Genomic DNA, 121896 nt, shown 5'->3' with positions numbered 1-121896 from the left:
CAAGGATCATGGCCAATCAAGGTGGTACCTTGTTCCTCTGAGATCAGGAATGATCTCAATCAAGCACTTCTGAAGCCAGGACCCCATCTTCCAGCTTGGCTGGAAGCTCAAGGTCTCAATGGGTCCAGCCCTAGAGAAACAATCCAGGCGGTAATTTGCTCTTTGCAGAACTTCCCTTCCCCCAGCGCTGAGGCGAAGGCTCAATCCCCTTATGCTGCAGCTTCTTCTTGAAAAAGCTTGTCCTGAACTTCTCAAGGTCACCCTTCCAAACTAGAAGTTGAGAATAGGCGCAAGTTATCCCTTTGTGGGTCTTTTCTCTTTAGAAAACACAGTAACGTTTCAAATGTTTCAGAGACGTAAGGACGATGAAGATCCTCCATTGCTTGGCCCGCCATCATGCAAGGAGCAAACCCTATGGTAAGGGCACGACAGTGTGAATTCTCAGCGGAGGTAAAGCGTGAAAGGCTCTCGGCAGACTTTGATAAGTAAGCGTGTTTCATTTGCCCTTAACAATGTTGTTGTGGTGTCTTTCAAGGAGGAATTCTACAACCTGCCTGCATCTTCTTAGCTCCACAAAGTCTCGGAGTTGACAACTAACAATTAATTAACAATGAACACTGTCTTGCTGCCCATCACAGTGACTGGCACGCTCAGCTCTGAAAAGAGAAAGATGTGCTAACGTGCCATCTTCCTAATCCCCACAGCTTTCAGCTCAGTGTCTGATGTGACAGGGCACATCCCTGCTCAAGGCAACTCGACAAAGGTGGGGTGGGGAGCGACAGCTTTCTGGAACCAGCTTACAGAAGCCACCTGCCCATGGGCAGAAGTTCATGGCCCAGAAGCTCAGTAAGCAGCCCCTTTCATTCAGTGATTGCACCACCTTCCTCTGAAGGGCTCCTCTCGCCCATCAGCTCAATTCTGCCCAAACTTAATGAGCATTTTCCATGCATAAAGCCCTAGGGACTCTGGACAGTAATGGGCCAGGGGCCTCAAAGGGGCGTGCCCACTAAGCTGGGCTGTGGCCAATGGGAGCACAGGAAGAGAGTCTTGCTGACTGTCCCTGAGCTAGTCCTGGCAGGGTCCTTTCCTGTTCTCTCCTTTGAAGACATTACCCACCTCATTTGAAGATCTATGGACTTAGACACACACAGATGGGCAGACCTATTGCAGGCCCTCCAGGTGACTGGTACCCAGAGCCATCTATCTGCCTGGCATGGAAGCTGGATTTTTTGGATGGGAGGATGGGGAGATGGGGCCATTTGCTCAAGTCACTTGGGGGAATCTAACCACGGCTGAAGCATAATCATCAGCGTTAAGGGTGCCAGGGGCCCTGCGTTCCAGCCCAGCCCTGAGGTGGACTTGCTGTGTGACCTCAAGCAAGTCCTCTCCTCTCTTTGGGGAACTGAGAGACCTATCTGCGAAGAGAAGGGATTGGACTGGAGGATGGTGGCTCCTCACCGCGTCCGCAGCCCCCGGAACAGTACGTGGCCGTGTGGACAAGATGCCTTGAAAGGTTTGCTGCCTGAATGATCTGCTGTGGCTCCTTCCAGCGCTAACATTCCAGAAATCTGTGGAATCAGTCCCCTTGCAACTGTGCATCTGCCTTCACAGCTAGGCCAGCTAATGACAGAACCTTCACTTGAAGGTTTGTGGTCTGTAAACATAAGGAAAGCATTAGAGAGGAAAACCTGGGTCCCCTAATCCCCATTCCAGACGCCACATCACACAGCCTCACAGCCAATTCATACACGGAAGGAAGGCAGCAGACGGAAGAATATTAACACTGTCGATCTAAAAATGCGGGTTTAAAATTAGGAAAGGGAAAAATACATCAATCACGACTCAGGCAGCATCTAAATGTACTAAATGATGGTACAGGCAGCGCTAAATGACGGTACATCTTAACCTAAGCTCTCAACTCTTCACAGGCTAATCACCAATTGCTTTGCATGTTCACTTCTCAACCAAACAACCACTTGAAATCCTTCATATCCAAAATGTCGACTGACGAAAATCAATGCTAAGAATATCAGGCTTGAATGAACCAAAACACAAAGAAACAACCCCCCCTCCCCAAAACTAAAAACCGCACAAAGAAGAAAGACAGAACCTGAAAAGAGAAATTTAAATCACAGATTAAATGTGTGATTTACAACAATTACCTTTACCTATTACCAGAGAATTCTGGATTTATTGCAAAGTGTAGCCAAAAATACATAAATAAATAATAAAAACGTAAAAAGAAGAACTCGGGTAAAATTTGCTGCTGAGGGAGGAGGACCCAGCGGAGGGGGGTAGTTTTCATGAGCTTAAAGCAATCCCTGAGGTCCCTTCCACCTCTGTTCTCAAAGATATAAATGGAGGTTGGAATCAAGTAGCAAGAGAGAGAAACGCAGCACTTGCATGGGAGCCCTTCACTTCGTCCTGCTGGGAGTGGATGTGAAATTCTTGAGGATATGCCGAGTGACACAGGACCTGCTGCGACCAAAGGCTGAGAGCGAAAGGAGCGGAGCATGCCCTTGAAGCCCATCCACTCACCACCCTCCTCGCCAGTCAGAATGTGGGAAGACCCCTGGAAGGAAATCCGACACTGACCACCAGCGCTGGCATGGCCAAGGCCCCAGGAGCTGCCTGCCCAGTCCCAAAATGCACACTTACACATTCCTCAGATTAGGGTAGCACAGCCACCTAGAATGGATATAAGCCTGGGAGGCTCAGTCTCCGCTCTGCCATGGACCCAACGCGTTCTTTCTTGCGCAAATCCGGCCCGTTTCTGTCTTCCATGTCTCCACTGAGGGGCAGCAGGTGGTCTCATAGGGATCTTCCAGACTGGTCATGACATGACTAAAGCAAGCTCAGTGCTGTGGAAACACAAGAAAAGCCCCACCCTTGCCTGAGCAAGCAGAGGCCCAGCAAGGATGCAATGCGGTTGCCCTGCAAATGGCAGTGGGCTTGATCAGAAGCGTGTAAAGCCAGCCCTGGCCTTAGAGACACTCCATTAGCCAAGAGCAAATTGCTCATTATCCGAGTGACCCAAAGACACCCCCTCCCTCCCCTGACACCAACGTCCCAACTGATGCAGCCCCACTCTGTCATCCCACGGACAGCCTGGCAGCATCTCATAATTAGGAAAAAGCTGTTTCTGCCGTCATCCGGAAGATCCATTTCACAGAGACAGCTTCTGCATGGTGAGTCAGTATTTCAAACAAGAACGTTTCAAATACCAAAATCCAGGCACTCCAGCCAGTCATGTCTTGATAGCCTGGTCTTAGATGACTCAGTATCCCCAAACTTGCCTTCCTTTTGCTCTAGACAAGAAATTGCCCCGCTTTTTTCAGGACCAGGACTGTTCATACCTTTAAAGCCACTCTTGTCAATCTGTCTGAAAATAACATTTGGCAAGGGGAAACAATTCTTAACTGAGACGGTAGAAAGATGTTCCTTCCTAGACATAAAGAGTCCTCTTAACTAACACACACACACACACACACACACACACACACACGCACGCACACATGCACGCACACATGCACATACACACACACATTCCAACTTTGGAATTTTTTAAAAAAATAAATTTATTTATTTATTTTTGGCTGCGTTAGGTCTTTGTTGCTGCGCACGGGCTTTCTCTAGTTGCGGCGAGCGGGGGCTACTCTTCATTGCAGTGCGCAGACTTCTCATTGCGGTGGCTTCCCTTGTTGCGGAGCACGAGCTCTAGGCACGTAGGTTTCAGTAGTTGTGGCTTGCAGGCTCAGTAGCTGTGGCGCATGGGCTTAGTTGCTCCGCGGCATGTGGGATCTTTCCGGACCAGGGCTCGAACCCGTGTCCTCTGCTCTGCATTGGCAGGTGGATTCTTAACCACTGCGCCACCAGGGAAGCCCCAACATTGAAATTTTAAAAAATTAAACTACAACGCTTATAAATAGGGATATTGTATAGCACAGTTTCTGAAACACCATTTAATAAGAAATCGAATATGAAAGGCGAATATTTACTCAAAGTAAATGTGGTCCCTCAAATCTTGGTCAGACACACGCCTACTAATTTAGGATTCGTAGCAGACGAGAGACCATTTCGACCTACAAAGTGAGTGTTAAAAGCTCTGAAATGGGTATTGGGTGTTTAAACAAGAACCATCAAAAGAACCAAAAATGCTGCCCACCTGACTTTCATTTTAGTTCTGTAAATCACTGCAGATGAAGGACTGAGGGCTTTCTGCCCCTAATCAAAGGAAACTTTCTTTTCAAATGAAGTCTAGAGTCACGTGATTTCATCTGCCAAATCTAAATGATGGTACATCTTAACCTGAGCTCTCAACTCTTCACAGGCTAATTGCAGAAAAGAGGTGGAGGCAACAACATTATTTTTCCCATCCGATTATGCAAAACCATAGTATTATTTTGTCACTAAACTCTTTGCTTCCAAGAGTCCTGCGTGAAAAAGTGATCACTTCCTCCTACAAGGACTTGAAGGCAAACATTTGAAGCGCTTCCTTCACTTCTCTTCCTTGTCTATACTTACTATAAATAAACAAGGTTTCCAGCCTGTGGGCCAAAGGCGAATGGAATGGAGGCCACTTTGGTGGGATATGATGAAGGGTGTTTCCCTTGATGTTCCCCTGTTCAATGACAAGTTCAATAGCAGACACATTCATTTATATTATAACTCGTAAACACTCATGACAGAAAATGTGGAAAATACAGGGAAGCGTAAAAGGAAAATTGAGTGTTTCCATCCCCCAATGACCAGTGTTAACATTGCTATATTTCCTTCTGCTTTTTTGGTTATAAATAATTGCTGCTTGTTCTACATGGTTATAATCGGTCATATCTACAATTTCATATCTTGCTTTCTTCACATCCAATTATAAGCATCTCTACATGTTATAACCATCATTTTGAGAACCACATAATAGTCCATGATGTGGATGTGATAGAGGTGAAAAGTGCACCACATGTAGTTAAGAGCATGGACTTTGGGGTCAGATGGAGCAGGGATCAAATTGCACCTCTACTATTTACTGGTCTATGGTCTTGCACAAATGACTCACTCTGAACTTCAGTCTCCTCTTCTATAAATTAGGGAAGACAATAGCATAACACCCATCACATGGTTGTTTTGAGTCCTAACGGGGTAATACCATAAAACACTTAGGACTGTGCTGGCAGTAACTCCATAGTACCTGTTAGCTGATATCGAGACAGGCTGGGACCTGGGACCCTTTGCTGCAGTGCCTGCACCTGGACAAACGTCTCCCCCAGTGACAAAATACAAAGAAAACTATAAGGGACTAAAACCCGTGTGCATGCACATGTGGGGCAAATTATGGACAACAGGATACAAAAAGACCAAAAAAACCCAACTGCAACTTCTGAAGAGCCAGGAGCAAAAACAGGGTATCAGCAGCAAAAGCAGGGTGCTACACATGACCCCTGCACTCAACACCACCAAAGGGGTAGACAGACCACCAAAGCCATCCCTCCAGCCCGACCCCTGGACTCACCCCTGGCCTCACCCCATATAAAGACCCAGCTCACCACCCCCCTCAGGGAGCGAGCAACGGAAACTCTTGACAAAATTCAGCACCCATTTATGATAAAAACCCTCCAGAAAGTAGGCATAGAGGGAACTTACCTCAACATAATAAAGGCCATATATGACAAACCCACAGCCAGCACCATTCTCAGTGGTGAAAAACTGAAAGCATTTCCACTAAGATCAGGAACAAGACAAGGTTGCCCACTCTCACCACTATTATTCAACATAGTTTTGGACGTTTTAGCCACAGCAATCAGAGAAGAAAAAGAAATAAAAGGAATCCAAATCGGAAAAGAAGAAGTAAAGCTGTCACTGTTTGCAGATGACATGATACTATACATAGAGAATCCTAAAGATGCTACCAGAAAACTACTAGAGCTAATCAATGAATTTGGTAAAGTAGCAGGATGCAAAATCAATGCACAGAAATCTCTTGCATTCCTATACACTAATGATGAAAAATCCGAAAGAGAAATTAAGGAAACACTCCCATTTACCACTGCAACAAAAAGAATAAAATACCTAGGAATAAACCTACCTAAGGAGACAAAAGACCTGTATGCAGAAAATTATAAGATGTTGATGAAAGAAATTAAAGATGATACAAACAGATGGAGAGATATACCATGTTCTTGGATTGGAAGAATCAACACCGTGAAAATGACTCTACTACCCAAAGCAATCGACAGATTCCATGCAATCCCTATCAAACTACCAATGGCATTTTTCACAGAACTGGAACAAAAAACTTCACAATTTGTATGGAAACACAAAAGACCCCAAATACCCAAAGCAATCTTGAGAACGAAAAACGGAGCTGGAGGAATCAGGCTCCTGGACTTCGGACTATACTACAAAGCTACAGTAATCAAGACAGTATGGTACTGGCACAAAAACAGAAATATAGATCATTGGAACAGGATAGAAAGCCCAGAGATAAACCCACACACATATGGTCACCTTATTTTTGATAAAGGAGGCAGGAATGTACAGTGGAGAAAGGACAGCCTCTTCAATAAGTGGTGCTGGGAAAACTGGACAGATACATGTAAAAGAATGAAATTAGAACACTTCCTAACACCATACACAAAAGTAAACTCAAAATCGATTAGAGACCTAAATGTAAGGCCAGACACTATCAAACGCTTAGAGGAAAACATAGGCAAAACACTCTATGACATAAATCACAGCAAGATCCTTTTTGACACACCTTCTGGTGTTTCAAAAAGAATGGAAATAAAAACAAAAATAAACAAATGGGACCTAAAGAAACTTAAAAGCTTTTGCACAGCAAAGAAAACCATAAGCAAGACGAAAAGACAACCCTCAGAATGGGAGAAAATATTTGCAAATGAAGCAACTGACAAAGGATTAATCTCCAACATTTACAAGCAGCTCATGCAGCTCAATATCACAAAAACAAACAACCCAATCCAAAAATGGGCCGAAGACCTAAATAGACATTTCTCCAAGGAAGATATACAGACTACCAACAAACACATGAATGGATGCTCAACATCACTAATAATTAGAGAAATGCAAGTCAAAACTACAATGAGGTATCACCTCACACCAGTCAGAATGGCCATCATCAAAAAATCTACAATCAATAAATGCTGGAGAGGGTGTGGAGAAGAGGGAAGCCTCTTGCACTGTTGGTGGGAATGTTAATTGATACAGCCACTATGGAGAACAGTATGGAGGTTCCTTAAAAAAGTAAAAGTAGAACTACCATACGACCCAGCAATCCCACAACTGGGATATACCCTGAGAAAACCATAATTCAAAACAAGTCATGTACGACAGTGTTCATTGCAGCTCTATTTACAATAGCCAGGATATGGAAGCAACCTAAGTGTCCATCGACAGATGAATGGGTAAGGAAGATGTGGCATATATATACAATGGGATATTACTCAGCCATAAAAAGAAACGAATTTGAGTTATTTGTAGTGAGGTGGATGGACTTAGAGACTGTCATACATAGTGAAGTAAGTCAGAAAGAGAAAAATAAATACCATATGTTAACACACATATATGGAATCTAAAAAAAAAAAAGTGGTTTTGAAGAACCGAGGGTCAGACGGGAATAAAGACGCAGACGTAGAGAATGGACTTGAGGTCATGGGGAGGGGGAGGGGTAAGCTGGGGCAAAGTGAGAGAGTGGCATGGACATATATACACTACCAAATGTAAAATAGCTAGCTAGTGGGAAGCAGCCACATAGCACAGGGAGATCTGCTCGATGCTTTGTGACCACCTAGAGGGGTGGGATAGGAAGGGTGGGAGGGAGATGCAAGAGGGAAGAGATTTGGGGATATATGTATATGTACAGCTCATTCACTTTGTTATAAAGCAGAAACTAACACAACAATGTAAAGCAATTATGGTCCAATAAAGATGTTAAAAATAAATAAATAAAATAAAATACCTTTTTTTAGTTCACAGGAAACTTCCTGAGCAGGCCCACCTGTGAATGACTGCAGGAAGGAAGAAATTAACACATATATCCTCTCGAGGCTGACCAGAACGAGGCAATGTTTGACTTTACTCCCTCCCCTCTATCATAAGGGGCACAGCAGTGACTGGAGCCCAGGTTTTAGGCTCTTTACTGCTGTCCTGCACATCTTCCCTTTATTCTTGCTCTGCTTCACCAGCCTCTTCAGTGTTGGCTTATGGGAAGCATCCTGAGGAGTATGCTGTAAAGCAGACGAAGTCCACACAGATGCCGTTCCCGAGTCCAAGCTCCTACTGCTTGCCACACGACAGGCCAATAAATCGAGAGACGAGTTGCTGGGGCAAGGAACAGTGACTTTATTCAGAAAGCCGGCAGACTGAGAAGATGGTGGACTCATGTCCCAAAGAACCATCTTGTCCAATTTAGAATTCAGGCTCACCTCATCCCTGAGCCTCTGTTTTCTCCTGAATAGCAGTAGACAGTAGAGTCTTCCCTGCTTCTTGGGATGCTGCAAAGATCATGTGCACAAAAGGTGAGATTGCAATAGAGAGGCCAAGAGCTTCTTATGACCAGCTGGGGAGAGGACGAGTCTGCCAGCTCAGTGGCCCCATGGGGCCCCTCTGGAGAAATTTGATGGTGGAGACAGAGAGCCATGCCTCCTGCATCTAGACCTAGTCTTCTTGACCAAGGAATTCTCAGGCCTCTTGAAATAGCCCCCAGGTTAGACTTCCTCCTGCACTAAGAAGCAGCTACTTGTTTTCTTCAAGGCAAGTTTTGTAATCAAATAGGCAATGTCTCTGCAGCAGCCAAAAGAGATCTTTAATTGATGAATGCAAAAGCTCAGACAAACCCCAGATGCCCCATTCACCATGTCAGTCCTGCAGAGGAAGTGGTGGTTCTATCAATTTCCTCTGCCATGTCCAGCTGCAACACTGGCTTCTATTCCTAATTCCATGCGGTGTGTGTGTCTCGGGTTATAACAGATGGTGTTTGCGATGCATGCAAAAGCTTCAGATAGCCAAATGGTGCAGCCGTGGAGATTTTCCAAAGAGAAGACAAGAACAACAACAACAAAAAATACTCTCACCAGTGAAAATCTGAAGAGTGTTTATATTACTTCCTACTGTGGCAAAATAGAGAACATCCGATTGCTGCAATGGCTCCACTGACTGGGAGAAACCAGCCAAACGTGAAGGGGGCTGATGCCACTGGAAGGCTGTACCTGCGAGGCACATTCTAACCCTTTCAAGGAGAGATATTACTTAAAAGAAATTAAAATACAGAATCTAGGCCTCCTCATCCTGCCAATAGATCTGGAGTTTTCTCTACTGGCCAAGGTTGCCAGCTCCATGAGTTGACGGCTCTAATTGGTAAAACACTCTGTTCTAATAAAACACTCAAGATTTCATTCCTGTAACTCATAAAACCAGAGCTAAAAAGGACCCTGGGGGTCACCACTTCAACCCCTTACTTCCCAGCTAAGGTACCTGAGACCCAGAGGAGAGTCATCCAAGGTCACATGGCTAGATAATGACTTGTCCTAGCCCTGGATACTGGTGCACCCCACCAGGCTCCCCAAACAGCTAGAGGCAATCAACAAGCACCTACTCATGTTTTCACCAATTCCTCAAGACCCACCTATCCCCACTTATTCGTGACCTGCTCCTGCTCTAATACCCCTGTGATTTTTGCCTCTGGACCTTCAAACTGGGGTTTGGGCTTTGTCTCCAGCTCTCTGTAAAGAACTTAGACTTGCTTCCCACCCTGGCCCACACACCTTTGGCTTCACTGACTCCAACCGCCAATCCCAGACATCTCATCCGAGTCATGGCCCAGCCAATCCACACCATGGCCAAACCACCCTAACAAGGAGGAGATTCAGACAAAGGCAAAACCAAGACTAAAGTCTAGGTCTCCTGATTCTAAGACCAATGAACTTTCCACTCATGATATTCTCTAACCCCTGCCCCTGCACTGCTGTTACTTCCATCTTCCACAGCAGGCAGGAAATCTCGTCCCTTTCCATCAGACAGAGTTTTCACATCCCACACCACCTTAAACCCTACCTGAGCCTTCTCTCCTCGGCATAAATCATCCCCAGCTTCTTCAAAATGACCTCATAATTCATGGTTTCCAGATCTTCAGCGGGCTCATAAACTCAATCACCATTCTCTTAAAAAGAAAAATAGAGAAGACTTTGAATCCATCACGTCTTTTGATTTAGACAGTCTGCTTGTATCAATGCAGCTCTGATCACGGTCACATGTTCATCAGCTGCATGTCACATTATGCCAAGTTGTGGCCAACTAAAACCCTAGGATTATGTTCAGATCCTTTCCTTAGGGATGTTCAAATACTGACAAGAGAACAAAGATGCTTTCTCTTTCCTCTGGGGTCTCCAGGATGGAATTCTGTAAATCCAGGGATGCCAGAAACCATGTTCTCCACCAGAAAAAGAAAGCTCATTTGCAACAAGAGAGTTTGGGGCCAGGAAGAAATGAGCAGAGATGAGTGTGTGTGTGTGTGTGTGTGTGTGTGTGTGTGAGAGAGAGAGAGAGAGAGAGAGAGAGAGAGAGCCCACAGTAACACGTAAGCACACATTCACTGCTGCTATCAAATCTCCAATTTCACTCCTTGAAGTTTCCTGAGCTGCTTTGGTTCCTGAAGTTCTTCCACTGATTCTGCGAGCTACCTCAGTATTCTTCCAATAAATTCTCTTGTACGCTTCAACTAGGAAAGAAGGTTTCTGTCATTTATAACAAAAAGAAACTTGACTCCAAATTTTCTGAGATCCTCACAGGGCAGGTTTCTTCCCTCCCTTCACATCACGGATCTAGAGCCAGTGTGGAGGCTTTCCTTGCTGAATGAGACAGCAGATCGGGTACCTGGACAGTAGGAGGGGTAGAGAGAAGAGAAAGTGTGACAATGCTAGAGACCAAGTCTTCTGCTTACCACTTTGTGAAGCATCAGCCCAAGTCTGCTCTGGGCTCCTCCGATGATTCCTCCATCCCACGAAGCTCAGATGAGAGTGCACAGGACCCATCACCTTGCTTCTTCCAAAGATCTCCACTCCAGATGGAAAGCTTGGTAGAATTGGGGTTCCTGTGTGGAAAAGAATGCTTGGGAAAATTATGGGTCTGTGACACAGCCTGAATTTATCCTGTTCCCAGGCCCTGCATAATGTCAAGGCTACACACTGAACATGTGAAATGGAACATCCTCTGTGTTCTGCCAAAGAGAATCTAAGCCACCTTGAGCTGGAGATGGCACAAACTAATGTTTGGGTTTGTAGCGACTGACAGTAAGATAATCAAGTTGAATCCCCTAAGTGCCTTGGGCTCTTTCCCTTTCAAAGTGCTCCATGTCTACCAAACGTAAAATAGACAGCTAGTGGGAAGCAGCCACATAGCTCAGGGAGATCAGCTCGGTGCTTTGCGACCACCTAGAGGGGTGGGATAGGGAGGGTGGGAGGGAGACGCAAGAGATATGGGGACGTATGTGTATGTATAGCTGATTCACTTTGTTATACAGCAGAAACTAACACAGCACTGTAAAGCAATTATACTCCAATAAAGATGTTAATAAATAAATAAATAAATAAGTGCTCTGTGCACACAGACAAAGTGATTTGGCTGAAAGACCAGCAGCTAACAAGTCACACAAGATAACTTCCAAGCCGGCTGTTTGCGAACATGAGCAACATTATCCAGGAAGACAGTCGAGATGACGCTGAGTAGAGAGCAGTGTTCTTGGCATAACTGTCCCCAGTGTGGCTAAGATGTGGGCCAGCGTGTTCCATTACAATTAGTACTTAGGGGAGCTATGGCCGCCTAATAGCCTTGCAGTTGTAAATTCACTCAGAAGGGATTATGTGCTCTTACTAACACAGTAGTGTTGGAGTAGGCTTTGCTCGATTACATACTTGGCCTCAAGCCTTCTATTCAAGGCATTACAAAAGCATCTCTCACAAACTCATCTACCAGGAAATCTGGCTTTTCCTCCTACATCAGTCCTAGACAACCACCAAAGAAAGATTTTATTTGCTCATTGAGTTTGCACTTTCTTGCTCTATTTCGGGAAATTATGATGCTTCCAGAAGCACTAAAGGATGAGGTACAGGAACATAATGTCACCCATTTAACCCTGGAAAACACAGTTCTTACATATTTATAAATTCTTTCTGCACACTAACTGATTACCAATCTTTGGAGGAAATGCTAAGAGCCCAGATGGCAATAATCTGAAGGAAGGGGAGCTAGTAAATGCCTTCAGATTAAGCTGAATAATAATAATAATGAAGAGGAATTTACAGACCCACTGGGGTATAGGTATTTCTTTTCCAGATGGAAAGAAAGAATTCATTTTTGGTAGACTTTTAGCAACGACTTTCCCACTAAGGAACCTTTGATGCGGTAGCCTGCTCACCTAGTTACAAACTATCTTAGAGTCTGTACAGGCAGACTTCAGCGATATTGCAGGTTCTGTTCCAACCACCACAATAAAGCGAGCAGCACAATAAATCGAATCACACAAATTCATTGGTTTCCTAGTGCATATAAAAGTCATGTTTATACTATACTGTAGCCTATTAAGTGTACAATAACATTATGTCTAAAAAAACAATGTATATACCTTAATTAAAAATACTTTATTGCTAAAAAATGCTAACCATTACCTGAGCCTTCAGCATGTAGTAATCCTTTTGCTGGTGGAGGGTTTGAAACATTGCTAGAATGATCAAAATATGACACGGACACGTGAAGTGAGCAAATGCAGCTGGAAAAATAGTGCTGACCGACTTGCTCGATGCAGGGTTGCCAAATATCAATTTGTAACAAAACGCAATGTCTGTGAAGCTCAATAAAACGAGGTATCCTGTACTTGGCCCCTTAGAGCTATTCAAGAAAAGCACAAAAAATAAATGCATGGTGATTATTAAACTCATATTGACCTGAAAATGAAGCGCTTTGTGACTCCCAAAAATGGTGTCCTGAAAAACACGTGAGGCAGTTACAGACAGGGCCTGGGAATTTGGGAAGCGTTCTAAGCATTCTCCTTCCTATTATTGGTGCTATATCACAAAAGCTACTTGGAGAATGGACTTGACAAAGCTTCGGCCAATAAGCTAGAGGAATAGATTCACACTGAAGTCTTCTGATGTTAAATTTTGTGGCCTACTACACATCCAAAATTCAAGTCATAGATCTCTGCTTTCAAGACAAGATTACAGCTACCCTTATTAAATGTGCAATCACCCCAGAAACAGACAACAGCCAGGTACATGAGAAAGCATGTCAGGAGACTTTTCCAGGACTGCCTTGACATTAAATACCCAACTGGATATTATCCCCATAAACCTCTCAAGTGTCCTAGAAATGCCAATACTTCAGCAAATAGTGACAGAATTGAGTCAGTAATCCTAGCAATTCCAACTTCAACAACTCACAGGGATCACATCTCAGATCATATGTCCTTTGTCCTTCACTGATATTGACAACATAACGCTCCAAATTTGAGAGAGGCGTTCTTTTTTTTTTTTTTTTTTTGGCTGTGCCGTGTGGCTTTTGGGATCATAGTTCCCCACCCTCTGCAGTGGAAGTGTGGAGTCCTAACCACTAAACCGCCAGGAAATTCCCAAGAGAGACATTCTTATAGGTAGGTTTTCAGCTGGAGATCTTTGATTGTAAGCAAAAAAAAAAAAAAAAGAATTCTGTGTAACTTGAGCAAAAATGAAAATGTATTGGAAGACTATAGGGAAGCTCAAAAGAAACTCATAGGAAAACTAAAGAACCAGGCTTGGAACAGCCAGGAACCAGGGACTCCAGAGGGTCTGGCACCACTCAGCAGCTTGACCCAAGCATATACCACCACTGGAATACATTCACTCAACCAATACATATTTACAAGTACCTACCCCATACCAGACACAGTTCTACATACTAGGGATATAGCAGTAAACAAAACAGACAACATCCCCATTCTTGTGGGTCTTTCATTCCAATAAGGGGAGAGAGACAATATTCCAAACAGAATAAACATTTAAAAAAGCCATGCTAGTCCAGTGGTTAAGACTTCGCCTTCCAATGCAGGGGGTGTGGGTTCAATCCCTGGTTAGGGAGCTAAGATCCTACATGCCTCGTGGCCAGAGAAAACAGACATATTACATACAGAAGAACAAACATAAGAATACAATAAACTTCTCATCAGAAACTATGCAAGCCAGAAGACAATGGAACAACTTTAAAGTACGGAAGAAAGAAACTGTCTACTTAGAATTTTATACCCAGGGAAAATATCTTTCAGAAACAAAAGCAAAATAATTTTCCAGACAAACAAAATCTGACATGATTCATTGCCATCAGACCTGCACTGCAAGAAATGTTAAAGGAATCAAACAGGAGGAAAATGATACCAGATGAAAACATGGATATATACACAGAAATAAAGAGATCTGGAAAAGATAAATATGTAAGTAAATATTGAAACAATTTCTTCACATTATTTTTAATGTCTTCAAAAACTGTTTAAAGCAACAATATACTATGCATTTTGGTGTTAATAACATACATAGAACAAAAATCTATCAAAATGATATCATGAAGGATAGGGGAGGAAAATGGAAGACTATTGTTGTGGGCTTCCCTGGCGGTGCAGTGGTTGGGAGTCTGCCTGCCAATGCAGGGGACATGGGTTCCAGCCCTGGTCCGGGAGGATCCCACATGCCGCGGACCAACTAAGCCCATGCTGAGTCTCTAGTGCTCTAGAGCCCACGAGCCACAACTACTGAAGGCCATGCACCACAACTGCTGAGGCCCGCATGCCTAGAGCCCATGCTCCGCAACAAGAGAAGCCACTGCAGTGAGAAGCCAGCGCACCGCAATGAAGAGTAGCCCCTGTCTGTTGCAACTAAAGAAAGCCCGCACAGCAATGAAGACCCAATGCAGCCAAAAATACATAAATAAATAAATAAATTTTTAAAAAGACTCTTGTAAGGTTCTCACAGTTTACTAAGAGGTATAACATCATTTAAAACTAGATCATGATAAGATAAAGATGCATATTGCATATACTAGGGCAACTACTAAAAGGGTCAAAGAGGCGGAGCCAATAAGCCAAGAGAGGAGACTACATGGAATACTAACAAGAATATTCAAATAATACTAACAAGTTCAGGAAAGAAAGAAAACGACATTTATAAGACATTCCATCCACTAACAGCACAAAGATATACCGATGTTGGGCCATAAAACATGTCTCAATATATTTAAAATAATTGAAATTATACAGAGACATTTCTACAGTCACAGTGGAATTAAACTAGAAATAAATAACAAAAATATCTGGACAAGTCCCAAATAGTTGGAAGTTTAGAAAAGCTACTGAACATTACTTTTAATTCCAGTCAAGACAAAGTATGGAAGGGATTTACCCTCCCACTTGAAACAACTGAAAACAAACTAGACAAAATATGCAAACCACGTCACTCAAGACACTGGACGTGAGGCAATGCAAAACAATTATCTCTGAAATATAAAAAACAAGTGAGGTGAGTCCTAATATTGCTTCACATTACCAGCTGGAGAAAGTTTCCAGGGTACAGCAAGGGAGGGGGAACCTAGGCAGGCCCCCTGAATTGGGTACACAGAGATGGGAGTCTGACAAAAAGAGGGTGACTAGAGTTCATATGATAGAGTACGAGAGAGGTGAGAGCTGAAAATAAAGAGGAGTCCAGAGATCTTCAGGGTCTCCCTCAAATATTCAGAAAAGTACTGATTAGTGCATGCAAGTGAGAAAACTACCCAAGGCCAGGGAAATAACCACCAAAAACGATTACAGGGAGCAGTGCTCAGAGATCACACACAGTCAGGAATAATACCTCTTGTCTACAGTCAGTGTGGGAGATCTCATAATTAAGTGAGCATCAGTTAGAGCTGTGGTTCCCAAATGGAAGGCACTTTTGTCCCTAAGGCGACATTTGGCAATATCTGGAGACATTTTTGTTGTCACAACAGGGGGCATGCTACTGGCATATAGTTTGTAAGGGCCAGGGATACTGTTAAACATTCTACAATGCACAGGACAGTCCTCCACCACAAGGAATTATCTGTCCCCAAATATCATTAGAACTGAGGTTGAGAAATCCTAGGTTAAAATAATAAAAAGAATGTTGCCTCGGTAGTGGTGAAAAATAAACCCCAGACTAAACCCTATTCTTGCCCCAACTAACAAAATTTAGCTCATGCAAGACCTGAAAGCATCAAACTATTTCCACATAACTGCATCCCAGAACAAAGCTCAAGAATATTTATTCAATATCCAATAAGGTAAAACTGACAATCCCCAACATCTAATAAAAAATTATGAGACAGGCAAAGAAGAAGAAAAACATAACCCATAATGAGGGGGAAAATCTGTTGAAGTTGACAGAGAAATAATAGATGGTGAAATTAATAGAAAAGGACATTAAAATAATTAGTATAACTATATTCCATATGTTCAAGAAGCTATAGGAAAGGTTGGACATGTTAAGTAGAGGAATGGTACATGTGAAATGATCCAAATTAACTTCTAGACATGAAAACTAAAATGGCGAAGATGAAAAATATACTCGATAGGCTTAATGACAGACTACACATTGCAGATGAAAAGATTACGAAGACATAACAATATATACCATCTAAAATGAAACACGGAGTGAAAACAAACTAAAAGCATAAATAAATAAACAGAGCATCAGTGAAATATGGCACAACTTCAAGCAACCAAATATATATACAATTGAAGTCCCCAAAAGACAGAGGAGAGAGGGGCTATTCAAAAAATGTTTAAAGAAATAATGGCCAAAACCTTTCAAGAGTTAATGACAACTATAAAGCAGCAGATTCATGAAGCTTAACAAACCCAAGGATAAGAAACAGAAGAAAGCTACATTAACACATATCATAATCAAATTGCTTGAAATCAGTGATAAAAAGAAAATCTTAGAAGTAGCCAGAGGAAAAAAGAATAATATACTATGTATAGAGGAAAAAAGGTGAAGATAACAGAAGATTTCTCATTGTAAATCATACTATGTGATTCCATTCATATGAAAGTCCAGAATAGGGATCCATAGAGACAGAGAGTACATCAGTGACTGCTTAATGCTGGGGGGAGAGTGAGGACAAAGTGTAGGGAGTGATAGCTAAAAGATACAGGGTTTTTTCTTCAGATGATAAAAATAATCTAAACTTGACTGTGGTGATGGTCGAACATACCTCTGAACATATTAAAAACCATTGAATTGTATACTTTAAATGGGTGAATTATATGGTATATGAATAAATCTCAGTAAAGATGCTTAAAAAGATAATGGACTATTTTAAAGACAAAAGCAACAACATTGCACTGGGAGATTTATAATATAGGTAGAAGTATAATGAATGAAAACTATAGCACTAAGGTGCGGAGGGAAGAAATTGAAGTATACTTCTACATGATTCTCATACTTTATTTGAAACAGTATAATGTCACTTGAAGACAGATTGTGATAAGTACAAAATGTATATTATAAACCTTACAAGAAACACTGAATAACAAAACAGAGTTATAGCTAATAAGCCAACAAAGGAGATAAAATGGAAACATAAAAAACACTCAATTCATCCAAAAGATGGCAGAAAAAGAGAAACAAAGAACAGATGGGACAAATAGAAAACAAATAGAAAATGATAGATTTAAACCCAACAGTAATGAGAATCAGATTACAATAAACAGGCTAAACACCACACACACAAAAGGTAGACATAATCAGATTGGATTAAAAAAAAGCAAAACCTAACTATATGCTGCCCACAACAAAGCCACTCTAAATATAAAGAAAAAATAGGCTAAAATTTAATTCTGACACTAGTCCAAAGAAAGCTGGCATTGCTATATTAATATCAGACAAAGTAGATTTCAGAAGAAAGAATATTATTAGAGATAACGAAGATCATTTTATAATGTTAAAGGTGTCAATTTATCAATAGAACATAACAATCTAAACATTTGTGAACCTAAGAACTGACCTTCTAATATATAAAGAAAAACTAAAAGAACTTGAAAATTAACTAGAAAAATCACCATTATAATTGGTGATTACAATACTCCTCTCTCAATAACTGAAAGTATGTACATAAAATTCAGCAACACTATAGAAGACCTGAACAAGAAAATCAGTCCATTGGACCTCATTGACATATATAGCAGAAATCACACTTTGTTTTCAAATGCACATGGAATATTTACCAAGAAAGCCCATACTGTGGGCCTTAACACAAGTCAAATTAAATATTAAAAGACTCAAGTTATATAAAGTATGTTCTCTGACCGCTATAGAATTAAAGTAGAAATCAGTTAAGAGAAAGATATCTGAAAAATCCCCAAATATTTGTACTCTAAATAAAATACATATATATAACTTATGAGACAAAGAAGAAATCAAAATGGAAATTTTAAAATGTATTAAACTAAATGAAAATGAAAATATACATATCCAAATTTATGGGAGACAGCTAAAGCAGTACTTAGAAGAAAATTTATAGCATTATACACCTCTGTTAGAAAAGAAGAAAGGTCTCAGATCATTGACCTCAGCTTGTACATTAAAGAACTAGAAAAAAAAAAAGAGCAAATGAGCAAACTAAGCATAAGAATGGAAATAATAAAGATCAGAGCAGAATCATTGAAATAGAAAACAAAAACAATAGAGAAAATCAATAAAATAGAAATCCGGTTCACTGAGTCAGTCTATAAAATTGATAAACACCTAGCCATGATGATGAGGGAAAAAAGTGAAAAGACATAAATTATCAATATCACAAATGAGAGAGGTAACATCACTAAAGATTCTGCAGCTATTAAAAGACCACAAGAGGATATTATGTTTCAACACATGAAAATCATTCAGTGTAATACACCAGATTAACAAAATAAAGGAAAAAAAATACATGATCATCTCAGTTGATACAGAAAACATTTGAGAAAATTCAATGCCCTTTAATGATTAAAAAAAAACACAATAAACTAGGAATAGAAGGAAACTAACTCAGCAGGGACAGAGTTTTAGCTGTATAAGATGAAAAGAGTTCTGGAGATGGACGGTAGGGATGGTTGCACAATAATGTGAATGTACTTAATACCACTGAACTGGATAATTGTAAAGGGTTAAAATGATAAATTGTATGTTATGTATATTTTACTTCAATTTAAAAATGAAGGGGAAGATGGTGGAAGAGTAAGACGTGGATATCACCTTCCTCCCCACAGATACAACAGAAATACATCTACACAGGGAACAACTCCTACAGAACACATACTGACTGCTGGCAGAAGACCTCACACCTCCCAAAAGGCAAGAAAGTCCTCACGTACCTGGGTAGGGCAAAAGAAAAAGAATAAACAGAGACAAAAGGATAGGGACGGGACCTGCACCAGTGGGAGGGAGCTGTGAAGGAGGAAAGGTTTCCACACACTAGGAAGCCCCTTCGCGGGCAGAGACTGCGGGTGGTGGAGGGGGGGAAGCTTCGGAGGCGAGGAGGAGAGCGCAGCAAAGGGGTGTGGAAGGAAAAGCGGAGAGATTCCCGCACAGAGGATCAGGGCCGACCGGCACTCACCAGCCCGAGAGGCTTGTCTGCTCACCCGCCGGGGCGGGTGGGGCTGCGAGCTGAGGCTCGGGCTTCGGTCGGAGCGCCGGGAGAGGACTGGGGTTGGCGGCTTGAACATAGCCTGAAGGGGTTAGTGCACCACGGCTAGCCAGGAGGGAGTCCGGGGAAAAGTCTGCACCTGCCGAAGAGGCAAGAGACTTTTTCTTCCCTCTTTATTTCCTGGTGTGTGAGGAGAGGGGTTTAAGAGCACTGCTTAAAGGAGCTCCAGAGACGGGCGCGAGCCGCGGCTAAAAGCGCGAACCCCAGAGATGGGCGCGAGCCGCGGCTAAAAGCGCGGACCCCAGAGACGGGCATGAGACGCTAAGGCTGCTGCTGCCGACACCAAGAAGCCTGTGGGCGAGCACAGGTCACTATCCACACCCCCCTTCTGAGGAGCCTGTGCACCCCGACACTGCCAGGTTCCCGGGATCCAGGGACAACTTACCCGGGAGAACGCACGGCACGCCTCAGGCTGGTTCAACATCACGCCGGCCTCTGCCGCTGCAGGCCCACCCTGCACTCCGTGCCCCTCCCTCCCCCCGCTGGCCTGAGTGAGCCAGAGCCCCCGACTCAGCGGCTCCTTTAACCCCATCCTGCCTGAGCGAAGAACAGACGCCCTCCGGTGACCTACAGGCAGAGGTGGGGCCAAATCCAAAGCTGAGCCCCGGGAGCTGTGAGAACAAAGAAGAGAAAGGGGAATCTCTCCCAGCAGCCTCAGAAGCAGTGGATTAAAGCTCCACAATCAACTTGATATGCCCTGCATCTGTGGAATACCTGAATAGACAACCAATCATCCCAAATTAAGGAAGTGGACTTTAGGAGCAAGATCTATGATTTTTTTCCCTTTTCCTCTTTTTGTGAGTGTGTATGTGTATGCTTCTGTGTGAGATTTTGTCTGTATAGTTTTGCTTCCACAATTTGTCCTAGGGTGCTATCCATCCATTTTTTTTTTGGTTTTTTTTTTTGGTTTGTTTTTCTTTAAAAAAATTTTTTTTTTTGCTTATAATAATTTTTTAATAACTTTATTTTATTTTATCTTACTTTATTTTAACTTCTTTCTTTCTTTCTTTCCTTACTTCCCTCCTTCCTTTCTTCCTTCCTTCCCTCCTTCCTTTCTTCCTTCCTTCCCTCCTCCCCTCCCTCCCTCCCTACTTCTTTCTTTCCTTCTTTCCTTCCTTCCTTCTTTCTTTCTTTCTTTCTTTCTTTCTTTCTTTCTTCCTACTTCTTCTCCCTTTTATTCTGAGCCGAGTGGATGAAAGGTTCTTGGTGCTGCAGCCAGGAGTCAGTGCTGTGTCTCTGAGGTGGGAGAGCCAACTTCAGGACACTGGTCCACAAGAGACCTCCCAGCTCCACATAATAACAAATGGCGAAAATCTCCCAGAGATCTGCATCTCAACACCAGCACCCACCTTCACTCAACAACCAACAAGCTACAGTGCTGGACACCCTATGCCAAACAACTAGCAAGACAGGAACACAACCCCACCCATTAGCAGAGAGGCTGCCTAAAATCATAATAAGGCCACAGACACCCCAAAACACACCACCAGACGTGGACCTGCCAACCAGAAAGACAAGACCCAGCCTCATCCACCAGAACACAGGCACTAGTCCCCTCTACCAGGAAGCCTACACAACCCACTGAACCAACCTTAGCCACTGGGGACAGACACCAAAAACAACGGGAACTACGAACCTGCAGCCTGCAAAAAGGAGACCCCAAACACAGTAAGATAAGCAAAATGAGAAGACAGAAAAACACACAGCAGATGAAGGAGCAAGATAAAAACCCACCAGACCTAACAAATGAAGAGGAAATAGGCAGTCTACCTGAAAAAGAATTCAGAATAATGATAGTAAAGATGATCCAAAATCTTGGAAATAGAATACACAAAATGCAAGAAACATTTAACAAGGACCTAGAAGAACTAAAGATGAAACAAGCAACAATGAACAACACAATAAATGAAATTAAAAATAGTCTGTAAGGGATCAATAGCAGAATAACTGAGGCAGAAGAACAGATAACTGACCTGGAAGATAAAATAGTGGAAATAACTACTGCAGAGCAGAATAAAGAAAAAAGAATGAAAAGAACTGAGGGCAGTCTCAGAGACCTCTGGGACAACATTAAACACACCAACATTCGAATTATAGGGGTTCCAGAACAAGAAGACAAAAAGAAAGGGACTGAGAAAATATTTGAAGAGATTATGGTTGAAAACTTCCCTAATATGGGAAAGGAAATAGTCAATCACGTCCAGGAAGCACAGAGAGTCCCATACAGGATAAATCCAAGTGGAAATACACCAAGACACATATTAATCAAACTGTCAAAAATTAAATACAAAGAAAACATATTAAAAGCAGCAAGAGAAAAACAACAAATAACACACAAGGGAATCCCCATAAGGTTAACAGCTGATCTTTCAGCAGAAACTCTGCAAGCCAGAAGGGACTGGCAGGACATATTTAAAGTGAAGAAGGAGAAAAACCTGCAACCAAGATTACTCTACCCAGCAAGGATCTCATTCAGATTTGATGGAGAAATTAAAACCTTTACAGACAAGCAAAAGATGAGAGTTCATCACCACCAAACCAGCTTTACAACAAATGCTAAAGGAACTTCTCTAGGCAAGAAACACAAGAGAAGGAAAAGACCTACAATAACAAACCCAAAACAATTAAGAAAATGGGAATAGGAACATACATATCGAAAATTACTTAAATGTAAATGGATTAAGTGCTCCCACCAAAAGATACAGATTGGCTGAATGGATACAAAAACAAGACCCATATATATGCTGTCTACAAGAGACCCACTTCAGACCTAGAGACACAAACAGACTGAAAGTAAGGGGATGGAAAAAGATATTCCATGCAAATGGAAACCAAAAGAAAGCTGGAGTAGCAATTCTCATATCAGACAAAATAGACTTTAAAATAAAAACTATTAGAAGAGACAAAGAAGGACACTACATAATGATCAAGGGATCGATCCAAGAAGAAGATATAACAATTGTAAATATTTACGCACCCAACATAGGAGCACCTCAATACATAAGGTAAATAGTAACACCAATAAAAGGGGAAATCGACAGTAACACATTCATAGTAGGGGACTTAAACACCCCACTTTCACCAATGGACAGATCATCCAAAATGAAAATAAATAAGGAAACACAAGCTTTTAATGATACATTAAACAAGATGGACTTAATTGATATTTATAGGACATTCCATCCAAAAGCAACAGAATACACATTTTTCTCAATTGCTTATGGAATATTCTCCAGGATATATCATATATTGGGTCACAAATCAAGGCTTGGTAAATTTAATAAAATTGAAATTGTATCAAGTATCTTTTCCGACCACAATGCTATGAGACTAGATATCAATTACAGGAAAAGAACTGTAAAAAATACAAACACATGGAGGCTAAACAATACACTACTTAATAACGAAGTGATCACAGAAGAAATCAAAGAGGAAATCAAAAAATACCTAGAAATAAATGACAATGGAGACACAACGAGCCAAAACCTATGGGATGCAGCAAAAGCAGTTCTAAGAGGGAAGTTTATAGCAATATAATCCTACCTTAAGAAACAGGAAACATCTCGAATAAACAACCTAACCTTGCACCTCAAGCAATTAGAGAAAGAAGAACAAATAAAACCCAAAGTTAGCAGAAGGAAAGAAATCATAAAAATCAGATCAGAAATAAATGAAAAGGAAATGAAGGAAACTATAGCAAAGATCAATAAAACTAAAAGCTGGTTCTTTGAGAAGATAAACAAAATTGATAAACCATTAGCCAGACTCATCAAGAAAAAAAGGGAGAAGACTCAAATCAATAGAATTAGAAATGAAAAAGGAGAAGTAACAACTGACACTGCAGAAATACAAAAGCTCATGAGAGATTACTACAAGCAACTCTATGCCAATAAAATGGAAAACCTGGAAGAAATGGACAAATTCTTAGAAATGCACAACCTGCCAAGACTGAATCAGGAAGAAATAGAAAATATGAACAGACCAATCACAAGCACTGGAATTGACACTGTGATTAAAAACTTTTCAACAAACAAAAGCCCAGGACCAGATGGCTTCCCAGGCAAATTCTATCAAACATTTAGAGAAGAGCTAACACCTTTCCTTCTCAAACTCTTCCAAAATATAGCAGAGGGAGGAACACTCCCAAACTCATTCCACGAGGCCACCATCACCCTGATGCAAAAACCAGACAAGGATGTCACAAAGAAAGAAAACTACAGGCCAATATCACTAATGAACATAGATGCAAAAATCCTCAACAAAATACTAGCAAACAGAATCCAACAGCACATTAAAAGGATCATACACCATGATCAAGTGGGGTTTATTCCAGGAATGCAAGGATTCTTCAATATACGCAAATCAATCAACGTGATACACCATATTAACAAATTGAGGGAGAAAAACTATATAATCATCTCAATAGATGCAGAGAAAGCTTTCGACAAAATTCAACACCCATTTGTGATAAAAACCCTGCAGAAAGTAGGCATAGAGGGAAATTTGCTCAACATAATGAAGTCCATATACGACAAGTCCACAGCCAACATCGTCCTCAATGGTGAAAAACTGAAAGCATTTCCATGAAGATCAGGAACAAGACAAGGTTGCCCACTGTCACCAGTCTTATTCAACATAGTTTTGGAAGTTTCAGCCACAGCAATCAGAGAAGAAAAGGAAATAAAAGGAATCCAAATCAGAAAAGCAGAAGTAAAGCTGTCACTGTTTGCAGATGACATGATACTATACATAGAGAATCCTAAAGATGCTACCAGAAAACTACTAGAGCTAATCAATGAATTTGGTAAAGTACCAGGATACAAAATTAATGCATAGAAATCTCTAGCATTCCTATACACTAATGATGAAAAATCTGAAAGTGAAATCAAGAAAACACTCCCATTTACCATTGCAACAAAAAGAATAAAATACCTAGGAATAAACCTACCTAAGGAGACAAAAGACCTGTATGCAGAAAATTATAAGACACTGATGAAAGAAATTAAAGATGATAGAAATAGATGGAGAGATAGACCGTGTTCTTGGATTGGAAGAATCAACATTGTGAAAATGACTCTACTACCCAAAGCAATCTACAGATTGCATGCAATCCCTATCAAACTACCACTGGCATTTTTCACAGAACTAGAACAAAAAATTTCACAATTTGTATGGAAACACAAAAGACCCTGAACAGCCAAAGCAATCTTGAGAATGAAAAACAAAGCTGGAGGAATCAGGCTCCCTGACTTCAGACTATACTACAAAGCTACAGTAATCAAGGCAGTATGGTACTGGCACAAAAACAGAAAGATAGATCAATGGAACAGGATAGAAAGTCCAGAGATAAACCCACGCACATATGGTCACCTGATCTTTGATAAAGGAGGCAGAAATGTGCAGTGTAGAAAGGACAGCCTCTTCAATAAGTGGTGCTGGCAAAAGTGGACAGGTACATGTAAAAGTATGAGATTAGATCACTCCCTAACACCATACACAAAAATAAGCTCAAAATGGATTAAAGACCTAAATGTAAGGCCAGATACTATCAAACTCTTAGAGGAAAACATAGGCAGAACACTCTGTGACATAAATCACAGCAAGATTCTTTTTGACCCACCTCCTAGAGAAATGGAAATAAAAACAAAAATAAACAAATGGGACCTAATGAAACTTCAAAGCTTTTGCACAGCAAAGGAAACCATAAACAAGACCAAAAGGCAACCCTCAGAATGGGAGAAAATATTTGCAAATAAAGCAACTGACAAAGGATTAATCTCCAAAATTTACAAGCAGCTCATGCAGCTCAATAACAAAAAAACAAACAACCCAATCCAAAAATGGACAGAAGACCTAAATAGACATTTCTCCAAAGAAGATATACAGACTGCCAACAAACACATGAAAGAATGCTCAACATCACTAATCATTAGAGAAATGCAAATCCAAACTACAATGAGATATCATCTCACACCAGTTCAGAATGGACATCATCAAAAAATCTAGAAACAATAAATGCTGGAGAGGGTGTGGAGAAAAGGAAACCCTCTTGCACTGCTGGTGGGAATGTGAATTGGTACAGCCACTATGGAGAACAGTACGGAGGTTCCTTAAAAAACTACAAATAGAACTACCATATGACCCAGCAATCCCACTACTGGGCATATACCCTGAGAAAACCATAATTCAAAAAGTGTCATGTACCACAATGTTCATTGCAGCTCTATTTACAATAGCCAGGAGGTGGAAACAACCTAAGTGTCCATTATTGGATGAATGGATAAAGAAGATGTGGCACATATATACAATGGAATATTACTCAGCCATAAAAAGAAATGAAATTGAGCTATTTGTAATGAGGTGGTTGGACCTCGAGTCTGTCATACAGAGTGAACGTCAGAAAGAGAAAGACAAATACCATATGCTAACACAGATGTAAGGAATTTAAGGGGAAAAATGTCATGAAGAACCTAGGGATAAGACAGGAATAAAGACACAGACGTAGAGAATGGACTTGAGGACACGGGGAGGGGGAAGGGTAAGCTGGGATGAAGTGAGAGAGTGGCATGGACATATATACACTACCAAATGCAAAATCGATAGATAGTGGGAAGCAGCCTCATAGCACAGGTAGATCAGCTTTGTGCTTTGTGACCGCCTAGAGGGTGGGATAGGGAGGGTGGGAGGGAGGGAGATGCAAGAGATATGGGAACATATGTATATGTATAACTGATTCACTTTGTTATAAAGCAGAAACTAACACACCATTGTAAAGCAATTATACTCCAATAAAGATGTAAAAAAAAAGATTTGTATAACAGTTTGCCATTTAGAAACTTATTTCATATCTATTGACTTAGTTAATCTTCATAGCAATCCTTTGCTGTTGAAGTGGGAGTAGTACTGATAACTCCTACTCAGTGCTTACTCTGCACTAAGCTCAGAGGATAGACAAGTACAATTACTAATTCTACAGACGATGAAACTGACTCTTGGAAAAGGAAGTATTGAAATTTCAGCTCAGTTATTCCTCATTTTTTAAAAAAATTAAAAATAAAAATGAAAAATGGTATGAATAACTTTGTGCCAATATGTATGTCAATTCGGATGAAATGGACAAATTTCTTGAAAGACACAGGTTACCAAGGCTCATTAAAGAAGATATATGTAACCTGAAAAGTGCTGAACACATTAAAGAAATCGAAGAGCTGTTTACAACTTTCCACAAAGTAAACTCTAGGCCCAGATACCTTCAGAGGTAAACTTTAGCAAATATGTTTTACAAATTTATATTCAAACACTTCCAGAAAATTGATTAGGAGGATCTCCTATTCTAACTAACTCTCCAACTAATTCTATGAAGCCAGTATTACTGGTAAACTCAAACCAGGTAAAGACATTAAATGAAAAGAAAACTCCAGGTAGATATCCTTCCTGAACATAGCTATACATTTCTAAGACAACATTATCAAATCAAATCCAACAGCATGAAAAAAAGATCATGACCAAATGGAGTTTATCCCAGGAATACAAAGTATATTTAACATTCAGCAATTAGTTAATGTAATTTACCATTTTAACAGACTAAAGAAGGAAAACCATGAGACCATCTCAACAGAAGGAGAAAAGGCCCTTGAAAAGTTCAACATCCATTCATAATTGAACCTGTCAACAAAACTAGGAATGGAAGGGAACTTCCTCAATCTAAAAAAAAACATGTTAAAAAAACCCACTAAAATCAACGTCATACTTAATGGTGAAAGGCTGAGTGCTTTTCCCTTAAAATCAGGAACAAGCAAGGATGTCTACTCCCATCACTTCTGTTCAACACTGTACTGGAGCTCCTAGCTATTGCAATAAGGCAGTGAAATATATGGGAAAATAAATAAATATATACATATAAACAAATTCCTTTCCGCCACAAACAACATGATCATGTACACAGAATATCCTAAGAAACTTATAAGATGTTAACTAGAATTAGTAAGTGATTTTCGCAAGGTCGAAGGGTACAAGGTTACTATGTAATAACCAGTTGTAATTCTAAATACTAGTAGAAAACAATTAGAAATTGAAATTTAAAAAACAATACAATTTATTACGGGATTTAAAAACCCCAGAAAATATGAGGGATAGACTTAATCAAATAAGTATACTGAAAACCCCAAAACACTTTTGAGAAAAATTAAAGGCACAAGTAAACAAAGAGATTTGTCAAGTTCGTGGGACGAAGGCTCAATATTGTTAAGATGTTAGTTCTCCCCAAATTGATCATTAGATTCAACCTAATCACAATCAAACCCTAACAGGATATTTTAATAATAATTGTCACACTGATTCTAAAAGTTATATAGAAATGGAAGGACTTAGAATATCCAAAGGAACATTTAAAAATAAAGAGTTTAGAAGGCTTACCCTATTTAATTGCAATGCCACAGTAAGCAAGACAATGTGGTATTGGCATAAGGATACATGCATAGATCAATGGAAAAGAATAGTCCAGAAATAGAGCCATGTATATATGACCAATTGATTTTCAACAGGTGCCAAGGTAATTCAATAGGAAAAAAAAATCTTTCAACAAATAATGCTGGAATAACTGGGTGCCCATATGGAAAAAAGCAAACCTTGACCCTTACATCACACCACATGCAAAATTAATTCATGAAAGGATTATAGAATAAAAGCTAAAAATATGAAACTTTGATAAGGCATCACAAGAGAAAATAGTTGTGGCTTTGGGGTAGGCAAAATTTTGTTAAATTGGATGAAAATAGCATGATGTATAAAAGAAAAATTGACAAATTGGACTTCACAAATTAAAAAGTATCTGGTCCTCAAAAGAAAACATTAGCAAAATGAAAAATCAAGTTAAGGGAAAGGAGAAAATATTTGTAATACATATATCTGACAAAAAGAATCGTATACAGAATGTACAAACAAATCTTACAGGACAATGATAAGAAAACAAACCACCCAATTAGAAAATCAACAAAAGATTTGGACAGACTAGTCATAAAAGATGCTATACAAATGGTCAACAAGCACATGAATAGATATGCCACACCACAAATCATCAAAAAAAAATGCAATTTAAAACCACGTGAAGCATCTCTAATAACTAATACTAAAAAGATTTTTAATACCAAATGTTGGCAAGGATGTGAAGTGACTAAAACTCCCATTCACTGCTGATGAGAATGTAAGATGATACATCCAATTTGAAAACTGACAGTTTCTTAAAATGTTAAGAAACACCTAACTTATGACCTAGCAATCCCACTGCTAAGTATTTACCCAAGTGAATTAAATATAAAATGTTCACGGCGTATTTATTCACAATACTCAAAAATTGAAAACAGCTCAAATATTCCAAAACATATGAATGGGTAAATAATTGTGGTGTATTTATACAATAGAATACTATTACACGATTAAAAAAGGACTATTGATCCACACAACATTTATGAATCACCAAAATATTAGTGTTAGCAAAAGAAGCCAAACACAAAAAGAGTACATGTACTGTGTTTCCATTTTTATGAAACTCTAGGAAAAATATATCTAATCTATAGTGATGGGAGGCAGATCACTGGGAGTAGGGTGTGGAGATGGACCAGAAAGAGGCACAGGAAAATCTTTTAGGGCAATGGAAGTATTCTATATCTTGATTGTGGTTGTGGTTACACAGCTGTATACCATCCAACTATAAAATAAAATGTACCCATTTAAAATGTAGGTAAACTATACATCTGGATAACTTAAAATGTATGAATGGCCAAAATCCAAAAACTGACGATACCGATTGTTGGCAAAGATGTCACATAACAAGAGTTCTCATTCATTGCTGGAGGGAATGCAAAATGATACAACTCTGGAAGACAATTTCTTACAGACAGTTTCTTACAAAGCTGAACATAGTCTTACCATCCAGTCCACTAATTGTGCTTCTAGATATTTACCCAGATATATCTGTCCTGGATGGAATCCTGGAACAGAAAAGGGAACTTAGGTAAAAACTAAGGAAATCTAAATTAAGTCTGGATCTTAATAATAATCTTATATTGGTATTGGCTTATTAACTGTGGCAAATGTACCATACTAATGTAAGATGTTAATAATATGGGAGACTGGGTGTGGGGTATATGGGAACCCTGTATTATCTTTGCAATTTTTCTGTGAAACTAAAATTATTCTAAAGTAAAGTTTACGTAAAAAAAAAAAAACAAACCTGATGCCTGATCCAACTCCCCAGAAATTCTGATTTAATTCGTCAGCTTTGCAGCCTGAGCACTGGGAGTTTTGAAATCTCTCCAGGTGATTCTAAGGTGCAGCCAGGTTTGAGAACTCTAGGATGAGAGCCTGAGGGTGAGGACTCCAATCTGGACAAGTGCCAGGAGCTATACACATATCCACAGTGCCTCTTGTGCCAAATTTAACCTCATAAAATCATATTTCCTCAGCAGATAATGTTGCCCTTTTTATAGAATAAATAGGTGGAACCAGACAAAATATCTTTTCTTATTATCCTAGATTAAATAGCGCTGTTCCAAAGAGCTTTCTGTAATGATGAAAATGTTCTATATCTACTCTCCAAGATGGCAGCCGCTAGCCGCCATGTGGCCATTGAGTACTTGAAATGTGGCAAGACTGAAGAAGTGAAATTTTCATTTCATTTCGTTTCATTAATTCAAACTTAAATAGCCACATGCGACTAGTGACTACTGTATAGGACAGCACTGCTCTATAAAAACACAATCAAATCCCTAAGAAAAGGCTTCTCAATGTTCTTTTTTGTATTTGGACTAAGTTTTTCTCTCTCCAACTTTTTTCTTCCTACAGTTGGAGTCTCCTATTTGCTAGGAGGCGCTTGTACTTTAAAACAGCAGGACAAGTGCTACCTCACTCCCCTACCTTAGCAGCAGAAGGGTTTGGCATCCTTCCTGGGCCTCCCCAACCTGTGGTGGTGCCTGGTGCCGCTGTTGGCTGCAGGAAGCAGCCATTGTGCCCTTGGAGGAGGGCGTTTCGTCCCATCCCTGACACCCCTTCCTGGAGTATTTTGGTTCAGTCCAACATTAATTTTTCAACTGCTCTCTCTGGAGTTAATTCCAAACTCCTAGAGAAGAAAGGAAAATAGGGTCCCCTGGCAGAGGGATGCAGATGTTCTGCTATTTATCTCCATTTAAAAAATAGCTTCTCCCCAACCCTCTACCACATCCGCGAATTTCTACTATACTGCACAGCTAATGACTACATTAAGCATTTGGAAGGTCTGCATTATTGTATTGCTGTTAGCTCCACGGCAGAATACAATTATACTATAGATTGCTTAGGCTGTCTGGGTGATGGGAAGAAATAAACATTCCGGAGGGGCAGTATAGATTGAGCTTTATCACATACAACTCCCCCGATTGCCAGCTCCGTATCCTGAATACTGAAAGCAAAAGAACAAAGGCAAGATTTTAGAAATACTGTTGCTGTGCTGGGGCCGCACACCTTGTCACTTACACATTACAGGCGGAAGTTCAGCTGTCTGTTTGTAATAGGTGTGGGTTTGTGTGGTTTTTAATGATGCAAAGAGGTCAGGTGAGGATGGTATTTTTTTTTTTTAAGTAACAGCTTCCACTGTCAGAGGCTGTTCCAAGCTTATTTCACAGAGATCAGGAAGAAATCTAGATTACCATGAGCAATTAGCAAAGGACAAAAAACTGTGATTAGCATCAGAATTAGAAATTCTAAATTGATTTAGAATTGAATTCTAAATTCAATTTTGCCACATTCTAGGCAGGCCTATGGTTCCAGGGTTTGTGTTTTTAACAGCCTCATTGAGATGTAATTTTAAATACTATAAAATCATCCACTTTTAATGCACAATTCAATGATTTTTAGTAAATTTATATTTTTGCAACCATCACTACTCTCCAGTTTTATAACATTTCTTCCACTGCAAAGGGATCTCTCCTGCCTGGTCAGTCACTATTTATTTTCCCCACCCTTCTCCATGTGCTCACTATTCATTCACAAATGTTCTATGTTGAATTTTTAGTTGAATCAATTGGATTGTCTTATTATTGAATTGTAAAAGTTCTATTCATATATTGGGTACACGTTCCTTATCAGACATAATATTTGCAAATATTGCCTCCGATTCTCTGTTATCTTTTCCCTTTCTTAATGATGTTTTTTGAAGAGCCTAAGTTTTTAGTTTTGATAAATTCCAATTTGTAATTTTTGCCTTTTACTGATCGTGCTTGCTTTTTTAAAAGTCATATCTAAGCAATCTTTGCCTAACCCAAGGTCAGGAAGATTTTCTCTTATGTTTTCTTCTGAAAGATTTACAGCTAACAAAATATCCTATCTTTATACCTCAACAAATAATACCCTCATGACAACCTGGAAGGCCAGGTTCAAACGTAAGACTCTTGGACTCGAAGTTCTACATCTCAATATAGAATACCAGCCCCCTGCAACTGACCCCACACCTACCCGGCTTCCGTTCTCACTCTGGGCTCAGCCCTCACTGTGAGGGGCTGCACACGTGTTTATGTGCACTTACTAGCCCATGCCTCTAAATTCCATTCCCAGTGCCCCCAAATAGCAAATAGCTGCCCCCTGGCCACCCCTCGGGCACAGAGGTGCCCACACCAACTGCAGCATGTGTCCCTGGGGAGACAGACACAGGCAAGGAGCTTGTGAAAGCTCTGGAAATGGGCTTGCAGCCATCTAGGCAAGGAATTCCAGCTTCCCAGGTATCCACTGTGTGGTCTAGAAAAGGGCCAGCTGCTCTGTGTGGGCTCATCTCCTTGATTCCACTGTCTCCTCCTCAAAGTGAGGCCATCTAAGTCACAGGGACCAGAGTGGGGCTCTTTTTGCATAGGTCCAAGTGTGGTACTAAGCCCGCCAAATCCTCAGGGGGAGGAAGACAGGAGGAGACTGATGGCCGGTGAGCCCAGAGAGTTGCCCACGGAGGTCTTGCTCTTCCACGGGCTCCTATCCAACCTGAAAACAGAAACGGGCAGCTTGTGCGAACAGGAGCAATTCATTTCCATCAAGGCAAAGGGGGGAAGCAAGCTCAGAGAGGAGGCTTCAGTCTCAGGCCTAGAAAAGTTGGACTACGATATACCTCCACTTTCCTGTCTCCTCTTCCACAATCAGATTTCAACCTGCATTCCAACTGTCTCATCCATAGACCTATGGTTTAACAGGGCCGTCTATGGGGCTCCAAGATCTTGCTAGGACAGTGGGAAATCTTTTCCGGTGTGAGGATTTCCTGGGCCCAGGTTCTCGTCACTGGTTGCATCCAAAGGCAGTGCCCCTTTATTTTATAACTGAAAATTTGTACGTTTTGACCCCCTTCACCCATTTCAAAAGGTACAAACTTCCAGTTATGAAATAGATAAGTCATGGGATGTCATGTACAGCGTGGTGACTATAGTTAATAATACTGTTTTGCATATTTGAAAGTTGCTAAGAGATTAAATCTTAAAAGTCCTCCTCACAAGGAGAAAAAAAGAAAAGAAAAAATGTCATAACTATGTGTGGTGATAGCTGGTAGCTATACTTATTGTGGTGATCGCTTTGCAATGTATACAAATATTGAATCATTATATTATACACCTGAAACTAATGTAATTTTTTTTTTTTTTTTGCGGTACGCAGGCCTCTCACTGTTGTGGCCTCTCCCGTTGCGGAGCACAGGCTCCGGACGCGCAGGCTCAGCGACCATGGCTCACGGGCCCAGCCGCTCCGCGGCATGTGGGATCTTCCCGGACCGGGGCACGAACCCGCGTCCCCTGCATCGGCAGGCGGACTCTCAACCACTGCGCCACCAGGGAAGCCCCTAATGTAATTTTATATATCAATTATACCTCAATTTAAAAAATGTCTCCAGACGTTGCCAGATGTCCCCTGAGGGACAATATTTTCCCTGGTTGAAACCACTAGAACTAGATAGAATATTACACAGCCTCGACAATGACAGGTTTACAAATTTTGTGTAATAAAAATTGCTTATGTAACAACATAAAAAAGCAATAAAAATATACTCACAACAAGGCCACAATGAGTAATAAAGCAGTGTGTGAATGAAAGTTGTGACTGTAATAAACGGATGGTGAACACCAAGATACTGCATAGTAGCTGTGCCGTAGGTGTGTGGATGACGGCTCTGTTTATTCATGCTTGAGCAAGAGGCTGATAGGAAGGTAGCGCAATGCAGGGGGACATTCACCTCTGGATGGCCCATGGGTGAGCATGCGTATGTTACAATTCCTTTGGTACAGGTGGGACATCTGACACTTATTCACTCAGAACCAAGGGCTGGCCCAGAACTCAGGACCAGCTCAGCAGCATCAATCTGTCATCTTTCACATTCCTTCTTAGGTTGCCTTTCTCAGCTTGGCTGGAGCCTCTGAGCCAGGTAACCATTTCGAAGATTGCCATAGACACTAGAACTCTGTTGTGGTAGAAGCTTCCAGAAGACAGATGTCTCCAAGAGAGGGATGGCAACCAAGATTTTTGGGCATGCTGATACCCGGCAGCAGAGTATAGACTGGCACAAGCTGGAAAGATTTTGAAGAGGCAAAGGAATTGGAATCGTCTCCATGCACAGTAATGCGGACAGGTGCTTCCAGGAACAAAGAAATATATAGTTGCCGGGGCCTCAGTTAGCTCCCTGTTAGATGCATCAATATGGCAGAGACAGAGACGGAGAGAGAGGACTGAACCTGAGTGTGCGAAAATGATGAGGGACAGAATGTGTTAGACCGCAGCATGCCCAAGAATGGCTCCCTAGGTCCCGTTCACAACACTGATTTCTATTCTTTACGGATTCCTGGAAGTTCTAGTACTATTACTCCATAGAACGATTATAATCAAGCTCCCAACTTCCTAATATTTTCTCTCTTCAGGGTTCTGTTCACCATCCATCTTCCTTTCCATTGTTCTGTGTCCAAAAATGCGATAGCATATGATGTAGAAAGTTCATCTCAGTAAATTTAGGGTTTTTCAATTACTTATTCATTTAACAAACACTTCTTGAGGTTCTACTATGTGCTAAGCCCCATGTTGGATGTTGAGACTCACATGATGAACGTAACCAACATGATCCCTGATCCGGTGGGATTTACATTCTATCAAGGAAGAAGGATAGACGGAAGTAAACACATAAGCATAATAGAAATATCATCAAATAATGAAAACGACTTTGAAGACAGAGTAGCAAAGTGACTATAAAGACAAAATAGCACAATGGCAGCACCGGAGTGAGGGTGGTCAGAGAAAGCATCTCTCGAGAGATAACCTTTGAGCTGAGAATTGAATGAAGAGAAGGAGGCAGCCACGCAAATACTGGGGGGAAAAAAGCATTTCAGGCAAAGGGAAGAGCTGATAAAAATGGCAAGGCAGAAACAAGCTTAGGTTGTCTAAGGAGCAGCCAGAAGGAGGAGGAGAAGGGGGAAAGGAAGAGGGTAGGAGATGGCACTGGAGGAGCAGGTGGAAACAGGTCATCTAGGGCCTGGTAGTTCAAGTGTAATATGTTAAGATTTTATTGCAAGTAAAGTTATAATTCACAGGAGGAGTTTAAGCATCCATCCCTCCATCTTTCAGTAATGGCGCCCCAATTTCCTTACTGGAAATGTCTTCTTTCCACACTGGAAATAGTTCAGTGGGACTGTCAGTCTAGGTGCCCCAGACCCTTGGCACAAGACCCAGGCTAAATCAATAGAGTGTACCCTCACTGGAGGTTCTTCTTGTTGATCTTATAACAGCTTTATTGAGGTAAAATTCACAGACCATACGATTTACCCATTTAAAGTGGAAAATTCTGTGGTTTTTAGTATATTCAGATTTGAGCAACCATCACCCCAGTTGATTTTGTAACATTTTCATCATCTCAGAAAGAAATCCTGGGTGGGATAGGGAGGGTGGGAGGGAGATGCAAGAGGGAGGAGATACGGGGATGTATGTATATGTATAGCCGATTCACTTTGTTTTACAGCAGAAACTAACACACCATTGTAAAGCAATTATACTCCAATAAAGATGTCAAAAAAAAGAAAGAAAGAAATCCTGGACCCTTTAGCTCTTACCCCTCTACCCTCTTCTGTCCCTCCCCTGCTCCAGTTCTAAGCAAACCCTAATCTACTTTCTGCCTCTGCAGTCTTCCTTTTTCTGGACCTTTAATATGAATGGGATCATATAACATGTGATCTTTTGTGCCTGGCTTTTTTCACTTAGCATAATGTGTTCAAGGGTCATCCATGCCGTAGTATGGATGAGGGCATCATGGCTTTTAATGGCTGTACATATATACCGCATTTTGTTTATCTGTTCTTCAATTGATGGACATTTGTGTTGTTTCCACTTTTTGGCTATTTGTACTAATTCTACTATGAACACTTGCGTACAAGTCTTTGTGTGGCCATATGCTTTCCATTCTCTTGGGTAGATACCTAAGACTGGATTTGCAGGGTCATATAGCCACTCACTTTGAGGAACTGGCAAACTGGTTTTCACAGTGGCTGCACTAATATACATTCTAAAGAGCGAGGCACGAGGCTTCCAATTTCTTTACAATCTCACCAACACTTGTTATTTTCCATTTAAGAAAAAATTATAGCCATCCTAGTATGTGTCTGGTCGTGTCTAGAAGTGGTACCTAATTGTGGTTTTGATTTGCATTTGCCTCATGCCTAATGATATTGAGCATCTTTTCATGAGTTCACTGTCCTTTCTATAACTTTTTGGACAAATGTCAATTCAAATCTTTTGCCCACTTGTTTTTTTATTTGTCTTTTTCTTATTGAGTTGAAAGAGTATTTTTTAAAACATATTCTGGATACTAGCTCCTTATCGGATATATGATTTGTAAATATTTTCTCCAAAGAATTTAATTACGATGCACCGAAGGTTTTAATCATGATGAAGTCTAATTTATCTATTTTTTCTTTGGTTGCTTGTGCTTTTGGTGCCATATATAAGAAGCCATCGCTTAGTCCAAGGTCATGAAGATTTATAACTACGTTTCATTTTCTTCTAGGAATTACATAGTTTTAGCTCTTATGTTTAGACCTTTGATCTATCTTGAGTTGGTTTTCGTATAATATATGGTGTGGGGGAGGGGTCAAAAATCCTTCTTTTCATGTGGCTAGTCAGCTGTCCCAGCACCATTCACTGAAATAGCGAATCTATTGACCACAGATGTATGGGTTTATTTCTGACCTCTTAAATCTGTTGCATTGATTTATAGATCTATCTTTATGCCAGTACCACGCTGTCTTGATTACTGCAGTGTTGTCGGAAAACCAGGAAGTGTGTGTCGTCCAACTTTGTTCTTCTCTTTCAAAATTGTTTTCATTATTCTTGATCCCTTGCATTTCCATGTGAATATTAGGATCAGCTTATCCATTTCTGGACATATCTTTTTCCATCCTTTTACTTTCAACTAATTAATGGCTTTCAAACTACAGTGTGTCTCTTGTAGACAGCTTATGGTTGGATAATGTGATTTTTAAGTCAATTGTACTAATTTTTGCCTTTTAATTGTGTTAATCATTTACATTTAATATAATTACTGATAAGGTAGGATTTATGTCTGCCATTTTTCTGTTTGTTTTCTACATTTCTTATGTATTTTTTGTTTCTCAATTCCTCCATTACTGCCTTGTTTTGAGTTAAATATATATGTTATAGTGTACAATTTTTTTCATTGTTATTTATTTTATTCTATATTTTTGAATTATTTTCTTCATGGTTGCCCTGGGGATTACTATTAACATCTTAATCTATAAATGTCTAGTTCAGATTAGTGCGAAGTTAATTTCAATAGTGTACAAAGACTTTGCTTCTTCATGGCTCTTTTCCCCATATAATATTATCATCAAAAATTGTCTCTTTATACATTTTGTGCCCTTCAACGTGTATTTATAATGATCACATTATGCAGTTGTCCATTAAATCATATAGAATATAAAAGGAGTTACAAACAAAAATACATTTATGCTGTCTTTTGTATTTACCTATGTAGTTATCTTTACTAGTATCCTTTATTTCTTCATGTGGATCCAAGTTACAGTCTAGTTTTCTTTCATTTCAGCCTGAAGGACTTCCTTCATTATTTCCTGTTGGGAAGGTTTGCTTGCAACGATGTCCTTCAGTTTTTGTTTATCTGGGAATGTCTTAATTTCTCCTTCATTTTTGAATGATATATTTTTTTCTGTATATGTAATTCACGGTTGATAGTAGCTTCTTTTGTTTCGTTTTTTTCCCTTTCAGTAAATTCATTTGAAAATGTCATCTCACTGCTTTCTGACCTCCATGGTTTCTGATGAGAAATCAGCTTACCTTATTGGGGATCCCTTGTAAGTGAAGAGTCACTTCTCTCCTGCTCCTTTCAAGATTCTCTCTTTGTCTTTGGGCATAATTCGATTATGTTGTGTCTAGATGTAAATATCTTTGAGAATATTATACTAAGAGTTCATTGAGCAGATATACAAATGGTCAATAGCACATAACCACATGACCATAATGATGGTCAACGTCATTAGCCATCCGGGAAATGCAAGTCAAAACCAAAATGAGATATCACTTCACACTAAGTAGGATAGAAATAATTAAAAGGTCATATAATAACACGTTGGCGAGGTTGTGAAAAACATTGAAACTCTCATACTCTGCTCGTGGGAATGTAAAATGGCACAGGAGTTTGCAAAACAGTTTGGCGGTTCTCCAAAAAGCTAAACATAGTTATCATATGACCCTGGAATTCCACTCCTAGGTATATACCCATGAGAAATGCAAAGTATGTCCACACAGAAACCTGTACATGAATGTTCATAGCAGCATTAGTCATAATAACCAAAGGGTGGAAAAAACCCAAATGTTCATCAACTGATGAAAGAATTAATAATATGTGGTATATCCATGCAATGGAATATAATTTGGCCATAAAATAAATGGATACTACAACAATGCATGAACCTTGAAACCATTATGCCAAGTGAAAGAAGCCGGTCACAAAGGACTATGTATTATAAGATTCCATTTATATGAAATATTCAAAATACACGAACCCGTAAACAGAAAAGATGTTACTGGTGGCTTAAGGCTGGGCACGGATAGAGAGATTGGGAGGTGATGACTGTGGTGTGTAGGGTTTCTTTCTGGAGTCCTGAAAATATTCCAAAGTTTATTAAGGTGAAAGCTGCAGAACTCTGTGAATATATTAAGTCATTGATGTGTACACTACAAATGGGTGAATTGTATGGCATATGAATTATATCTCAATAAAGCTGTTTAACAAAATAGATCAACAAGAAGTGTCTTCGTGAAGGTAGCTTACTAGTTAGTGCTTTGTAATCATAAAATGCTTGGCAATAAGACCTGGGCTTGAGTCTTTACTGCTCACTAGCTGTGTGACTTTGGGTGAATCATTTTCTCTTTCTGACTCTCGTTTTCCTCATCTGTAAAATGGGGTCAATAATAGTACCTACCTTATAAGGTGATTGTAAGGATTAAATTAAATATTGAATAAAAGGTGATTTCCAAACCTGAATATATGAAGACTCCAAGAACACATCTGTGGACTCCTGAGAATATGTTCTGTGGTCTCAAGTTTGAGAAACACTGCCATTTGCATTGATCACAATCACCAATACCAGTGCTAAAGCAGACACGGAAGCCACGTATCACAGTTCACTTATGTGTGGTCCCCAAGATCATCCAGAATATACTTACTCATCAAAATCATAGAGAACTCACTGACCCTAACCCCCTTGAGAATATATCCACCGCAACTATAACTCTCATTACTGCTGGAGGGAGTGTAAAGTGTTACAACTACTTTGGACAACTGGTTGGCAATCAGTATACCTACAATGGAATATTATTCAGCCTCATAAAGGAAGGAAGCTCTGACACCGGCTACAACGTGGATGAACCTTGAGGACGTTATGCTAAATGAAACGAGCCAGTCACAGAAAGACAAATATTGATACTACATGATTCCACTTCTGTGAGGTCCCTAGAGTAGTCAAACTCATAGAGACAGAAAGTAGAAGGGTAGGTGCCAGGGGATGTGGGCAGAGAGAAACAGGGAGTTGCTCTTCAATGGGTATAGGGTTTCAATTTTGCAAGATGAAAAACTTCTAGAAATCTGTTGCACAAAGGTATGATATTGTTAACACTAGTGAACTACACACTTAAAAATGGTTAAGATGGTAAATTTTATGTTACGGGTTTTAAACCACAATTAATAAAAATAAAATACTTTCGAAAGAAAAGAAAAGGAGTATTTGCCATTGGGCCACAAGAGCCAGAAGAGCTGGCAGCTGGGAAGCCATGTGGTACCAACACAGCCAGCACTGAAGTTTCTTCTGTCTATTTGCTCTGGCATCAGGGTCCAGCTTCTCACCTAAAGTCCAACACAGTGGTCTTCTAGCTTGGTCGCATGTTGGAATCACCTGAGGGGATTTTATATGTTCTGATGTCTGAGCCCCACCCTAGAGATTCTGACCTACTTTATCCAGGGTATGGCGTGGTAACTTAAAAAAACAAAACCAAAAAACAGGTATTTCTCAAATACAGCCACGATGGAGGCCCACTGATCTAGGGAGATTCAGAGCTGGTCTCCTTGGGGACTTGTGATGGGGTTCCCGGGACCGATGCACTTTAAGGGCCTGAAATGAAGTAGCTAGTGGCGACAGACAGAAGGCAGAATCAGCTGAGCTTGGTGATGATTGGAGTGGTTCGGGGGAGTCAAGGGTAACTTCCGGGTTCCTGGTTTGAACAACAGAAAGATGGTAGTGTGAATCAATCCAGTAGGGAAGACTGGCTAGAGGAACAGTATTTGCAGGGGAAGACCATGGATTCAGGTTAGGAGAAGACTTACGGAGCTTGAGATGCCTATTAGAGGTCCAGGTAGGGATGGTGCGTAGGGAATTGGATGTTGTAATCTGGAGCTTGGGGAGAGGTCCACGGCAGCGGTAAATCTGTGTATCATTGAAAGGTATTGGGATTGATGAAATCACCCTGGGGAGGAAGTGTAGAGAGGGAAAAGAGAGCTCAGGACCAGCTTCTTGAGTACTCCAGTACTGGCTTAGGAAACTGAAAAAAAAATGGTAAAAATAATAACAGCTAATCTTTATTAGAAATTAATTTGTGCAGAGCCCTGTTCTCCAACCCTGTTCTAAAGGCTTTACTTGTTTTAACTCAACGCTCAACAACTCTATGAGTTAGGTCGTTGTGATCAGCGTCTAACTGAGTTTTGGTTTCTGACTGCTTCGTTTGTTTCGTTTTGTTTTTTTCTGGCTGAGCCGTGCAGCATGCAGGATCTTAGTTCCCCGACGAGGGATCGAACCCACGCCCCCTGCATTGGAAGAGCAGAGTCTTAACCACTGGACCACCAGGGAAGTCCCATGGTTTTTGACTGCTGAGAGCTTTCAAGCCCCATTCCTCCTCCTTTCCCTTTGGCCCCATATCTGAGCAAGTTCAGTGCTCTGTCCTGGGCACCAGTGGGAATTTCAAACCATGAAAGGCCCAGCCTCTGCACACAAATTCCCACCCCAGCTCCACCCCCTCTCACCACCATAAAAACCTGAAGCCATCCACCATCACCTCACTGCTGTTTTGCCCTAAACTGAACCTGAGCCCTTTACCTTGGGGAATCTTTGTGCTGTTCACTGTGTGAGTAATCGACTATATTAGTTTCCCGTGGATGCTATAACAAACTACCACAAACCTGGTGGCGTAAACAGTAGAAATGTATTTTCTTACAGTTCTGGAGTCTGAAATCAGTTTCACTTGCCTGAAATTAAGTGGTTAGCAGGACCACACTTCCTCCGGAAGCTCCAGGGCAGAATCTGTCCTCAGCATCTTTCAGCCTCTGGTGGCTGCCAGCATTCCTTGACTTGTGGCTGCATCCTCAAAAAACTAGAATCTTCAAATCTTTCTCTGTTCCATCTCCATATTGCCTCCTCCTCTGTGTGTGTGTGTGTCACCTTTGTCTCCCTCTGACAAGGATACATGTGACTGCATTTAGGGCTCACCTAAATGGCCCACCTAAAGATAATCCAGGGTAATGTCTTCATCTCAAGATCCTTAACTTCATCACATCCACAAAGATCCTTTCTTCAAATAAGGTAACATTTCCAGGTCCAAGGGATTAGGGCCTGATGTCTCAAGGAGCCATTTTTCAGCCTACCTCCCATGCATTGGTGCATTCTTGTGTGGAAGAAGCCTGTCCAGTATCCAGCAGGGGATAGCAGCCTCCCAAATAAAACAGCAATATTCTTCCCAATTCACAGATGACCGGAATGAGGGAACTGAGGAGCTTGCGGAAGTGAGGGAAGATGTGTTGCTTGGTTTTGTTTCTGCCCACAGGACTACTCCCTCATTACCTGAAAAAAACTCCTGGATCCTTAATAGTGATCAGGCAAGAAGTGAAAAGGCCATCTGTAGTGCAGTTTGCTGGCCTGGAAGTATTGGAGGAAAAGAAAAGAAAAATGCAAGACCCAAAGGAGCATGCCAATTCCTCAGTATAGAATGAGCTGATTGTAACCATTACCGCTGAGCAGAGCGAATACCTTGAACGCCTGCAGGGAGCTAGCAAGTAACTCCAAAGCTACAGTAGCTGTTCAGACCTGTTTACATGGAATTAAAGCTACAGTCGTTATCCATCACCCTACTTTCAGCGAGCAGCACATACTCAATTCACATCGGTAGTTACCTTGACAGTAGTTACTCTGATGTCGTTTTTCATAATTATCAGGCTGACTTTGACGTTTGTTCTTCACAGTTCCTTACCAGTTTCCCCTGACAGTTTATCCAGCACGTATGGTTAGTTGTATCCTTTGACATTCCTCAGTGAAGTTGGGTTCAGTTCAGTTTCCCCACAGAAGTTAGAAGATTCGGGTTCAAGTCCTGGTTCTGCCACTCTTGCTGAGCGACATGGACCAAATCCCTCCTGCTCTCTGGGTTTCAGATGTTGCATCTGAAAAAGAAGGGAGGTGTATGGCCCTTTTCAAAAGCACACAGTTCTTTATAGTGGCTGAAGCATCCTGGACCTTCCCCGAAGACAAATGATCTAAAAGGCAACTCAAACCACAGTACCACTGACCCACACAGGAGGCTGCTGCCTTTGCAGTGTCTCACGTTGGTCCTGAATTCTAAGACGTGGCATTGGGCAAAGAAAGGTCATCATTCTTCTTTGCAATGACTGTAACAGAGCTCATTCTTGGCAATTACTGTAGATGGGAAGGAGAAAATTCTTTCATGATGAACAAAAGCTTTTGTGTCTCCTCCAAGCAGTGGAAAACTGCCTAGATGGACACACCAAACCACCCTGATGGGAGACTTTGGAATGTCTAATTTGAAAAACAGGCACGTGGCAAGCCAATGAAGGCTTCTGCTTCCCTTCATCTCCATCTCTTTGCTTCTCCCCTACTTGTTCCACTGTGCCAAAATTGAACCGTCTTTTTCTCCAGAAACTTTAAAAGTTTACCATAATCATTTTTATTGGTTTTAAGCAATTACTAAATTAATCAGCAAAATAGTACAGCCAGATAACCAGCTTAATGTGCTCCTGGGGTAGACAGCCTTTAAAGAGGCTCTTTATTCCATAACAGCTAACCCATTTCCCTCTAGGATAAAACAGTGGGGACACGGGCTTTGAGCCTGATAAAGTCAGGCTGTCATCCCAAGTCTATTATTTCCTGTGTGACTTTGGGCAAGTTGTTACCTTTTCTGGCCCTCCATTTCCTCATCTATAAAATCAGTCTCATAATAGCTACACCCTACGGTAAGTGGGTTACGTGGATTCTATCCCTTAATGCTCACAGTAGCTTCGGAGGTGGCCGTCATCTGCCTTTACTGTGAGGATTAAGTGAGATAACTCAGGCAGGCAACCAGCATGCAGTAGGGTGCTCAAGAAAATGGTGACCAGTTACCTCCGTGCGCTCAGCTTTGTGCCAGGTACGATAGAGGAAGTCAAGAAGTATTTACTCACTAAACATGAATTGAGCACCTACCATGTATTCATTTTAAAAGTAGAGGGAGAATGTTCAGAGAAAGTACACAACTCAGTTTCTCAATCTTGACTGGTGGTCTTCTGTTAGGAAGGGTTTGGATGAGGTTGGATTAAATACCCCTACTGGCCAGATAGCCTCCAAGTGTCATAGGTTTCTCTCCCGTATTTCCTAGTTCAGAGCTCAGGGCCACAAACTGGGATTTGATCCTCTGGTGGGGGTGGGGTTGTGGAGGAAGCATCCCTGGCATTGCTGATGAGGCTGGATAGAAACCAAAGCAGAGGCGGAAAAGATTTGGGCCATTCAAGTGGTCTCTGCAAGAGAAGCCAGGGGCTTGCACTCCCTCCTGAACAGAATGGCCTTTCCCCGAGTTGGCCCCGGTCCACTGACTCTCCCTCCCACATCCCCGTCTGTCGCACATGCTCCTTGCAGACCTTGCCAGACTCCCACTCTTTGATCTTCTTGGCATCTTCAGGTTATTCCCTGGGTCTGGCAGGAGACTTATATGCCCATTGAAATTCAACTCATCTTACGAGTTTGAATGGCCCCTCTGGGGACACTATCAGGACTGACATTTGAGGCCACCTTTCTATGACATATGGTGAGAACGGCAGCTCTTTAATATGATATGAGCTGATGAGAGGAATTTAATCCCTATTAAAGCCATCACAAATGTATGGTTAATTTTTCAATAAAAATAAGAGTGATATTTATGTAGTACGCATAAACCAATTATGAACATAAATCAATTAATACAAAGTATCTGGTGGTACTACACACCAGATGTCAGCTTATTGCCAGATGCCAATATTTATAACCTTATCCATCTATATCATACATATACCCTGCTGCATTGATTAACATATAAACACTTTTGAATTACATGTGGTGTATAGGTTTATATATGAGAAAACACAATTAACCAAGGAAAAAACTATAAAGATGGTTGAGGCACTAAACAGCCTAAACAACAAAGGAATGCCAAAGATTAGACTATGGTACATTCAAGCATCAGTGATTTAAAGTGAGAAATGCTGTGGATAAAGACCTCACACTTAGCTTTCAGATTACTGGTTCCAAATTGCAAAAAAATAAAATAAAAATTTTATCCACTGAATTTCACTGAGCCACTGTAGCAGGTTGAATAGCGCCACCCTTCACCCCCCAATTCATGTCCACCTGGAACCTCAGACTGTGATCTTCTTTGGAAATAGAGTTTTTGCAGTTACAATTAGTTAAGAATCTCAAGATGAAATCATTCAGGATTTAGGGGGAGTCTTAAATCCAATGGCTGGTGTCCTTATGAGAAGACAAGAGGACACAGAGAGACAAACAGGGGAAAGCCATGTGAAGAGGAAGGCAGAAATTAGAGTGATGCATCTGCAAGTCAGGAAATGCCAAGAATTGCCCACCACCAGCAGAAGCTAGGAGAGAGCGGCATGGAACTGATTTCCCCTCAGAGCCTCTAGAAGGAATCAACCATCTCTACACCTTTATGTCAGACTTCTGGCCTTCCGAACTGTAAGACAACACATTTCTGTTGTTTTAAGCCACCCAGTTTGTGCTCATTGGTCCAGCGGCCATCGGAAACAAATACAACCAACCACCTTAACTTCTATATCCAAACTTGACAAAGCATCAAAAACGAGAACTAATACGCCACCTGATTTGTGAATATAGAAGTAGAAACTCCAAATAACATATCAGCAAAGCAATTCCTGAAAAATAATAACTTTTTAAGACTTGTTTACTAGGACCAGGCAGGTTTTATTTTACATGTTTATTAGAAAAATCTATGATTAGTATTCATCACATCAGAATCAAAGCCATATGACCATCTTAATAGGTGTTAAGAGGACATTTGTTAAAATCCACATGAGTTCCTAATAATCGTTCTTAATAACATGTGATCATGAACATATTTCCTTAGCAGGACATACAATATGCATCTGAATGTGTGTATGTTGTGTGTCTGTGTATACACACATGTTCTTCCTAGCTTCATCGACTGAGAGGACCTAGAAGCAATGACCCCAATGGCAATGACCACACCTAGTGCCCAGATCTTGATTTCTGAATACCATTCTCCTTGGAAAAATGGACTGGGGCGGTAAATGTACAAGATGCGCCTGAAGCATCTTGTATACCAGAAAGTAGGAAATGCTCAAAGAATAAAAGGATGAGGATATGTCAAAGGAATTTAGGAGCCAACCTGAAAGAGCAGTCAACGGTTAAAGTTGGAACGATTCGAGCAACAAAATAAAGTAGCATTGGAGTATAACCCGAAGTATAAAATAAATATATATGAGTTCATACTGACATATACATACTTGATTGAATAAATAAATGAGGTAGAAAGAAAAGCTCTTTCAATTCATAAATATAGGCAGAATAATGGCCATAGAAAATCACCCTTTGGCAAACGCCACCGTTTTTAAGAAGAATCAATAGCAGATGCTAAAATTGGTGCATGAAACTATGATGAGCAACAGGATATTTACATAGTCTCAAAATATTTTACCACAAGATATTTATTATTACTAAGGGAAGCATACTAACTTTACAGTGAAGAAAGCCGGCAAAAAATGATCAAAGTTAACATGATCAGCATGGGACACATCACCGTCACGCACCTCCTGATATCATGCCCTAAGAAGCACACAGGATCACTTCTGAGGCATTCTTGCCCCAAATGCAAAATATGAATTTAATCAAGGAAATGTCAGGCAAACCCAGCTTGAATGACATTCTACAAAATAAGTGGCCAGTTCTCTTCAAAATTTCACAATCGGTAAAGGTAAAGACTAAAGGACCATCCCAGATCGTAAAAGATGCAGGGGACATGACAACTACATGCCATGCGTGATCCTGGATTGGATCCTGGACCAAAAAAGAACAGATATCAGTGGAACAATTGTTAACATCTGTGTAACATCTGTAGATTGGTTAATAATATTGAATCAATGTTAATTTTCTGGTTTTGATACTTATACTATGGTTATGTAAGATGTTAACTTTTGAGGAAACTGGATGAAGGGAATATGAGACTCCTTTGTACTATTTTGCAAATTTTTGTCAATTTGAAATTATTTCAAAATCAAAAGTTAAATTTAAAGAAGCGCCTCTTAAATTTTTAAAATCCTAGTGTATATCATGCAATGGAATTTTATGCAAATATTAAATTTAGGGTTTTCTTAAAGTAATAAGGTACCAATGAGGAAATGCTCACACTATATTAAATGAAGATATACTTTGTATGTAAATTTTATGTTCTATATGATCCCAATTCTGTATAATTATTCATAGATATACACATAGCAAAGCAAGAAAAATGAAGGTAATACTGCGAAGGAGAGGACAAAATGATCATATTTTCAGATGTTATCACACTCCGCTTCTACTTAGAAATACAAGAGAATCAACTATAAGAACTCTTAAGATAATTCAATTAGGTGGTTATAAAATAAATGTACAGGACTTAGAGTATTCTGTATGCCAGCAATAACAAGGTGGAAAATACAATTTTAAAAGAAAATCCCATTCACAAATAAAACCTTTAGAATATTAAGGGTAGACTAAGATTTTAGCAAGAGGGATTTGAAATCTAAGCTAGTAAAGAGTTTGGATAGAGCTGGTAGAATTGGTTCAATATGGGGAAAAATAAAGTGAATCAGTATTCTTGCACTACAGGCCATTGAAGAGTAGCAGAATATGCCACCCCAAAATATGACTCTTTGTTAAGGATTATTTTGAGCTGATTATTTTGAGAAACTGCAGACACAGGAGAAGCTCTAAAAACAGAGTAGAAGCTACCCTTTTGTAAGAGACATTTACATTAGAAAGGGGTCTGTACCAGGAAGGGAGCTGTTACTAGAGATCTTTTTTTTTCATCTGAGACGCTTACCTACATGGCAGGGAAAATTCTGTTTACCATATATTTCCTCTTCTCACTCTCCTGTGAGTGGCCTTCTTCCCCTTTGAAACCACAGAGCCCTGTCCCTTTCCTTAGCCCAGGATGGTATATAAGCCTGAATTGCCTGGCTACCTTTTTGAGACTCATATCTTTGTGGGGTTCCTGTACCTACATATGTGCATACATAATTAAAATCATTTTCCTCCTTTTAATCTGTTTCTTATTACAGGAGGGTCTCATCCAAGAATCAGAAGGGCAGAGGCAAAATTATTTTTCCTCCTCTACACCATTATAAATACCCTATGAAATAAATAGTTAAATGTGAAATGTTTAACCATTGGGGGAAAATAAGCTAGACATCATTGAGGTGAATATTTAATCCCAGGGGAAGGAATAATTCTTTAAGCATAAGTAGGTAAAAGATATAAAGGAAAAGACTGCTAGTTTTGACTACATAAAAGTTTTAAATTTATTTACTTCAACAAGACCATAAATAAGAATAAGAGAGCTTCCCTGGTGGCGCAGTGGTTGGGAGTCCACCTGCCGATGCAGGGGACACGGGTTCGTGCCCCGGTCCGGGAGGATCCCATATGCCGCAGAGTGGCTGGGCCCGTGAGCCATGGCCGCTGAGCCCGCGCATCTGGAGCCTGTGCTCCACGGCGGGAGGGACCACAGCAGTGAGAGGCCCACATACCGCAAAAAAAAAAAAAAAAAAAAAAGAATAAGAGAAATAACAAATTTGGAAAAAAATTGTAATATATTTGACAGACAAGGGTCAGTAACCTCAATATGCAAAGAGTGCTTACAAATAAGCAAGAAAAAAAACTCACACAGAAAAAAAGAGAATCCTAGAGTCTCTACCCCAAAACTATTAGAACTAATAAATAAATTCAGCAAAGATTGCAGGATACAAGCATAATATACAGAAATCTGTTGCATTTTTTATACATTTATAATGAAATATCAGAAAGAGAAAGTAAAAAAAAAATCCCATTTAAAATCACATCAAAAAATAAAGTAAAATACCTAGTAATAAACCTAACTGAGGAGGTGAAAGAATTATACACTTAAAACTATAAAGCATTAATGAAGGAAATTGAAGATAATTCAAAGAAATGGAAAGATATCCCATGTTCTTGGATTGGAAGAATCAATATTCTTAAAATGGCCATACTACCCAAAGAAATCCACAGATTTGATACAATCTCTATCAGAATATCCATGACATTTTTCACAGAACTAGAATAAATAGTCCTAAAATGTATATGGACCCACAAAAGACCCCAAATTGCCAAAGCAATCCTGAGAAAAAAGAACAAAGTTGGAAGTTTAACCCTCCCAGACTTCAGATTATACTACAAAGCTACACTAATCAAAACAGCATGGTATTGGCACAAAAGTAGACACATAGATCAATGGAACAGAATAGAGAGCCCAGAAATAAACCCACACATCCACGGTCCATTAACAAACAAGGCAAGAATATGCAATGGAGAAAAGATAGTCCTTCAATAAGTGGTGCCAGGAAAACTGGACAGCTACATGTAAAAGAGCAAAATTAGAACAGTCCTTCACACCATATACAAAAATAAATTCAAAATGGATTAAAGACCTAAATGTTAGACCAGATACAATAAAACTCCTAGAGGAACACATTGGCAGAACATTCTTTGACATAAATCACAGCAGTATCTTTTTGGATCCTTCTCCTACAGTAATGGAAACAAAAGCAAAAATAAACAAAGGGGACCTAATTAAACTTAAAAGCTTTTGCACAGCAAAGAAAACCATAAACAAAATGAAAAGAAAACCTAAGGAATGGGAGAAAATATTTGCAAACTATGCAACCAACAAGGGATTTTCAAAATATACAAACAGCTTACACAGCTCAATATCAAAAAACCAAAAACCCAATCAAAAAATGGGCAGAAGACCTAAGTAGTCACTTCTCCAAAAAAGACATACAGATGGCCAACAGGCACATGAAAAGATGCTCAATGTCGCTCATTATTAGAGAAATGCAAATCAAAATTAAAATGAGATACCACCTCACACTGGTCAGAATGGCCATTATCAAAAAGTCTACAAAGAATAAATGGTGGAGAGGGTGTGGAGAAAAGGGAACCCTCTTACACTGATGGTGGGAATGTAAATTGGTTCAGCCACTATGGAGAACAGTATGGAGGTTCCTTAAAAAAGTAAAAACAGAGCTACCATATGATCCAGCAATCTCACTCCTGGGCATATATCCAGAAAAGATAAAAACCCTAATTCGAAAAGATACATGCACTGCAATGTTCATAGCAGCACTATTTACAATAGCCAAGACATGGAAGCCACCTAACTGTCCATTGACAGATGAATGGATGAAGAAGATGTGGTGTGTATATATATATATATATATATATATATATATATATACAATGGAATACTACACAGCCATAAAGAAGAATGAAATAATGCCATTTGCAGCAATATGGATGAAACTAGAGATTATCATGCTAAGTGAAGTAAATCAGACAGAGAAAGACAAATATCAGATGATATCACCTATATGTGGAACCTAAAAATATGATACAAATGAACTTATTTACAAAACAGAAACAGACTCGCAGACATAGAAAACAAACTTATGGTTACCAAAGGGGAAGGGGAAGAGGGATAAATTGGAAATTGGGGATTAACAGATACACACTATTATATACAAAATAGGTAAACAACAAGGACCTACTGTATAACACAGGGAACCATATTCAATATCTTGTAATAACCTATAATGGAAAAGAATCTGAAAAATAATATATATATGTATGCATAACTGAATCACTTTGCTGTACACCTGAAACATTGTAAATCAACTACACTTCAATAAAAAATATACAAAAAAATGAAACCAAAAACAAGACAGTTGGATTAAGAAGATATGGTATATATATGGAACACAATGGAACATTACTCAGACACAAAAAAGAATGAAATACTGCCATTTGCAGCAACATGGATGAACCTAGAGAGTATTATGCTTAGTGAAAAAAGTCAGACAAAGACAAATATTATATGATATCACTTATGTGTGGAATCTAAAAAATAAAACAAGCAAATGTGTATACAAAACAGAAACAGACTCACAGACATAGAAAAAAAAAAAAAACTTGTTGTTACCAAATGGGAGAGGGAAAAGGGGAGGGACAGATTAGGGGTATGGGATTAACAGATACAAGCTATCATATATAAAACAGATAAGCGAGCTTCCCTGGTGGTGCAGTGGTTGAGAGTCCGCCTGCCGATGCAGGAGACACAGGTTCGTGCCCCGGTCCGGGAAGATCCCACATGCCGGGGAGCGGCTGGGCCGATGAGCCATGGCCGCTGAGCCTGCGCGTCCGGAGCCTGTGCTCCGCAACGGGAGAGGCCACAACAGTGAGAGGCCCGCGTACCGCAAAAAAAAACCAAAACAAAACAGATAAGCAACAAGGATGTACTGTATAGCACAGGGAATTATACCCATTATCTTGTAATAACCTATAATGGAATATAATATGCAAAAATACTGAATCATTATGCTGTACACCTGAAACTAACACAATACTGTAAGCCAACTATACTTCAATTTTCAAAAAGTGAAAAAAACATACTTACAGGAACAAAATATTAAAAACAGTATAAAAAATCCTGGTCCATTTATCTTATACGATAAAATACCACACATCAAAAATTATCTGACAAAAATATCAGAATTATAAAAATAGTTACAAAATACAATATATTGTCAAGTAAAATACAATACAGGGTAAAGTAATAAAAACATGTTATAAAATAGTATTAAAGTATAATCTCAATTTAAATATATATATATATATTTATATTATATATTTTAAGTATATAAGTACCTCCACCATTTGGCTTACTTCAAATATAACAAGAAAGTCTGTTTTGAATGTATCGGGAAGCCACTAAGAGTACAAAAATTTTAAACATAATTGAAATTGAAACAGTGTGATATTTTCATAAAAGAAAATTTAATTATATGATTTTAAATCACATATATATAAGTTCATTTATTCAATAAATATTTATCAGGCACCGATTATGTAGCAATCACTCTAGTAGGTTCTAGGGATACAGTCATGAACAAGAACACAAACTTGACCTGTGGCATTTACACTCCGGTACAGCACATGTATTCAGCATACAAATACACAAATAAATATATAACTACAGATTTCAGTAAGTGTCTTGAAGAAATATTACAGGTTACTACAATGGCACATAAAGAGGGACTCATTTGTTAGGAGGGTGGGCATGGTGTGAAGAGCATAGAAAAAGAACTAAAAGTTGTTTTTCAAACGTTAAAAGTGATGATGATTTTAATAGGACCATTAGTAATCATTAGTGATTTTTCCTTTTTATAACTTTTGCTATATTTCCCTAAATTTCAGCAATGAACCTGTATTACTTTTATAATCAAAAGAGAAGAAAATACTTAGGAGCATGCTTAACCAAGGAGGTGAAAGGCTTGTACACTGAAAACTATAAAATACTGATGATGGAAATTAAAGCAGACACAAGTAAATGGAAAGCTACCTCGTGTTCATGGATTAGGAGAATCAATATTGTTAAAATGTCCATGCTACCCAAAGCAATATACAGATGCAGGGCAATCCCTATCAAAATCCCAGTGGCATTTTTTACAGAGATAGAAAAAACAACCCTAAAATTCATATGGAACCACAAAAGACTCCACATAGCCAAAACAATTTTGAGCAAGGACAAAGCTAGAGGCATCACACGTCCTGACTTCAGACTATACTACAAAGCTACAGTAATCAAAACAGTATGATACTGGCATAAAAACAGATATATAAACCAATGGAATGGAATAAAGAGCCCAGATATAAACCCACACATATACAGTCAACTGATCTTCCAAAGGATGCCAAGAATACGCAATGGAGAAAGGATAGTGTCTTTAATAAATAATGTTGGGGAAACTGGATATCTGCATGCAAAAGAATGAAATTAGACCCTTATCTTGCACCATACACAGACGTAAAGTCAAAATGGATTAAAAACTTAAATGTAAGACCTGAGATGTAAAACTCCTAAAAGAGCTTCTTGACATCGGTTTTGACAATGATTTCTTGGATATGACATCAAAAGCACATGCAACAAAAGCAAAAATAAACAAGGAGGATTACGTCAAACTAGAAAGTCTTTGCACAGCAAAGGAAACAATCGATAAAATGAAAAGACAACCTACAGAATGGGAGAAAATGTTTGCAAACCATGTATATGATAAAGAGTTAATGCCCAAAATGTATAAGGACCTCTTAAAACTCAACAGCAAAAAAACCAGAAATAATTCAATTAAAAACTGGGCAAAGGACTTAAATAGACATTTCTCCAAAGAAGACATACAAATGGTCAACAGGGACATGAAGAGGTGCTCAACATCACTAATCACCAGGGAAAAGCAAATCAAAACCACAATGATATATCACCTCACACCTGTTAGGATGGCTATTATTAAAAAAAAAAAAAAAGAAAAAAGATAGCAAGTGTTTTCAAGGATGTGGAGAAAAGGGAACCCTTCCATACTGTCAGAGGGAGTGTAATTTGGTGCAGCCACTATAGAAACCAGTTTTGAGGTTCCTCAATAAATTATTTTTTTAATAAACTTATTTACTTATTTTATTTTTCGGCTGCATTGGGTCTTCATTGCTGTGTGCGGGCTTTCTCTAGTTGCGGCGAGCGGGGGCTACTCTTCATTGCGGTGCACGGGCTTCATTGCAGTGGCTTCTCTTGTTGCGGAGCACAGGCTCTAGGTGCATGGGTTTCAGTAGTTGTGGCACGTGGGCTCAGTAGTTGTGGCTCACAGGCTTAATTGGTCCACGGCATGTGGGATCTTCCCGGACCAGGGCTCGAACCCGTGTCCACTGGATGGCAGGCAGATTCTTAACCACTGCACCACCAGAGAAGTCCCAAGGTTCCTCAATAAACCAAACAGAGCTACCATATGATCCAGCTATCCTACTGCTAGGTATATATCCAAAGGAATTGAAATCAGGATCTCAAAGAGATATCTGTAATCCCATGTTCATTGCAACATTATTTACAATAGCCAGGACATGGAAGCAACCTAAATGTTCATTATCGGATGAATGGACAAAGAAAAGGTGGTTGTCTTAGTTTGGGATGCTATGACAAAGTACCATAAACTGGATGGCTTAAACAACAAACATTGATTTCCCCAGTTCCAGAGGCTAACGGTACTGTGTTGTATACTTAAAAATCTGCTAAGAAGATAGATCTGTTGTTAAGTGTTCTTATCATAAAAAATAATAGTAAATAAACATGGTGGTAAAAGTTTTTGGAGGTACTGGGTGTGTTTATGACATAGATTGTGGCGTTGGTTTCATGGGTGTATACTTGTCTCCAAACTCATCAAGTTGTTTATATTGAATATGTACAGCTTTAACGAAGTGTTTTTTTTTAAAAAAGACATAAACAGTAAATGTAAAAGAAAACATAACAAAAATAAAACAGAAATTTTAAATATTACTGCTTACTTTAGCCAATCCTCCAAAAATCATACTGTCTAACAAGGACAAGCTGACTTACCTAAAATGTGTCCCTGTGTACATCTCCTCCCGTGGCCTGATGAACACAAAGGGACACCTGAGCCTTGTCCCAACTGCTCTTCAAGTCAGTTTTTAAACTTTGTCATGACGTTGATATCTCCACCACTGGCTTACCTCAAATGCAAAAAAGAAAGTCTATTTTGAATATACTGGGAATCTTCTAAGAGCAAAAATTTTAAACATAGTTGAGAAAATAAGATAATGAACATAAAGTACTTGGCCCAGTGGGCGGAAGACGGTGACTGTTCAGTCACTGATGACCAACACCATCATCACTGTTATTACTTCTCAGTATATATTTACAATCCTCCTTTTGAAATACCATAAGACCAATAACTTGGTAGCCTCATGGCTCTCCACATACTAGGGATAAGCATTTTTTTGCATGCAAATACGCCATATTTATTGATTCCTCTGTCTCTCCTCCATGGAAGAAAATACCGTTGGTAGAAATAAGATATCAGCCTCAACTTGTACAGATACCCAAGATCTTGTAAGTCATTACAATGTGCTTTTGAGAGTTGCCACTTCACTGCTCTATAAAAAGCTTCCTGGAAAAAGTATTAACAGATGGCCTCTTACTCTCTGAGACTGTTAGTAGCACACCAGATGGCAACCCAAATGAGAAGATTCAACTTAAATTCTCGAAACTGAAGGAACTGTGACACTAGCTTTTTAATAGGTGTGCAGCATTAGAGGTAGCAAAGAAATGATCAGCTAAGATAAAAACTCACTTTCTCTCCTTATTTCAATGTGGAATACAGTCTTCATTGCCTTACCAGTTTGCCAGATCGTTCTGATAAAATGCTGGAAATGGTTCGCCCGACACAAACAGAAATTTTATTTGAAATGACTGACAGATTTATGAGGTGTAAGGCTAGTCTAAAGAATGAACATACAAGGCAGTGCCCCAGGGACGAGTGCTCTGTGGCACAGACACTCCTTTTTCTCCAGGACAAGTCAGTCATTAGTTTGCAACATTTTGCTCTTATTGTTAGAAATATTAGGCCTCAGCTCAACTATCAAACTTTTGACAGGGAGGTAATAACGGTTCTGAGATACTCATCTTTCCAGATGTCCAGTTCATCCTACTGGTGAATAAAAGCCTGGGCTGCAGGTTCCCTTCTCAGGCATCGCTACTGTACCAATTCTCTCAGGGTTCCCTGCGTGCCAAAATAACATTGCCCCGTTAGGGTTCAGAAAAGGCCAACGGAGTCTTCATGTCGGCTTAGGAAGGTATCCTTCTACCATCTTAGGTTACATTAGTCAATGAAGATGTTTTTGGATATCAGAGAGTACCCAAATATCAATGTTTCAAGACACCATGGAACCGCCCCCCCAAGTTGGCACTCAACCACTTCATTCTGCAGGCTACCTTGGATCTTCAAATATGGAAGCCAATGGGGCACACTGTACAGATGGATTTTTGGCAAAGTGGCTGGAACTATGGTCTGCAGTACAAACACACCATATTAGAATATGCATATATATGCTGTGAATCAGTCATTTGAGAGACATGGTGGATCACAGCCTCTCTGACTATACAAGACTGCCGTCCTCTCCTGTCTCAAGTGCAACTCTACCGCAGGGCTGAGGTAGACACAAAGGAAACATGAAGGCCACAGACCACATCCAACTGTCAGGAGTTCCTTCCAGTTTTCTTGCAAGCTCCTAGGACAGCTAGAGGCTGTGAACCTCTAGCTGTGAACCAGGGATTGGGTCCATCCCCTGCTCTCACGAATGCTCCATACCTGTGAGTTTTAAGCTAAGACTGTGAGCACCGTTTCACAGTCAGACATGGCTCCAGGGTTCCAGAGCACAGGTGCTGTCTAAAGAAAGAGTGAGTCCATCAAGGGGGCTGACCAGCCTGGAAAACCAAGTTCAGAGAAGTGCAAGTTGTCATGCATAGCCAGCACCATCTGAAGGAGAGAAATCCTGGATCTGGGGTTGCTAAGGAGATGATCCTCGCTCAAGACAGGAACAGAGCACCGAGCTCCCTCAGTGCTGGAGTAAAAAATGCCCACCCCCAGGCCACCCACCTCTCCAAGCAATAGCTGGCTTAATGATTCTGCTTCCCAGGTCTCTGGATACCAAGAAGGAGACACACAAACATTCTGGCTACTGGAAAGAGGGAAGTACTGTTATAGGTTCTTCGACTTCTTGCTTTCTGTGTCACTGCCTAGTATATCAGTTGGCACGAGTCTGTCCTCACTTCTGGCACCCTGACATGACACAGCTTAAGTCTGAGAACCAGCCTGCAGAAGTGGAGTTCTTCACCTGGGGTTCATGGCCTTTTAGGATAGGTCTTTAGGAGTTCAAGGAATTCCACGAAGTTATATGTATAAATGTGTGCACTGGTGTTATGACCATGTGGGGCTAGGAAGTAAAAAAAAATTCAGATTCCCAAAGTGGCCCGTGACTCAAAAAAGGTTAAAAACCACTTCTCTAGCTTCCTGGTTGGTGAACACACATGGGTGCTGGGAGGGTGGCACGCCCAGAGAAGTCACGGAAGCTCCGTGCCGCCCCCTATCCACCCACAATACCCTGCCCTATGCACCTCTTTCATTCGGCTGTTCCTGAGTTGTGCCCTTTATAATAAACCAGTAATAGTAAGTTTCTGTTTTTACTCACTTCTCTAGAATGTGGTGACCCAACCAAGAAGCTGCTCTTGGGAAACCCTGAGATGGTACCTAGGTATCTAGACAGCATCATTGCATCCCCTTAAATTGCAATGCCTAAACCATACCAGGCAGGACCATTTCTATTATTTCTAAAGATTGTCAGAAAAGATTTTACAACACCTCTCCGTTATAATCCAAAAGACAACTGTCCTCAAAGTAAAATAATAATTCTATTATTTGCTACCAAGCCTCACCCCACAGAAAGTTCGTCTTTTCTGTACTTCTAAGTCTTAGTGTCATTGACTCATATTCCCCAGGAATTATAAGGGAGGTCTGGTGGAAGGGTAGACCTTCTTAATCCAAAAATGCCTGGGCTTTCTTTACCACATGATGTATTAGAGCTCAAAAAGAGGTGGCATTAATCTCCTAATAATTAAATGAATCCATGATTGCCAATGAACAGCAGAGGACAATGTATGAACTTGCAAACCACGCAGATGTCCTCTCAGACAAAGAAAGGATTTATAGAAAGTCAAATATACTGACAATAACATCACATATTTATCATGGTGGTGGACGCAGGCAGAAACCCACAGAGGAAGTCTTCCTCTTGGCTTCGGCATTGGCTGCCAGCCAAAATTCACAGGCTATAAACAATGAAAACCTTTCCATGAAGAAAGTTAGGAGTGGAACTCACTTGGGGTCCCCAACTTTCTGAGGAAGTGCTCAAGCCATAAGTCAAAGCAACATTTTCATCAGCCCAAGGTGGCAGGCAGGATAAATGACCTGGCCATGAATGCACACGTTGAGAGGGAACTGTGAGAGGGGCCCTCAGGAAATACCTGAGGAATGCTGACGCCCATCTCTGTGGGCCTGGGCTGGAGACAAAGGCCCCAGAGAAGGTGTTAGCCCACCGTGGGAAGCCGAGCTCCTCCAAGCCTGTCTCGCTCCAGTAAAACACAAAGGCTTCATTGTTGACTTTCTGTGGAAACAAGGTTCTGGTTTTACTAGCAGCCTCGTTCAGGGAATGTGCTGCCTGGCCCTGTGTGTTATGCGAAGCTAAGAAGGTTGAAGGTGGCCCTAAGGCGGGTCGTGGGCCCTAAAGCCTAGTGATGGCCCGGTCCATGAGAGCAGATGTCCACAGATTTTCCACTCTACTTTCCCAAGGTGTTGACGTTTCCCAGCTTTTGAAGATGCAAATTTGTGACGTGTGAAATGAAAAGTCCAGTACCCGTTCCTTTGAAAACCTAAAAGAAAAAAGTCACTTAGAAAAACTTCTTTCCCCTTGAGGTCACTGGGTTGAGTCCACCCTCGACTGGTTGTTACCAAAGTTCATTACTCAGACTTAAGTTCTAAATATCAAGGTTTCAGGGCATTGAGAGATGAGGGGAGAAAGGGGGGCTGAGAGGAAGCTGGGGGAAAGATGGGGGCACCGGAACTCTCAGCAGCTGGGCCAACAGGGGTCCAGACCCCAAAAAGCAGTGCATTATTGCTAGGGAACCCGGAAGAGTGGTCTCAAGTCCATGAGGAGCTTGCAGGAATGAACCCTCCTTATTCTTTGTTTCCACTGTTGAAATATCTGCAGGACGTTCTTGGGATAAAGAAGGGGAACAGGTCCTCTCCTCCTGCCCAGTGAATCATAATCACGCTCTGCTCAAGAGTTTTTTCAGGATCCTGGTCTCCCACTCGGGACGAGTAGAAAGTCAGAGGTGATGATGGACACCTATGATTCTCAGAATACTTGCCATTATAGAATTGGGGTTCAGAGAAGGGCTCCCACAGAAAAGATGTATCACTGGGAAATTTAATGGGCACGTTCGAATCCTTAATTAGAGCTTTTCTGTGGGCAGGAATGGGTAGAGAAGGGCAAAACCATGTGAATCTGCAGATGCTAGATGCTGGGCTAGATTCCTTCCTGTGTACCAACCTCCCAGTGCCTCCATCAGAGTTACAAATGGCTACATGTTCTGAAACAGTCACTGAAACCACATAAAATAAATACACACCCAAAGGTCAAAAGACTCCTCAATTTGTCAAGTGCCTGGCACAGCATAGAGGAGTCAGCACATGGAAGAAATTGTTATGATCACATAGTTGTTTGAAACTGTTCCCAGCTTCTCCAACTGGACTGAGTTCCTTGAGAGCAGATGCCTCTTGTTATCTCCCTGCTGTACAGAGCACAGTTTCTGAAAGATAGAGTCAATGTAGGCAGCATTCAGTAAATGTTTTTCAATGACTGAATGGAAGGAAGAAAGGAAGGAAGGAAGGAAGGGAGGGATGGAGGGAGGGAGGGAGGGAAGGGAAGGAGGGAGGGAGGAAGGAAGGGAGGGAGGGAGGGAAGGAGGGAGGGAGGGAGGGAGGGAGGGAAGGAGGGAGGGAGGGAGGGAGGGAGGGAGGGAAGGAGGGAGGGAGGGAGGGAGGGAGGGAAGGAAAGGAGGGAGGGAGGGAGGGAAGGAGGGAGGGAGGAAGGGAGGGAGGGAAGGGAAGGAGGGAGGGAGGAAGGGAGGGAGGGAGGGAGGGAAGGAGGGAGGGAGGGAGGGAGGGAGGGAAGGAGGGAGGGAGGAAGGGAGGGAGGGAAGGGAAGGAGGGAGGGAGGAAGGAAGGGAGGGAGGGAGGGAGGGAGGAAGGAAGGGAGGGAGGGAGGGAAGGAGGGAGGGAGGAAGGGAGGGAGGGAAGGGAAGGAGGGAGGGAGGAAGGAAGGGAGGGAGGGAGGGAGGGAGGAAGGAAGGGAGGGAGGGAGGGAGGGAGGGAGGGAGGGAAGGAGGGAGGGAGGGAGGGAGGGAGGGAGGGAAGGAGGGAGGGAGGGAGGGAGGGAGGGAAGGAGGGAAGGAGGGAGGGAGGGAGGGAGGGAGGGAGGGAAGGAAAGGAGGGAGGGAGGGAGGGAAGGAGGGAGGGAGGAAGGGAGGGAGGGAGGGAGGGAGGGAGGGAAGGTGGAAGGGAGGGAGAGAAGGAGGGAGGGAAGGAGGGAGGGAGGGAGGGAAGGAGGGAAAGAGGGAGGGAGGGAGGGAGGGAGGAAGGGAGGGAGGGAGAGACGGAGGGAAGGAGGGAGGGAGGAAGGGAGGGAGGGAGGGAAGGAGGAAGGGAGGGAGGGAGGGAAGGTGGAAGGGAGGGAGGGAGGGAAGGAGGGAAAGAGGGAGAGAGGGAGGGAGGGAGGGAGGGAGGGAGGAGGGAGGAAGGAAGGAAGAAGAAAGAAAAAGCGCTACATAGTCATTGCATGAAAAAAAGAACTTTCTCTCATCCTCCACAGCAGATTAGTACTTCTGATTTTACTTCCCAATATCTTTATTTTATTTATTTATTTTTTTGTGGTACGTGGGCCTCTCACTGCTGTGGCCTCTCCCGTTGCGGAGCACAGGCTCCGGATGCGCAGGCTCAGCGGCCATGGCTCACGGGCCCAGCCGCTCCGCGGCATGTGGGATCTTCCCGGACCGGGGCATGAACCCGTGTCCCCTGCATCGGCAGGCGGACTCCCAGCCACTGTGCCACCAGGGAAGCCCTACTTCCCAACATCTTTAAAGCCATTCCTCCACTTCCTCTATCGCCGCTGCCACCATCTTGTCACGCACTCTAACCTGGCCTCTTCAAGTCTCGTAACTGGCCTTTCTTCCACCTATCTCAGCTCCCCTTCCAATCACACTCCACTCCGCAGTCAAAAGAATCTATTTAAAATTCATACCCAATCATCGCGACGGCCTCCTTCTTAAAATATTTCGGTGGATCCAATGCACACTTGGGATAAAGACCAACTCCTTACCATGGTGTGGCCGATTAAATGTGTGCTGAGAAGACCAGCATGGCCGCAGTGACGGGACTCCTAAAGGCAGAGCACACAAGAGGCCAATTCAACTTCCGACGAACGATATCCGTTCCGGGCGAAGGCAGCCCAGGTGGCAGCTGCTGAAGAAAGCCCTACTCTACCCAGACATGGGGGATACCTGTGGTTGAGACTGAGCGGACTAAGAAATTAGAGAGAAGAAATTTTGGACTTTAATTCTTTGGAATTAAGAATTCTAAGCTTTGGACTTCACTCAGGTACTTTAAAAACACCCATTTACTAACCAAGAACTGCCATGTTGAGAAGTCATTATTGTCTCTCTTGTTTTTATTTTATAAATTTATTTATTTATTAAATTTATTTCTTTATTTTTGGCTGCGTTGGGTCTTCTCTAGGTGCGGCGAGCGGGGCCTACTCTTCGTTGCGGTGCGCGGGCTTCTCACTGCGGTGGCTTCTCTTGTTGCGGAGCACGGGCTCTAGGTGCACGGGCTTCAGTAGTTGTGGCTCGTGGGCTCTAGAGCGCAGGCTCAGTAGTTGTGGTGCATGGGCTTAGGTGCTCCACGGCATGTGGGATCCTCCCGGGGCAGGGCTCGAACCCGTGTCCCCTGCCTTAGTAGGCGGATTCTTAACCACTGCGCCACCAGGGAAGACCCATTATTGTCTCTTCATTAAAGCGGGTTCTCAAAGATACCTTTTGATCCCGGTTCGAGTCACTGTATGAATTTATTTTACAGCATTTGCCGATGCGTAATGGATTCCAAGCAAGGCTTTCTGTTATATCCCCTTCATTTTTTTGGTCAAATATTTATTGAGCACCTACTATGTTTCAGGTACTCTGCTAGGTGATGGGGTATCAATAGTAAAAAAGAAAGATATGGTTCCTTCCTTCAAGGAGCTGGGAAGTGTTCTGAAGGAAAAGAACAGGGTGCTTTGAGAGTGTATAACATGGGACCTGACCTAGCCAGAGGGGACAGAGAAAATATGACATTCTCTCTGAGACCAGAAAGATGAATAGGAATTACCCTGACATGGCACCTGTCAGTAGGATCTTGGTTAAATGGAATATTCAAGAAATACGGTATTTAGGTTCATTGAAATTTCTAGCTTTTTAATTAAATAATTATACCTCATTTATAAAGACTAAAATTCCAGTCCTTTCATTTCTATTTTCTCACTTTACTGTTATAAACCCTCAATGAGAGAGATTGAGAACGTATCATTCTCTCTGGTTTTGTAGATATTTTCTGTGTCCCATCCACGTCCCTCAGCCCTTAGCATTTCCATGCACACTGGCCCTGCTTCCTGCTGCCAGCATCTGCATCTCTTTGCCTGAGTGCTATCTCTGAACACAAGCGTCTGCTTCCCCTGCCCACGTGGCAGGCCTGAAGGATGAGGAACTAACCCTGTGCTGGAAGCAGCTCTGAACCAATGACTGGTGGGAGTCAGTATATGAACGACCTAGACCTTCATCCCTTAGGCAGGACAACTTGGAGGCAGGTATTCTACTCTGGTACCTAGAGATCTCCAGAGGGATTAAGCGGCCATTGTCCACAGTGGTAACTGACTTCATAACACACACTTTGGTGGTTGCTTTCTGCCTTGTGGCATTTCTGTATTCCTCTGTAGGCGTTTCCTGAGATCACCTCTCTGATGGTTAATTTTATATGTCAACGTGGCTAGGCCATGGTGCTCAGCTGTTGCTCTACATTTTCTGTGAAGGTATTGTTTAGATGTAACTAACACTGAAATCAGTATACTTTGAGTAAAGCAGGTTGCCCTCCATTGCGTGGGTGGGCCTCATCCAATCAGTTGAAGGTGTTAAAAGAAAAAGACTGAGGTTCCCCCAAAGAGGAAGCAATTCTGCTCTGGATGGCCTTCAGACTTGAGCTGCACCGTCAATTCTTCCCTGCATCTCCAGCCTGCTGGCCTGCCCTGGCCAGCCCCCCAAATCTATAGCTATATCTATGCAAATATATACATGCAAATATACATATAGAAATGCATACATAAACAAATACATACACAAATATATACATATATGCACTATAAGTAGAACATACGTGTATGTGTATATATATCTTTGGATGCATATATTTGGATAGATAGATAGAGTTCAGCCGAGAAGCCCCATCTCCTCACTGGCACGTGATTTGGCAAACACTTGCTTTGCCCTCCTCTTCCCACGTCCACGCAGACGTGGTGAGTTGATCTTTTCCTCTGGGCCCAGTCGCATCCTCAGAAACGTTCTCAAGCCTCACTCTGGGCAGCCTTTTGCAGTCAGTAGGGCCTGGTATACAAGAAGAGACCCGTTCACCACCCGTGTTCTGGACCGCATGGAGAACCTCTCTGAAACACATCGCCATGCTTTCTGACTTCGGTAGCAGCTGGCAGAATCTGACTAGCTCTTCCCACCTTTGACGCCCCAAACACCCACGCCCAGGCACTGAGCTGGGAACTGTGGCACTCCCAGAGCCCAGATCTGATGGCCCAGCCAGAGCTGAGGCTAGCATGGGCCTGGCCAGGAAGAGGTGGTACTCTCTGCTGATGGGCTGAGAAAAGCAACTCAGGAGGGAATGAACTCCTCTAGACACAGGGAGTTATTTCGGTCTCTCCTTCCAGCGGCCTTTGGGGGAGCGGCTGGCTAAGAAAAGAACAAAAAAGTGTCCCAGAGCCGATCCCGTTCTTCACGAGTCCTCACACATGAGCCTAGAGCTCGTTCACATATTTGCCAAAGTGCTTGCAGATGCTGCAGCTTCTCTTCTTATGGAATCTAAGGCCACAGATTTGGGAAAGTGGATTCGCAAGATAAACGCAGCAGAGATGGCAAACCCTAGTGGGTTAAGAGCAGCAAAGGGGGCTGGGGCAGGGACCCCGGCCCAGCTGGGAATCTTCCGACTGTCCCCGGAGACAAAGCTGCCCATGTTGGTCTGGGCGGCTCCTGGAAGGTGGAGGCGTGGAAAGAGCGGGCCCCTCCCCCCTCCAGGCTGCGGGTCTGCAGCACACACAGCTGCAGCGCATCAAGACAAAAGGGAGAAAATGAAAGGGCTCTAGGCTGCAGGTTGAGCGGGACACGATGACGAAGACAGCAGGAACCTTCCACGAGAGGAAATGCTTTAGCAAACAGGGCCTGGCCTCTGAGCCTTTGATCAGCACAGGCCAGTGGCAAAAGCGAGGATGCTGGGAGCCAGCAAAGCCGAGGCTCCCAATTCCTAGCGGGAAAACAGTCTACCTTTTCTCCTACGTGCGTACATAGTTTGTCAAGGTCACGTTGATGAGACCACAACTAGTGAACCAAAAGCCATCTGGATCAGAGATTAGGAGACCAGGGTCCAAGTGTCAGCATGACCACCGACCCCCAAGGTGACACACCCAAGGTCAAGGGCCGTCCACACGCAGGGTGATATTGCGGTAGCATAACCACTCTGAGGCTTTGTGTTTGGACAGTTGTCTGTACAGTTCACTGGTCTGAGCAAATCCTGAAAACAACCCAGTGAGACAGGCAGGTGTATCATCCCATTTTACACATGACGCGACTAAGACTCAGAGAGGTTAATGCACTTACCTAAGGCCACAAAGCTAGTCAGCGGTGGAGTCAGAATTCACACTCTCAAATCTGGGCCCATTCTTACCTGCCATGGTTTCTCTTACAAGCTCTCAGAGAGTGATCAAAAAGTGATGCAGGGCTTCCCTGGTGGCGCAGTGGTTGAGAGTCCGCCTGCCGATGCAGGGGACGCGGGTTCATGCCCCGGTCCGGGAAGATCCCACATGCCGTGGAGCGGCTGGGCCCGTGAGCCATGGCCGCTGAGCCTGCGCGTCCGGAGCCTGTGCTCTGCAACGGGAGAGGCCGCAACAGTGAGAGGCCCGCGTACCGCAAACAAACAAACAAACAAAAAAGTGATGCAACAAATACTTTTTCAAGCACTCGTGAGGCCCTGATCTGAGTGCTGAGTGTGAGAGGGCAGTGGTAAAGAAGATATGACAAGGAAGATATGCCCCAGGAAGTCGGGAAATGTGTGTGTGTGAGTTTGGTTTGAAGTTCAACTCATCCAAGTCTAGTTTATAAAGAAAGAAGGAAAATAAACCCAGGAGATTACGTTGCTGCTTATAGCGAACACAGCTCCCACGCGGACAAGAGCAGGCCTTTTGCAGGACTCCTGAGTGTGACAGCTGGGAAGGATTGGCCCCAGATGGGGAGACCCAGGCCCAGGAAGGAGATCTGTCCCAGGTCACCCCATGGGTCACGGGCAGGATAAGGGTCAAGGCTTCAATCTCAGGACTGGGAGGACAGAGATGGGAACATAGTCCCTAACCTCCAGGCAAACAATGAAGAAATGTTATAAATATGTCAGAGACCTTAATACTTACAAAGTCATTATTCCATTAAGTAGCTTCTTTTTAGCAGAAGTATTCCCTGACCAGAGACCCCCTTCCCTCTTAATGTTTCTACTCCAGCAGTGGCAGCTTGGAGTGTGCAGATTCATCAGAAGGTCCCTCATCTCATGGAGCTTGGAAAAAAAGAGGAGACATACTTCTGGAACAGATGCCAGACACTGCCCGGGCGTGACACGTTCTCAGGCCCGAGAGGGGGCGTGGCTTGCACAAGGTCATCCAGCCTTCAGGCGGCAGAATAGGATCAACCTGGATCTGTGTGGGCTCTCCCGGACCCTCCTGGGAATTCTGCTTGGCCACCTGAAGGTCCAAGCTGACCCGAAAAAGGGGACCAGAGGTGGGGGGCTCATTGGGAAATCTGATTTAGTTGTCAAGACCAGAAGATAGAAAGTCCATGGCTGTGCATCCCCACTGAGCCCTGGAGCCCTCCAACCAGGTGGGAGAGCCTTGAGAAGAGTCTGGGGATGTGGACATGAATGTGTTGGGACCCCAGTGATTTCAGGAGCCCCCCGTTCAAAATGCCCTATGTTGCCACCTATAATACCAGGCAAATGCCCCTCGGCAGCCTTCACCTCCTTCTTGGGCTTCCCAGAGTTAAATCACTGCTGATCCTTCCACTGAGGGGTCTGGGTGCCCACGCCAGGGGCAGGGCCTGTATCAATGCATCCTGTATGCACAGGGCCTCCCAGAGCCCAAACCCGGTGACCAGTGGTTGAACTCAATGGAGCTCGGAATAAAGTCCCCCGAAACTGGTGTGCCCGTGTAGGTGTTAGAGCGAGGGCAGTAAACAAAAAGAGAAAAGTAGGGTATTCCCTCCAGTTGCTGCTTCTGAGACTCCTAACCGCTAGGCGGGTCTAAGGACCTATTTGTTCTCTGTCTGAACACATGGACTTATCACCGCTCACCTTGGACTAGAACTCTTGGAGCCTGGCTTCAGCCCTAACCGCTCCCAGGCTCTGGGTCCCCTCAGGGCAGCTCACTGCTACCCGACCCGAGTCACCCTGCCCGTGGAGGGTGGCCAGAATTGGCAAATCATAATCCCGGATTCCCAGTTAAGTTGGAACTTCCGATAAACAACAAATCATTGTTTAGTTAAGTATGACCCACGCGATATTTGGGACGTACTGATAGTAGGCAATGTATTCATTGTTCATCTGAAATTCGTATTTAACCAGGCGTCCTGGATTTTATCAGGCAGCCCTATTCCTGCAGCCCACTTGGTGGCTGGCACCTGCCGCCAAAACTGGTTGAGGGAGAAAACAGTAAGATATCCTGCTTTGCAAAAGTATTGGGGGATTTTCACCATATATAAAGCCTGCATCTCATGGCATGCAAATGAGACCCAGTCCCAGAGGGGGGAAAATGAGTTAGAGAGTAGTTAGAAAACAACCCCAGGGAATCCGAGACCCGCGCTTCATCTGCCGAGTCTTTTCTTCTCGTTAATTCATAACAGTGTCTTTTAAATCCTGGACTAGAATTCGAGAACAGTCGGTGTGCGAGTGCGACAGTCATTACTTCTAGAAGACGCCCTCTCCGCCAGCTGGGCGCCCTCCGCGTGTTCTTGGTGCCACAGCGGCCTCCAGTGGTCGCCCGAGGAACCGCACGCCGTCTCCACCGCCGGCCAGAGCCCGAGCCAGGCCCAGGCGGCTGCAGGGAGGAGCGGCGCCGGAGGCCCCGGGGCCCCGGCTGGGTGGGAGGATCGCAGCCGAAAGGCACAAATCCAAGCGCGCCACGTGGAAACAAAGCTCTTCCCTGCGGCTGTGAAGCTCCGACCAGACCAGGGTTATATTTCATCTTGTGTGCCAACGTGCAACGTGTCTGCTGACCCAATTTTACAGACGTTCTCTTCAAAACGGACTTGGCTTTGTGAATATTTTTCTTTATCAAGCCGTGATGATGGAAACGTCAAAAAAAAATCCTTTAAATAGAGAGAAGGTTGGGCTTGGAATTGATTCTTATTCTACCAGGTGGTGATGCTTAAACGGATAGTTGGGGAGATGTGGTAACACCGCTGGAATTAGTACTCCCACCCCCAGCCCTTGCCTCTTACCTCCAACCTAGCAACAGTCTCGCTTCATTTCCGAGCAAGGGCGGCACGGCCGATCCATTATTGAAAACACACGGCTCCCAGAACCTCGTTCATTTTCATATATGCAGCTCGGGGCAAGAGGTTCTCTGCCACAGCTTCCCTTTGATTTGAAAGCAATACAAAGAATAAAGGGAAATGAAAAATATGGCCATAGAGGGGCCGGCGCTTGATCCTTACACACACACACACACACACACACACACACACACACACGTGTGCGCCTTCCAGGTACATACAAAGGCAATTTTCCGAACGGGTGGTCACCAGCCTTTCCCCTTTCGCAAGTTGATATTCTGGCGGCTCCACAGCTTTGAGTTGGCTCGTTTGCACATTATTTCAGCTGAAATCTACCTCCTGGGTGGGGAGACCCAAGGAGAGGAACAATGCCCACGCAGCAGCCCCTGCAGCGGGGCCACGGAGAACCGGATCGGAGGTGGCGGGAGGAGAGACGCGTGGACCTGGGTCTGAGGCCTGCCCGCTCGGGTACCTGCGAGTCCTTGGCCCAGCGGCTTCCGGGCTCTGCGCTTCAGCGCCCCCTCGTGGAATAAGGAGCTGCCTGGGCGTCCTCCCAACCCGGAGTCTCTCTCAACGCCCTCAAGACGCCTTCGGTCTTCCTCAAATTCCTTTTTAGAAATTCCTTTCGTTCATTCATTTCGCAAACATGTATGTGCCTAAAATGTGCCAGGCACTGGGTTAGAAGCTTAGCATAGAGAAGTGAATAGGAAATGCCCCCTTCCTGAGAACAAGGTCACTGCAAAGTGACAGAAGGTGTACCAGGGGAGAGGTATCAACCCGGGTACCCTGCTCTGCTGATGGGAGTGTAAATTTGGGCCACCTCTTTGGAGGCCAGTTTGGCACCAGCTTCCAGATTGTCACGTGCACAGACTGCATGAGTCAGGAGCCCCAGCTGCTTGGCTGGCTCTGGTTAACTTAAGCAGAAAAAATTCTGGCTTGTTTTCTTTTTTCCAGGTTATTGAGTAACTCACTGAGTCCCAGGGAAGACTGCTGTCTCAGGCTCAGGTAGGGACGTAGGTGACCAGGCAGCTGCCATGACCATAACCAAAATCGCACCACAGAGCAGTCCGGCAATGACACTGCCGTTGTCCCTGCGGGACGCGGGTGGCCGCTGCTTGCCCGCTGTGAGCGCAGAGCCTGTGTGCTGGGCCGTGCCACCCTCGTCTCCTACGGCAAGGTGGGGAGAAGTGTGTCTGCTTAGCTGGGTAGACGTTGTATACCCGCTCTCTAGCCACAAGGAAGCCACAGGGAAGGTGAGGATATTTTCTGCTACTCCGATGGCAAGTGGGCTGTGCCTCCCACCCGAAAAAAAGAGCGTGGGGAATTGCCGCAGCAGAGGAAGACGTTTACTATGCTGGTGGCCAAAATTATGACAAATGTCTTCCACACGTGCCTTTGACCTGGAAATTCCATTTCTACAAGTTAATCCTTTAGTGTTACTTTAATACTTACACAGGTGCTCATTTATCCCACGAACATTTGTTGTGTGTGCTACCATGTGCTAGGCACTAGGAGATAAGGGCACAAAAATGGACACTCTGTACCCCCGTGGAGCTTCCCGTGAAAACAGATACAAATGAAGTCATTCCCGAAATGAGTGTGAAAGTACAAGTGAGCTGAGGGCTACGAGGGACTGGGGTGGGTATGATGCAGCAGGGAAGGATGCTCTTGGGACGGGAGGGTCCAGCTGGCCTTGAGGACAGAGGAGTCAGGATGGGGGAGACATGGCAGGTCTGTAGGGGCCAAACCACGAAGGGTCTACACGAAGGCCAGGTTGAAGTGTTTTCTGCATGTCCTTGTTTCACTTGGGAAGCCACTGAAACATTTGGAGGTGAGGGAGGTGAAAAGAGTGACACGATCAGATTTGCATTTTGCAAAGATCAGAACTGTGTGAACTGGACTGCAGTGCAGCAGGAGGGGGAGATCCCTTAGGAAGTGGCTGCGCGTCCAAGTGACTGGAGATGGTGGCATGGACGGTATGAATGTCAAGGCTGGGAAGAGCAGCAGTCTTGATGTTAACCTTTGTAGAAATATTCACATGGATTAGGTGCCACGGGAGACGAAGGACACACCGAGGTTTCCGGCTTTGTCCTCCAGGAGACAGCATCACGTGCTCACATCGTGTTATACATAGAAAGTTGGGGTTGGGGAAGACCTTAGAAATCATGCAGCGTGAAAAGCAGGCTGTAAAACAGTATGGAGAAAAACAGGATGCAGAACAGCGTCCAATTGTTGCATATATTGTGCACAGGAAGGGAGGGCTATGCCGAGTTAACGGTGGAGTTAGATTGTCTTTGCTTTGTACATTTTTCTAATTTTTCTGTGATGAATATGTAAATACTTTCGCAATAGGGGAGGAATCCAATCTTATTTTTTAAAAGAAATTACCTAGTATATATAACTCTTCTGCGATCAGAGAGAAAACTGAGATGGGAAAAATCTCTCTGGACAGGAAGAAAGGAGAAATTCAATCAATTACTACCAGAGAAACTTTTTTTGTTGTTTGAAAATCTTCATCTGTATTTGAAAGCTCCTTGCCCTCCTGAAAGATTGTTTTCAGGGTTATTTGCAAAGGGCCACTCCCCTTATATAGTCAGCACATTATTTTAATAATTGAGTGTGTATTCCCCGAATCATAAAAGTGTCAGAGACAGAAGGGGTTTTGGGAGTTTGTCCTGCTCCGGCAAATGATTGCCTGCCAGGGTCTCTGGACCTCGACACTCCTGCCCTGGGGGGCCGGCTGGGTTTTGTCCTATGCATGCGTCCTATCAGCCCCGGCCTCTCCCCACTCCATGCCAGCACCCTGCCCGCAGTTGTGACAACCAAAGGTGACTCTAGACATTGCCAAATGTCACCGAAGGCAGAATCGCCCCTGTTGAGAACCACCGGCCTAGGTGTTGCTTACATACCTCAGGTGACAGAGAGCTCACCACACCTAGGAGCAAGCTCTTCCAACCCTGAGTCGCTGTTGGAGAGTTCAGCCTTCCACTGAGCCGCCATCTGTCTCCCTCCAGCGTCAGTGCTGCTTCTTCCTTTGGGCCCCTTCCTTTAGCAAGCGTGTCCAGTTTCACTTTCGTATGATGCTTCTGCAGAGATTTCAAGACAGTGCCCTGCACTGGTCCCCATCGCCCCCCTCCGCCTGCTCCCAAGTCATTTCTCTCCCAAGTTGAACATTCCTCCTTCAGCTGTTTGCCTCACAGGACACGCTGTGTCTTTTGTTGGTGCAGGCCCCTGGCTAAACACGATTCTCCAGGTGCTGGCTGGCCGTGGGGTGACCACCTCCCTCTTCCTGGACGCCCATTTATGTAGCCCGCAGCTATGTCACACCAGGTCCCCATACCAAGCTGCTGGCCAAAATGCTGAAGGTTTGCCTGTGTGACTGCTTTCTTGGGTCACCCCCCAACCCAGCACCTTGGATCCGGGCCCCCGCCCCCTCTGTTAGGACTAACTACGTTCATCCTTCTCAAATTTCACCATTTCACAAGAAATCTGTAACCATGCTTGCCTCAGAGGACAGCGCGGGGTTGGGGGGAGAGGCTGGGGACGGGATGGAAGAGAAAATGACTCTTCACTGCACAGGTCTGTGCCTTTTAAACTTTGTACCGCACACGTGTATTACCTGGTCACAGTAAACAAGCCAGCAAATAAATACATGGGACATACTTCACCTGCTTAGGGTCACCCAATCCATCCAGCCTGTCCTGACCCATTTGGAAATGCATGACGTGTCTTCCAGTATCCTCACTTTCATCCCCAAAGACCTTCCAAATCTTCACTGAAGGCCATCCACGAGAAAGCCTCACCAAGGCACTTTTAAGTCAAGGTACTGAAGGGTGACTTTTCCAGTTGGGACCCCAGGAACTCACCCATTTTCTGCGAGAAGACAAGTCAGCCCTCCTCTAAGCGGTCGCTATGGCGTATCTGGTCTCCCTAAACACAGGCTCACCTGACTGGCCACCCTACCTCCTCCTTTCTGGGGAGTCTCTAACTGCAGGGCAAGGATCACCACGCCGAAAGGTGCTTCTATGCTCTAGTGCAACTCACCCTCACCACCACGAACCCAGCTCCTGCACCCGTCCCACGGCGCACCTGCACTGCCCTCACCCGGCTGCACACCTGGACTGCGGCACTAAGGTCTGCTAAAAGCCTCCATTTATTGATATTTTAAGGCAGCAGCGAGCAGTTCCGAAGTAGCAGCAAGAATTTCACACACTGATAATGGCAAATGTATATGATTTATTCATACAATACCTCATGCTGCACTTAACACACCTACAAGGCCACCTTTTCAATAGTGTGGAAGAGATTAATTGATAAAACCTGTTAAGTAAATAATGCGTTTTGAATACAAATCACCTGCAAAAGGTTCTTTCCAAAACACACTCGAAACGACGATAAATTAGGACAAGGGTTTTGTATATGTCAGCCTCGGTCCTGCTGCAAACCATCTTACCGGCAGAAATCACAGTGCCTGACTGTCACAGGCAGGAAAAAGCAGAAGCGGTTATTAACCCTTGGCCTTTGCCCCTCCCTTTGTCCGCATCCTAACTCTTGCTTCCTAGCAAGTGCCAAGTGCACTAGACCTCGTGGCTTTGTTCCCCCCGGCAGGGGGTCTCTGCTCCCCTGCCCGTGATCCTGTGCGGGCACCCGCAGGTGGTCTCCCAGACACCTCAGTCAGAGCCAACCCAAGCTACGTTTGTTTCCTCCAGCCTGGACTCTTCCCCATCAGAGGCCTAAAACCATCGTCCGGAATCCAGCGCTAAACAAGGACATCCTCCGGTGACTGGTGCCATTGGCTGCCAGGGATCTTGGGCAGGAAACTCTGTCCCAAAGAAAAGCCCTTGAAGGTGGGCTCCCTACCACATCAGACACTCGACAGGAAGGCAGCCCCTGCCCCAGCAGGAGCTTCCTTAGCACGTGGAGGGCAAGTCCCGACAGCAGTGAGGGCTCTGAGCATCACAGCAACAGTGTGGGTGACCCGAGGGCCCCAAGTAGTGACAGCCCTCTCAGCTTCAAGGTCTCGTTCACAGAAGAGCCAAGGGGACACCGAGTGCGTCGGGGCGGGAAGGGGCTAGGCTGAGAGCAGGTTCAACCACAACGGGCTGTACCTAAGGCCCAAAGAGACCCTGGGTGGAGGCTGAAAGGAGCAGCTGGGTTCTAGCCCAACACCCGAGCCCAGGCCAGACCTTGAGACTCCTCAGAGGAGCTATAAGCTGCAGGTTGGACTTCGGCAAGAAGGGGCTGAGCCTCATTTAGGAAAGTGTGCCCCCAAATTCTCACACAGTGAGGTATGACAGCTGGGGCGCCTGGCCGGCATCACTGAGGTTGGCCTGAGGGGGAAGGGCCAGCCCTTGCTAGAGTTCAGAGAAATCCTGCCCTCTGTAGCCGGGGTGAGTCACCTTGCTCATCTCTCAGCACACTCCCCACCATTTTTTTAAAAAATTATTTATTATTTATTTTTGGTCACACTGGGTCTTTGTTGCTGTGCACGGGCTTTCTCTAGTTGCGGCGAGCGGGGGCTGCTCTTCGTTGCAGTGTGTGGGCTTCTCATTGCGGTGGCTTCTCTTGTTGCGGAGCACGGGCTCTAGGCATGCGGACTTCAGTAGTTGTGGCACACGGGCTTCAGTAGGTGTGGCTCACGGGCTCTAGAGCGCAGGCTCGGTAGTTGTGGCACACGGGCTTTGTTGCTCCGTGGCATGTGGGATCTTCCCAGACCAGGGTTCGAACCCGTGTCCCCTGCACTGGCAGGCGGATTCTTAACCATTGCACTACCAGGGAAGTCCCCTCCCCACCATTTTTAAGTGATTAGAGATGAGCATGGGCTGGGTATCTGCCCAGAAGAATTAAAAGCAGACACTCGAACAGGTATTTGTACACCCATGTTCAGAGCAGCATTATTCGCGATAGCCTAAGGGCAGAAACTCCCCAAGTGCCCATCGGGGATGAATGAATAAACAATGCAGTCCATCCACACCATGGAACATTATTCAGCCTTGAAAGGAAGGACATTCAGACACCTGCTACGACATGGGTGAACGTAGTGGATATTCTAAGTGAAAGAAGCCAGACACAAAATGCAAATAAGTGTGTGATTTCACTTATATGAGGTTTGTAGTCAAATTCAGAGAGACAGAAAGTAGAATGGTAGCTACCAGGGGCTGGGAGAGAGGAAGAATGGGGAGTGACTGTTGGACGGGGACAGAGTTTTGGTTTTGCAAGAGGAAGAGTTCTGAGGATGGATGCTGGCAACAGCGGCATAACACTGTGATGTGACTGTGCTTAACGCCACAGAACTGTACACTTAATAACGTGTGAGATGGTAAATTTGATGTTATGTGTATCTTACCACCGTTTTTTAAAAATGCATACAAAAATTTGAGAATTTCAGTCAAAAAAAAAGATTAATGTAGGAATGGTGGTGCAGTCATGACAACTGCAAACCAAGAACTGTCAACAGCATGAAAAAGCAGGCTAACGTTACTTTAGACCAAAACAGCTGGACAAGGGATTCTACGTGGTAGATGTGAGCTATGTCAAGGTGAACGTGTTCGTATCTGTGCACGTGGACGTGGGCAGGAGAAAGAGCAGAAAGCCATGTCCCCACGGCAGCAGCGGCCACGCTCTGGATGCGCGCTTCTGTTCATCCTCACCGCTTCCTGCGTCTTCCAAATTTTACAAGATGAGCATATACTATTCTGATAATGGGGTGGAGAGACAGGGTAAATTAAGTATAAAAACCAACCACAAGAAAAGCTAAGGAATATGAATATTTATTAAATCTCTAGATCGGCAAGGCTCTCCATGTTGAACAGGAAAAGACGGGAAAAATCACGTAGGAAAAGAGCAATTTGTTTGATTACTTATAAAAGTGAAACCTAAAATTTAAAGGCAAATTCACACAACTAGAAATACAAATGCCCAACAATCGTACAGAGAGAACGGGGATCGAGGTCATTAATAAGCAAAGAATCCAAAGCTCATACAGGATGCCACTTTCACCTGTTACCGTGAGGGTTAGGGGTTTTGTTTGTTTTCAAGGTTTGTATACTCTGTATGCTTGTTCGCTTTATTTTCAGTTTTACTACCTTAAGGGAGCAGGAGAGTGGGGCAAGGACTGAAGTCGAGATGCTTTTGGCAATTTGGCACCGAGAGCCCGTCCTACGGGAGTAATGTGGAGTACACAAAATCATTTTATTCACAAAGTTGCTCATCACAACATTGTTTACAATACTGCAAATTTGGAAATTGACTAAATTCCCAATAACTGAAAGGTTAAGTAAATAATGATGAAATTACACAATAAAATATACTACCACCAGTATAAAGTATCTTTGCAAAAACCTGTAATAACCACATGTAACAGTGAAAGAATAGGAATATAAAATTGCACGATACAGCACACGGTATGACCGTAACAGTGTAAAAAATTTACATCCCAAAAAAGACAAGATATTAAGTGACTCTCTTGGTGTAAAATACTGATGCATCTTCTTACCTTTTACTACATTCGTATTTTCCAATTTTTCTAAAATTAACATGTTAATTTTACAATCAGAAAAAAATACTTTTAAAGTAAGGTGCCCACAAGATTCCTCAGCGATGTTTATTTCATCCCATGATGCAATCTAGAGAGTTCAAACCCCTCAGCCTCTTGGAAGTGGGGGCATGGGAGCGGGCGGTGGAGAGTGATCATGGATGGATGGATGGATGGATGGATGGATGGATGGATGGATGGGTGGGTGGTGAAGGGAGGACGGGACAACCTAAGGGTGGGCAGGGAGGCAGGGATCGGCAAGGGACAGTCAGGGACCAGTGTGCAAACTGGTCAGCCGAGGAAAGGGGCTTTGTGGAGTCAGGGAAGACTCTGACTGCTCAGCGGAGGTCTGTGTAGACCCAGTAGTAGGCACTAACGGTGTTCTTAAAGGGCAGGACCAAAGAAGGATTTCAGGAAGACACATGGATTCTTTGGGAGCAGGGGAGGAAAGAGGAGGGGGAGGTAAACTACGTGGGAAGGAGGTGCAAAGGGCTAGGATGATGGTGGTGGGAGTGGAGGGGAAGAGACCGATTGCCAGAGGGAACTCCCTGCGCTAAGCTTAAACCAGACGTATGTGGTTCACTACCGGACAAGTCTCTGTGGGCAAACAGAGTAGAGAATCAGCCCATAGGAGGAACCCGCCAACAGCCGGGTGGATCGGCCCAGAGTTAATCTAGGGCAGCTCCGTTCGTCCACTTTCTGGCACAACGGAAAGGCTGTAGATCGGTGCTGTCCGATACGGTAGCGACGACGCACACTGGCTCTTGAGCACATGAAATATCGCAAGTGTGACAGAGATTGTGCTTTTGAAATGTTTATTTCATTTGAATTAATTGAAATTTAAATAGTCACATGTGCCTAGTGGCTAGTGGCCAGCACATACCTAGGGCAGTGGTTCTCAAGGGCACTCTCTGGAGGAGCAGTGTCATGTGTCCAAGTGCAGACTCTCAGGCCTCAGCCCAGACACCCTGAAGCGGAAGCTCTGCAGGCAGGACCCTCGTGTTTCTGAGCCACTGGTTTAGGGCCACTCAAAATTTCTGAGATTACCTGTCCGGGTTTCAACTAAACTGCATAAAAGAACCCCTGGCTCAAGTCTACAAAGAGTGACTTGAGAACCATTAATAAAACGTGTCCAGCTCAGCAGGATCAGAGAAAAGTTACGTGATGCAACGAAGACATGGTTTCTCAAAGCCGATTCAAGATAAGGAATGTGGTTGGCTTTGAAGTGTGAAAACCAGAGAGCAGCCGCTCATCCCAATGAACGCTGCAGACGTGCACAAGCGGCTCTAAATTGGGTTCAGTGTCAAAAACACAAAAAGCGACCGTCGCCCGTGAGATGATTTAGAAGAGCACGCCCCTGAATGTGAAATGCAGCCGCGCTTCTAAAAGGAGAGATTCATAAAGGGAGGCCAAGAAAAGCGAAAACCTAAGGAGCATTCTGAGGCTACGCCCTCGCGGAGAAAAGAGGACACAGAAGCACTTCCAGCAGAGCCAGATCTACACGCGAAACACCCCAAAGCAGACCCAGCCCCAGCTGTGGCTTTGGTCACGTGGGTGAGTGATGGCCAGAATGCATGTCACTTTGCTCTCTTTGGCATGGTTCAAATTACGCCTTCAGCAAGAGTAGAATTTGGAGATTTTTTTTTTTTTTTTTTTTTTGTGGTACGCGGGCCTCTCACTGCTGTGGCCTCTCCCGTTGCAGAGCACAGGCTCCGGACGCGCAGGCTCAGCGGCCATGGCTCACGGGCCCAGCCGCTCCGCGGCATGTGGGATCTTCCCGGACCGGGGCACGAACCCGTGTCCCCTGCATCGGCAGGTGGACTCTCAAGCACTGCGCCACCAGGGAAGCCCGAATTTGGAGATTTTTGATACTAAAACTGTGCTTCAAGAAAATAAAGAGGAAAAAAATGATGAAGTGTACATATAATAGTCAACCATGAATGCAAAATAAAAGCCTGGGTGAAAACTTCTCGTTGTAACCGTGCAGGAGATGAAGCTACGTACGCTGAAAATACATCATGAGGAATTTGACCGGATTGTAAGATTCTTAGTGGAAGTGATGTGAGTGACAAAGAAGACAGGATGAAGAAGGAGAAAGAAAAGGCTGAAGGAAACCATCTACAAAGCTGAGGCTTCCCAGGAGAGACTCGAGCTTCGGGATCAGGAGAGAGGAATAGGGCCCTCCACTCCTCAAGCAGAAACTGTTGCCAGAACACTGTCACTTAATCGCTTAGAAGATTGTTGTGTTACCATATATGCCTCCACTGTAGGCTAATTAGTAAAAAAAAATCTGTATTTGAAATTTTACTGATTTGAGGTAATCTTATAATATCTTGCCTTTTTGTTTACAATTTAACACAGTGCAGTAACTTAATTTGCCGTACTTTGTTTCACAAATATTTAAATACCAAAGCAGCACTTGTAAACAAAGAATTACTAAAGGTTACTTTGATACAGGACTACATTAGATGTTTATTAAGAGAGTGCTTGACTCTTCTGGTGACTACTGATAATTAATCAACTTCAACGTGTTGTGAATATGACCTGTGAATACTCCATCATTTTTAAGATGACGTAGGCTAAGCTTATTACTACCACCTGCCTTTCTGGTTACTTTCATATTTAGGGAATATAGAACCACATTCTGGGGGATTAGAAATCACCTAATATTATATTAATGAAAAGTTTTCACAGTTCTCAAAATAATTTAGAATTTAACAAAATTAATGTTGTCTTTAATCAGCACTTAAAAAGTAGACTATTTCCTGTCTCCTGGATAAATGGATGTTTGCAACCAACCATCTCTAGAGAAGGAGAACATTAATGGTTTTGAATGACTCAATTCATGGATACAGTTATGCCTGTAACTATTTTCCACTGTGAATAAAGATACCTTTTAAATAGATGCCTTTGGGTTCAAAGGTCATATTACTTGCTAACAAATTATTATTTGGGCCAGAAAGTCTCTGAAAAATTTTAACTGAATTTCTCATACATCTCATGCCTCTAGTTTAGTGAGCATTATTTATTATTTGATGTAGAAATTCCATATTAATCACTTCATGCATATTTTATTTTGAGATTTGAAAATTTTTGATCTTAGAAAAACTGAAGCTAGACTTTAAGGCACTGGCATCTAGCATTATTATTTTACATTTTAAAAAGAAACCTAGATTACATGTTGATATAATATTTTGAATATATTGGGCTAAATAAGATATATTATTAAATTATAAACAAAAGAACTAGGAACTTTGTGTCACACCTAATTTGACATGTGGTTACTTTTTGAAATGCACTAAATTTCACAAATACTTAAAGTATTTCTTGAGCACAGTGTTATGTTCAGTTATTATGGTCTTGATAGCTAAACTTACGACAATTTTAGTTTGCTCACTCTGTACTTATTCATTCAACAAATAAGCTATGAGTGTTCCAAAAAAAAGGAAAGAAGAGGTTCAGCCCAGTCCAATTACCAACTATAAAGACAAATCAAAAGTTTCGGCTGTTACGTATTCTGAGGCCAAATTGTTGACGCCTGTTTTGACTGCCTACCCCTGGGGTTGCTTCCAATATTACAGGTAATCACGAAATAACCAGTGTAATTCCTTCTCTCACCAGCTGGACAGGAGAGCGTTATATATGCCCTCTGCGGTTGGCAAAACTCAAGGCGTCAACGATCGGGGAAGGGCTCCACCTTGGGAGTCATTATACATATTGTGATCCTGCCAAGGGTCAGAAGCTACAAAATACAGTTCCCCTGCATGGACGTCTGAAAAGTTAGCCAGAAATTCCCGGGGATTGAAGCCAACCCACACAGTATACCTATAGTCTACTGTGCGTATGGAATAGCCCATGACCTTTATATCTTTCAAACTCGGCTTGTCAGAATTCCACTGAGGAGAGTCCGCAGGCCGGGGGTACTGGCTATAGGCCACCAACTCACGGGGATTACCACGGATGTACAGATCTTCTTCCGAGTCACGGACCTGAAAATGCTTCAAAAGGTTCCGGCCTTCTCGGCACAGCTCCACGTGAAACGAGGGGATGGGGCAGCGAGGAGGGACGGGCAGCCCTGCAAGTCCCGCGAGCGTGGGGAAGAGAGAGAGCAGTTCCACGAGGTCCCCGGCTTGCCGGCCTGAAAGAGGAAGCAGCCCGGCGGAGGGGGTTACAGCGCAGAAGCCTGCTGCAGCCAGGCAGCACGAGCAGAGCGCGCGCCCAGGCCCTACACGCCGACTTCTGTTCTCTTACAGCATTTGTTCTTAGCCCGAGAGTTTTAGGAACAAAGCCGACTCGGCACCTCACCCGATAGCAGGGCAGAATGAAGATGCCCTCAGCCTGCTGGCGCTTTTAAACACGATTTGAATTTAGGACCCACCAGTGTTTAAGTGATTCAGGCAAGGGTCATCGGTGGAGGCCCAGACTGTTGGGGAGAAGTCTGTTGAGGACAGGCTATTCCGAGCCTCACAGTAGCATCACCCCGCGGATCACTCCTTTCTGGAAGTCTGCACTTGATCCATCGCCCTTTTATTATTGTAAAATACACACGACATAAAGTTGACCACCTTAACCATTTCGTAGTGTCTGGGTCGGTGGCATTAAGTACAGCCCCACCATCCATCACAGAACTCGCTTCACCTTGCACAACTCCCCGTCGCCACCCCCAGCTCCTGGCGCCCACCTGCTACTTTCTGTCTCTATGTGACCCCCAGCTCCTGGCGCCCACCTGCTACTTTCTGTCTCTATGTGTTGGCTACTCTAGGCATGTGTATGTGGACACATCTAGAGTATGTGTCCTTTTGTGCCTGGCTTCTTTCACTTAGCAGCATGTCTTCAGAGAGTCCACCCATGTCAGAGTTTCCTTCCCTTTAAGGCTGAATGATATCCCATTGTATGGACACGCCACGTTTTGCTTATTCATTCATCTGTCAATAGACACTCAGGTTGCTCCCACCTTTTGGCTATTAATTAACGCTATGAACATTCTTCTGCACGTTTTTCTTTGAATGCCTGTTTTCAATTCTGTGAGCTATATACCTAGGAGTGGAACCGCCGAGCCACACGACCATTCTATGTTTAACCTTTTGAGGAACCACCAGACTCTTTTCCACAGCGACTGTGCCATTTTACATTCCCACCGGCAACGTGCGAGGGCTCCAGTTTCTCCACACCCTTGCCAGTACTGTTGTTTGCTGTTTGTTTTGATAGCAGCCGTTCTAATGGGTGTGAAATGGTACCTCATTATGGGTGACTTATCTTTCAAGTCTTTACATTGACTCCTGTTAAAATTTATTGTGACCCTGGACCATCATTCTAGCCTTTCTGGATCATTAAGCGCTTGCTCTATACGGCTCAATTTTATTTCTGACGCATTTGGTTTGTAAGTAAAATAAAAAGAAAAAAGGTGAAGAAAGCTTTTTTAAAAGATACCTTTACAAGGGCAAGACCTGGCTGACACAACCGCCTTAACCAGGCCGTCAAGCTTGGCATCACTAATAATGGCACAGGCTGCCATGAAGTGTACAAGACGGCCGCCCCGGACGCTTGAAAGACACGAGGTCAGGGAGATGCGGGGTCCCAGAGGACGACAGGTCTTGTCGGCCACTGTAAGGACTTTTTACTCAGACTTGACACAGGAGTGTAGGAGGCCCCAGAGCAGGGCTGTGACACCACCTGGCTTGGGTTTTATCAGGCTCGCTGTGGCTGTTAAAGTCAGGATCACTGAGGAAAAACTCCAGGGATCAAGGGCACACGCAAGGAGAGCTTAGCAAGAGACGGTGGCAGTGTGGTCCACGGTGGTGACGGCCAGTGGGGGGAGTGGTGTGGACATATTCTGAATGGAGAGCGACAGGCGCAATTGCTGACACACCACGAACCGCATACAGACCATGACAGAAAGACGGGGGCCGATGGCCCCATGGTTTTGTGGCCTGGGCAACCACTGCCACTTCCTGAGATGGGGAAGAGCGTCAAAAGAAAGGCTTAAGGTCAAAGGTCAAATGGTCAGCTTTGGGCACGTTAGACTGGCCAACTGGGACAGGCTGTTGGAAATCCAAGTCCAAAGATCAGGGAAGACATACAGGCTAGAGGTAAAATTTGGAAATAAGCAGGGTGACAGTGCAGTTACATCAATTTACAACCTGAGCACCTCCCAACTGAAGTTTCAGAAAGGATTCTCAACCTGTCAGAAGATTTCTCCCAGCAAATAAAGGGCTATAATCATGCCCTGAAACCGTTTAACATTTTTATCAATGACATGAAAGAAGACAGTGCATGCAACACATAGAAATTAAATGTGTGGAAAATAAAATTGGGCCGTAGAAAACAAACTCAGGAAGATCCAGAAAGGCCAGAATGATGGGCCAGAACCAGGAAAAATTTAAACAAGAATCAATAGAAAGTACAGGATTTAGACGTTAACACGATGGATTAAATGCAGAAGTCCCGAAAGGGGGCAACCTGGTTTAGTAGAGTTCACAGCAAAAGCGCTCCAAGAAGGGCAAATGCCACCTGAAGTACACGACTCATCTCTGCGCTGAGCAGATCGAGTCAGGAGGCAACTCACAGAGAACCCACACAGGTCGACCCCCATGGCAGGGACGGCCATCTTGTCCAAGTGATGTTTCCAGAAGTGCTTTCTCAAACTGGAGCTTTTTGGAAGACAAAGACCAGGATAGCCAGGGGCCTGACGCTACCTGGAGAGGACCAGCTTGGGAGGACTGGGACAGGGAGGTCAAAGTAAACTTGCCCTTCACTCCTGGGGACGGCAAAAGCAGAAGCACTGATTTGACAGAGCCGGTGCTTCAGCAGATGGAGATGCTGCCAAGCTGAGGCCCGGCCAGAAGTGAGCAGGTGACGGAGTTCTGCTCACCGGTAAGCAGGCAGCCCCTGCCCCAGTGGAGTCTGCTACCCCCTCCTCTGAGCTCAGAGCACACTGCCGTCACCTCTACGACAGCCCTCCCCATCCTGGGGGTGCCAGCTGCTCCTCTGTCCCTCCCCCTCTCCAAGCCCCTGTGGACAGGGGCCATACTCGTTAGCTCTGGGCCTGCCACTCCCCTTCCGCACACAGGAAGGCCAAGTCAAGCAGCATTACTCCTGAATTTTCATACCTGGCTCCACTGATTCTGAGATGGAATCAAAAGGGTCGAGGTATGGGAAAAGCCTGTCGCCTGCCGCCGGAAGTGGAGCCGTCCTTCCCGGAACATAGAATAGCAGGGGCACGCGAGTAGTGACGTCAAAATTGCTGTATTTGGCCCATTCTCCGTGTTCGCCTAGAGCCCACCCTGGTTCATAAAAAGCACACAGAATGACAGAAAAAGAATAATCACCTCGTGGCTTGCTCATTTCAGTTAGACGCCATTTCATTCCCTGTTGTTAAAGCCAGAGGAAGCAAAACCTGATCGCCTAGAGGGCGTGTACCACCGAAACGGGCGCTGTGAGACTGTGGCACAATCGCTCAACTTCTAAAAATAGTATCTTTTTTTTTTTTTTTTTTTTTTTGCGGTACGTGGGCCTCTCACTGTTGTGGCCTCTCCCGTTGTGGAGCACAGGCTCCGGACGCGCAGGCTCAGTGGCCATGGCTCACGGGCCCAGCAGCTCCGCGGCATGTGGGATCTTCCCGGACCGGGGCACGAACCCGTGTCCCCTGCATTGGCAGGCGGACTCTCAACCACTGCACCACCAGGGAAGCCCTAAAAATAGTATCTTTTTCAATTTTTAAGACATACCACAGACCAAGAAAACATAACTTCTGATTCCAGACCCTTAACCTTGATTAAAAACCACCCCCAACCCTCACTTAAAGCAAAAGATAGTTTGAATACCCCGAGATGGAACTTTCCAATCACTTCATGATATGAAAAATATAAAAGAGACTGTATGTTGAGTAGTTCGTATTAAAAAGTAACCCAAACTACAAAAAGCTGCTGTGCATGGGTTCAAGAAGGCTTCTGTGGTTCGGATGTAGGCAGTCCCAGGAGGGCCTTTTGAGAAGGGCCATTTGTAATCAGCTACAGCTGCCTCCGAACCAAAGCGAGCTTCGAGTGACCCTGCCTTCACGGGGGTGCAGTGGACTGTGGAAGCACCGGGGGAGAAAACTGGGTGCTGAGAAGACGGCCCGGAAGGGGATGGCAGATCATTAGGCAAACGGTGAAAAATTACACCTCCACACTTCACAATACGGGTCTTTACAAGGTGCGAGGTAGGCCTGTGAGAAATGACACGGAGAACTGTCTATGACATTAAGTGGAAGAAACAAGCCAGGCAACGAAACAGGACACAAGCACAATCAATCCTGCCACATCCCACGACGATACGTTACGCACATACACACTCATGACATACAGCCCCATGTATATGCACGACTGAAGGCAGGTGGACGGACCCCCGATCCGTCAGCACCAGTTAGCTCTGGGCAGGTGGGATGAAGGGCAGGGTGCTCTGGCCCTACATGATGTGCTCTGCATACTTCTTTCTCGCTACAGTGAGCACATGCTATGATCTAACACTGTCCCACTTCACATTTGACGATATTAGAGAACTGTTTTCCTGTTTCTAGGTAGGATGACGGCAGTGTGGTTAAACTTCAAAAGAGCCAAATTTGGGCTTCCCTGGTGGCGCAGTGGTTGGGAGTCCGCCTGCCGATGCGGGGTACGCGGGTTCGTGCCCCGGTCCGGGAGGATCCCACATGCCGCGGAGCGGCTGGGCCCGTGAGCCATGGCCTCTGAGCCTGCGCGTCCGGAGCCTGTGCTCCGCAACGGGAGAGGCCACGACAGTGAGAGGCCCACGTACCGCAAAAAAAAAAAAAGAGCTAAATTTATTAGAAATACTGTTCAGAAAACTAAACCACCTGAGACTGGCTTCAAAACAATTTGGGGGTGAGGGAGGATAACCGGGGCTCACTGGCCTCAAACACACCCTGGCCAAAATTAAAAAGAATTTTTTTAAGATGTTTCCACTTTTGGAAAAAGTGAGAAACTGCCTTAGAAGAGACACAGAGTTGTGAACCCCAGGCTCCTGGCAGAGCGGACAGCGGGGCTGGGGTGGAAGGGGTAAGTCGGGTCTGAGGGCCTTGTTGGGCTCTGCCAGGATTGTTCTGGATCTTCGTAAGAGAAACTAAAACTCCTCCAACCCTCTAGGTTAGAAATGGGTCAAAGGGGCTCCCCACACAAATGGACGGCTCCTGCTGAGCTCACCAAGAAACAACAGTTACTACAAGGTCCCCCCACCCACCCAGCTCCACCACCCAAGCCCCCAAGATGCTTCTTTGACCCAAAAGAGGGCCCGCCTCCGTGGAGAGAAGTCCCAGGACTAACAAGGTGGCCATAAGGGCACCCAAGACTCCAGACTCAGGGCACTGCTGGTTCACAAAAGAGAATACACACCTATTTCAGGTAGCCTAGGAAAGTTTCCACAGAAAAGGTCCAATGCTTTGAGCGACTCACCTGGGCATTTCAAAAGGCTTACCGTGATCCGAGGTGAGCGCCACGATCGTGCTGCTCGCCAGCTGAAGATCGTCCAGGGCACTCAAAAGGTGGCCAACCTGCGTATCCAAATACGAAACACAGGCAAAGTAGCTCTGGCGGATTTTCCGCTGCAATTTAAAGAAGAAGAATAGTGAGAGTGACTGCAAGTTAAAGTGCACGGCATACCCAGCCACAGTGCTCGCCTGAGCACCCCTCCCGGGCCCCAGCCCTCGGGTGCCCTTGATGACCTTCTTAGCCAAAACGGAACACTCCATTCCCTGCCATCTCACCCCCCCCCACCCCATACAGCTACAGCAAAACCCGCATGTCCACAAGGAGGATTCTTTGCTAAGCAAATCATTTTTCACTTTAGGGCACAGATCACAGCACGTGGATGTACCACTTACTATTCCTTTCTGTCTCCTTCACATACTCTTGTGGGTCCCAGGAGACACCCATGTACACAGAAACTGACCCCTCAGCCTTCCAAAGTCTGCTGAGGGTCACACCAAAGGTACCATATAGCTGTATTCATTTCCTGGGCCGCTCTAACAAAGTATGACAGACTTGGCGGCTTCAAACAACAGAAACAGATCGCCTCCCAGTTCTGGAAGCCAGCAGTCTGAACTCAAGGTGTCGGCAGAGCCTCTCTGAAGGCTCCAGGGGAGGAACGTTCTAGCTTCTGGCGGTGGCCACAATCCTTGGCGCTTCTCACAAGGACCCCAGCCATACTGGGTCAGGGGCCAGCCCAGGGCAGCATGACCTCATCCTGACCAGTCATACCTGCAATGACCCTGTTTCCAAACAAGGCCACATTCTGAGGCCCTGGGGCTCAGGACCTCCACGGATCTTCCTGAGGGACGCAACTCAACTCTAACAACGGCCGTGAGTGGGCCTCTCCCCTGAGCTCTTCGTAACCCAGTGGATGGCAGCCGCTTCCCTCACAGCCTGTGGCTGGCACGTGCGCTTCCGGCCCAACAAACTGCCCACAGGCAGGACAACGGTGGCGGAGGAGGGAGAGCAGCCCACCCCCCACGGACCCCCCACCCCAGAGCGGCTTCCGGAGCAGATAGGCTCCGTGAAAGAGCCGCAGCCTCTGCTGGGCTGACTCTTCCGCCGCCTTGTCCACAAATCTTAGAGAAAAAGATGAGTCCTCTACCCCTGCCACAGGGGAGAAGCGAGGGAACCGCTGAGCCATCAGACCAGCCCCAGCTTCCGTGTGTCCCAGCTGGTCCTGTCAGCCGGACCCGCGGTGAGAACAGTCATGAGACTCGCCCCCTCTCCCCAGGTGGTGAAGACAATGGATATCCATCTAACCTTCTAGAAGGATTATGCTGAACCCTGGCTACTTCTAGCTTCTGGTAGATAAAAGTCTCCAGTCTGTAACTTGGGGAACTTCAGTCCTCCTGGGGACCAAAGACACCTGTCAGGATGGCTGTGTACTAGTCAAGGGTACGCCTTCCTTCCTATGCGGGCCCCTGGAGACAGGAGAAGCAACAGATGTGGTCGTCAACCTCACTGAGCCACCCGTCCAGTGAGGACAGGAATGGAGACAAGAAAAGGTGCATTACTGGTGGGGCCCAGGGACGACCCTGGAGGATGAGCCCTCGAGTCGGCCTGGGGAAATCGGGGGAGGCTTCACAGAGGAGTTAGCATTTGAGGAAAGGAGCTGGCAGTCAGACAAGCGGGGTCGGATGCCCTAAGCAGGGGCTGCAGAGCGGGGAACAGTGTGGAGTCACCGCAGGCCAGGGCACGTTTTGGGCCAGCAAGCTGACCAGTGTGGCTGGAGAGTCACATGGGAGCGCCGGGGAGCAGGACAGGACACTGGAAAGGCAGGTCATGGCCAGATGATACGGACCCAGAGGGTCCATCCACGGAGTGGAGGTCTCGGGTTGGAGGCCAACAAAGGCACCGAGGTCACCCGAGGAGAGGAAGTGACATAATCTGGGCTGCAGGCGAATGAGGGTCCCCCACCGAGAGCCCGAAGCAGACGCCAGGGGCTCGAGGGGAACCAGCAACAGATCAGCGCTGCGCGCACGGGGCAACCTCCACGGTCGCTCGTTGAAGCGACAAACCAAGACCAGACCACTGCGGTGGTCCACGAAGTGGTGCCGAAGAGGAATTTAGGGAGATGGGGTAGGAGCGGGGGAGGGAAAGGAGCTGAGGACCCCAAAGGGGACGCCAGGTTTCTCGCTAGGCTGGCAGCACGATTCAATGGCACGGAGAGGGCGGGGGCGCAGGAGGAGGAGAAAAGGAAGAGCAGGAACGGCGGTGCAGCCGCACGGGGCCTCTACCAACCAGTGGACAGACAGACGCGTCTGGAATCAGGAGCGTGGGGCTGGAGAGGCTGTCCCGGGGCTCATCCACAGCAGGCCCGGCGGGCAGGGTGGGGGCGAAGAGCATAAACAACACGGGGGGCGGCCCTGGGCTTGAGCCCGGAGGGCAGCACCTCCTAAGCAGCTGACGCAGAACGAGGCGCCTGCCCTGGGGCCTGCAGTGGAGGGGGCCCAGGAGGCTTGGCGAGGAAGCCCAGGAAGCAGACATTTCCAGAAGGCGTAGCTCTCTCAACAGTGAGAGGGCAGCAGGGATTCAGGGAAGGTCAGGACCCCCGAGGCTGGATTTTATTGCCAGTGAGATCAGGGCTGACCCAGATGAGAGAACGCTTAGTGGGATGCGGAGGCAGGAGGCCGCACAGAGGTGGACGAAGAATGAAAGGGCAGTGAGGCCACAGACGCAGCAGAACAGAGCACGTCGCACTCATTCTCCCGTGGAGGGCGGGCGAAGGGGCAGGAAGGGGAAGAAACAGGCAGGGCCCAGGGAGGCGGTACTTCTGAAGATGGGATGGACGGTTGCACGGAAGTTGGGAGGAGACAGCAAGGAGGGGCAACGGGGTAGGGAGGGGCCGAGTCCCTGCTGCTCTTCTCCTGAGACCAGGGAGAAGGCCGCAAGCTCAGCACACAGGCACGCACAGTTCTGGCTACAATGAGGGAGGTTATTTCCAGCTCCCGTTTACCAAGTACCTGCTGGGTGCCATCTGATCCTCCGAGCCACCCCGGAAGCTGAGCATTACCACTTCCATCTTACACAGGAGGACTCCGAGGCTCCGAGAGGTTGATTAACTTGCCTAGAGACACACAGCTGGCAAGGGGCACAGCCAGGATGTGTACCCACGTTCAGCCTGTGCCTTCCCCTTCCTCAGACTGGTAACCAGCCTCTGCCTCTGAAACAGGAAGTACAGTCATCTGCTGAGAGATGGGGCAGAAGGGCGGGGTGGCGGGGGTGGGAGGATGTGGGGGCAGAGGGACGGGAGGGGCTGGAGGGGAGTGGTGAGGGTTCAGAGCAGCTGCAGAGGGCAAGAGGGAGCCGAGCAGAGGACTGGGCATGCGAGCATGTCCCTGCCTCAGGACGCGGGCTTGAGAGCAGACAGGGTGGCCGGACTGTCCTGTGGTCAGGGTATTGCAGTCAGGACGAGGATAGAGGGACACGCGTGCTCAGGAGCTGGCGGGAAGAGTAAGTGACCGGCCACGGGGCCTCAGCTATCCAGGGAGGGAGCAAAGCCCAGAGGGGAGCTGGACACAGGGGAGAGGGGGCCACACACCAGTGATCCCCGCGTGGCCCCAGGCTCACGCACGCGGCACTGAGTTAGAGGGCTGACGGCTGAAGGGGGCGCAGGACCCAGAGCTACAGGCAGATGATGAGCAGGGCCAAGTGCGAGGTGAATGTGGGGCGGGGATCAGCACACGAGTACACCAGGGAGGTCCTCTGGGTCACTGTGAATCTGTGTGTCCAACTGGGCAGCTACACCACCAGCGGGCGTGGTGAGAGGAGGGGCTGAGACAATTGGGAAGGCACCCTCGCCGTGCAGCCGACACTGCCCTAGACCCCGCCCCCACATTCACTGTGGTCCCCGCTGAAAACCTTCAGAGCAGCTGTCATCACGGAAAACCTTCCCCCATCTTGTGTCGACTTTGCAGATAAGGACACCGAGGCTCAGGGAGATAGGATGACTCGTCAGCAGCCATGCAGCCGGTGTGGGGTAACTGGAATTCGAACCTAGACTGGTCAGAGCCAGCGAAACAAACGTGGGGGCTCTGGCATCACACCTCCCAGGGGGCGCTCCTCCGCAGTAACCGCGTGATCTGGGCAAGTCTCTAGTGTCCTTACCTGGACAACAGAGACAGCAGGCCCCCCGCTAGGGTCCCACGGGGACCAAAGAGCACACACAAAACGCTGAGCACCCTTCCCGGTGTGCAGTCCAAAATGTAAAGGGTCATCGGGAATGACTGCCGCTAACGCGATGTCCAGGCGCAGCCTCGGGGCTGCAACTCCAGCAAACCCCGCTCTCAGAACCACTGCGGGGGCAAGTAGGAACCCAACAGACCGACGGGCCCGCTGCTTCTCAAACTCTCACCACTGCCACCCGAGACGCAGGGTGGCGCGGCCCTCCTCGCTCAAACCCTTGCCGGCCGAACACAGGGGCCAGAGAGCAAGAGACACCTGGGCAGTCTGTCTGGTTTTGTTTTGTCTCGACACGTAGCCTACAGCAGCGGTTCTCAAACTTCTGCCTGCATTAGAATCACCAGGTGTGTGTTTTTGGAAATGCAGGTTCTCGGGCCCCACTCCCAGCCTCCAACTCCCTGACTCTGAGTGGGACCAGGATGCCGTGCTTCTAACGAGCCCTCGTGGGGGTTCTGACGCAGGCGGCCCAGGAAGCACTGTGAAAACGCTGCCCTCTTCCTTCCCCTGTAGACGGGCTGCTGGAGCGTTCACGTGCTAACAGAAAGGCAGGGCTGCGTGTGGAATATTCCAGAAAGAGTGTTGCTCAGCGTGCGCTCTGCGTGCCAGGGAGAGTGGGGTTGACGAGTCACCCCCACATCGCAGCAAATGGACCCCAGACACTGCAGCTGGACAGGGCTGGCCGTGTTGGTGCCCCAGCCCCCTCTGTGCCAAGGCCCCGCTCACCAAGCCACCTCCTGAGAGTAATGGATGCCCGTGTCGGCTTTCCCACAGGGGACCCGCCAGGACCAGCAAACTGAGTTCTGGGTGGCACCGGAGTCGCCAACCACCCTACACCTGACAGACTGTCACCTGGATTCAACAGCATCTCCTATCAGTTAGTGAGGGTCACCCAGGGCCTCTCCCCATGCCGGGCCCACAGCCCGCAAGTCCCCAGATCTCCAGACGCCCCCTTCTTTGGAAGCGGAGACGCTGAAGGGGAGACTCTGTATCCACCCAGCACGTTCGCCCCAACCCCGGTGCTCCACAGGCCGCCGCACACAGAGAAAGTTCTCAGCAAGACACAAGGGACAGAGCATGTCCACAGAGAAAAGCACCATCACTCGTGACATCATGCCATAAGTGCCCAATACTTCCCCCAAATCCGTCCTTGATACCTGAAAGTCGGCGGGAATCGGGCCGTAGGGCACGCTGAGGTTTAAGGCTTGGACATCCTCCCGCTGCCTGATATCCATCCAGGGGTTGTAGGCCACAGGAGGGAGGCCGGCAGGGACCTGGGGATCAGGAGCTAGGGTGATGTTCTCCAAGGGATACAGCTTCTGAAATTCCTTGGGGGGAAAGCACACAAAGCCACCGGGCCGTCACTCTTCCGGCAAAGGCACAAGGCTGGGCCCCTACTGGTGTTTACGCTGCCTCTCCTCTAAGCCTGTGACGCGTTCACACAAGTACCTCCCCCACTTGAAAGGCACTCTCACGAGATGCCAGTGGTAATGAAACGAGTTGGCTGGTTTCCTACAAACCGAGCAGCGACAGCTCTCTTCCCTCATAGAGACCGATGCCCTCCTCTTCCCGTTGCCACCTCCCCTCCAACTAGAAAAGGTGTGCAGAGGTGTGGCCAGTTCCCCAAACCAGTCTCACGCTCAGAAATTCACTGGGAGAGCACAAAGGAGTCCGCACACAGCCCTACTCACGGCTGCAATTACTGCAGAGAAAGGATACCAGCCACAGTCAGCAAAAGGGATTGTCACAGGGGGTATCTGGGGGAAACCAGGCACAGGCTGCCAGAGTCTTCCCCCGGTGAAATCACACAGGATGCGCGCAATTCCACCAGCAACAAGCTGTGTGACAGCACGTGTACAACGCTGCTGCCAGGGAAGCAGAGGCTCGTGAAAGCCTCAGCACCCAGGATTTTTACTGGGGCTGGTCACGCAGGCACCCTCTGCCTGCACACATCAAAATCCCAGACTCGAAGCAGGAAAGGAGGGGTTTCCGTGAACAGCTCAGGCCTAGGGAGCCACTTGGCAGTTCTGGGAATGGTGGGAACACTCCCGAGATCCAGGTTCCCAGAGGCCAGGCCAAGGGTCAACCTCAGGAGCAGGCCTTTCAACGGATCACAGTCAGGCCTGGTAGGTTAACTCCTTCTGCACGAGAGACAGAAGTTGGTCTCACTCCATCAAGCGGGGCTGACAGCTCCTGCTAGGAAGGTGAGATCCCCTGGGCCAATCAAAGCGCGACACTCACAGCATCAAAGAGCACGTCTCTGGTCTCCACGCCCATCGCAAGTGACGGGCATGCTTTGCAAAGGCAAAAGGGTGGGCTGCTCAGGCCCGGGGAAAACATGATAGGAAAAAACTGAAAAATATTCTGAAAAAGAAGAGACTACACACTCTAACTGATACACACGCAAGTGCAGGATTCGAGCCTCCAACGAGGCACATGGTGCCCCGCGTTTCAGGGCTCAGGGGGAAAGGCACTTACTGAAGAGGGCTTCACATCTCCTGGAATTCTGTACCAAGGACCGCCACTTACTGCAGGCTTCGGTGGCCAGCTCGGCATCCCTTCTCCGTGATGACTCACTAGCCAACCCAACATTACTCACTGACTTCTAGCGAAAAACCCTCCAGTGGAGGAAGTAGAAGCCAAGCGTTTCTAACAAGATTCTTACGTGTCCTAAGTCTACTTCTTAGCCTTGACCTCTGAAACCCATCTTCATACCACTGAGTATACTAGTGCCATCAGGCGTCCCTGGTGACAAGGGATGGCAGGACGTGGCCACCTTCACTGTGACACAGCTGTCACAGCTGTGCTGGAGCAGCCGTCAGCCAGCTCTTCACCTTGGGGTATCTGAAGGGGATGTGCGGCTTATGATAGCCCACAGCCAGGAAGAAAGGACTGCCAGACGTTTTCATCTTTCCCAACAACCGTACGGCTTGCTCGGTGCTCTGCTTGTCAGGCAGGGTGCCCTCGGGCACATCTGCCACATCCACAGGGCACAGCAGGTTGGCATGGAGTTCTCCGTCTGGTCCCCTGCAGGTCTTCCAAAACAAAACATACAAAGTCAGCTTTTTAAGTGCAAGAAATAGAAGTCATGAAAGTTCCCCACAATGGATTTAACGTTTATATTTCGAGCACATTAAGTATTAGTCATCCAGACTACACGGGCACATAGAAGTAGAAGTAAAACAGAGAAGCGTTTCTTCTTTTCCAGGCAGAGGCCAGAAATCCAGCAGAACTTAGTTCGCTTCTCGTTGTTCATTCTCTGTCTCTAGGTCATAATTAATTAAAGGAAACCGAAGTAAACTCACGATCAAAAAAAAAATCTGTCTCTAATTCAACAATAAAAAAACGTAGACCAAGGACTTGAATAGATATTTCCCCAAAGAAGATATACAAATGGCCAATAAGCACATGTAAAGATACTTCACATCATTAGTCATTAGGGAAAGGAAAAAAAATCTGTTTTCAATTTCAACGACAGACTAAAGCTTATAAGTGACAGGGTCACAGTTAACTAGATAAAGTGACAGTTCATGGAATTTCCAGATCCTCAACTCCACCATGCACAGGATGGAACCTACCGCTTCGTTTCTTAAAGTGGCCACGTCGGCCACAAGGCCAGTTTCAGTTTTGACCACGACTTCTACCTCACAAATACCCAGGGGCATCTCACCGAGGAGCAACCTTTCACAGCTCTGCCCTGTCCACACCGCCCTGGGCAGGGCAGCCGCCATCTGCCCCCCTGCTCACGTTCACATGGTCTGCAGCACCGCCAGGGATTTGGTGCAGTCAGACCCACCGTCTTGAGAATGACGTGGGACATGGGCACAGGGACCTGGCATTTGTGAGACTACTAAAAGTAGCAAGATGACTTCAGGGAACAGAAGCATGGAGATGGGGTCTTCCGATCTCATTCTCTTAATACTCAAGCCACAAGCCAAGGGCCAGAGCCCGCTGGCTTTCACTGTATTCTGAAATGAAAGTTGTCATGAATTTAGAACACTTTTCTGCACCCCACCAACCTCCCCAAATCCACACCCTTCTCCACACGATGGCTCTAAAATCCTCTGAGAAACATGTCATTTCTCAACACTCCAGCTGTTTCCCTGAACTTCTTAAATGTAAGTTTTAGTTGCATTTATACATCGGGGGCTCTTCTGAACCGAGATTAAGTTTCCTTATAGATTCCTTTTTTCCGTAATGCTTTAAAATTTTAAAGCCCCTATCAAAGGTCTCAACACCTGAACATATCCATTAGGCCCAAGACAGACAGACAGACAGATAGACGGAAAGCCTTTCTCCCAATCTGGGCTGAGGCGCTTAGAGCACAGGTCTCTCTTCGTCCTTCCATGTCTCGGCATCTCCTATAACGAACCCTCTGCACAGAGCCTTATCCAGAGTGAGCACGAAGGAGCCATTAAGTGAGCCTTGCACACTACAGCATAAGCTTCTAGAGCAAGGCATCCCTGCCGGCTTCGAAAATGCAGCCACCTCTCCACTGGACCTAATGCTCAAGATCCCAGCGCTCATCCCTGCCAGGTCATGATCACAAACCAAACCCACAAAGCCCAGCACGTAACCAGCTGGAAAGGACGCACGTGCTGCACACACAACAGTTAACCTGAATTTGCTAGACAGGGAAGAAGAGGCCCCTCTTCAGACCAGCACCCCTCGCACGGCCTTACCTTGGTGTTTTCGTACTTTTCAGAGGACGGATGATAAGGTGGAACAGACCAGCTATAGGGAGAGTCGTCACTATGATTGGAAGACACTCCTTGAGGGGGAAGAAGGAGGAAAGTCATTAAATAAAGCATGGCGAGTCCTTCAATGCCCTCCCCCACCAAAATGTACACTTTGTACACAGCTGGGAAAGGGCCATCCCCTTCTTTTGGCCTCAGTTTCCTCATCTATAAAATCAGGAGCCTAGGCCAGATGATGAGAAGTCCCCACGAAAGCCGACCCTCTGGGCTTCTATCTGAGTACTGAGCCCCACCCGACAAAGGAGGCGGCAGAGGCAGGGGCACAGCCATGGCTGGCTGGGCAAGGGGAGGCTCCGCGAAGCGGGGTGCTTTGCCGGATGCCAACCAGACACGAGACAAGGGGGCCGGGGTTCGAACCCCGACACTGCCTTAGGACGCCAGGTTCAGTGCTCTCTCATGACGCAGAAACCCACCCGTTTACAGTCTACCTGGGAAGACAAAATAACAACGTGAGACACCGAGGAAGGACTGCCAGCCGTCTGCAGAGGAGAAGTGCTGTGTGAGTGAGGGAGCCCCGGGCACAGAGGGGACGTAGGTCCGGGGAGGGCTGGCGGCGAGGGCTCTGGAAGGAGGAACCGCCTGTGCAGATGAGCCGGGAGGAGCTGAGAGGGTAGCGTGGGCAGCGCCACGGGAGAAGGGCGTCGCCAGCACGGGGACACACGGGGACTCCAATGACGAGCACCTGGCCAGGCAGGACTGGAGGCAAAGGGGCAGCGGGCGGAGGGCTTCTCAACCCCGCAGGCACAGTGGAAGCGCAGAGTGGGCTGACAGACCTGGTCCAAACCCCCGCGCTGCCCCACGTGCCCGTGCAATCTCGGGCACGCTCTGCGAGCCTCCATTTCCTCCTCGGGAAATGACGCCGATGAAGAACCCACCTTGCCTGCTGCTGGGGAGAGGATTACGGGGGCAGCTGGCACAGCACCCAGCAGGCGCCTGGCACGCAATCAATGGTGGCTGCCGTCAGCCTCAAGCAGGCCCCTCCCCGACACAACAGGGTCTTGAGAACAAAGACCCGCTTGAAAAATGTGTCTCCAGGAGGGCTGCAGGCCAAGTGTTTGCTCTCGGGCTAAGACAACCCCACAATCTAATTATCAGGGGTAAGGAGGCCAGGCGCCACCCCTCGGGCCCCGTCAGGCCTCCCTTCCTGAGGCACGATCTCCCCTCTGCTGTGTTTGCTCCTTTCATCTCTCTCTCAAGCTGTGCTCAGGCCAGAGTGTCAAGGTGTGAGCACCAACTGCAGAAAGTTCTACTTGCACTTGCTGGCGACCTTTCGGCCGCACAGCCTGACAGATCTCCTTCCAAACTGGGCCCAACTTTGCGGCCCCTCGTGATAAGCGTTTCTTGGGACAGAGCTCGGGCTCTCAAGGCACCCCCCCACACACACGCTGCCCTGGGATCCTCCCCTGGGAAGGGAATCAAGGCAGCTGCCACTCCAGCTTCCCACAGGAGGAATCGGAGGCTCAAAGAGGTTGAATGATTTGCCCCAGGTCCAATGCACACCTAAGAAGTGGCAGAACTGGGACCAGAACCCAGGGGCCGGCATTCCCGGTGCCACTGCCCATCAGCGGTTCACTCTGCCTCCAGAGGTGCTCATCCCGGCGGAATGCGGCACAGAGGAGACCTGAAAACAAGTGGGACTAAACTACAGTACATGTCTCTGTTAGACCACTGGGCTGCCATTAAAGGTGACGGCACGAAGTCACCATGCGGGAAAATGTTTATGTCTAGAACACTCACAATATAGCTGTGCGGCACTGCTGGTACAGTGGCGAGCACAGCTGCCTTCCACAATGTAAAGTTGTATATCCAGGAAAATCTCAAATCAGAAAAATAATACGCCCAGAACCAGGGGACGTCATCACAATACAGCTCTCCTTAGTGGTGCAAATACAAGCAATTTATGTTCTTTTTTTTTTTCTCTCTTTTCTGCCGCGCTGCGCAGCTTGCGGGGTCTTAGTTCCCGACCAGGGATTTAACCCGGGCCCTCAGCCGTGAAAGCGCTGAGTCCTAACCACTGGACTGCCAGGGAATTCCCAATTTATGTTCTTTAGTTTATACCTCCCTTTTTCTCCCACAACTTTCTGTCAAATAATAATGCCTTACTTCAAGTTAAAAACAAAAAAGTTTTAAACTCTCTGCTTCAGCATTCTCATTCTGGCAGTTTAGCTGGCAGTGTTGAAGGTCAGGACTGGGTGGCCCCTGGCACCCTAGAGCCCCTGGGTACCAGCTTACCCTCCTCTTTCTGACCTAATTCACAGACAGCGGGCAGGCACCCCCTGCCAGATTACAGCCTCTTCACTGGGCAAGTCAGCAGAGCTGCCCTGGTCTCACTTCACTGCCAGGGACCCCGGGTTACAGGGGGTCAGGCGCAGAGCTGGACGCCCAGCCAACACTCCCCTCCCCCACAGCCAGTGCCCTTCCTTCCCCCCACGCAGCCAAAGGAACCAAACAGCACCGTGACTAGTTTCCAAAAGGAAGAAAAAGCCCTGCTACCCTTTTTCACTTTTGGTGAGAACACAAAGCCAAGCTGAGAAGTGATAGCCTGCACGAAGGTGGCAGCGACTAACCAGGTGTCCACCGAGCCCCAGCCCCAGGAGGGGACCCCCGTCCTCAGACACGAAAATGGAGAGAGCCCAGACTCGGAGGGGCAAGCAGTACCAGGATGAAAGACTTTTCCAACCGACATGGTCACGTAGCCATTCTCCTTGAAGTACTGGGGGATGGTGGAGAAGTTTCCAGAGTGTGCCCTCCAGTAGGAGTTGAAGTCATACAGGCGGGTAGTGTCTGGTCTCCTCCCGGTGAGCAAGGACACGCGGCTCGGGGCGCACACGGCTTGCTGGTAGGGAGCAGAAGCAGAGGGACACGTCCTCAGAGGAAAACAAAGTCTGGGAGCTAAAAGGTAACCAGGCAACCTCCCAGGTCCTCGGCTAACAGCTTGGCGGCTGAGTCATGCAGATCTCAAAGCCAGCCAGCAGGATTTGGGCCTCACCCAGTCGCCAGCAAGAAGTCTTCCCCGAGAGAGGAAGGCCCCAGCCCCTCCATCCAGCAGATGACTGTGTCGTTCTGCATGATGGCGTCTCACGGGTGCCCGGAGCAGGCAAAGGTCTAGGGAGCGGCCCCATGAAGGGGCACAGGAAGGAGGGCCGCTGTGGCAGCATCCCCTCCTTCTCAGCACGAGGCAACCTCCATTTGGGGGAAGTAAGGTGGGCAGGACCAGCCTGAACACAGTATACCAGGGCACACCCTCCACCCAAGGAGAAGCACCCCTGAAAGGCACAAGCTTCCTTGCCAGTGGACAACCAGGTTTGCTCAGCCGCCATTTTCCAAACTGTGCTCCCCTCTACTAAAGAGATGCCTGGCACAATGAGTACCATGCCCCAGCCCTCAGTGCACGAGGCACACACCCACACCCAGAGGTGCCCAGACATACCTGGGCAAAGGCATTCTGGAAGAGGAGGCTGCGGGAGGCCAGCTGGTCCATGTTTGGGGACCTTATGAGCTTGTCCCCGTAACAACCCAGGGAGGGGCGTAGGTCATCCACGATGATTAAAAGGACATTCAGAGCATCTGCACAGGAAGGAGGGACTTCAGTGAGATCACCTGCACTGACACCCAACCCCCACCCGGGGTAGGTGCTAGGGTACCCAGAGGTCCAAGGCTGGTCCCAGCACCTTGACAACCCAGCCAGCTACGCCAGGGAGGGTGGAAGTGGGTGCACAGAAGAAGCCCCAGTCCGGGGTGGCAGGGTTAGGCTTTGGCCATGGCCTCAAGCCTGGATGAGGGAGGGAGAGAAAAAAGAGGAAGGGAGGGAAGGGAGGAAGGATTGATGGAAGAAGGAATGGTAGGAGGGAGGGAGCGAGGGAGTTAAGGATGGAGGTAGGCAGGGAAGTAAGGAGGGAGCCCCGCAATGTGGGCGAGGGCGCCGGAGGCACCTGTGGCCGAGCTGCCCAGCGCCGCGGATCCGACGGAGCCCAGGACCAGGCCAAGCCAGAGCAAGCCCCCGCCTGGCGGCAGCATTTTTGCCCCGCCGCAGCCGCTCCGGGGCGACGATGACAGGTTTTGGCAGGAGGGTAGGGCCACCCCCGCCGCCTGTCGCGCGTCGTAAACCCGGGAACCCTGCCCGACGCGGCCGCAGCCGGCCGCAGAGGCCGGCGCCCCGGCCCGAGCGCGACTGCGCCTGCGCGAGATCCGGGCCACAGGGGGCGGAGCCGAGGCTTCCGCGCAGCGCCTGCCCCGCCCACCGGGCCGATTCACTGCTCGGGGCGCACCTCCCGCGTTGGGCAGGTACTTGGGGAGTCTTCCCAGGTGTCTCCAAAGATTTGCGTTGCAACCACTGTCCTCAACCAGCAGTTTGCCGCCACTTCGCCTTTGCTCGTGCTATGCGTTTCACCTGGAGGCCCTTCCCTTCCCTCTTCTCTCTATAAAAGTCATACTTTTCCTTGCAGACCAGCCCAAATGCCATTCTCCTTCCATGAGGCCCTTTGAGAACTCGCCTTCCTCCATCTAAAGGGACCCCCTTGCTCAACAAATACTTACTAAGTACATCAGATATGTATACCGCGCACTGTTGGCAGCTTGGAAGTCCTGGCGGCTGGGAGTTCTAAGTTCCTTCCCTTGTGGAGCTTGTGGACAATAAATGACCAAATAAACATTGAATAGCAGTGGGCATGCGCGGTCTGGAAAAAAAAATATGGGGGCGTGGGTGGCACATGGGGAGTTTCATGTTATTTTCCATGGGGTGGCCAGGCAAAGCCTCACTAGTAAAGTGATATGTGAACAAAAACTTGAAGGAGGTGAGGGAGCAGGCATTGTGGAGAACATGCTTGACAGTGTTAGCTGATGGCACAGGGGCTGGTGTGGCTGGTGGGGAAACAGGAGATGGGGAGCAGGTAGGAGATGGGAGGAGTGAGGGTCATAACTCTTCCGGTGGCAAGAATCATTCACTGGGTGCCTGGGGCTGAGGGTTAGGCAGGACATCACAATCCTCTCTCTCTGTCTCTGACTCACTTCCACCTCCTAGTGAAATAACCTAACACAATGCCAGGCAGATTGGAGATCTTTTTTTGCATACAGGAACACATAAGTATTAGTATAGTTATTCAGGGTTTCCTATACCCAGGCAACATGCTAATTTTCTCCTCACACCAACACTGTGAGCTAGATGCTACTATCACTCCCATTTTACAGATCCAGAAATTAAAACTCAAAGAGGCCAAGCCACTTGACCTGGCACACAGCCAGGAAGTGGAGGTGCAGGGTGGGTTTCCGTGAGAGGGGACGTCCTCGGTTGGCAGCCAGAGCGCAGTCATCGCAGGAGGCCTGCTGCCATTGCCGCTGCACCTCATTTGCTGTATCCTGGGGTCCCAGCAGGTTGGCTGTTCACACCGCAGCCTGGCTGGCAACGCCCCCTTCCCTGGGAAGGGCCAGCCTCCACCTGCACTCCCCAGACCAGAGCATAGGACGAGTCCCTCGGGGTGGGCCAGCCCCGGCCAAGTGCCCAAGCTGCCAGGCTTCAGGAGGCACCTCAGCTGTCCCTCCTCATCCAGACACTTCCCTTGTATTGGTGGCTGCCTTTTCCCTCCCAAAAGTATGGCCCCTAATGTTTCAGGAAACTCTGAGCCCAACCTCAACAAGGACTCCAGTGTCTATTTAGAAAATTACTCTCATCCTTATTTCCTCTTTCCTTGGCATCTGTGATACTTTCTCATAGCAACGGGTGTCTCCTGCGAGCTTGTGAACTAAGGAGCAAATGATATCATACTTGTCATTATCAAAAAGCCATTAACACAAAATCATTCAGTAAACCCCAGGGTTGACCAAGGAAGGGAATGAGGCAAAAGCCACACACAGTTCCCACCTCTAAAAATGTCTGTAGTTCTCTCGTGGACTCCGTTCAAGTCGGCAAACATTTCCGGAGCACCATCCCGTCCAGGCCCTGGGGCGGGAGGTGGGAAGGATGCATGAGGAATCAGGAGGCAGACGGGTCCTTGCCTGCAGCCCCCCAGGCATGTACCACCTGTGGGGAGGAGGGACAGCAGCACGACCTGGTCACCATCACAGAGGTGGACTTCTGATTTGTCAAAAAGAGAGTTTCTCCAGAGGAAGCAATCAGATGTGAAGACAAATTCACCCAGTCCAACACTGATCTATGCAGCCCCTGACCTGTTGCCGAGGTGTTGGGGTACACCAAGAAGGAGCAGCTGGAGAGCCCGTCTAGACAACAGCCGGGCCTCTAATGACAGATATGAGAGACCAGACATGAGGCCTATGAGCATTTGAGCACGCAGTCTCAGCTGCATCTTTCTGGAGCTTAAATTTGAATAAAGGTGCACAGCTAGCATCCATTGACAGACATGGTGTACACACCCCTAAGGTGAGCATCAGTGAGTCATGCCCGTGTATAATCCCCTCCCATTGGGTGTGAGTGGAGCCTGTGCTTCTAGCCAATAGGATCTGGCAAAGGCCAGACAGGATGTCACACCTGTGACTACATTATGATGTGTATAAGGGTCCATCTTGCTAGCACAGAGAGATTTCCTGCTGGTCTTGGAAAAGCCATATTGTAACTGCCCCTAGAGAGAGCCACATGGCAGGGAACCGTGGGCGGTTTTTAGGACCTGAGCGTGGCCTCCAGCCAACAGTCATTGAGAAGCCAAGAGAACTCAGTCCTAGAACCACAAGGAAATGGATTTGGCCAACAACCACAAGAGCCTGATAGAGGACTCTGAACTCCACAAGGGAATGCAGCCTTGTGAGACCCTGAGCAGAGGATCCAGCTAAGCTGGGCCTGGACTCCTGACCCACAGAAACTGTGAACTAACAAATGTGTGTTGTTTTAAGCTACTAAATTTGTGGTAACTTATCATGAAGCAATACGAGGTGAATACAAGTCAATAAGTCCCGCCCATGTACTCAGAGCTGCCAGTCAGCCTCGTTCTTAAGTGTAACCGGACAACAAAAAAGGCCAAACATTTGAAGGTGGCATACAAGATGACAGAGAAATATCAAGAAAAACAAATAGCAAAGCTGGCCCTAAAGGAAAGAGATGACTAAGGCACCGAAAAGAATAATTTTTAAAGGACAAACAAAAATACCCTTTATTAAGATCATCAGAAAGACTTGAGAAGTGATTGACTATATGAAACAAGAATAGATTGCTATGGAAAAATTCCAACAGAACGTTAAAGACCACTTGGAAATTAAAACTATGGTTGTAAAGTTCAACATTCAATAAAAGAATTGAAAAGTCAAGTCGAGAGAAACTTTTAAAATGTTGAACAGAAATATAGCAAAGGACACCACCAAGGGCTGGCAAGAATGTGGAGCGATTCCAACTCTCTCACGTTGCTTGTAGGAGCATTCATTGATACAGCCATTTTGGAAAACTCTGTGGCAGAATTTGCCAAAGCTAAAGTTAAACATGTACCTGCTCCAAGAACTGGCAACTCTACTCCAAGGCATATGCCCAACAGATGTGAGACTTCTAGCCACCAAAAGACATGGACAAGAATGTTCATAGTATTATTCGTAATAGCCCCCAACTGGAAGCAACCCAAAGGTCCTTCAATTGTATCCAATAATTTGGATAGATAAACTGTGATATAATCACAAAATGGAATACAATGCAGCAGTAAAAAGAACAAACTACTGATACATGCAACAACATAGTTAAATTCAAAAAACATAATGTTAATGGCAAGAAGCCAGACATCAAAGAGTACATGGTGTGCAATGACATTTATAGGAAGTTCTAGAACAGCAAAACAGATCTGTGGTGATAAGGTCAGAGTAGTGGTTACCTTTGGGGGAAGGTATGGAACAGGAGTGGGGCATGAGGAAGTCTTCACGGATGCTGGAAATGTTCTAGTATTTTATCTGATTAGTGATTATATGAGTGAGTACATACGAAAACAAATTAAGTTATTACTCAATAACATAGGCAAACAGAATATGAGACAATGAGGAAGACTAACATCTTCCTAAGTTATAGAAATGGAAGAGAAAACACGGAGGGGAGGAAATTAAAGGTATAGTAGAAAAATAACTTTAGCGCTAAAGAAAAAATAGCTCATACTGAAAAGGTTTATTGAGTACTTAGCACAATGAATGAACACATACCCAAGCTTATGCGTAGTTCTGTGAAAGTTCAGAACACCAAGGATAAGGAAAGATTCTAAAAGCTTGCAGAGATGAAAAAATTATACAGAATTTCAGAGTGAAGTTTTATACGTAGCCAAACTGTCAAATAAGTATGAGAATAGAATAAAGACTTTTTCAGACATGCGAGAATTCAAAAACTTACTTCCTGTTCGACCCTTTCTTAGGAGGTTACTTAAGGATGTCCTCTAGCAACCAAAGGAAGTATGGAAGAACACCACCATTGCTATCCCCACCATAACTTATATAATATATTCATATATATTAGGAAACTATATCTATTAATATAATTAATATAATATAAAACCAAATTATCTCTGAAAGACCATCCCAGCTTCAGAAATCCCTGTAGGGTTGGCTGAAGCCTTTTTTGAGATGGCATTACAGCCCACCTTCTCCATCTACCCAATCCTGATTCCTTCCCTTCCTTTCTCTTCCCTTCCTTCCCTTCCACAGGTGTTGATCCTGAGAGAACTCCCAAAGAAACTCCTGCATATTAATCTCACCTTAGAGCCTGCTTCTGTGGGAATCCAACCTGCAACAACAATTGACGGAAAGTTGGGAAGAGGAAGGGAGGAAGAGAAATGGGGGGAAGTGGAGGCACATTAACATCATTACAAAGGAGAAAATCAAGTTACTGTCCCTAGTTGAGGGAAAGAGAAAGAGAGGTATAGGGATATTATTTAAAGATATAAAAGTAGCCAATAGAAGACCTGAAAATAGTGATATATCTATATATTATGAGGAAAAGGGATAATGGTAGGGAGAGATGAAAGGAAATTGGTCATGAGTTGATAACTGATGAACTTCAGTGATGAGCATGTGAGTTTTATTATACTATTTTCTGTACTTTTGTGTATGTTTGATCAATTACCATAATCAAAAGTTAACAATATAGGCAAAAAGATGAAAGGATGACTTAACTATAATCTCATCTAGCATAGCAGGAAGTTAGCAGATAATGTCTAAAATTGACAACATAAAAAAGTTGATATAGACGTAAGCATAGTATTTACAAAGGTAGAGGCAAACTATCAGACGAACTGAAACTAGAAACATTTACAATGAGAATGGGGTGCTGAAGGGCAGAGCACAGGACCTTTGCTTTGTATTATATGCCTTTTGTTCTCTTTGACTTCCTTTAGGGGTTGAATTGTGTCTGCCCACCCCACCCCCCAAAAAAAGAAAAAGATTTGTTGGAGTCCTAACCCCCAGTACCTCAGCATGTGACCTTATTTGGAAATAGGGTCTTTACAGAGGTAATCAAGTTAAAATCAGGTCATTAGGGCTTCCCTGGTGGGGCAGTGGTTAAGAATCCGCCTGCCAATGCAAGGGACACGGGTTCGAGCCCTGGTCTGGGAAGATCCCACATGCCGTGAAGCGACTAAGCCCGTGCACCACAACTACTGGGCCTGCGCTCCAGAGCCTGCAAGCCACAACTTCTGAAGCCTGCACGCCTAGAGCCTGTGCTCTGCAACAAGAGAAGCCACCACAATGAGAAGCCTGCTCGCCGCAACTAGAGAAAGCCCGCGCACAACAACAAAGACCCAACGCAGCCAAAAATAAATAAATAAAATAAATACATTTTTAAAAATAACCTTTAAAAAAATCAGGTCGTTAAGGTGGGACCTAATCTAATGTGACTGATGTCCTTATAAAAAGGGGAAATTTGGACTCAGAAGGCAGGCACACACAAAAGGAAGATGCCCATGTGAAGATGGAGGATTGGCGTGATGCACCTACAAGCCAACAAATGGCAAAAATTCCAGTAAACCACCAGAAGCTGGAAGAGGCAAGGAAGGATCCTTCTCGTACCGGTTTCAGAGGGAACACACCTCTGCTAATACCTTGATTTCAGACTTGCTGCTTCCAGAATTGTAAGAGAATAAAGTTTTGTTGTTCTAAGCCACCTAGCTTGTGGTACTTAGTCACATCAGCCCTAGCAGAGAAATACAACTTAAAAACATTTCAAAACGTAATGAGATTGCTGGGCTGTGCAGAATGTAAGCTGAGCTAGAAAATTACATGTACCAGTTGGCATAATTCTATTGTTTTTGTTATTATTATTCTTTTGCTGGGCAGTAGCAGCAGCAGGACAAGAGTGAGAGCGAATGGAGAGGGCCCGTGAGAGAGCAGTTCGGGTGTGAGAGAGCTGCTTTCAGTCAGTGAGTGGGATCCTGAAGTTCAAGATGTGTGAGGTGGAACAGATCCTGATGATGAAAAGGTCTAGGATGTGGCCTTGAAGAGGGGGGTGCTGAGGTGGAGAGCAAGAGAGATTGTCAAAGGCAAGGAAGAAGTTAAGGAGCTGTGAGTAGCACAAGCTGCCCAGGTAGACACTGAAGAGTCGCCCAGGATGATGGCAGGACTCAGGATGCCAAGGAAACCAGGGAGCCAGGTGCCCGAGTCTTCAGTGAGTGAGGGAGAGGGACCAATAAGTGCTGTGTAACCACAATCTTAGTGGCTGTAAGTAGCACCCATTTATCACCTCATAGTTTCCTTGGGTCAGAAGTCTGCGTGCAGCTTAACTGGGTATTCTGCTCAGGGTTTCACAAAGCTGCAATCGATGTGTTAGCCAGGGCTATGTTCTCATCTGAGGCTGGGTGTCCTCTTCCAACTTATTCAGGTCGTTGGCAGAATTCAGTTTCTTGTGGCTGTAGGCTGAGGTCCCCATTTTCTTGCTGGCCATCAGCCAGGGCCGCTCTCAGCTCCTAGAGACCATTTACAGTTCCTTGCCAGGTGGCCCTCTCACAGGCGCTCTCAGGCAGTGAGAGCAGAACATATTGGTCTATTGGTCAATATTCCACAATCCCCTGCCACAGCAAAAGGATGAGGACTCAGGGGAGAATTCAAGGCTTGTTTCATTCCAGATCTGGGATCCTCGGACGGGCACTCCTCGAGGGCAGGCTCTGCCCCTTCCATTCACTGCTGTACCCGCAGGGCTGGCACTATTTGTTGGGTTTTGAGGGATCACTGGGATGACACGCATGACCAGAATTACTTGGATGAGAAGGCAGAGCTCACCCTGCACAGAAAGGCAGGCATCACCCTTGTCTCTGTGGGCATGTGAACTGAACCTGAAAAGGAACCTGATGTGGGCTGCGATTGCCACCACATGTGCTGGATACCGAGGGCCCTGTTCCCGGAAATGGCTACCTCAAGATGTGCTGGATTGTCCTCTAACTGCCTGGGGAGGGCCAGGTGGATGGAGCTGGGTCTGGGCTGCCCCAAGGTTGATGATACAGCAGGAACAGCCTGGTTTCTAGCTGGGAACTCCCGGGGGAGTGAAGGTGAATTGGATCACAACCAGAATCTGATTCTGTTGAAGTAAAGCCTTATGGAACATGAGGGGGCAGAAGAGGGACTGGGCATCACTGCAGCATTGACATTTGCTGAGCTCCTGCCCTAAGTCAAGGACTTTGTAAGGTGAGATGATTCTCTCATTGTGGAAGAGGTTGGTCCCAGGCCCATTTGTCTCTGGACATCTTGCATCATCCCATGAACAATCTTTCCTTTCCCTTCTCTCTACTCTCTTTTTCCTTCATGTTCTCTTCAAGCCCAGACTTTTCCATCCTGCCATTCATTGACTCAGCGAGCATGGCTCTGGATGGGAGGACAGGCCTGTAGCTTGGAGCAGGCAACTCTAGGGCTGTCAGAGCCAGGAAGTGCAGAATTTCTAAAAGCCTCCAGCAGGGCCCGCCCAAGCGCTGGTGTTCGCTGGCGCTACTTCATTGGTGATTCATGTCCTTAAAATAATATATAGATGAAGCATACACTTAAAACAAACTACAAATGCCTAGCCAGATCTTTTTTTTCCCTCCTATTTGAGCTGCATGCATCCAAATTGAGGCGGTTACATTTGGTCACCCCCTTCCTCCTGGTTTTCCCCGTTCCTCTTCCATCTAGGGAGGATTTCGGCTTACTCCCCCAGACTTAAGAGCCTCAGGGAAGGGAAATAATGAGACCTCAAGGAGGACTCTCACAGCTGCGGGGCTTCCTGTGTGAGGGGAGGGGCTGCGAGCCAGCCCCAAGCCTGTCTGGCATCGCACACCTGTGCTCTTATACTCCGACAATCGGGTGTTTCTTGCGAAGGGGAGCCCACAGCTGGATGGCCAGGGCAACCCCCTCTCCCTCTGCACTTCTGCAGTCAACGCCAGGGGACAAGTGGAGCTGGGAAACAGCGTAAGGCTTGGGTGACATTCCTCTGGGGCCCTCTCATACTTGTGCCATGAAACACACCTCAGGCGCGAATGGGTCCATCTACAGAAGGAATAGCTAAAGATGGTCCGAAACGAGGCCCTTTTCAGGGGCGGGGAGGAACAGAAGTGTGGAAGGAATCTTTGGTGGTACAGCGAATTAGCATGTGCCTCATCAGACAGGTGTCCTCACGCAGTTAGTAGTTTATACCAGAAAGGTAGCAAGGGGAGCACAGGCTTGGTGAGGAAAAGGAAGCCCTCATTTTAGATGGCACTAATAATTTTAAAATAAGTAAAAGGGATGAGAATTTCAATTCTGCCTTTACTAGGATGTCATTTCCTTATACACTGCAGGCTGTCATCTGCATTTTACTTGAAGAAATGTGGCATTTGGGAAGCAGTGGACGTCACCCCTTATGTAATCCGTGTGATGTGATATTTCTGTAACATCATTTAAAAGTCTATCAATATGGGAAACTTCTGTAAGAGTCTCTAAGGGACCAATAAAAACACTTGGGTGGAAGGCATACCAGAGGGGATTCTTGCTAAAGGACATGTGTTCACAGGCAAACCACAGCTTGCAAAAGTCCTTAAAGCTGGAATTTCTCTCCATTGAATTTTGGAGCCCAAGTGTTGCCTTTGAACCTCGGGTAGGAGCAAAAGCTTGAAACTCCCGGTCCTAGCCTTCACCTTGTACCCCGGCAGAAACCACCAGCTGCCCAACGTCACTGCCCCCGACAGCTTGCTGGCCTCCAGCGGGCCACGTGGCCCCCACCTCTCTGAGTGGTGGCACGTGGAGTGGTCACATGATGGGGCAATTAAATGAGCATGGGCTCTGCCTTCAGACAGATGTAATTTCAATCCTAGCTCCACAGGGTGGTCCTGACCCGCTGCTAAACTTCCCTTGGCCGCATCAGGAAATGTGAATTCCCACAAAGAGACTGCCTAGCGGTCTGTTCCCAGTGTCCAGCAGGTACTCAATAATCTGGGGCTGTGGGTAGCAGGTTCTGCCAGTGGAGTTCCAGATCCTGCCCTACGTGGCCTGCCCCAGCTCTAGCCTCACTGGGGCACAGCTGCAGCGACTGCTGGCTCTCCTGAGTCCCACACCATGGCTCGTGAACTTCAGAGAAATGCCAGCTGGGCCAGTGAAATGCTTCCAGTTCTGAAGCCGCAGCCTGTGGCACAGGGGACTTCAGCCTTACTCAGGTGATACCCACCCAGTTGCCTGACAGGCTCCAGGGAGCAAGTGGGGCATCTTCCTGGTGCCTTGTTCCTGGCACTTTGAGCAGAGCAACTCTGGTTTCGCATTTCCAGTGTAACTTGTCTTCTACGTCAACAACAAGCTGCTTAAAGAACCAGTTCTCAGAACCCCAGAGGGACACGACAACAGGCTGGAGGCAAGGTAGCATTGAGCACTTTTTCTGCAATTGTCAGCCGGTGGTGGGGCCCAAAGGCAGGCAAAAGACCCCAACATAATTTTCCTGCTTCTCTTCCCCATAACATCTTTGTGCACCAAATTCATTCCAGCCTTTCAACTCATGGAATCCTCCCTGCTGCCTCAGGGACTGTGCACTGTTACTACGCCCAGCATACAGATGTGCAAACTGAGGCTGGAGAAGGGTCAGCACTGGCTCAAGATCTCACCGCCAGCAGAGCTGGAACTTAAACCCTAAATAGCCTCTGAGCCATGATGGCCACGGTGCCAAGGACAAACCCAGCCCAGGGCATTGGTCTGGGCCGCTCAGCCCTGTGTGTGAGGCTGACCACCATGCATCCTCATGGGCAACCAGGGTACATGGAGAGTCACCAAGGCACAGAAGCAGGGGTGGGCAGGCAAGAGAGAGCTTCCAGATCATTGGCTGGCAGAAAACCTCAATTTTGCTCAGGGAAAACATGGACTTTGCAATTTAGGGTCCAGGTTAATCCTAATAATATAATTAGTTACTAAGCATGGAGCAAGTGAGACGTCGGTGCTACTCCCTGAAGGCATCTTTCCATCCTGTCCAAAGTTAACAGACAGGCTTCTCAGGGACAGAGGGGGCCGCCCAGCAGAGCAACTAGCACCTGTGGCGGCACAGCGCCCTCTCCCTCCAGCTGCATTTCCCCCTGGGCTCTTGGGAAGTGCGCTATGAAAGCAAGGCAGCTGGGTGAGCCTGATGCTGCCGAGCTCCGTGTCATCACCGAGCTCTCAAAAGCAGAGACTCCTAAAGCACAAAACACACCAGAATTGTGTGGGGGACGCAGGCTTTGTGGGACAGCACTGGGAGATGGCACAGCGCTCGGGATTTCCTGAAACAAGACAGTGGACAGGTTTTCAGAGATATAAACAACTAGTGGACAAACACGCTTTCCAAGAACGCTTCCTCTTTTTAGCTCTAGGTTCATCCCATTTCTCCCATGGAAGACCGTGGTTGGTGCCAAACGAGATTCCACATCCTGATGCAGTTTGACAGATGGTGGGGTATCTAGTCATCTAGGTTGACCTGGGGCTTGGGCCTCAGTCCTGCCTGTCCCAGGGAGGGCATCCCTGCTGGCCGAAGGCTGGAGGAAGGTCACACACCCAGGAACCCTGGGCCTCTGTCAAAATGTTGGTTCTTACTGGTGTTAATATCACATGCGCACAACGCTTCGTCCAAAAGCCTTGGGGGCCACGTGAGTTTCAGGATTCATGAAGATGATGGGGACACAGAGCATATATCAGTGACACCCTGGCAGGGTCTAGCAAACACGCTGACTTCTCTGCGGTGAACCACATGACTCTTAACACCAAATGGGATAAATAAAGAAAAATTCAGGATGCTATAAATAGCTTTGTGGCATCATCCATTTTTGGTTTTACCACCAAAAGGGTTTAGGTCAAGCTGGTGAAAACACTTTTGGTTGCCAAAGCATCATGGCTGATGGAATCGTGGAGAGCAAATCACAGACCCGTATTTCCCGAGGCAGCAGGCTGACATCAACTCCCACACAGTTCAGGGAAGCTCCTAGCTTCAGTGATTCCTGGCGCTGCTACAGCCCCTAATTCTCAAACCCTGTCGGATTGACTCAGTTCACGCTGCCTCCTATTGTGTCCAGGGGCCACTATACATCTTTGGTCAAAACCTACCCATGGCCCCCAAGTCCCCAGGCCATATCCTGTAGGACCTTTGGGACTGGAGTCCGATAGTCACTGTTCTCTTCCTCCATTCCAAGCTGGAGGCTTTTCAGTGTCTGCCTGTCTCCCAGCTGCAGGTTTCAAGGCACAGGCCTGCTTTCCCACACTCTTTCTAGCCTGGCAAATCCTTCTTGGGAAAATAGAGACGTCTCTTCAAACACTATTCGTAGTAGGTGCTTTCTGGTTTACAGATTGCTCTCATGTGAATCATCCCGTGTCATCCTCACCCCCACCAGACAGAATTTAAAAAATTAGTCCTTATGGGGAGACTTTCACATTATGCCCGTCCTTTAGACGAGGAAGTCAAGACTCACAGAGGTAAAGTGATTTGCTTAGACTCACACTCCAGCAGTGGTGGGGCCGGGGATCAATCGCAGGTTTGTGACGGCAGAGCAGAGCTTGTGCTTCCTCCCACGCTGCTCCCTGTGGACGACAGGAGCCTGCCCAGCCTACCTGGGTAGCTCTGCACACACACTTCCCTCTACAGGCAATGAATGAAACTTCACAGCACATCAAAATCTCTAAAACTCCCATGCCAACAATCGCTCAGAGGACCTGAATTGATGGTGTCAGGCTGGGGCCCTCCACAAACTCATCTGCTCCAGCCACACACCTGGACTCAGTCCCCTGAACGTGTCTGGCCCTTCCAGGGGGCCCGTCCCCCATCTCCCAGCTAAGGAGACCCTTCTCACTTCAAGACCCAGCCCAGACGGCCCTCCTCCCTGAAGCCCTCCGCAGCCCCTGGCTCTGAGTCAGGGCTTCCCCGCTCTTCACATTGCCCTCCTTCCGCCTCGTTTCAGACTCTGTGCTTTACAGGTCTGCCTGGAAGATGCCCCTCCCCCACCAGCCCTGAGTAACCCAAGGGTGAGTGGACACCTGTGTCCCTGCACAGTCCAGGACCCTCTCACAGGACGGACGTCTGCGGACTTAAATGGGCTTTGCCTTCTGACGCCTGGTACCCAGATCTGCCCTCTCCCATCAAGCTGCGCTGACACCGATGACGCTGACAGATGGCCAGTCAGCCAACGCCCTGGAAGCACGTCCCCTGCCCAACCCAGCGGTCGTCTGATGCACAAGAAGCCAAAGCACCTCCCACCAGGCCGGCCGCAGGGCAGAGCAAGGTGCTGCCCGGGCAAAGGCAGCTGGCGCCCCGTGCGCGCACGCAGCCACCCCTCGGGCACCACTTCTGGGTGTTGGTTCTCCCGGTCAGTCGATGTGGATCGCAAGGCCTCGGGCGCTGCGAGGGCCTGACCACGGGGGCCCACTGCGGGGACCTCTAATGCCCGTCCGTGCTCTGCAGCTCCCCGACGGGCTGGCAGAAACTGTCAGGTCGACATCGCAGGTTGAAGGGACACCCTGCCCAACCCTGCTTGCTCCCTGTCCCCTTAGTGGGTGTGAGTCCCCAGCCAGCCTTTGGCACTAACTCTCTCCCGGGATCAGCTTCCCGAGGGACGCAACCCGAGCCGGCCGGCCCTGGAGTGGTCCAAGGAGCAGGTGATGAGATGGGGTCTTGGTACGGGATTGTCATCACCCGCCTCACTGGCAATGAGGACCCGACCCCGGGGATGGGTGGTGTGCGGGCGGACAGCCCCGGCCGCAAGGCCACAGCCCAGTTGCTAGAACTTTCATGCTAGAATTTTCGCTGGGCTGGCAGGGGGAGAGGAACGTCCTGGCAGGTGAGAAGATCCAAGCGTGCGGAACGCGGGGGGCACAGGGGGAGGTGACTTCTTTGCTTTGCCGACCATAGGGGATGAGCAGCTTAGGGTGAAGAGCAAAGTGAGAAAAAAGGGGGCCCCAGGGTCTCCCCAGTACCTTACAAAGGAGCCCCCATCTCAGGCAGCGGACAATCGTCCAACCCAGGATTCGACAGAAGTGGCTGAACCTCAAAGACGCTGAATGTTCAACCAAGGCACGCCCGTCCCGCCAGCATCGGAAGCCCACCTGGGCAAACCTGCATCCTTGACACGAGGACCAGGGAGACTGGGAGGAAGCCCCAGAAGAGCGGGGCTCCCCAGATGTCTCTGAGCTTCTGAGCCTGAGGCAGCGGCACACCCCTCCCCCTAAAGAGCTGGCGTCCCCAACTCACCCCCGAGGGAGCAAACATGACCCGTGTCCTTCCCCACAGGTGCCCTCCGTCCCAGGAGACAGGGTAGCCAGCCGCCCCGATTTGCTGTGGGACCTGAAGCGCTACAAGCAGGAGAGTGCAGGAAAAATGGGGAGAGGTGGTCAGCCCACTGCCAGGCCCCCAAGCAGAGCGAAGTCACCTCACAACACAGGCCGGGCGCGCCAGGCCAGGTGAGGGAGGAAAGGGACGAGCCCCTGCCCTCCCCCGCCGCCCAGGGACCGCAGCAGAGGTCGTGGGGCGCCACTGAGCGGCCAGAAACCAGGGGCTATGACGATGGCCGCCACTGACCAGGAGGCCTGACCCACCGAGCGGGGCAGGTGGTCAGTACAATACGGCTTCCCGGGGGCTCGATGGATGGGCAACCAACCAAGATACAGTCTAAGACGGACACTCAAAAGAGCAAGGACGGACGGCAGGAGGCCGAGGGCAGCCGCCCCAGTGAACAAGTCACGATCCCTCGCCCAGGTTCTGCCCCCGAGCCAGTTCTCAGACGTGGAACCGCGGACCAGGGACGTGGCGGGTCCCCAGCGGGAAGGACGCTGCAGCACCACGGCAAGCAGGCACTGGAATGACCCCCCAGCCCCTCCCAAAGGGACCTCGGGCTCCGCGCTGGGTGACCCAACACCGGGAAGCGGGACAACCAGACAGCTGGAGGCTGGTGGACACCGGGCCCAGCTTGACCCTGATGTCGGGGACGCGATAAACTCTGTCTCTGCGGCCGCTTCAGGAGGACCCCTGGGCTGGGGTTTCTGAGCAGAGGCTGTCACTGGTCCCAGGTACGCAGGGCCATTCCCGAGGGTTTGTCAGTTGGTCTTCAGCAGGGAGAGGCTGCAATCCAGTATCCTCCGGAACCAGGCGCAGGGCTTAGTGAGATGTCTGCCGAGGAATCCTTCAGAACCTGGGATGACCCTTAACGGGAGTGAGAGGATGTAAGGCCCAATGGCAACCCTGCACGCACTCCAGCGAGTAAAGGAGAAACGTGTAGAGAAAGAGCAGGGGAAACACGCCCCAGTCGTGCACTCGCGAACCTTCCTGCTTCCAGGCGATGCCTTATGGGCGTCCCTTGCTCCTGACTCTTCACATCCTCTCTGTCCTTTGTAAAGTCGCCACGGAGAGCACAGGGATACTCAGGAGGCGGCTGAACGGGCCCTACAGGCACAGAGCACAGCAGTCCTGTCATCCAAGCCCTGTGACCACGGTTACGGGATGGCAACGCTCGCTCCAGACTCCCACCCCCGCACCCCGGCCCCACTCCTGAATCTCTCAAACAAGGAAGCTGGCCCCATTCACTGGGCCACGGCCTGATGTCGGGAAGGCCCCCTCCAGCTGCGGAGGGCCTGGGGCCCGGGTCGTTGCCCAGAGACTGAGGACGCTGAAGAGCACGTAGACCCAAGAGCTCAGGAGTGCCGCAGACCTGGAGACGAGCATCTCCCGCCCCCAGCCAAAGGCGATATAACCGTCTGTAACGTGAATGCAAGTGGGGGCATCGCCAGAAGCGCACAGGAGGCCCCCTGTGCTGCGCCACGTTCCCTGCGCAGGCACCGACCCGAGCAGCGGCGGCCAAGTGGCTGCTCACGTCTGCAGGTCCCCTGCGTGCAGCTTCTTCCCGAGGTCCTGCAGCGCCAGTCACTGAGACAGAGTCAGAAACACCTGCGGTTCTCAGGCTGGACCCCTCGATCTGGGCCGTGTGGAGAGGGACACGGCCAACAGGAGCTGCCCAGGGGACAGAGGGGAAGGAGGGGGCAGGGGAGCACGTCTTAGAAACAGGCCAGATGTGGGGCGGCAGGAGGTAAACCGGGAGCTGGGGCAGAGAAAACAAGGCCGGCCGTCTTCCTGCAGCTGCACGGCTGCCCCGGGGCTTGCCCTGCGTGAGTCCAGGGCAGGGACTAAAGCCAGGCACTGACCGAGTGACTTACCCAGTCAAGAAGGAGCCCTTTCTCACGGGCAGAGCGCTGGACGCCAGGGCACCGGCTCCTTGGGGACCACCAGCCCCAGGGGGCGGGCCTGGGAGTGGGCCGGCGGGACACGCCCTGACGTGTGGGGCACTTACAGGTCGGAGAGGGTGTAGGCGCATGCCGAGTCCAAAGCTGCCCTTCAAAGAGAGGAGGAAACCAGCCCCCAAGGGGCAGGAGGAGGCATCTGAAACACAAACAACCAGGGCGGGACTAGTACCCGGACCCCGAAAGGAGCTCCCACGACTCGGCACAAAAAGGACACGCAGCTCAGTGGAAAGATGGGCAAAAGGCGTTGCAGAGAGGAAACCAGCCCTACCAAGGAGGACACTAGGGAAACTGAGACTTTGGGTCGAGCCCGTCCCACACCGGTGGTACCCCCAAACGTGCGGCAGGAGCAAACTGGAACCCTCTCCGGGCCTCAAAGACGCAGTTGGGGTGGGGGGCTGGAGGCACCCAGGCCACCGGGGCCGAGAAGGGGACGCAGCCGCCGAGGCAAGTGCCCAGATGGGTCGCAGGGACAGTGAGGTCTGCTGGTGCCACGGGCGGGGGTCAGAAGGGGAAGTGCACTCAGAGCAGGTGCCCTGGGCTCCGAGAGGAGACGATGTCCTGGGGGCACCGCCCCCCAAAGAGCAGTGGCGCAAACGACGAGGACTTCCTAGAAGGAAGATGGGGTGCCTCACGGGGACAGAAGCGTGTCGGGGGAGGAAGCGGAGCTTGGGGAGGAGACTCCCTCCTGGGATGTGGGCTGCGGCCCAGTCACAGGGGCTGGGAGGAAGCAGCAGCCCGAGCAGCGGAAGGCGGGAGCGGCCAGGCTGGAGGCCCGGCTGACCCCCAAGTGAGCAGACAGGAGGGAGAGAAGGCCTGTTCCTGCCGGGACCTTGCTCCTGGAGGGTGTGGGAAGCAGCAGGTGGAGAAAGCGTCACCGGGAAGTCAGAAATCAGATGGTTTGAAGGCTCGGCGCTGACTTAGCTGTACTGAAGATCAAGGCTGAGCTGCAGAGGGGTCCCTCTCCCGGGGGCAGCCACACACCGTCCCACGCCCACCTGCAACACGGCCAGGCCATTCCTCCTGCGCCCGCCCATCCGGCAGCGAACTGGCCTGGCAGCCACTACCCCGGACCTCCCCCGCCCCGGGGGACCTGGGGCTCCCCGCCTCTCAGCACACACGGGAGGGTCAGAGAAGGGAGTCCTTACGGAGCGCCGTCACAGCCGTCCCCCAACCAGCAGCCACCGATCACGTGCCTCTAGCTCACTGGGCAAGTTCCAGTTCTTCAAAACCGGGATTCGGGAGCAACGCCAGCAGCCCACCCACCATTCCCGGGACCCTCCCTCATGATTTGAAACCACTCCGACGAGGTTCCGGGGTGTCTGGACGCAGCTCGCAACCACTCCTGGGGCGACGAGCCGAGGAGGGGACACCGGCATGGAGGGAGTTGGACCTGCTGATCGCTCAGGTGCCCCGCAGCCCCGAGGCCTCACATCCACGAAGGCACCCTCTGCTCCTCACCTCGGGGCCGGCATTCCTGTTTCCTCAGGCTTCCGCAAGGAGAGAGGAGGCCAGCTCGCTGGAAGAGAAAGCAGTGCTCTGTTGAGCCAACGTCCCCTCAGCAGCAGCTGTGGCAGGCGCCCGGCTTACAGGAACGAGTAAGAGCTTGTCCTTGTCTTCCCGGGACTCCTGGAGAGCAGCTCCAGCCCGGGAAGAAGAGCCCAGCGAAGGCAGGCAGCAGGAAGGCACAGGGCGCTGCCAGAACCCCAGACGGGAGCTCCTGACGCTCGCGGCGGGCGGAGAAGGGGGCGTTACAGCTGTGCCTGGGAGGAGGACAGGAGCTCGCCAGGACAAGAGGAACCAGGGCTCCAGGAGCGGGAACCGCACGTGCCGAAGTGTAGAGACCCGCAGAGCGCGTGCGCGCAGCGTGCACGGACAGCACAGGCACCCAGGGTGTTGCGCGACAAGGACGGAGAGCTGGGGCCGCCCGAAGGCCCTCCCAGGGCACCAAGGAGGTGTTGGGGCTTAAACAGGAGAGGGCTCGGCAGGGTCTTCAGCCCGGGGTCGATGAGGACAGATGTGCGGTGTGACACGGAACCGATGGCCTGTGGGGCACCCACTGGAGGAGGACAGACAGGAGGCGTCCCGGCCGCTGGGGAGACTCAGGTGACAGCAGCACCGGCCCTAGGTCATGAGGCCTGAAGTCAGCCAGTAGCAGTGGGGACACAAAGAGGAGCATTTATTCTCATCAGGCACTTGGGAGGCAGGGACACCGGGCTTGGTCACCAAGGAAATGGGAGGGAGGGCTGCCTAAGCAAAGCAAGGAGGAGCAGAGCCAGGTGGGCGGCACTGAGTGGGCTGAGGCCCCGCCCCCCCGTCCCCCCACTGGGAGGAAGAGGACAGGAAACAGCTCTGAAGGGGAACTTGGCTTTGTTTGGGACATGCCAGGTCCCAGGCGCGACAGGAAACCGACTGAGAAATTTTCTTCTCACCTCAGAAAAGGCCAGATAAAGACTGTCCCTCAGGACTCGGCCAGCAGTCGCAGGGTGGCTTGGACGGGAGGTGGCCTGGGCATTCAGCCCAGAGGTGCAAGACTCAGCCCAGAGGCCCCGCCCTCTCCCCCTCCCTCCCCTCCCCCTCCCCTCTGACCCCCCCTCCCCCTCCCCCCCACCCCGCATCCCTGTCCCCTGGGGTCCATTCTGAGGCTCGGATTCGGTCGCTAAGGACCCTGGGTCGCTTCCACTTTGACCCTTGCCGACTGTTGCGGCGCGGACTGGACGCCTAAGGCAAGGGACTCAAAAGGGCACTGCCTGGCCTCCGCCACTGAGCTGGCCTCGCCCACCCTCCATGGGTTCCCAGGGGCCCAAGCTCCATCCCGGTCAGCTCCGCCCCCGCCCCGCACCTGCCCGGCTTTTTCCCCAGCTCGGCCCCACTCCTCCTCAGTTCTGCCTCCTTCTCCAGAAGCTCCTCCTCACCCAGCTCTTTCCCACACTTCCGCCCCAAATACTCCTCCCCCCGTTCCTCCCACCTCCGCCCTGCCCCTCCCCCAGCTCCTCCCCAGCTATTCGCCACAGCCCCGCCCCTTCTCTTCCGACCCGCTCCCCCGCCCACTTCCTGGTCCTCCTCTGGGTGCCGCTCCACGCCGCCGGTCTCGAACCTCCGAGCGGCCTGGCCTTCCGCGCGCCGCATGGCCTGGCGGCTCCTACTCTGTCTCCTAGCGGCCGGAGCCTGCGGCAAATGCGCGATTGTTCGTAAGTGCGTGTCTACGTGCCTGCGTGCGTGCGTACGTGTGGACGTGCATGCGTTCACCCCGGAAATAAGGAGCGTCAGCGCTTGCGGGCGCGGCTACCTGTCACCGGTCCCGGTTCCCCGAGGCGGACGACCGTCCTTCCCGGTGGCCGCAGCCGGGCCGTCCCACCGCGCCCGCGACTCGCCCCGCCCACAAGGAGCCAGGACCCGCCGCGCCCGCGGACGGTACCTCCGGGCGGGAGTTTCCCGGGATCTGCGTCGGGGAGCGCGCGCGGGGCGGCCGAGGCTGCACCTTCCTGTCCCCTCCACCGCCACCGTCCCCGCCCGCCATCCTTCCACGTGTGTGTCCCGCGATGCGCTGGTCCACACGCACCAGCCGCCCGCAGTCCTGCCCCCCCCCCGCCTCCCGCGGGCACCGCCCCCACCCCCCAGCCCCCACAACCCACACCCCACCCCCCACAACCCACACCCCACCCCACACCCCACCCACCTCCCTGCCCTGCGGTGCTCAGCTGCTTGTCCACGGCTCCCCTCTCGGTGGGGCCCAGCCAGGAGTCCATTGAGGGTCACGGACTGTGGGGCTCTCCAGATCCTTCCCGCGTGGCATTGTGAGGAGAGGTGTCGTTTTCTCCTGTTGGATGCGGGAGCTGCTGGGCTGTAAGGTCACCGTCACTCCTGTGGGATGGGCTTCTGTGCTGCGGGCTGAGGCATCGTGGGGTCCCCGACCCAGCCGGGCGGGGACGGAGCCGTTGCCTTGATGAGCAGGACCAACCCTGAGGGAGGCGGCACGTGTGTTTCTCATCGGTTGGGCCCTCCTGGGTCCTGGTGGTCTCCGGTCCCTGCCGAGAAGAAGACCGTTGTGGTTCCTTGGCCGGCATTGCTGTCTTGTGGCTGATGACTTTTCTCCTTGTCCCTCTGGTTCTCGTGCAGGTGAAGACACCCAGACAAGTGGAAGAGTGTTTTCTCCTCTGGCCACCAAGCAGGCACCCTCTGCGTCGAGAGGTAGGCGGGCACTCAGCTGCCTTCTTCCCGAGGGACTCTCCCCAGGGATTCCGCCCGCACGGTTCGGGTCCCGTGGTTGTGATCTGGTGGCGCCCGTGAGGAAGGGGCTGGCTGAGAAGCTGAGTGGCGGAAACCGCGGGCGAGCCTGGGATCCAGTCACACACCCCAGTAGGAGCCGGAGAAACGGCCAGGCCCCAGGGACTGGCCAGCCTCCCTCGTAACTAACCCAAACGCAGTGAGGAGGGCGACCCTTTGTCACCCATCAGGTTGGCAGAGGTTAAGCGGGGTGATGATGCTCGGGGGCCCGCCAGTGCGTGAGGGCACGGCAGCCTCGCCCGTGGCTGGCAGAGTGTACGTGGGGGAGCCTTTGCGGAAGGCCGTTTGCTGGCGTGTGTCAGCATCTCGGGATGTGTGCCGTGTGACGCGGGCCTCCTCCGGCCCGGGGCTTCAGTTAGCGAGTGTGTGGTCGTGTTGAGTGTCTAGAGGGGCAGAAAGTGCCAAGCAGTCTGGGAGTCCCCATCGGCGGGGGAAGAGTCAGTAACCTGTGGGACAGCCGACGACGGGGTACCGTGTGGGCGGTGAAAATAGGACAGATGGAGACGTCCAGACGTGAAGCAGTGTTCCCGAGGTGCTGTGAGCGGAGAAGTCATCCCCCACCCCCGCGTGGAGAGGCGTCCAGGACAGGGCTGACCCTCTGTGATCGCTCGCCCGGGCAGTCGTGTCAGAGTCCCACGGTCTGGGTGGCTTGAACTACAGAACGTATTGCCTTGCGGTTCTGGAGGCCAGAAGCCCGAGATCTAGGTGCCGCCGGTGGCGGCTCTTGTGAGGGCTGTGGAGGGAATCTGTCCCATCCCGCCCCCGTCACTCCCGGGGCTCTGCTGGCTCTCCTGTGTGCCGGTCTGTCTCTAACTGGCCCCTTTTTGTGGGGACATCAGTCCTGTTAGAGGAGGGTCGACCCTAATGAGCTCATCGGACCTTGATCACCCCTGTGAAGACCTTTGCTTTGTAGGTAGGGTCACACTCTGAGGAACTTGGGGTTGAGATTCCAGCACGTGAATTTCAGGGGCACGGTGTGACCCCTACCACTCTCCAAAGGCTCCGAGGTAGGAGCACACGTGGAACGTTCCAGGGATGGAAGGAAGGCCTTCATGGCTGCAGGGAGTGAATCCAGGGGCGAGGAGAGCAGGCAGCCAGGGGGAGGAGCCAGACCATGTGGGGCCTCATGGGCCCTGGAGAGAAATGTGTCTCCGCTCTGCTCGGGGAAGGAAAGCCCTGGAAGGTCCTGGACTGGCTGCCTTTGCGGCCTTGTCCCCCGTCCTCACAGCCACGTGGAAGTGGAGGCTCCGTGCGGTGCCGTGACCCGGCTGACTTTCAGGCCCGCGGCTCCCCTGCTCCTCTGTCCTCAGCGAGCAGGGACCCTCCCCCCACCACCCAGGTACAAGGAAAGCAGGCGAGGACGGGGGCGCGTGGAGTCAGGTCCCCTGGAACCATGCGCTGTCTCTCCTTCAGCGCCTCCTCAGCTGCAGAGCGGGGTGACGGTAACCTCCCGGGTTATTTGAGGATTGAATTCTATGGTCCCTGGATGGTGCCCGTCCCAGGTCCTGGCGTGGAGACGGAACGCGCACCAGTGCCGGTAGTTCCTGCCGTCACGTATCCTTTCTCGGGCTCCGGGCCGGGGTGGAAGCGGTGGTGCGGGAAGGGGTGGGAGGAGGGTGGCTCCCAAGGCGCGCGGGGAAGAGACACCTGGCAGGGCCATGTGAGAGCCAGGCCGTCCCCAGGGCCGAGCCAAGGTTGGTTGCCAAGGATTTGCACTCAGCAGCCCTGGGTAAGATGGGGGATCTGCAGAGCATGGGCAGCGGCAGGGCCAGGGAGCTGCGGGGCCGGGGGCAGGGGAGAAGCCAGGCCCAGGACCGTCCCTGTCTGTGCCGGGAGAGGGCCAGAGCCCGGCCACTGGGCTGTGAAGCCAAGGGGCCCTCCCTCCCTCCTCTCTGCCGCCCGGGGCCCAGTGCCCTCTGTCGTGGAATTGCCCACACGCCTCTCTCTCGCTGTCCCGGCCTCCCTTGTGAGGTCCCCGCGGACTCCATCTGATGGACGGATCCCCCCGGTCGGCACCCCCTGTCAGCTGACGGGCGCGGAGACGGATGGAAGGGGCTGGCGCCCGGGGGGCCCACGGGGCTGAGGTCAGGCCCACGGGTCATGAGCTCGGAGGCCGGCACGTCAGGCTGCTTGACCGTTCTGGTTCTGTGTTTCCACAGGCGCGTGAGGCCCTGGGAGCTCTGGGAGATGAAGTTCGGCTGCCTGTCCTTCCGGCAGCCTTATGCGGGTTTCGTCTTAAATGGGGTGAAGACCCTGGAGACGCGGTGGCGGCCCGTGCTGAGCGGCCAGCGGCACCGCACCCTGGCCGTCCACATCGCGCACAGGGACTGGGAGGACACGGCCTGGAGGGAGCTGCTGGCCGGGAGGCTGGGGATGAGCCCCGCGCAGATCCAGGCCTTGCTGCGGGACGGGGAGAAGTTCGGCCGCGGAGTGATAGCCGGCAAGTGACGATCGCCTCCCGGGGCTGCCCCCCAGGGTCTCACCCGGGGCTTTGGCGTCTCGTTTTCTTTTGAACCGGTCGGTGTGGGGTTAGGGTTCGTTTTCCTGAGGCACCTCGCCTTCGGAGGGGCCGGGAAGGTCCCCTCCCCGCCACTCTGGGCCTCAGTCCCCCTTTGTGCTCTGAGAGGCAGAGGCGGGTCCGGCTCTGCCCGTGGCGCTCGCCTCCGTGTGTGTCCGTGTGCGCGCCGTGGCAGAGCCCGCGGGAGGCAGCACGGCAGCCAGAGCTGCGTGTGAGGGGGACCTGGGGACTCGGGCTGCCCGCCCGGCTTCACGCGCCCGCCTCACCCCCGCTGCCCGCCGCATCCTGAGGAAGTCCCCTAAAGCCCCCGGCGGGGGCAGGTCCCGCATCAACCGCTGGCCCCCGGTGGATCGCTCAGGGACCTGATTGCCCGTAGGCCCCCCGCAGCGGCGGCCCGGGGCCCTCCTGACCTGTACCTGCTGCCTGCAGCGGTCGGGCCTTGGTGGGGTCGTGGGGGACCAGGCCTCTCCTTTTCATTGCTCTCCCTCCCTCCCTCCCTCCCTCCCTCGGCCTCGCCCCCAATTCCCTGAACCGAGGTTGGCGGGTGCGAAGTGCTCGGCCAGAGGGACCCAGTTCACCCCGGGTCCCCTCGATGACGTGGCCTTGGTCTCTAGCGGTCGTGACTTTGAATCACCTTGTTCTCCATCTGTGTGCTTGTGTCTTTGTGCACAGGGCTGGTTGACATTGGGGACACTTCGCTGTGCCCGGAAAACTTAGGTCCCAACGAGGTTGCGGAGCTGGAGAATCAAGCCCTGCTGCCCAACCTGCAGCAGAAGTACCTGACTGCGCTTGCCAACCCCCGCTGGCTGCTGCAGCCTGTCCCCGGGAGAGGCGGGAAGGACGTCTTCCAGGTGGACATCCCCGAGCACCTGATCCCCTTTGGGCAGGAGGCCTGACCAGACTGGGCTCTCGAGAGGAAGGTGACCGAGAGACCGGCTCATTGTGCCACCGTCCACTCGCCTTCACGCCCTGGACGTGCACGTCTGGTTCGGTCTGAATCGGCCCTGCCCCGGGGAGCGCTGCCCGCTCCGTGCTGTTCACGGAAGCAGACGTGCCCACCTGGTGCAGGGACAGGGGTTGGGACTCTCCTCGTGCGATGCCGCTCTGGGCTCAGCGACAGAGTCTCGAGGACTTTGACCTTTAGGAAAAGATGGCAGTGCCACTCGTTTTGGCCCTACTGGTTCTGGGTGGTTGAGAGAGATGTGTTTTGAGGGGACCAGTTAGCGTTTTCCCCTCTTTGGCCTGGTCAGAACTCCCAGATGTTTGGACCGCGTCTGGGGAACGAACGATGGGGGAAGGCCGGTGGCGGGCCTCGTGCACACGGGAGAGGACCGCAGGCCCAGAAAGAGGGCGCGGTCTGTCCTTGCAGGTGACCCTGGCCCTGTTGTAAAGCGTCCCTTGGCTCACGAAGCGTGTGTGTTAGACGTGCTGCCCGGCCACTTCACGTCCGAAGACAGGCTCCTAAATACAGCTCTGACGGCAAAGTGAAAAGGGCTGGCGCTCGCTTTGTGGAAACCTCTTACTTCTCTGTGGGGTTTGGGGCCATTTGTCAGCAAGCTTTCTAGGGGTTGTCACCTCTGAAGGTGCTGGGCTTTCCCCCAGGTGTCGGCTGGGAAGGGCCCGTCTCTTCTGAGGCAGACGGCAGTGTGCACGCCTACCTTGGTGGGTGGGATGGCCCTCCTTTCCGGCGGGCCTCTTTGGGAGGCCCCTGGATGGTGGGCTGGACACACGCTCAGCTGCGGGTCAGAAACTTCTGGCATCGTAGGGGGACCCAGGAGGAGGCTCCTTCTGCTTCAGGATGCATGACTAATGGAAGGTGACACCCCTGAGGTCAGGAGCCAGGCTGTGCTGCCTCCTGACTAGCAGGCAAGGCCCAGGGACCAGCCTGTCCTGGGCTGGCCTCAGCGCTCCCGAGCCACGTCCGTGGCTGAGCGTGGGAAATGCTGCGGCTTCTAAACGAAAGGGGGCGGCGGGGACCAAAGCCTGCCGGGGCTGTGGGTTTCCAGCCTCGTCGGGCCCGTCCACTGAGATGTGTGACTAGTACGGACAGTTAGAAAGGACACAAGACTCGCACTTCTCGTTCGATTCTTCATTTGCTCCCGTGGACCTTGGCTTTTCTTTATTAGAGACAAAAGTAGGTTCTTGGTTATGAGATGGGGCTTTTTGTGTGTCCCCAGGGGCCTGCGAGCTCAGGGATCGCAGTGGTCCTTGCACTGTTGGCGGAGAGCACGCCTGCAGTCTGAGGAGCCCCCCTACTCCTCGTCCACCTCAGGGACCTTGTTTGGG

General features: G+C 47.5%; 3 protein-coding genes and 1 long non-coding RNA gene across 19 annotated transcripts; 1 reads left to right on the top strand and 3 right to left on the bottom strand.

Annotated features, from left to right (window-relative positions):
• Nucleotides 1-8047: 8047 nt before the first annotated feature.
• Nucleotides 8048-64311, bottom strand: LOC109550582 (uncharacterized). Its single transcript, XR_004524491.2, has 9 exons — nt 60594-64311; nt 58924-59103; nt 57760-58164; nt 54277-55459; nt 41528-42712; nt 40613-40752; nt 10952-11101; nt 10066-10171; nt 8048-9007 (listed from the first exon to the last, which is right to left on the bottom strand). It is a non-coding gene; the product is annotated as an uncharacterized lncRNA (long non-coding RNA).
• A 9628-nt stretch (nt 64312-73939) lies between these two features.
• Nucleotides 73940-97342, bottom strand: IDS (iduronate 2-sulfatase). 2 transcript variants are annotated; one of them, XM_033849826.2, is made up of 9 exons: nt 97109-97342; nt 96607-96743; nt 95835-96012; nt 93102-93190; nt 91254-91454; nt 89577-89747; nt 84185-84311; nt 81829-82002; nt 73940-78857 (listed from the first exon to the last, which is right to left on the bottom strand). In XM_033849826.2, the coding sequence occupies exons 1-9, from the start codon at nt 97191-97193 to the stop codon at nt 78385-78387; spliced, it is 1635 nt and encodes a 544-aa protein (XP_033705717.1). In that variant the 5' UTR covers nt 97194-97342; the 3' UTR covers nt 73940-78384. The 2 variants fall into 2 exon arrangements, with proteins under 2 accessions (XP_033705717.1, XP_033705724.1); XM_033849833.2 differs by lacking the exon at nt 81829-82002.
• A 132-nt stretch (nt 97343-97474) lies between these two features.
• On the bottom strand, nt 97475-116594 carry LOC141277577 (uncharacterized). The gene is made up of 8 exons (XM_073798910.1): nt 116485-116594; nt 114267-114324; nt 112856-112944; nt 112382-112518; nt 111834-111954; nt 99034-111703; nt 97713-97852; nt 97475-97594 (listed from the first exon to the last, which is right to left on the bottom strand). Exons 1-5 carry the CDS (start codon nt 116552-116554, stop codon nt 111883-111885), a joined length of 426 nt encoding a protein of 141 aa, XP_073655011.1. The 5' UTR covers nt 116555-116594; the 3' UTR covers nt 97475-97594; nt 97713-97852; nt 99034-111703; nt 111834-111882.
• Nucleotides 113697-121101, top strand: LOC101329326 (protein EOLA1-like). 15 transcript variants are annotated; one of them, XM_019939277.3, is made up of 5 exons: nt 113697-114911; nt 116925-116996; nt 118517-118629; nt 119252-119532; nt 120283-121101. In XM_019939277.3, the coding sequence occupies exons 3-5, from the start codon at nt 118568-118570 to the stop codon at nt 120504-120506; spliced, it is 567 nt and encodes a 188-aa protein (XP_019794836.1). In that variant the 5' UTR covers nt 113697-114911; nt 116925-116996; nt 118517-118567; the 3' UTR covers nt 120507-121101. The 15 variants fall into 15 exon arrangements, with proteins under 15 accessions (XP_019794836.1, XP_019794833.1, XP_019794840.1 ...); XM_019939274.3 differs by having other exon boundaries at nt 118506-118629; XM_004331272.4 differs by lacking the exon at nt 113697-114911 and adding an exon at nt 115414-115996.
• The last annotated feature ends 795 nt before the right edge of the window (nt 121102-121896 follow it).

The sequence above is a fragment of the Tursiops truncatus genome, chromosome X (assembly GCF_011762595.2).
Source record: "Tursiops truncatus isolate mTurTru1 chromosome X, mTurTru1.mat.Y, whole genome shotgun sequence".
NCBI lineage: Eukaryota > Metazoa > Chordata > Mammalia > Artiodactyla > Delphinidae > Tursiops > Tursiops truncatus.
This window is presented reverse-complemented; position numbering and strand designations above follow the sequence as displayed.

Coding starts and splice junctions, on each gene's coding strand:
- LOC101329326 (XM_073798911.1), top strand. CDS start 115,593: ATGGGTTCCCAGGGGCCCAAGCTCCATCCCGGTCAGCTCCGCCCCCGC. Junction 115,997..119,251: donor CGGCAAATGCGCGATTGTTC/GTAAGTGCGTGT, acceptor GTGTTTCCACAG/GCGCGTGAGGCCCTGGGAGC. Junction 119,533..120,282: donor CGGCCGCGGAGTGATAGCCG/GCAAGTGACGAT, acceptor CTTTGTGCACAG/GGCTGGTTGACATTGGGGAC.
- IDS (XM_033849826.2), bottom strand. CDS start 97,193: ATGCTGCCGCCAGGCGGGGGCTTGCTCTGGCTTGGCCTGGTCCTGGGC. Junction 96,744..97,108: donor GCTGGGCAGCTCGGCCACAG/GTGCCTCCGGCG, acceptor CTTCCTGTGCAG/ATGCTCTGAATGTCCTTTTA. Junction 93,191..95,834: donor TGGAAAAGTCTTTCATCCTG/GTACTGCTTGCC, acceptor TTCCCCCTCAAG/GAGTGTCTTCCAATCATAGT.
- LOC141277577 (XM_073798910.1), bottom strand. CDS start 116,554: ATGGACTCCTGGCTGGGCCCCACCGAGAGGGGAGCCGTGGACAAGCAG. Junction 114,325..116,484: donor GAGCACCGCAGGGCAGGGAG/GTGGGTGGGGTG, acceptor TTTCTCTTCCAG/CGAGCTGGCCTCCTCTCTCC. Junction 112,945..114,266: donor ACAGGAATGCCGGCCCCGAG/GTGAGGAGCAGA, acceptor TTTGTGTTTCAG/ATGCCTCCTCCTGCCCCTTG.